The sequence below is a fragment of the Lepidochelys kempii genome, chromosome 1 (assembly GCF_965140285.1).
Source record: "Lepidochelys kempii isolate rLepKem1 chromosome 1, rLepKem1.hap1, whole genome shotgun sequence".
Lineage (NCBI taxonomy): Eukaryota > Metazoa > Chordata > Testudines > Cheloniidae > Lepidochelys > Lepidochelys kempii.
Window position 1 is genome coordinate 218,527,584 of NC_136380.1, and position 143,144 is coordinate 218,670,727.

The 143,144-nt window shown below is 47.8% G+C and overlaps 5 protein-coding genes across 6 annotated transcripts; 4 read left to right on the top strand and 1 right to left on the bottom strand.

The window, feature by feature from the left end:
- Nucleotides 1-28,716: 28,716 nt before the first annotated feature.
- LOC140905899 (C3a anaphylatoxin chemotactic receptor) lies at nt 28,717-29,934 on the bottom strand. The gene has a single exon (XM_073329401.1). The coding sequence runs from the start codon at nt 29,908-29,910 to the stop codon at nt 28,717-28,719; it is 1,194 nt and encodes a 397-aa protein (XP_073185502.1). The 5' UTR covers nt 29,911-29,934.
- Nucleotides 29,935-34,279: 4,345 nt separating this feature from the next.
- Nucleotides 34,280-41,342, top strand: NECAP1 (NECAP endocytosis associated 1). The gene is given in 9 exon segments (XM_073313814.2): nt 34,280-34,436; nt 34,439-34,562; nt 36,836-36,936; nt 37,076-37,180; nt 37,532-37,613; nt 38,082-38,190; nt 38,296-38,482; nt 39,104-39,209; nt 39,549-41,342. Coding segments are annotated over 9 exon segments (1,020 nt in total). The 3' UTR covers nt 39,598-41,342.
- Nucleotides 41,343-42,159: 817 nt separating this feature from the next.
- Nucleotides 42,160-86,386, top strand: LOC144929499 (uncharacterized). 2 transcript variants are annotated; one of them, XM_078849056.1, is made up of 2 exons: nt 42,160-47,359; nt 85,895-86,386. In XM_078849056.1, the coding sequence occupies exon 1, from the start codon at nt 43,779-43,781 to the stop codon at nt 45,147-45,149; it is 1,371 nt and encodes a 456-aa protein (XP_078705182.1). In that variant the 5' UTR covers nt 42,160-43,778; the 3' UTR covers nt 45,150-47,359; nt 85,895-86,386. The 2 variants fall into 2 exon arrangements, with proteins under 2 accessions (XP_078705182.1, XP_078705181.1); XM_078849055.1 differs by lacking the exon at nt 85,895-86,386 and adding an exon at nt 49,186-49,455.
- A 3,581-nt stretch (nt 86,387-89,967) lies between these two features.
- Nucleotides 89,968-102,676, top strand: LOC140905908 (C-type lectin domain family 4 member E). The gene is made up of 6 exons (XM_073329411.2): nt 89,968-90,288; nt 96,771-96,905; nt 100,759-100,857; nt 101,501-101,652; nt 101,904-102,037; nt 102,379-102,676. Exons 1-6 carry the CDS (start codon nt 90,219-90,221, stop codon nt 102,527-102,529), a joined length of 741 nt encoding a protein of 246 aa, XP_073185512.2. The 5' UTR covers nt 89,968-90,218; the 3' UTR covers nt 102,530-102,676.
- A 19,080-nt stretch (nt 102,677-121,756) lies between these two features.
- LOC140899072 (C-type lectin domain family 4 member A) lies at nt 121,757-135,188 on the top strand. Its single transcript, XM_073313829.1, has 6 exons — nt 121,757-121,934; nt 123,293-123,424; nt 127,151-127,255; nt 134,168-134,319; nt 134,515-134,648; nt 135,013-135,188. Exons 1-6 carry the CDS (start codon nt 121,868-121,870, stop codon nt 135,170-135,172), a joined length of 750 nt encoding a protein of 249 aa, XP_073169930.1. The 5' UTR covers nt 121,757-121,867; the 3' UTR covers nt 135,173-135,188.
- Nucleotides 135,189-143,144: the final 7,956 nt, after the last annotated feature.

Here is a 143,144-nt window from a genome sequence, read left to right on the forward strand (position 1 = left end):
AACTCTAGGGTAAAGATGTGGGGACCTGCATGAAAACCTCCTAAACTTACTTTTACCAGCTTAGGTTAAAACTTCTCCAAGGTACAAATTAATTTTATCCTTTGTCCTTGGAATATCCACTGCCACCACTAAACTCTAACTGGGTTTACTGGGAAACGTAGTTTGGACATGTCTTTCCCCCGAAAATCTTCCCAACCCTTGCACCCCACTTCCTGGGAAAGGTTTGGTAAAAATCCTCACCAATTTGCATAGGTGACCACAGACCCAAACCCTTGGATCTCAGAACAATGAAAAAGCATTCAGTTTCCTTACAAGAAGACTTTTAATAGAAGTAAAAAAAGAATCACCTCTGTAAAATCAGGATGGTGAATACCTTACAGGGTAATTAGATTCAAAACATAGAGAATCCCTCTAGGCAAAATCTTAAGTTACAAAAAAGACACACAGACAGAAATAGTCATTCTATTCAGCACAATTCTTTTCTCAGCCATTTAAAGAAATCATAATCTAACGCATACCTAGCTAGATAACTTACTAAAAGTTCTAAGACTCCATTCCTGGTCTATCCCCAGCAAAAGCAGCATATAGACAGACACAGACCCTTTGTTTCTCTCCCTCCTCCCAGCTTTTGAAAGTATCTTGTCTCCTCATTGGTCATTTTGGTCAGGTGCCAGCGAGGTTACCTTTAGCTTCTTAACCCTTTACAGGTGAGAGGATTTTTCCTCTGGCCAGGAGGGATTTTAAAGGGGTTTACCCTTCCCTTTATATTTATGACAGATGCATTTGGGATTCAGAGACCACTGCCATTTATAAGGAGATCAGAGGGAACCCTGACCTGTTTTCTATGCTGACTTTTGCAGTCCCTGGGAATGTGAAGCCCACCTGTCAAGTAGGGGAAGCTTAGCACGTGTATTTTGCACCAACACTGGGGGGATCGGGAACAGCACATCAAATAGAATTCCCCAAAGGCTTTTAACGTCACCTTTCCCCTCCCCCACCTCCATCACCTTCCATAAAAATACAGTGAGGCTTTTATTTGCATATCCAAAGAAGACACATACAAATTAGGAATCACTCCCCCTACCCCTCAGTTCTTGTTCTGTTAGTTATTCCCCCCCTTAATTTCTTTGGAGGCTGTCCTTGCCTGTGGTGTAAGGATGCAAGCAAAGGGAGTCTTGTCTGCATAGGTATAAATACCCAGTGGTTGGTTACCATTTCGGGAGTGAACCAAGGATAAAAAGAAGAAGCCACTGCTCAGAGTTGAGGGCAATTTGGGGACTTCTGGGTTATTGATTGGAGGCCCCCCCCCCCTCCCAGCTGAAGAGATGTGAGGCTTCACAGTTGTTATGTTTCAGAAGCACAGAAGACAGGACAGGAGGTTTGGGGCAGATATTTAAACTGCACAGCCAAAGGGAGGAATGGGGAGGATGGGTCAGACCCCTCATAGGTCAGCTGGAGAGAGAGCGGGTGAAGAGTAGCAAATCCCAAAATCCAGTCTCTGTGTGAGCACTTGCAAAGCAGGATGGGGAAGCCATGTTGAAGCAGGAATGAGCGTTTAGCTGCCCTCCCCACAGCTGTGATCTCTGGCTTGGAGCTGCAAGCTGGTGACATAGCCTGTCAGGAGTGAAGGGATGCAGTCAATGGAGATCAGCCTGCAAGTGAGAGGAGTCCCTTGTACACCCTTACACTTTGATGTGGCCCATGATGCTTTGTGTCAAGGAGAGAGTAGAGGGGGTGTGGCCTCGTGAGTTCATTTTTGTCCATGCTTTCTTAATAAAAACAAAATGTGAATGTTTATGGTTTAACCCTTTTGGTGCTGTTTATGGTTTAACCATTATTTTCCTGTGGTGGCTGGTCGGGTGAAACACAAGATTTATCAACTTTATTGTTAGGGTTTGGCTCCTACCTGCATAGCCTGGAGAGAGAGGAGGAGCTATTGTAGTTGCCTGCACCAAAGTCAGATATGAAATCAAGACCCTCCGTAGGGAAGGCAGCCCTAACAGTTAGTGAAAGAGTTGCACTGTTGAACCTTTACACTTCAAGTAGATCAGTCAGTCTCAGCCTGTTCATTCTGTCCATTGCATGATGCACAGCAGAAAGGCAGCATGGAACTACCCAAAATGTAATGGGAAATGTTTGTATTTTTAATTATCTGCCTGTCACTGCACTGCATAACTTTGCATTTATTAACATTGAATTTCATCTGCCATTTTGTTGCCCAGTCACCCAGTTTGTAACCCTTTGCATTCAGCTTTGGAATGAACTATCTTGAGTTATTTCTGTATCTCCTGCAAACCTTGCCATCTCACTGTTTACTCCTTTTTCCAGATCATTTATGTATATGTTGAACAGCACTGGTCCCACCAGAGATGCTGGGGGGGACCTCACTATTTACCTGTCTCCACTGTGAAAACTAATCATTTATTCCCTACACTGTTTCCTGTCTTTTAACCAGTTACTGATCCATGAGAGGGCCTTCCCTTATATCCCATGACTACTTACTTTGCTTAAGAGACTTTGGTGTGGGACTTTATCAAAGGCTTTCTGAAAGTCCAAGTAAACTGTAGCTACTGGATCACTCATGTCCATGTGCTTGTTGACACCTCCAAGAATTCTAGTAGATTGGTGAGGCATGATTTCTCTTTCCAAACACCATGTTGGGTCTTCCCCAACATCTGTGTTTTTGATAATTCTGTTCTTTACTATAGTTTCAACCAGTTTGCCTGGTACTGAAGTTAGGCTTACTGGCCTGTAATGTCCAGGATCACCTCTTAAATCCTTTTTAAAAATTGGCATCACATTAGGTTTCCTCCAGTCAACTGGTACAGATGCTGATTTAAGCAATAGGTTACATACCACAGTCAGTAGTTAAACTGTGGTGCCCAAAACTGAACACAATGCTCCACCTGAGACCTTACTGGGGCTGAGTAGAATGGGACAGTTACCTCCTGTGTCTTAAATACGACACTCATGTTCATATATGCTAGAATATTAGCCTTCACATTGTTGGCTCGTATTCAATTTGTGATCCACTGTAACCCCAGATCCTTTTCAACAGTACTACCGTGTGGCCAGTTATTCCCATTTTTATAGGCGTGCATTTGATTTTTCTATCTTAAATGAATTACTTTGCATTTGGCTGATTGAATTTCATTTTGTTAAATTCAGACCAATTCTACAATTTGTTAAGGTCATTTTGGATTCTAATCCTGTCCCATAACATCTTTGCATCCACTCCCCGCTTGATGTTGTTACCCAGGGTTCTTTCAACCTAAAGCTCTTGGTAACTTTTACACTATGTGAGGTGGTGTCAGGAAATAAATCATGGGAGACACGGCCGTCCAACTGATAGATGGCTGGCACAAACAGGACAACACAAGAGTGCTTTCACTTAAACCTACACTTTACTTAGTCTCAAGCACACACGTCTGCAACAGGTTTGTAAAACACCCCCAACCCTCGATAATTATCGAAGCTGAGTGTGGCTCTCGAGTGGCTCTCGATTGCAAGATGTATCCAGAGAGAGAGTCCAGAAGAGTCCAACTTCCTCAAAATACCTCACACTTTCCCCCCTTATTTATACATTAGTAATAGAATGACATGTCCCTTAAAGAAAATTTGTTAAGTAAGCAGTTACAATGGTCAAGCAAGAGGTTCCTTCTGATTATTGATTAACCAGGTGTGAGGTTTTCCAGAGGTTGCAGCCTTGAGGCCCCAATAGACATTCCTGAGACACATGCTCCTCTTCTAAAATGCATGGATCAGCAACTTCAACACAATTCTTATCAGGAAGGACACGGGGTCAAGCTGCCCTTTCTGTGGCACCCAAAACCCCCTCCCCTCCTTCCTTGGTTAAGCTACGCCTGCTGACTTGGTGCTTTTAGCAATAAGCCATAGTGGTTTCAGGCACTTTATTGGATTGCTGACATCTCCCCGTACAGTTCCCCTCTTTAAAGGTCACCTTTCACACAAGGGGGCCTTTACATGATCTCTGTCTCACCTTTTCTGGATGCACCTGCGAAAGCTCAAGGCTCTCAGCCGAGACTGAGCAAATTATCTTCTTGTTGTCATCCCATACTTAGTACACCAGCATAGCAATTTGACAAGCAATCATTTTAGCCTCCTTTCCCATTTGAGGGAGGGGCAACAAGTTCAATATGTTCCTTTCCCAGGGGTACAAGTGCTGGTGGCAGTAACCACTGACTCATCTGTCAGAGGACTTGCAATTGCCGGATTTTGCACCAGGTCCAGCATGTCATCAGGCTGGTAACAAAAACCACTACTATTTGGCACCCCAAGATTATTATTGTGATGGGTTGGGTCACAGAAACCCTCTGGGGGCTGCCACCTGGTGTGCCAAGGCTACTTCTACTCCTGCTTTCGTGTCCTGGCAGCTTAGGACTTCAGTGCCCTGCCTGGTTTGAGCCAGACCCGCTAGCCTAATGCAAACCCAGACCCAGGGTCTGAACCACGTGCCCCAAAGCTGCAGACTTAACTGAAAGCATCTTAAGAAGTGTTCCTGTCTTTGACACTCAGATGCCCAACTCCCAATGGGGTCTAAACCCCAAATAAATCTGTTTTACCCTGTATAAAGCTTATACAGGGTAAACTCATAAGTTCTTCGCCCTCTATAACACTGATAGAGAGGTATGCACAGCTGTTTGCCCCCCTCCCCAGGTATTAATATATACTCTGAGTTAATTAATAAGTAAAAAGTGATTTTATTAAATACAAAAAGTAGGATTTAAGTGGTTCCAAGTAATAGCAGATAGAACAAAGTGAATTACCAAGCAAAATAAAATAAAACACACAAGTCTAAGTCTAGTACGGTAATAAAACTGAATACAGATAAAATCTCTCCCTCAGAGATGTTTCAATAAGTTCTTCTTCAAGTGCTTGCTCATATCGATTTCAATTAGGGTGTGTGCGTGTCGCGTGCACGATCGTCAGAAGATTTTTACCCCAGCAACACTCGGTGGGTCAACTGAGGCACCTCCTGGAGTGGTGCCTTCATGGCATTGGATATATGCCCCAGCCGACCCAGAACCCACTCAGTTCCTTCTTACCACCTGTGACAGTCGTTGGAACTGTGGAGCACAGCGTAGCTGATCTCCAGTTTCCCTAGCATTCTCTTTAGTACCTGTTAATAGTTGTTAATAGTTGTTAATAGTTAATTTGTGTAGTTAGATTAGTGTACTTATTAGGGTGGAATGGGGTCTTCTCCCCTCTCCCCCATCCAGGTATCTGGGCCCATGCCTGGGTCTCCGGGCTTCAAACCCTGCTCGGCTTGCCTGAAGCCGATGCCAATGGGAGACCCACACAACTCTTGCGTAAGGTGTCTGGGGGAATCCCACCAAGCGGACAAGTGCCGCATTTGCAAAGCTTTCAAGCCGAGGACCAAAAAGGAGGGGTACTTTAGACTGAAGCAGCTCCTTATGGAGGTGGCACTTAGCCCAGTCCCTTCCTCCACGTACCGGGACTCGGCGGCGTCTTTGGTGCAGAGTGCCCCTGCAGCACCAACTGGTCCGGCACCGCATTTGGACTCTGCTAAAGACTCACGGCGTCAGGCCTCCCTGGCACCTCCACCACCACGGCGCCGGTCCCTATCTCCGGGCCAGAAGAAGAAGGAGCCCAAGAGGGTGCCGACTGCTTCTTGTTTGTCGGTTCGACAGCCACCAACACTTCCCACACCGCAGTTGGAGCCGCATCCATTGCCGGAGCGCACAGGACAAGTATCGGCTCCTGCACAGTCAACTCTGGTGCCGCAAGGGCCTTTGAGTCCAGTGCATGTAAGCTTCCTGGTGCACACCATGGTCGAGCGGAGGCTGCCCTCCATGCTGGAGACCTTTTCAACAGCGCAGGACTTGATTGCGCTCACAGAGCTGACTCCCCTGCAGCCAGCAGCACCTCCGGTGCAGGAGGAGCTGTCGAAGGGAAAACCGTCCCTGATATGATCGCCGTCACCGAGTGAAGCAGGGCAGCACCGGTCCCAATCTCGGTCCTGGCACCTTTCATGGCATCACTCACAGTCCTGGCACTGATCCCGTTCTTGGCACCGGTCGTACTCGCGACGCCGCTCCAGCTCGTGGAGATCCGAATCGCGGTACAGCCGGTACTGATCAGACTCCTGGCACCACTCCTGGTACCGGTCAGAGTAGCACTCGACCCGGAGCCGATCCCGGCGCCGATCTCGTTGGAGGTCACCATCAAGATGCAGATCAGGCTCCCGGCACTGATATGACTGCAGGCACCGATTAATGTCTCAGTACCATTCTACATCACACCACCGGTCCCCAGCACCGTGGCACCATACAGCACTGGGGGACTCTGCACTGACACATTCAGCACCTCCTTGGCTGTCTCGGTCCGCCTCCACGTCGTCACGCTCACAAGGCAGCCATCACGCCCAGGACCAGGGCGCGGACGGTGCAGGCCTGTGGCTGGACAAAGGCCAGGACCCGGGCCAAGGACCTCCACAGTGATCTTTTTGGACCCCCTGGGCATATCATCAGGCCCAAGGGGTTCCTTCAGGGGCTTCCCGTTCCGCCCCTTCAGAGCCCCAGGTACTGGAGGCCACTGTGTCTCGCCCCCCTCCACCCTCAGGGGGTTTTGAGGGGATTGCTCCAGTGCTAATACAGGCCTATGCCCCTAGTGTGGTGGACCTTGGGCAACAAGTTCCTCCACATGAGAACCCCATGCAGGATCCCTTAGTCCCAGGGGTATCTTCGTTGTCCTCAGCTGATGAGGCAGTGGCAGGGACTACGGTTTTGGGCCCTCCTCCTATGGACCTTCACACCCACCAGGAACTGCTCCACAGGGTGGTGCACAATATGAACCCCAGGTAGAGGAGGTGGTGGAGGTAGAGGACCCGGTGGTCAACATTCTGTCAGCAGAGGCACATTCCAGGGTGGTCTTCCCAGTCATACGGACTATATAGGCCAATGCCAAGACAATCTGGCAATTGCCAGCCTCTATTCCACCTACAGCCAAGGAGGTGGAAAGGAAGTACTCTGTCCCCTCAGAGGAGTACGAGTACCTCTACACACACCCCAAACCGTGCTCCCTTGTCGTGGCTTCGGTCAACGAGAAGGAACTGCACGGTCAGCAGGCCCCGGCGCCTAAATCAAAGGATGCTAGATGCCTAGACTTGTTTGGGCACAAGCTGTACTCGGCTGGAGGCTTGCAGCCCTCCCAACAGGCAGACACTCCTGAGCCAATACGATTATAATTCATGGCACTCTATGGAGAAATTCAAAGAGTTGGTTCCACAGAAGTCCAGAGAGGAATTTGGGGCTCTAGTGGAAGAGGGCAAGAAGGTGGCCAGAACCTCCCTGCAAGCCTCTCTGGACGCCGCGGACTTGGCGGCTAGGACCCTGGCCTCAGGCATAGCCATGCACTGCATCGCGTGGCTGCAGGTCTCTGGCTTACCACCAGAGTTGCAGCAGACCCTCCAGGACCTGCCCTTTGATGGACAGGGCCTATTCTCAGAGAAAACAGACTCAAGGCTGCAGAGTCTGAAGGACTCGAGAACTATCATGCGCTCTCTGGGAATGCCTACCTCAGTAACGCAGAGAAGGCCCTTCAGAGTGCAGCTTCAGAGGTCCTACCCTCCCCCTCGGCCAAGACAGGACTCCTTTAGAGGATGCGGCCGAGGTGGTAGAAGAAAACAAACTGGCCACGAAGCCAGCCAAGGCCAGGGCCCTCCGAAGCCATCAGTTGGGCCTAAGCAGAACTTTTGAAGATGTGCCCGAGGATGGAGCACCAGTCTCCATTCAGGATCCTTCCCCGCCTTTCCAAGATCGTCTCTCCCATTTCCTCCATGCATGGTCTCACATAACATCAGACCGTTGGGTCCTACGCATGCTGGAAAGGGGTTACTCCCTTCAATTTGCTTTCCCCCCCCCTCTTCAGGGACCCTTCTCACAAGCACCTTCTTCTACAGGAGGTCCAATCACTCCTAGCTATGGGAGCGATAGAGGAGGTTCCAAGAGAGTCAAGGGGCAGGGGGTTTTACTCCCGCTACTTCCTAATCCGCAAGGCCAAGGGCGGGCTTTGGCCCATCCTGGACCTACGCAGACTCAAAAAATTCATGGTAAAGTTGAAGTTCGGCATGGTTTCTCTAGGGACCATTATTCCTTCCTTAGATCCTGGAGACTGGTACGCTGCCCTCGACATGAAGGACGCGTACTTCCACATTGCAATCTACCCAGTGCACAGACGCTTCCTTCGCTTTGTGGTCAATCAACAGCACTTTCAATTCACCGTCCTTCGTTTTGGCCTACCCATGGCCCCCACAGTGTTTATCAAGTGAATGGCTGTTGTGGCTGCCTCCCTTCGTCGACAACGGATCCCAGTGTTCCCATTCCTCGACGACTGGCTTATTCGAGGTAGCTCCAGGGATCAGGTGCATTCTCATGTCCAGCTCACCATGAACATGTTCAATCGACTGGGCCTCCTGCTCAGTGTCGCGAAATCTACTCTGGTACCAATCCAGAGGATAGAATTCATAGGAGAAGTCTTAGACTCAGGCCTAGCCCGAGCACTTCTGCTGGAAGCACACTTCCAGTCCCTGGCAAACATCATCCACAGCCTGCAAAGCTTCCCGACCTCGACCGTGAAAACATGCCTATGCCTCCTGGGACACATGGCCTTTTGCACGTATGTGACCATGCACACCAGGTTGCGACTACATCCACTCCAAGCCTGGCTATCAACAGTATACCGCCCAGGTTGGGACAGCTTGAGCACGGTGGTTACCATCCTGCCAGGGATATTAGCCTCTCTAGGCTGGTGGCTGGACCCCAAATCAGTGTGCGAAGGGGTGCCATTTCACGCCCCGCAGCCCTCCATGTCCCTAGTCACGGATGCGTCATCCCTGGGATGGGGAGCCCACCTTGGAGTCCTCCGTACACAGGGGCTATGGTCGGCAGGAGAGTTATCCCTGCACATCAACATAGGGAACTCAGAGCTGTGCACCTGGCTTGTCAAGCATTCCGAGAGTGCATTCAAGGTCGTTGTGTTGCAGTCCTCACAGACAACACAACAGCCATGCTGTACATCAACAAGCAAGGGGGAGCCCAGTCGTCCACCCTCTGTCAGGAGGCCACTCAACTGTGGGAATTCTGTATAGCCCACTTGATCTATTTGGTGGCGTTGTTTCTCCCAGGAGTCCAGAACACTTTAGCGGACCACCTCAGCAGATCATTCCAGACTCACGAGTGGTTGGTTCGCCCGGACATCATCCACTCTGTCTTCCTGAAGTGGGGCTTTCCCCTGATAGACCTATTTGCCTCTCGTGAGAATCGGAAATGCCAGGTGTTCTGCTCCCTCCAAGGATGCTCTCTGGGTTCCCTGTCAGATGCCTTCCTAATACAGTGGAAGGATCATCTGTGCTATGCCTTTCCTCCATTCCCGCTAGTCCACAGGGTCCTGCTCAAGCTGTGCAGAGACAGAGCCCATCTGATTTTGGTCGCCCCAGCATGGCCCAGACAGCACTGTCCTAGAGCTGTTGATGGACACTCCAATTCCACTCCCGCTGTGGCCAGACCTGATCACTCAGGACCACGGTCAACTCTGTCATCCTGACCTGCAATCTCTCCACCTCACAGCGTGGATGCTGCATGGCTAACTCAATCTGAGCTGTGCTGCTCTCACTTGGTTCAGCAGGTCCTTTTGGGTAGCAGGAAGCCCTCTATCAGGTCCACGTACTTAGCCAAGTGGAAGCGTTTTTTCTGCTGGTGCGCTCAGAGTCATATGGCCCCGCTACAGGCGTCAGTATTTATCATTTTGGACTACCTCCTGTCCTTAAAACAGCAGGGCTTGGCAATATCGTCCATCAGAGTGCACCTGGCAGCTATTTCGGCTTTTCACCCAGGCGAAAGCGGGCATTCGGTCTTCTCCAATCCCATGGTCAGCAGATTTCTCAAGGGGTTGGAGCGCCTGTTCCCACAAATTTGACAACTGGTCCCTATGTAGGATCTTAACCTGGTCCTCTCCTAACTCATGGCTGCCCCGTTCGAGCCGATGGCCACCTGCTCGCTCCTGTACCTTTCCTGGAAGACAGCCTTCCTTGTAGCTATCACTTTGGCGAGGCGTGTGTCTGACCTCAGGGCACTCACATTGGAACCACCATATACGGTGTTCCATAAGGACAAGGTACAGGTGTGACCCCACCCGGCCTTCCTCCCTAAGGTGGTGTCTGCCTTCCATCTCAACCAGGCCATCTTCCTCCCCGTCTTCTACCCGAAGCCGCACGCCTCTCAACGGGAACAACAGCTACACTCCCTGGACGTTCTCAGGGCCCTCACCTTCTACATCGAGTGAAACTAAACCTTTCAGGAAAACGTTGCAGCTGTTTGTTGCTGTTGCAGACCGGATGAAGGGCCTTCCGGTCTCCTCCCAGCGCATCTTGTCCTGGATCACATCATGCATCCGTGCGTGCTATGACTTGGCTGGTGTCCCAACTACGCACCTTACCGCCCACTCCACGCGGGCTCAGGCTTCATCTTCTGCTTTTCTGGCACACTTACCCATACAGGAGATATGTAGGGCAGCAACTTGGTCATCAGTGCATACCTTCGCCGCCCACTATGCGATAATTCAGCAGTCCTGGGGTGATGCTGCATTTGGTTCAGCCATCCTTCGCAACATCTCACTCCAACCCCACCACCTAGGTAAGGCTTGGGAGTCACCTAATTGGAATCGATATGAGCAAGCACTCAAAGAAGAAAAGATGGTTACTCACCTTTGTAAATGTTGTTCTTCGAGATGTGTTGCTCATATCCATTCCAAACCCACCCTCCTTCCCCCCTGTTGGAGTAGCCAGCAAGAAGGAACTGAGGGGGCGCTGGGTGAGCTGGGGCATATATCTGGCGCCATGAAGGCGCCACTCCAGGGGGCGCCTCAGCCAACCCACCGAGTGTTGCTGGGGTAAAAATCTTCCAACGATCGTGCACGCTGCACACGCACACCCTAATTGGAATGGGATATGAGCAACACATCTCAAAGAACAACGGTTACAAAGATGAGTAACCGTCTTTTTCTTTCACAGACTGGATGCCTTCCTAGTCTGGGCACAATCCTTTCCCCGGTACAGCCCTTGTTCCAGCTCAGGTGGTAGCGAGGGGATTTCTCATGATGGCTGCCCAGTTTGTTCTGTTCCACCCACTTACATATCTTTTGCGTAAGGTGGGAATCTTTGTCCCTCTGGGTTCCCACCCCTCCTCTCAATGGAAAAGAACCAAGTTAAAGATGGATTCCAGTTCAGGTGACATGATCACATGTCACTGTAAGACTTCATTACCCACTTGCCAGCCCACAGGTTTACGGGAAGACTTACAAGTAATACAGAGCCATCTACAGGTAACTGTCAGGGGTAATCAGAGCCATTAAGATTCCAAACCACCATTAATGGCCCACACTTTGCATAACTACAATAGGACCTCAGAGTTATATGTCATATTTCTAGTTTCATTTACAAGAGTGATACATTTATACAAATAGGATGACCACACTCAGTAGATCATAAGCTTTGTATTGATACCTTACAAGAGACCTTTTGCATGAAGCATATTCCAGTTACATTATATTCACACTCATTAGCATATTTTTATAAAATCATATAGAGTGCAACGTCACAACTATGATGGGGTGCAGGGCCAAATTCAGGATGCCTGTGCCAGTGGAGGACCATCTCAATAACACTTCCCACCAGTGGTGTGACAGGTCTTGGCCAAGTCTCGCAAATACCCATTTAATTTCATTGGCATTATGAAGCACGGTAACCATGACTCTGCGCCCTTCCTGTTTTGCAATATATAGCTGGTTCTGTAAATCAGGGTCTACAAGCAATGTCTGTAAAGCAGTTAAATCCATTCCAAGAGGCACAGGTGTTACAATAGAATACGAAGTATAAGACACTTTTAACTGACTATATTTAAAATCGGGGATATGAAATTCAAAGTCACGTATCCTAATTGCTATAATATGACAGAAATATTTATAACATAACTTCATTTGTTTTCCAATACCTCTATGTCAGTAGCATCCAGCACTCCAACTTCTAATCCAGTTCCACCCAAAGCAGTTCAATACATTTGTTGGGAGCCTTTTCTTTAGACTACCCACCCCTCCTGGCTACTAGGGAAAATCCAATAACCTTCAGTAGTTCGCACTGAGATAGTATTAGGGCAGCTATACCTTCACTGAGCCTTTCTTTCCTTACATCCAATGTCATACAACACCTAGGTGCATTCAGCTGGGCTTGCATGCTGGAAGTTGACTAAGAAGTACTAGTTGGCAAGTCTTATTCTTTTAATAACCAATGTTTTTACATACCCTTTTTTCCCTTGGTAATTTTACTTTGTGCTTTAAAAACTTTTTATGTCCATCCTTTTATTCCCACCAACAGATAAATCTTGTATCTCATGCATATTTTGCCTTTAAATGTGCCTTTACCACCTAAGGATGTTTCCCTGTTAACAGACTGGCGTTTCTGTAAATACAGTTAAAGTACTTGTTCATTCTTTTCTGCCTAATGCAGTATTTTCTTTTTTGTAACACAATACACAACAATGCTAGCAACAAGACAAACAACACAAGACAAAACATAAAACATAAAACATAATCTTTGTTGAGACAATAGATCCATGGTATTCTGGGTTGCTCTTCAGCTGGTACCAGCTTTCCCTGATTTTCTGAAACACAAAAAGAACATGTTTCTACTCCTTTTGGGGTGGCAGCTTATTGCTTAAAATATCACTTCCTTTCACAAATATCCTTGCTGAGTGTAGGCAAAACAGAGGAATTACCCCCATACTTTCCTGTGTTTTTGTTCTATAGGCAGGCCAGGTTTCAATGGCTCCTATCTTTTAAGGGTTTAGGGGAAATTATCCCATTGTTCAGTTATTAAATTCATGAGGTGGTGTACCTCAGTTTTTCTTCTTATACAGCAGACCAAGTTTGAAATGTTTTTTCTGCTGTGCTAAGCTTTAAGTTTATTCACAGGTAGTACCTGAGAAGCATCATTACTATATGACTTTGTATGATTTTTAAAAAAAACCTTTACACTATACATTGTTACAGGGGTACTTATTAACATTAAATGTATCCCAATGTTTAATATTAACATCAAATCTATTAAAAGCTTTAGATTTCAGCACTGCATACACAAACAAAAAGAATATTTTTCCTACTTACGGTTAACCTGCCCCTCTCTTATTTTTAGGTTTGACTTCTTTTTCCACCTTTCTCTGGAGGGTCATAATTTGAGCCTCTTGGTTTCAGGTAGTTTGATTGCTGACCAGGTATGTTCATTATCTGCAGCTCCTTTGTGCTGCCATTTATGGGCAGTTCTCTCCTTCCTCTGTCAGTTAGGTAATTTGCATTTTCACAGACGCTTTCTGGCTTGCTTTTGGATCCAAAGCCATCAGCAGCTCAGAGACCCTCTCTTAAGAGGGACACAATCAACTTTCCACCCGACTTCCACTTTACTATTATTTTCACTTTCAACTTCTGCTTCCAAAACACAAAGTGATCTGAAAAAGGAAACACAACCTACTGTGGCTCCCTTTAGAACCCTAATAGGATTTTAGTTAAGTAGCATGGTTTGTTTGCATTTCTTTTACCCCTTCTACAATATACACTGCACATGTCCTGGGGAAAATGCACATTCCTTTCATAGTTTAACTTCTATAACATTATATTAGCCATATCTATTTTTACATAAGGTGTAACAGTTTCTTTTGTGCTCACAGAGTTATCAAAGTGACAGTCTGAGGCTCTGTGTTTCTAATGACAGGTTTCAGAGTAACAGCCGTGTTAGTCTGTATTCGCAAAAAGAAAAGGAGTACTTGTGGCACCTTAGAGACTAACCAATTTATTAGAGCATAAGCTTTCGTGAGCTACAGCTCACTTCATCAGATGCATATCGTGGAAACTGCAGCAGACTTTATATATACACAGAGAATATGAACCAATACCTCCTCCCACCCCACTGTCCTGCTGGTAATAGCTTATCTAAAGTGATCATCAGGTGGGCCATTTCCAGCACAAATCCAGGTTTTCTCACCCTCCACCCCCCCCCCCCCCCACAAATTCAGTCTCCTGCTGGTGATAGCCCATCCAAAGTGACAACTCTTTACACAACGTGCATGACAATCAAGTTGGGCTATTTCCTGCACAAATCCAGGTTTTCTCACATCCCCCCCACCCCCATACACACACAAACTCACTCTCCTGCTGGTAATAGCTCATCCAAACTGACCACTCTTCAAGTTAAAATCCAAGTTAAACCAGAACATCTGGGGGGGGGGGGTAGGAAAAAACAAGAGGAAACAGGCTACCTTGCATAATGACTTAGCCACTCCAAGTCTCTATTTAAGCCTAAATTAATAGTATCCAATTTGCAAATGAATTCCAATTCAGCAGTTTCTCGCTGGAGTCTGGATTTGAAGTTTTTTTGTTTTAAGATAGCAACCTTCATGTCTGTGATTGCGTGACCAGAGAGATTGAAGTGTTCTCCGACTGGTTTATGAATGTTATAATTCTTAAAAACAATGGTCACATAAACACCACCCTATACCGGAAACCTACTGACCGCTATTCCTACCTGCATGCCTCCAGCTTTCACCCTGACCACACCACACGATCCATCGTCTACAGCCAAGCTCTGCGATACAACCGCATTTGCTCCAACCCCTCAGACAGAGACAAACACCTACAAGATCTCTGTCAAGCTTTCTTACAACTACAATACCCACCTGCAGAAGTAAAGAAACAGATTGATAGAGCCAGAAGAGTTCCCAGAAGTTACCTACTACAGGATAGGCCTAACAAAGAAAATAACAGAACGCCACTAGCCGTCACCTTCAGCCCCCAACTAAAACCCCTCCAACGCATTATTAAGGATCTACAACCTATCCTAAAGGATGACCCAACACTCTCACAAATCTTGGGAGACAGGCCAGTCCTTGCCTACAGACAGCCCCGCAACCTGAAGCAAATACTCACCAACAACCACATACCACACAACAGAACCACTAACCCAGGAACTTATCCTTGCAACAAAGCCCGTTGCCAATTGTGCCCACATATCTATTCAGGGGACACCATCACAGGGCCTAATAACATCAGCCACACTATCAGAGGCTCGTATACCTGCACATCCACCAATGTGATATATGCCATCATGTGCCAGCAATGCCCCTCTGCCATGTACATTGGTCAAACTGGACAGTCTCTACGTAAAAGAATAAATGGACACAAATCAGATGTCAAGAATTATAACATTCATAAACCAGTCGGAGAACACTTCAATCTCTCTGGTCACGCAATCACAGACATGAAGGTCGCTATCTTAAAACAAAAAAACTTCAAATCCAGACTCCAGCGAGAAACTGCTGAATTGGAATTCATTTGCAAATTGGATACTATTAATTTAGGCTTAAATAGAGACTTGGAGTGGCTAAGTCATTATGCAAGGTAGCCTGTTTCCTCTTGTTTTTTCCTACCCCCCCCCCAGATGTTCTGGTTTAACTTGGATTTTAACTTGAAGAGTGGTCAGTTTGGATGAGCTATTACCAGCAGGAGAGTGAGTTTGTGTGTGTATGGGGGTGGGGGGGATGTGAGAAAACCTGGATTTGTGCAGGAAATAGCCCAACTTGATTGTCATGCACATTGTGTAAAGAGTTGTCACTTTGGATGGGCTATCACCAGCAGGAGACTGAATTTGTGGGGGGTGGGGTGGAGGGTGAGAAAACCTGGATTTGTGCTGGAAATGGCCCACCTGATGATCACTTTAGATAAGCTATTACCAGCAGGACAGTGGGGTGGGAGGAGGTATTGGTTCATATTCTCTGTGTATATATAAAGTCTGCTGCAGTTTCCACGATATGCATCTGATGAAGTGAGCTGTAGCTCACGAAAGCTTATGCTCTAATAAATTGGTTAGTCTCTAAGGTGCCACAAGTACTCCTTTTCTTTTTGTGTTTCTAATGTTGCTTCTTTTTTGTGCACCTCACCCCTGCTGTTGCTTCAGCGGTGCACTGTCTTTTTAAATTTCTTTTACTACAGCTCTTATCTGCCATTTTGTTACCACAAAACAAAACAAGGATCCAGAATTTCTCCCCATTCTTCTGGGTTTGGCTGCCCTGCTGCAATCAGGACTTTGGTCTTTAAAAAGATATTGAACTTTATAAAGCATTGGGGTACCTTAAGGGTTAAATGCTAAATACCAAAGCCAAAGAACACTAGTCACCTTTGCCTGGCAAAAAAGTGTCTCTCCGTTTTGCAACTTTGAATGAAAGATTCAAATGCATTCTTTGTGGTATTATTTAAAAACCAAACCAAAAACCAATTTATATGAAACCTACAAAACATAGTTTTACAAGCCAGGAGCCCCAGCCTCGGTCCCAAACATTCCACACACTTACACAATATGTTTATACACACACACAGACACAAGCATACTCTTCTGCTTAACATCCTTTACACCACTTTAATTTTTACACAGCTGCATGTAGATTACATTTGTATGCATTTGGGGTCAGGTAAGTTCCAATAGAAACCCCTTATGTTCTTTTAGTGAATTTGACTAAATTGTTCAGTCAAATGATTCAAAGCAGATTGTCTTTTTGCCTGGCTTATTTACAAACATTCCTTTGGAAAAGGGCCCATTTTTCCTTCAGAATGGCTACAAAGAAACCAAGAATTCTTTTTCTATAACACTTTTATTTTGTTAACTTTTTTACAAGGTTCAGCTGCTTAATTCCCTCCGGCCTCTGCAGAGTTACCTTCTCACTCTCTTTCCTTACTCACTTGCCTATCTCCCAAAATAACACCTTCATCAACTCAGATTTCACCATTCTAAGTATTGTCCCAGGGATCTGAATTCCCTGTGCCTGTACTTACTTACTCACTCCTTTTCTTACTCCTGCCACTATGCCCCTCAGGGCTCCCATCCTGTTTTCCAATCTCTTTATCTGTTGCCTGCCTGCTTGTCTGGGCCCGATCCTGCTTTCCTCGCTGAACCACCCCTTCCCATGGGCACAGGCTTTGTCCCACTAACCATTTGGCAAGGAGGGTGGGCTCCTCAACTACCTCCCACTCAGGAGGGGTGGTCATTCTGCCAGACAGGTAGCGACCCTTTCTGACAGAAGGCACAGGTACTTAGCTATTATTTACTGTCTTAGCCCTGGTCTACACTAGGACTTTAGGTCGAATTTAGCAGCGTTAAATCGATTTAAACCTGCACCCATCCACACAATGAAGCCCTTTATTTCGACTTAAAGGGCTCTTAAAATCGATTTCCTTACTCCACCCCTGACAAGTGGATTAGCGCTTAAATCGACGTTGCCGGCTCGAATTTGGGGGACTGTGGACACAATTCGATGGTATTGGCCTCCGGGAGCTATCCCAGAGTGCTCCATTCTGACCGCTCTGGACAGCACTCTCAACTCAGATGCACTGGCCAGGTAGACAGGAAAAGAACCGCGAACTTTTGAATCTCATTTCCTGTTTGGCCAGCGTGGCAAGCTGCAGGTGACCATGCAGAGCTCATCAGCACAGGTGACCATGATGGAGTCCCAGAATCGCAAAAGAGCTCCAGCATGGACCGAACGGGAGGTACGGGATCTGATCGCTGTTTGGGGAGAGGAATCCGTGCTATCAGAACTCCATTCCAGTTTTTGAAATGCCAAAACCTTTGTGAAAATCTCCCAGGGCATGAAGGACAGAGGCCATAACAGGGACCCGAAGCAGTGCCGCGTGAAACTGAAGGAGCTGAGGCAAGCCTACCAGAAAACCAGAGAGGCGAACAGCTGCTCTGGGTCAGAGCCCCAAACATGCTGCTTCTATGATGAGCTGCATGCCATTTTAGGGGGTTCAGCCACCACTACCCCAGCCGTGTTGTTTGACTCCTTCAATGGAGATGGAGGCAGTACGGAAGTAGGTTTTGGGGATGAAGAAGATGATGATGAGGAGGAGGTTGTAGATAGCTCACAGCAAGCAAGCGGAGAAACCGGTTTTCCCGACAGCCAGGAACTGTTTCTCACCCTAGACCTGGAGCCAGTACCCCCCTAACCCACCCAAGGCTGCCTCCTGGACCCAGCAGGCGGAGAAGGGACCTCTCGTGAGTGTACCTTTTAAAATGCTATACATGGTTTAAAAGCAAGCATGTGAAAGGATTACTTTGCCCTGGCATTTGCGGTTCTCCTAGATGTAGTCCTAAAGCCTTTGCAAAAGGTTTCTGGGGAGGGCAGCCTTATTGCGTCCTTCATGGTAGGACACTTTACCACTCCAGGCCAGTAACACGTACTCGGGAATCACTGTAGAACAAAGCATTGCAGTGTATGTTTGCTGGCATTCAACCAAAATCCGTTCTTTATCTCTCTGTGTTATCCTCAGGAGAGTGAGATATAATTCATGGTCACCTGGTTGAAATAGAGTGCTTTTCTTCAGGGGACACTCAGAGGAGCCCATTCCTCCTGGGCTGTTTGCCTGTGGCTAAACAGAAATGTTCCCCGCTGTTAGCCACAGGGAGGGGGGAAGGTTGAGGGGGTAGTCACGCGGTGGGAGGAGGCAAAATGCGACCTTGTAACGAAAGCACATGTGCTATGTATGTAATGTTAACAGCAAGGTTTACCCTGAAAGAGTGTAGCCACTGTTTTATAAAATGTGTCTTTTTAAATACCGCTGTCCCTTTTTTTTTCGCCACCAGCTGCATGTGTTTCAATGATCACAGGATCTTCTCCTTCCCAGAGGCTAGTGAAGCTTAGAAAGAAAAAAAAAAACGCACTCGTGATGAAATGTTCTCCGAGCTCATGCTGTCCTCCCACACTGACAGAGCACAGACGAATGCGTGGAGGCAAATAATGTCAGAGTGCAGGAAAGCACAAAATGACCGGGAGGAGAGGTGGAGGGCTGAAGAGAGTAAGTGGCGGGCTGAAGACAGGGCTGAAGCTCAAATGTGGCGGCAGCGTGATGAGAGGAGGCAGGATTCAATGCTGAGGCTGCTGCAGGACCAAACCAGTATGCTCCAGTGTATGGTTGAGCTGCAGCAAAGGCAGCTGGAGCACAGACTGCCACTGCTGCCCCTCTGTAACCAACCGCCCTCCTCCCCAAGTTCCATAATCTCCACACCCAGACGCCCAAGAACGCGGTGGGGGGGCTCCGGCCAACCAGCCACTCCACCACAGAGGATTGCCCAAAAAAAAGAAGGCTGTCATTCAATAAATTTTAAAGTTGTAAACTTTTAAAGTGCTGTGCTTAAAGTGCTGTGTGGCATTTTCCTTCCCTCCTCCACCACCCCTCCTGGGATACCTTGGTAGTCATCTCCCTATTTGTGTGATGAATGAATAACGAATGCATGACTGTGAAGCAGCAATGACTTTATTGCCTCTGCAAGCAATGATTAAAGGGAGGAGGGGAGAGTGGTTAGCTTACAGGGAAGTAGAGTGAACCAAGGGGCGGGGGGTTCCATCAAGGAGAAACAAACAGAACTTTCACACCGTAGCCTGGCCAGTCATGAAACTGGTTTTCAAAGCTTCTCTGATGCGTACTGCGCCCTCCTGTGCTCTTCTAACCGCCCTGGTGTCTGGCTGCGCGTAACCAGCAGCTAGGCGATTTGCCTCAACCTCCCACCCCGCCATAAACGTCTCCCCCTTACTCTCACAGATATTGTGGAGCACACAGCAAGCAGTAATAACAGTGGGAATATTGGTTTCGCTGAGGTCTAAGCGAGTCAGTAAACTGCGCCAGCGCGCCTTTAAACGTCCAAATGCACATTTTACCACCATTCTGCACTTGCTCAGCCTGTAGTTGAACAGCTCCTGACTACTGTCCAGGCTGCCTGTGTACGGCTTCATGAGCCATGGCATTAAGGGGTAGGCTGGGTCCCCAAGGATACATATAGGCATTTCAACATCCCCAACAGTTATTTTCTGGTCTGGGAATAAAGTCCCTTCCTGCAGCTTTTGAAACAGACCAGAGTTCCTGAAGATGCGAGCATCATGCACCTTTCCCGGCCATCCCACATTGATGTTGGTGAAACATCCCTTGTGATCCACCAGAGCTTGCAGCACTATCGAAAAGTACCCCTTGCGGTTTATGTACTCGGCGGCTTGGTGCTCCGGTGCCAAGATAGGGATATGGGTTCCGTCTATAGCCCCACCACAGTTAGGGAATGCCATTGCAGCAAAGCCATCCACTATGACCTGCACATTTCCCAGGGTCACTACCCTTGATATCAGCAGATCTTTGATTGCGTGGGCTACTTGCATCACAGCAGCCCCCACAGTAGATTTGCCCACTCCAAATTGATTCCCAACTGACCGGTAGCTGTCTGGCGTTGCAAGCTTCCACAGGGCTATTGCCACTCGCTTCTCAACTGTGAGGGCTGCTCTCATCTTGGTATTCATGCGCTTCAGGGCAGGGGAAAGCAAGTCACAAAGTTCCATGAAAGTGCCCCTACGCATGCGAAAGTTTCGCAGCCACTGGGAATCGTCCCAGACCTGCAACACTATGCGGTCCCACCAGTCTGTGCTTGTTTCCCGAGCCCAGAATCGGCGTTCCACAGCATGAACCTGCCCCATTAGCACCATGATGCATGCATTGTCAGGGCCCATGCTTTCAGAGAAATCTGTGTCCATGTCCTGATCACTCACGGGACCGCGCTGACGTCGCCTCCTCGCCCGGTATCGCGTTGCCATGTTCTGGTGCTGCATATACTGCTGGATAATGCGTGTGGTGGTTAATGTGCTCCTAATTGCCAAAGTGAGCTGAGCGGCCTCCATGCTTGCCTTGGTATGGCGTCCGCACAGAAAAAAGGCGCGGAACGATTGTCTGCCGTTGCTCTGACGGAGGGAGGGGCGACTGACGACATGGCTTACAGGGTTGGCTTCAGGGAGCTAAAATCAACAAAGGGTGTGCCTGTACATCAAGGAGTATTTCAGGCAGGACTGCACAGAGGGTTCCAATAAGAAATGGTGCACCTAAGTTATCGTTGTTATTGGAACAAGGAGGTTAGCCTGGCCTCTGATTGATACATGGCTAGATTTACCTCGCTGCACCTTCTCTGTGAGTGACTGCAGTGTGATCTAGACAGGGGAGGAGGCAAATGAGTACAAAACAAATCTGGTCTATTTCTTGTTCTGACCCACTCCATCTATCTTTTACATCTTTGGCTGGCAGCAGACGGTGCAGAAGGACTGCATGCCATCCACATCTCATGGCTGCTCGGCAGAAGATGGTACAGTATGACTGCTAGCCATCTTCATCTCTTGCCTGCCTGGCATAAGATGGTACAATACGACTGCTAGCAATCCTCATCTCTTGCCTGCCTGGCAGAAGATGGTACAGTACGACTACTAGCAGTCCGTATCGCCTGCCCGCTCACCATAAGACGGTTCAATAGGACTGCAGGACTAAAGAGAATGACCTGGTCAAGTCACTCCAAATTTAGTCCCTGCGCCCATGTCTGCCCAGGCGCTCCCAGCCGACGTGGCCAGGAGCATCTCGGACACGACGAGGACGACTACCAGTCGTATTGCACCGTCTGCTGCCAGAAGGCAATGGGTTGCTGCTACTGTGCAGCAAAGCCGTACCGCGTCTGCCAGCACCCAGGAGACATAGGGTGACGGTTACCTGAGCTGGCTCCATGCTTGCCGTGGTATGGCGTCTGCACAGGTAACTCAGGAAAAAAGGCGCGAAATGATTGTCTGCCCTTGCTTTCACGGAGGGAGGGAGGGAACGGGGGCCTGACGACACGTACCCAGAACCACCCGCGACAATGTTTTAGCCCCATCAGAGTGCTCCATTGTGACTGCTCTGGACAGCACTCTCAGATGCCCGATTGTTTGCCATTGCTCTGATGCTGGGAGGGGCGCTTACAGGGTTGGCTTCAGGGAGCTAAAATCAACAAAGGGGGTGGCTTTACATCAAGGAGTATTTCAGGCAGGACTTCACGGAGGGTTCCAATAAGAAATGGTGCACCTAAGTTATTGTCCTTATTGGAACAAGAAGGTTAGCCTGGCCTCTGATTGATACATGGCTAGATTTACCTCGCTGCACCTTCTCTGTAAGTGACTGCAGTGTGATCTAGAAGAATGAGTCCCCTAGACAGGGGAGGGGGGGAAGCAAATGAGTACAAAACAAATCTGGTCTATTTCTTGTTTTGATCCACTCCATCTATCTTTTACATCTTTGGCTGGCAGCAGACGGTGCAGAAGGACTGCATGCCATCCACATCTCATGGCTGCTCGGCAGAAGATGGTACAGTACGACTGCTAGCAGTCCGTATCGCCTGCCCGCTCACCATAAGACGGTTCAATAGGACTGACTGCAGGACTAAAGAGAATGACCTGCTCAAGTCACTCCAAATTTAGTCCCTGCGCCCATGTCTGCCCAGGCGCTCCTGATCGACCTCACAGAGGCGACCAGGAGCACCTCAGACATGACGATGACGGCTACCAGTCGTACTGTACCGTCTTCTGCCACAAGGCAAGGGGTTGCTGCTACTGTGTAGCAATGCCGTACCGCATCTGCCAGCACCCAGGAGACATAGGGTGACGGTTACCTGAGTGGGCTCCATGCTTGCCGTGGTATGGCGTCTGCACAGGTAACTCAGGAAAAAAGGCGCGAAATGATTGTCTGCCCTTGCTTTCACGGGGGGAGGGAGGGAACGGGGGCCTGACGATATGTACCCAGAACCACCCGCGACAATGTTTTAGCCCCATCAGGCATTGGGATCTCAACCCAGAATTCCAATGGGCAGCGGAGACTGCGGGAACTGTGGGATAGCTACCCACAGTGCAACGCTCCGGAAGTCGACGCTTGCCTCGGTACTGTGGAAGCGCTCCGCCGAGTTAATGCACTTAATGCACTTAGAGCATTTTCTGTGGGGATACACACACTCGAATATATAAAACCGATTTCTAAAAAACCGACTTCTATAAATTCGACCTAATTTCGTAGTGTAGACATACCCCTAGACTCTATCAGTTCAGTCCAAAAGACCTTAGGCTGCCCGCATTCTCGCCACCAAATTCATTACCTGCACAAAATTCTCTGTTACTCACACATTCAAGGGCACCCACCTTTTCCCCAGTTCCTAGGGCTCCAGGCAAAAAGCACCTAACTTTACCACTCCGTGGGCTCCAGGCTCTACTCCTCCATGGGCTCCAGACTAATACCCATTCCCTGTGGACTCAGGGCTTAATCTTTTGCGGGTTTACAGTGTCTTTTACCAGTGAAAGAGCCTTACACAGTAATATACTACATAACCTTTCTTTACAATCACCAAAACCAGACTGCACACGCTACACATACAGTGCTCACCACTCCCAATAAGACAGATGGACTTTTCCTGATGTCCAGTCAGAATCAGGTCCATCTGGGGGACTCCAGTTTCTGCACGGTATCATTGGCAGAGTGTTATGGTCTGGCAGCTCTGATCTGTGGGGCTATGTCCTGGAGTTGGTTCCCTGTCTCTGGACATAATTTCTCCACTCGAGCAGGCAATCAGCCCGAGTTCTGAGTCCCAGTAATGGAATGTATCCATAAATTAACTCACGAACTGCGACACGGGAACTTTGTAGGGAGCGACCCCACCCCGCCATCTTTTACCTCCTATTGCAATGGACAAACTACAAACTGTTCGTACTATCCGTCTCTTCCTCTCTACCAATGCTTGCTGGGGCCTCCAAATTCTGTTACCCGGGGTTCTTTCAACCCAAAGCTCTTGGTAACTTTTACACTATGCGAGTGGTGTCAGGAAATAAATCAGGGGAGACACGGCCGTCCAACCGATAGATGGCTGGCACAAACAGGACAACACAAGGGTGCTTTTACTTAAACCTACACTTTACTTAGTCTCAAGCACTTACACACGTCCGCAACAGGTTAGTAAAACACTCCCAATCCTCAATAATTACCGAAGCTGAGTGTGGCTCTCAAGTGGCACAGCGGCACTGCTGGGGACAGCAAGATGCATCCAGAGGGAGAGTCCAGAAGAGTCCATCTACCTCAAACTTTTTCCCCTTATTTATACATTAGTAATAGAATGACATGTCCCTTAAAGAAAATTTGTTAAGTAAGCAGTTACAATGGTCAAGCAAGAGGTTCCTTCTGATTATTGATTAACCAGGTATCGGGTTTTCCAGAGCTTGCAGCCTTGAGGCCCCAATAGACATTCCTGGGGCATATCCTGCTCTTCTAAAATGCATGGATCAGCAACTTCAACACAATTCTTATCAGGAAGGATGCAGGTCAAGCTCCCCTTTCTGTGGCACCCAAAACCCCCTCCCCTCCTTCCTTGGTTAAGCTAAGCCTTCTGACTTGGCTGCTTTTAGCAATAAGCCATAGTGGTTTCAGGCACTTTACTGGTTTGCTGACATCTCCCCGTACAATGCCATCTTCAAAATTCATAAGCACACTCTCCACTCTATTATCCAAGTCATTAATGAAAATATTGAACAGCCCTGGTCCCAGGACTGACCCCAGTGGGTATCCACTACATATTCCCTCCCCCCATTTGGGCATCAAACCATTGATAACTCCTTGAGTGAGTACAGTCTTTCAACCACTTGTGCATCCATTGTACTGTAACTTAATCTAGACCATATTTCCCTAGTTTGCTTATGAGAATGTCATGTGGGGCTGTGTCAAAACCTTACTAAAATCAAGATATATCACGTCTACTGCTATCCCTCCCTTGTCCCCCACTCGTTAGGCTAGTAACAATGTCAACGAAGGAAATTAGGTTAGTTTGGCATCATTTGTTCTTGGCAAATCCATGTTGGCTGTTACTTACCACCCTATTATCCATTAGGTGCTCACAAATTTATTGTTTAATAATCTGTTCCAGTGTCTTTCCAGATATTGAAGTTAGGTTAACTGGTGTATAATCTCCTGAGTCCTTTTTGTTCCCCTTTTTAAATATAAGTACTATGTTTGCCCTTCTCCAGCTCTCTGGGACCTCACCTGCCCTCCATGAGTTCTCAAAGATAATTGCTAGCAGTTCAAAGATTGCTTCAATTAGTTCCTTAAATATCCTAACTTGAATTTTGTGAGGCCCTTCTGACTTGAAGACAGCCAACTTACCTAAATAATCTTTAATGTGTTCTTTCCCTATTCTAGCTTGTGTTCCTTGCCCCTTCCTAAATATTGGCTTACAATTAACCTCATTAGTGAAGACTGAAGTAAAATAGGTGGTGAACACCTCTGCCTTTTTGATGTCTCAGTTATTAGCTCTCCTTCTCCACTAAGTAAGTGGACTTACACTTTCCTTCACCTTTCCCTTGCTCCTAATACATTTGTAGTACCTGTTCTTATTGCCTTTTATGTTCCTTGCTGGGTATAATTAATTTTGTGCCTTAGCTTTTTTGATTTGGCTCCTACATGCTTGTGCTATTCTTTTGCATTCATCTGTAGCAATTTATCCATGTTTCCACTCTTTTGGTTCTCAGTTCATTAAAAAGCTCCTGATGGAGCTATATTGGCCTCTTACTATTCTTCCTATTGTAACCCTTCTGCCCATCAGAGTTGGCAGCAACAAGGGCCGGGTTCAATATCTAGGGGATCCATTCCAATAACACAATGCAAACCGGCTCGAGCCCCCACCCAGTGACCTGGGACAAATATATACCACCCCCGCTGGGCGCCTCCAAGAGGCAATACTTCCCCTCTCGCAAGTACATAGTCTGAGTGTAGCAAAAAGCCTTTTAATAACAGAGAGAAACAATGTGGCATTATGTTGGGGAAACACCACCAACAGGATTCATAACACAACCCAAGAGCAAAAAAACCCACCCCAAGCAAATTGGGGCATGCCCCTTTCCCTTTGGTTCTTGAGTCCAGCAACCCCAAATCACCCAAAGTCCCAAAAGTCCAATGACCCAAAAGTCTCTGTCCCTGGTCAGGGCAGCCCCAGAGTTCGAAAGTTTATCTGCAGAGCTTTACCTCCCAACCTGGTTGGAGATGGGACGGTGGTAAGATCTTACATGATCTGAAGCTGACCGCCCCACAGCTCCATAGGCATTCGCTCCGCCAGCCGCCCCACGAACTCCTTCGCTCAGCTCCACTCCGCGGCCCACAAGCAGCTCCCATCGTCCCACGAACTGCTCCACCAACCAGTCCACAAACTGCTCCGCGTCCCACCAGCAACTCCCGCCATCCTACGAACTGCTCCACCAGCCTGTCCACAAGGCACTCCAGCCGTCCCGCAAACTGCTCCACAATATATCTTCAGGCTCCACCACTACTTAACACAACACTCAGTGATTTCAGCTCTTAGTCAGTTCAGCTCTTTGGTGAATTCAGCTTGCAGTAGGGGAGCCTCAGTGCTGGCGCACTATTAGCCCAAAGTGAGCTCAGCAGCCTGTAACTAGACTCCTAATGGAATCAAAATTAGCTCTGACCTTCCACAGTGGAGAGAGGAGGAAGTGCAATTAGCAATTAAGACCCTCACCAAGGGGCCCATGCCACCAAGTATTAATACTTGTCCCCAGCCTCTCTCCAGTCACAGAGTTTTAAAACCCATGACCCTTGCCTAGCGAGTGCTACTTAGTTGATGGTGAGTCCCTCCATCATAAAAAAAGGCCAAGCACAGTTCCCATAATCAGGGTAGTAACAATTTATTCTTCCTGCCCCAATAACAGAGACACTGGGGATCCCACAGCAGCCAAAGTGACCATTTGGGCAGCTATGGCCTCATTCTAGGCGGGGTGGGTGTGCCTATGCAAATGAGATTGGCTCCTGAAGTTCTTTTCCACAACTTTCCACACCTCACCACCAGATGTCAGGGTGGAGCTCATCCTGACACTGCTTACATCATATTTCCTTCCATCAGGATAATTTGCAGTTGTACCTTTAATATTGTCTCTCTAAGAAATTGCCAACTCTGCTGCATTCCTTTTTCCCTTAGATTTTCTTCCCAGGGGACCCTACCTACCAGTTCTCTGAGTTAGTTAAAGGCTGCTTTTTGGAAGTCCATTGCTTCACTCCTTCCTTTCCTTCGAATCAGGAAATCTCAAATATCATGATTACTTTCACCTAGTTTGCCTTCTACCTTCAGATTGCAACAATTTCCTCTGTTAATCAGAATCAAGGCTAAAATAGCTGCCCCACTTGTTACTTGTTCCACCTTCTGAAACAAAAAGATGTCCCAATACATTCCAAGACTTACGGGAATTTTGTGGTTTGCTGGGTCACTTTCCCAACAAATATCTGGGGAGTTAAAATCACCCATTGCTACAAAGTCTCATGTTTTGGATATTTCTGTTAATGGTTCTAAAAATGCCTCATCCGTCCCACTTCCTGCTTTGTGGTGTATAGTAGACCCCTATCATGATGTCACCACTGTTTGGTGCAGCATTTATCTTCACTCAGAGACTTGGGAGTTATGGTAGTGTCCATGTGTATAGACAGTGCTCCCTTGCTTTAAAACTTTTCCATATGCATCTTTTACTTTGCACATATGAGCATTGGAGAAGTTTATATCTGATCAGAACTGTGGCTTTGGTCTATCTCTAAGATTTTGCACTGAAGGAAACAACTGGCTCTTTGTGTGCATGACTATTTCTAGCACTGTGTGTATTTGTGTGGCCACTTCCTTCCATATCTCTCAGTCCTTTCTTGTGTCTAATGGAAGCATACAGTTTGAATTCAGGCACAGCACTTTCACAGCCATCTCCCTTCTGAAATTTTACAGAAGGAGTGACTCAGCTCCAGCCTGCTCAGGGTTACATGCTGGATGGAAACCTCTGCTCTGATTGTTTGGGTATCCAGCAGCTTTAGATGTAGTAGGGACATCTCCATGATTAGTGGGACCTACCTCAATTGCCTCATCACTGTATCTCAGGCTGTAATATTAAGGGGACCTTCTAAAGCCATAAAGGAGGGTCCTATTTCTAATGAACCCATGTCCACAGCATGAGGTTCATTTTTCTGAAAATTGCCCCTTATGCCCCAGTTACTGATTTTGTACAGTGATGTATTAGCTGAGATGTAGAAACTCTCCTTGAGCTGCATGGAAAATAAGAGAAGTGGCCCTTTGGAGACAGGAATAGTAGGAGGAATAGCAGGAGGACAGGAGAAAGGCCATGACTAACTGAAACTGAAAGACTCTAAGAATATTGGCATGAAAGGCAGGTACGGGATGTCTGCTACAATGCACTGTTGTGAGAAAAACTAGCACTCCCAGAGTGCACTCCTGCTGGGCACTGCTGTGAAAAAGTTCAGGGTCCCAGCTGAAGAAGAGTTAAGGGTGGGGAAAGGTATGATGACAAATTCCAAGGAGAAATGTCAAAGTATCTTCTCCCTGTAATTTAGCAGGCACAGATGATGTGATACATGCTTAATAAATGTAGTACATAGATATTCTGCAACCACATTCTAATTTAGTAATGTCAAGGAGTAACTACATAATGCCACCACACATCTTCTCACAAGTGCACTTCTCTCTTTCAGATAGGGGACTCTCTGCCTCCCTTGTGTGTCCCATCAGAAGATTCAGTTCAGAATAGGCCAATTTCCCCCTCTCTTTAGGAGGCTATTAAAGGGGAGGTTGGCCTGTTCTGAACTGCCCCAGTCCCCATGGGCATCCCGTACAGATTACTGTCAAACTCATTGTTCTGGCTCTGCTGTCCTCAAGCAAAAAGTCACAGCCATGGAAGGGGCAAATGTCTTCCTCCTGCTCTGGCAGTGCTGTCTGGAATCCCCATTTTAGAGGGTGTTGCTGCTGATATCCCTGTCTGCTGAAGTCTTGGTCCTGTCCCGTGAGTAGGAAGTGGAGCATGTAACTTCCTCGTTGAAGGCGACCTCCAAGATGCCCTGCACTGATCGGTGTGCCTTCCGCCTGAAGTCCCGCCCCACAAATACGTAGAGCAAAGGGTTGATGCAGCTGTTGGCATAGGCTAGTGCTGTAGAGAGGTGGTCCCACAGTGCCACTGTCTCCCTAAATCTGGTGCCTGGCATAGCTAGGAGAGACAGTGCCTCAACTGTGTGAAATGGAGCCCAGCAGACAAAGAATGCTACTACCACAACCAGGATCACTCGCAGGGTCTTACCACGGGGTTTGGTAAATCGGGCTCCATGCATCTTGACGGCAATAAGGATGTAGCAAGCTGCAATTATGCTAAAGGGAAGGAGGAAGCCAAAAACAATCCTGGTAATACTGATGGTCAGTAGGGTGGCTGGCCGACTGCTGTAGGAGAAGTAATCATTCAAGTTCCCCAGTAAGTCAGTATCATTGTAAAGGCTGCTAGAAATATCAGCACTGGAGAAACCAACAGGATTTTCATCTAGGGATATGCCAGAGCTCAACGCTGAATCATTCCCGTTCCCGTAATCCATATAATCTCCATAATCCCTACCATCTCCAAATTGATAATGACACACAGTTTTGCCGAATTCATCTGTGAAGGTCTCACGGTAGAGGAAGGCAGGACAGCACATAAGAAAGGCCAGGAGCCAGATACAACCACACATCACTGATGCAAGCCTCACAGTACGGTGGTTCTGACACCAAACTGGTTTCATTACCATCAAGCACCGGTCAATGCTGATGACAGTGAGGAGAAAGACACTGGCAAACATGTTGAGGATGATGGCTGATGGGATAACCTTGCAGAGGAAGTGGCCATATGGCCAGTACTCATGGAGGATCAGGTGAATGATGGAGAATGGCAGAGACATGCAGCACAGGAAGTCAGCCATGGCAAGGTGCAGGAACCACACAGTGTTCACGGTCCGCTTCATTTTCAGGCCAGCCACCCAGATCACCAAGCCATTGCCCAGGAGACCCAGGATAAAGGTGACAATGAAGATAATTAAGGAACAAATTATTTCTGGTGCGTACTGTAGCGTGGCACCATCATCTGGCTTGTAGGTGCTGTTACTCCTCAGGAGCAGAGACATAGTCTTTAGATACTGGTGGCAAAAAAATAGAAGATCATTTGCTATACCATTAACACACCCCATTGCCAGCTGTATGTGCCCAACCCCAAGATTATGCTTTCTGTATGTATCAAAACATCTTTGTGTGGCTTGTCAGGAGTAGAGGTTGAACCTAGAAGCTATAAATATGACAGCACAAGTCCCCCCTACTGCCTGAGCAGGAAGACCTGGCTGTATTAGTGCAAAGGCTGTAGCCAAATCATACATCTCTATGTGGTCTAGCCACGAGAAGGGGTCATAGTGCCACAGTGTAAATGTTGGTGTACTCAGATTCTCCTATGTCCAAAATAGCCTTTAATGCCAGCACTATCCTTAGCAGAGATTATCCTTTATTTACATTCCTGGTCACCCTAATTCCAGCTGTCCCTCCTCATCTCCTTTTAACTCTCTATAAAATATAAATAATTCTCTCCTTTACTGCAAAAACTTAGTCTTAGTTCCTCTTTCCTTTAAAATAGAAGTGGTTCCCTCTCTCGGGTGGTGAGGTTTATGCCTTGAAAGCAATTTTTGTATTCCCATGAGCCTCTGGTTTGCAACTGTTTCCATGATGTTACAACTAGAACAGTGGAGTCAGCGATTCCATACAGAAGGGGACATTTCCAGCAAAAGTCTTTTGTAAACCTTCCTTCTCCCCTGCTTTCCTAGCCAATGCAGTTTAATCCTGAACATCCCCCAACCCCCACTATTCCAAGGAAGGAGAGACACAGGATGAAGAGTAAGAAATTGATGGATAGAAAAAGAGAGGTAAATAAAGAGGGATCTCAAAGACCTCTACATAGGTCAAAAAGCGTCATTAGATAGTACTTAGTCCTGCCATGAGTGCAGGGGACTGGACTAGATGACCTCTCGAGGTCCCTTCCAGTCCTATGATTCTCTCTAGATGAAGAAAGAGGCACAGAAAGATTAAAGTACAGTTTTACTCTGAAAAGCACAATGTAAAAACAAAAAGAAAAGGAGTACTTGTGGCACCTTAGAGACTAACAAATTTATTTGAGCATAAGCTTTCGTGAGCTACAGCTCACTTTATTGGATGCATTCCGTAGAAAATACAGTGGGGAGATTTATATACACAGAGAACATGAAACAATGGGTGTTACCATACACACTGTAACAAGAGTGACCACTTATGGTGAGCTATTACCAGCAGGAGAGCGGGGTCGGGGGCGGGAACCTTTTGTAGTGATAATGAAGGTCGGCCATTTCCAGCAGTTGACAAGAACATCTGAGGAACAGTGAGGGATGGGAGGTGGAATAAACAAGGGGAAATAGTTTTACTTTGTGTAATGACCCATCCACTCCCAATCTCTATTCAAGCCTAAATTAATTGTATCCAGTTTGCAAATTAATTCCAATTCAACAGTCTCTCATTGGAGTCTGTTTCTGTTTTTTTGTTGAAGAATTGCAACTTTTAGGTCTGTAATCGAGTGACCAAAGAGATTGAAGTGTTCTCCAACTGGTTTTTGAATGTTATGATTCCTGACGTCTGATTTGTGTCTATTTATTCTTTTACGTAGAGACTGTCCAGTTTGACCAATGTACATGGCAGAGGGGCATTGCTGGCACATGATGGCATATATCACATTGGTAGATGTGCAGGTGAACGAGCCTCCGATAGTGTGACTGATGTGATTAGGCCCTAACTTAGGCTATCAGAGGCTCGTTCATCCCTAAAAGAGAGACGCACAGGGAGAGAGAGATGCTTTAAGAAGGCATGGAGGAAGTAACAAATGACAACAAAGATAGGGTGAGAGAGAGACACTGTAAGAGCAACAGATGGAGGGAAAGAGCAACACGGAGAAATTGAAGAACAGAAAGACAGAATGCTGTCTGCCTTCTGTACATACCCCGGTACAGCAGATTCCTCAGTGGACTGGGGAGCAAGAACCACCCTGATCATAGGTCTTGTCTTAAGCACTGGCTCTGGAATCATCAGAGAAAAACTTATATGGTCAGTTTAGGAACTGACTTTTTTTTAAGCCCATTATTTGAAGATTTTTCGCACCCAAGCGGAAGGACAAGAATGAGTCACTTCTGTAATCAGATGACTTGAGCTGCAAAACATCTGGCCTAATGCTGCTGAGATAAAGCAATAGTGGCATGTGGACAAATATGGTGCTTACAAGAAGTTTTCATAAGGAAATTGGACTCACCGCGTGAGATCAAAGCAGTAGATTTTGTCTCTTGCCTCTTGCCATGATAACACAGATCATTGCTCCATCTAGTTCAGTATCCCATAGCCTGCTCGACCACATCACATTACTGGTCTATTTTGTCTGGTGTAGCAGATCAGAACATTGATCCACCTGGTTGTGTATACTGTCTCCTGCGTATTGGATCCATCTAATCTTATATCCCAACTCCCATTAACCTGGACCATCTAATTTGGAATACCATGTGTCACAGAAGACACAAAACTCAAAAAGAAGACACAAAACCCCATAATGCACCTCAATGCAAGGAAATTTCTTCCCAACCACCAACTGATGATAAGATTTCACTCTGAAGCATGAGGAATCATAGAATCATAGGACTGATAGCCTTAGCCATTTTTACTGTAAGTAGCATCACTGAAGATAGTACAGCTTTCTGATTCATGTAGGTGTCAAATCTTGTTACTGTTAATCTGCTTTTTACCTCAGTAATATCATGCAGTGAGAAGTTACAGACTACTTGGCCAAGCACAGTGGGGCCTTACATTCAATTCGACAGTATTTCTGTTTGTCTGTGCAAAACCTTACACTCACTTCAGTGCCATTTCTGTTTGTTTGTCTGCCTGTCTGTAACTTGATGGCATATGAGGTTCTAATGAGAATGACCAGCACATGAAAAATACCTTTACTACCTTCCAGTGACTTTCACTCAAGCCAGACCACATCCTTGATTTGCAGCCAAGGGGAAGTGAAGTGCATGTCTTAGCGCATATCTTGGGAAAAATGAGGAGGTCTCCCCATATCAACACACTGCACCCTCATTTCCCCCTTTGTGGATATAAACATGTTGTTTCCTAACAGCTCCCTCCACCTCACAATAAATAAATTACATAAAAGAGTAAAGAAAAATATAATGAGCTTTACAAAGCTCTGTACCTTTTCCCCAGCAGAAGTGGAAGGAAATGAATTTGCGTCTCTTTCTAGTGATGTTATTTTCTGTTCTGAAACAATCAGAGGAAATGGATATGAACATTTTATTTCCTTATATGTGAGGGGCCAGTTGTGAAGAAGCAGAGGGTCTGCAGGGCATAATTGGCAGAGCTTCATGGAGAGTTCAAGACTGGAATAGCAGGGGAGCGGCAGAGCAGAATAGAGGGGCATTGGCATAGCCCTGACTGAGGGCAGAAGTGAGGAAGAGCAGGATTGTAGTATGAGGTGCAGCTGTTAGTCACATTGTATGGAAGTGTTGGAGTGTTTTTTGTAGCAGAGATTTGTGGGGCAGGAATGGTTTGGATTTGTTGGTCATTTTGGGGTGCATCATCTTCATCATAGTGACAGGTGGCAAGGAGGGGAAGTGGGCCATTTCTTCTCAAGTACTTTGTGATTGGTCAGTGTTGCCAAATCTTGCCATTTTTATCATGAGTCTTGCGGTACTGGGTGTTTTTCTTAAAGACTCAGCTCCGAGATTAATGTGATCACAGTAGAATTCCAGCTTTAATTTAAAACAACCGTTTCTAGCCCTTGCGGTTACAGAGAGAAGCTTGGAAACACGAAGCCAGTGCATGCTAACGGCGCAGAAACCAGCAGACAAAGAATCACTAAAGGATCATTTTTAAAAAGAAAGTCTCCCGATTTCTGGGGCCTGACTCGATTTTGGAAGGCTCGGGTCGGCAGTGGTGGTGCTGCACTCTTCTTGTCGGTATCTCCGTGGTTCAGCGGTGCTCATTGTAGCCCTACCCTGGGCACTGGGGCAAAGAGCGGCTGATGCCCTATGGGAGCCAAGTTGCCCATGCCACGTTAGGGCACTGGCAGCTCAGCTTCCCTCCTGAACCACCACAGCCCTGAAACACGCCCCCATGCTGCCCTGCACCCCTACTCTCTATCAACACACGCCACCTCAACACCTGCCCCCTCAAAATCTCCCAGGGCTCTTTAGCCCCTGGGCCAGCACGAGCCACCACCATCACCCTGAGGAAACCAAGATGGCCTTCTGTGGTTGCTTCACGCTGCCCGTTTCCACAATGCAGGCTGAAGACGAAAGACCAAGAAGGTGCCAGGATTAAGAATGGCGACCGCCATAGCTTCATCAGCCCGCTTCCACCATGGCCTCCCAGAGCAGCGACAAGGCTGCCAGGGTCCAAAATGGCGTCGGTCACCGCTTGACCAGACCGGCTTCCAATATGGCTGCCCTCCGCCCGTGTCAAGCTGCCAGGATCCAAAATGGCTCTCGCCACAACTTCAACGGGCCTGATTCCAACATGGCCACCATCTCCCACGGAGCAGCTTTTGCCCGTAACAAAAATGGCGGTCGGAAGCGCCCCCGGTTACTAGACACCCCCCCCCCAGCCGGGGTCTCAGATCCGAGATGGCGGCGGCCGAGGCGGAGTACGAGTCCATCCTGTGTGTGAAGCCCGATGTCAGCGTCTACCGCATCCCGCCGCGGGCCTCCAACCGGGGATACAGGTAGCGGGGCCGCATCCTGCCCTGCCACGCCCCGGGTGAGCGGGGCCGGCGTGTCCCGTCCTGCCCCCGCGGGCAGCATCACCCTCTTCCCCTGGCCCCACTTGCTGCCTGCCCCCCGCCCGCTGCCTCCATCGCGGGGGCAAGGCCCTGCCCCAGGGCCTGGCGTCGCGCTGCCGGGACCCCGGCCGCGGCCCCCGCTCGGCAGCCCCGCTCCGCCCGCCGGCGCCCAGCGGGACTGTCCCGCGGGTGTGTCGTCCGGGGAGCGCCGCTCTCCGAAAGCCGGGGCGGCGGGGAGGGGTCCCCGCGGGTGTCGGCGGCGGGCATGGAGGGGGGCACTCGGTCTGGGGTCGCTCAGCCCCCCACATCTGGGCTGCTCAGGCCCCTCTGCTCGCAGCGCCGGGGCAATTGAGCTCCCCTCCCCCACCCCGCCCCAGCGGGCTCTCCCCGGGGCAGGGCTGGGGCACACGAGGACGGGGAGGAGGGTCGCCTTTGAGAGGCGCTTGTGCTGCCCCTGTGTTTGCTGCCCTTGTTCTCCGGATAAAGGGAGCCTCCCTGTCTCCAGCAGTGCTAAAATTCACAGGCAAGCTAGTAGGGAGGGGGACCTCGCCAAGCTGTTTCTCCCTCTCCCTCAGATTGTTCAAATGGGGAATACAAACAAAGCCAACTACCTCTTTGCCATTTGTAGATGTTTATTTCCCCCCATCTGACTGGTTAGTTTCACTTCCTAATGCTTGTGTCCTAGGGGGTGTTGTGGTCGATTTTCTGACACTGCAAGGGAAGGAAAAATGACTATATAAAAATGGCATCTTACTCAACAGTTCTGCTCCCTGTCTGTGCTCTGAGTCATACAATACCTGCTCTCTTCAGTGTCAAATATGTTTTACCTCCTATTAGCCCTGCACATCCAGGACAGCTATGGAGGAGTGAGCTGGATTCTGTTCTGGTCCTTGCACAGTCACCTATTTGACTGGAGTCAGCATGACTTGTTCTGCATGAATAAGCAAAGGGTTGGAGGGCAGATGCTTCTATGTACTAATATCTGCCCTACCACTGACCCTCTCTGGCCTTGAGCAAGTCAACTGAGGCCTGACTTTGAGGTGCTGAGCATCTGCAACTTCATTGGCTTCAGCTGGAGTAGTGGTTGCTCAGCTCTTTTGAAAATCAGAACCAAAATCTGTCTCATGCTCTTCATTTTATGGGTGGAGAACATTCTTTTTTCCTTTGCAGAGGTTTGGGGATTAACTAGTTGATCTTATACAGATGGTTTTGATCATAAAAATAAAATATTTATTCCAATTCCAGGGCTAACTTCTGTCCTCAGTTACACCTGTGCTACTCTCTCAGACCCCAAGAGTGAATGGGCTTAACTAAAAGTTGAGCTTAGCCTACACAAAATCTTTCATAGTGATCTGTGAGCCAGAAGGAATTCATCTTGACTCTCAAATCCTGGGATGAGTGTACAGGGCCAGCAGTTAGCAAATCTTTCTTTTTGCCTATAGATGGACCATATGTCATCTGGAATTGCAGGACATGATTATCAAACTCTACAATGCTATCCTTACAAAGTCACTGTTGTGACTGCCTTACACCTTGAAGTGCAAGTGTCGATAGTAATTTTAATCTTAAGTGTCGCTGCAGATACTATTCCTGGTCATATAAATATATAATCTGATCTCTGAAATCCCTTAATTGGTTTGCTTAAGTAACATCGTGCAACAGAGAGTTCCATTGTTAATGATATGGTATGTGAAAGTGTGACTTTCTTTTTAATCCATTTTAAACACACACTGTTTAATTTCAGAGCGTCTCATTGTTTTCCTGGAACAGAATGGGGTAAATAGCAATAATAATGTGGTTTCCTTCTCTAGGCCATTAATCATTTTTACAGGCCTTCCCTGTTTCAACTCAGCAGCCTTGTACTCTGAACATCTCCTTGGACTGAACCCTTTCCCTTTCCCCCTGTCTGTACCTCTGATAACTTTGGATGTCTTTCTCTGGGTTATTTCTATTTCTGCCTGCACAGAGGAGTAAATACAGAAAGATGGGCCATCATAGTCTCCTGTGTGGAGCAAGTAACAGCTGAGAGACGTTTGAGAGTCTGAGACTTGTACTTAATTTCAGATGAGATGTGAAAAAAGGGAGCAGTGAGTGCTGCAAGTCAGAACTGAGATGCATCAGCTAAGCTGTGTGGGAAGTGGAGGACAGGAAGAGGCTGCAGGGCAGGCCTGAGGAGCTGTCAGAGAACATATCTTGCTGTTCATTTCCCCTCCTAGGGCATCTGACTGGAAACTGGACCAGCCGGACTGGACAGGGCGTCTCCGTGTCACATCAAAAGGCAAAATTGCATACATAAAGCTAGAGGATAAAGTTTCAGGTAAGGCAGGGTGAGGGTGTGAGGTTACTTTATGGCTGCCACCTCTGACTCACCCTAGGGGGGACACCCTAGTTAATAGCTCAGCATAGCAGTTTCCTTTGGGGTTCCTTTCCTTAACTCCCTGCCCTTTATCCCCCAGGGGAGCTCTTTGCTCAGGCTCCCATAGACCAGTTCCCTGGCCTTGCAGTGGAGACTGTGACAGATTCCAGCCGATACTTTGTCCTCCGAATTCAGGATGGGAATGGTGAGTAGAAAGGGAAGATGCTATGTGGTGCAGCAGGGAGCGTGCCATGGAAAGGCGAATACAAATGAGGTGGGTTCAGGCCAGGGCAAAGGAGATCTGGCCATAGCTTGTTGACTGAGTTACACGGATGCTAGCTGCTCTCTTGAGTGCTGGTGTGTGTTTGGAATGGGGAGGTGGCTGGGCAGTAAGTCCATGGATGGGACTGCTGTGGGGGATTGCAGTAGGCCGAGCAGGGCTGGTGGATTGGCAAGTGAGGATAGGTGACATCTGGGCGAGGAGTGGGTTGATACATTGGGCTGATAAGGAATCTGCATGGCTTCCCCTTCCCGGCTGACATCTGTTTCCAACCAGGGCGAAGCGCTTTCATTGGCATCGGCTTCTCAGATCGGGGTGACGCCTTTGACTTCAATGTCTCCCTGCAGGATCACTTCAAGTGAGTCCCTCTCCCCTAGGGCATTGTTCCTCTGCCGGTATGCAGCATGTGGTGGGTGCTCATCCATGGCACCATGGGGGCAGGATTCCTTTGGGCCCTGGTGCAGCCCAGCTGTTCAGTTTCAGCAGTGGCACTTGAGGACACTGTCCCCCAAGGTATGGGCTAAAAGTTAACCTGGGTCACAGAGTTGCTGTTGCCACTGACGTGGCAGTCTCCCAATTGGTGCCACTGTAGGGCAGGATGGGGTGGTTGGGATGTACTGTTGTGTTAAAGAGACTGACCTTCTGGGGACATGGAGGTTTGAACTCTCTGCTGCCCGTCTCTAGTGCTGATGCTGCAAGGCAGTATTTGGGATAAAGCCAGACAATGTGCTTCCCAGGGGAAAATCTCCCATGGTCCCTTTGAGGCCCTCATTTGTCAAGGGCTCTCAACTGCTTCTCCCTTTCTTCCTTCCTTCCTTGAATCCAGGTGGGTGAAGCAGGAGACTGAAATCTCCAAGGAATCTCAGGAAACTGACACACGCCCCAAGCTGGACCTAGGGTTCAAGGAAGGACAGACCATCAAACTAAACATTGGGGTAAGGATCTCCCCCGCCGAGCCAACTCTGAGCCAGGTGCCATCTCCAGGCTTACAGCTGTATTCCAATAGAGAATCCTCTTCAAAACCATGTGTGTCTTTACAGAACATGCCAACAAAGAAAGGAGGGGCACCCAAACCCCGTGCAGCTGGATTGGGGGGGCTGAACCTGCTCCCACCCCCTCCAGGTGGCAAAATCACTGCCCCTCCAATCCCTCCCCCGTCTTCAACAGCCATTTCCAACCAGGTGACGCCGCCACCAGTGCTGAAATCCAGGAACATGGGCAATGCTGGTAAGTGCTGAGCATGGGTGGGTGGGGTCACCAGCACACGGCAACTTATTCTAGTTAAAACGGGAATTATTTTGGGGAAGTTCTATGGCCTGTGTTAGATAGGAGGGTGGGCTAGATGGTCTGTGCTTGAAATCTATGAATCTCTCAAGCCCTGTCAGTTGCCTGTTTGGTCACTCATTGGAGTTCAGCCCTGATCAGTACTAATCTAAAGTAGTTCCTATCTGTTAAGTGGCTTGTGTGACATGAATTGGTGGGCCTTAGTCCTCTGTCTTTTTGGAGCTAGTGTTCATGGCACAAATGATGAGGCTGCTAGTTGTAATGGTGGAAAAGGATGGAATGGGTCATGAGGGTGGCGCATCGCTGAGGTGGTTGCAGCAAAACACAGCTGGAAACATGATGCAGACCCAGCGAAAATAGCCAAGAAGAGCTAATAATATAGTCCTAGAACCTTCACATCACTTCTGAAGGCAGGGTTCTCTCTACAGGTGATCAATGTATTTCAATAGCAATGACCTTGCAGGGAGGAAATATCCTGTAGGATGATGATATTTAAACACTGCAGGGCTGTGAATCCGTTCTTTCGACAACTTTGAATGTGTATGTATTTCTTCCTGCCCTTAGATATTCTGTTAGATTTGGATTCTCCTGCATCCATCCCTAAGGCACCAGCACTTGCTGCTATTCCAGCCACCACAGACCTCTGGGGAGACTTCAGCACTGCATCCAGGTAACTAGCAGGGTAGGAGACAGAAGACCGAGTATGTGAGAAGGAAGGGAGCACTGCCGGGCAGGACTGAGGGACATTGGCAGAGCTGTGTGGGGAGCCCAGGACTGGAACAGCAGGGGGGTTTCAGGGCAGGTCTATAGGGCATTGGCAGGGCTGTGAGGGGATTCGGGCTGCAGGGCAGGTCTGAGGGGCATTGGCTGGACTCTGTGGGGAGCCCAGGACTGGAATAGCAGGGGGGCTGCAGGGCAGGACTGAGGGGCATTGGCAGAACTGTATAGGTGGGGCAGCAATCCCAAGACTAGAACTGTCCCCTCTGACAGTCTTTTTTTGTCCTTTCAGCGCTGTTCCCAATCAGGCTCCTCAGCAGTCCAACTGGGTCCAGTTCTGAATGGCAAAGGCAGTGGAGTGGGAACAGAGGGATGACCAAGAGGCTCTAGGGGCATCAAGTGGGATGGGAGGGATCCAAACCTCTCAAGACTTCAATCAAAAATCCTGGACAATCTTTCCTTCTAAAGTTTCCACTTCAATTGAGACTGATTTTTGATCTCACAGTGAAACTGCCAAGCGCTGAGGGAACATCTCAAAATTCTACCATGTGATAGCCAGGGAGAGGAAGTGAGTTGTATCTCCTCTATCCACCTGGCTATTGAGAGGTGCATCCTGTTTCTTGTTTCTGAGCTGTCCATATAGGGAAATCAAGAATCCATAATGTGGGGCCCATGAGAAGGGTTTGAAGTTGTCTGATGCTTTTGTGTTCTTAACCTCTCCCTCTGGCAAGGGCCAGCTCCCTCCCACTGTTCAAAACCTTTCACAGGTATTCTACAGTAAAGACCCAAATCACTACAGCTTGGCTTGCAGGGCTGAGGGCTGTTAGGGTTTCATGCAGCCGTGTTTGGGGCACTAGTTTGTATTGATGGGTTAGCTACGGCCCTAACATAGGAGCAGGTAGGAGATTGGAGCAGTCTGCCTTCTCTTTCCTATGGAACAGGATCTTGTGCATTAAGGATTAATCATGGCATGTCTGTCCAGGCTGAGCCATAACCACCCTCTTGTGTTCTCTCCTTGGTCTGATATGCAGATCTTCCCTGTGATGGGTGTTCCCTGTGGCTTTGGGGGAGGAGACACAGGTCCATGTATAGACCAACCTGCCTCCGAGCCACAGACCTGGCACTTCATGATCATGATGTTCCCTTACTTGGTTTGTTCTTTTAGAAGCTGATCTTGGTGCTGCTTCCCTCCCTGCCTTCCCAAAGCACTCTCCTGTTTCCCTCCTCCCCTGCTGAGATCTCAATATGCCATTGAGCTGTCTTAACTGGAAGTGTGTAAAAATGCCTGTTTTTATAATTGAACAGCCATGCTAGTAATGTGGCTGGTTAGCAACTGGATTATCCCACCTCCATCAGCACTTCATCTTCCTGCCATCTCCCTAGCCTTAGCTGGGATATGTCCTGGTGAGACACCTGCATCTGGCAATGCTGTGCCGAAATCATTTGCATTACAACAGTTTCCCTGTGCCCATAGATAGCTGAAGCTGCACTGAGGGAGGGTGGGGAAGGGACAGATCCCATAGGGCATCCCCCCACGCACCCAGTCTGTTTGGGGAGGGATTGATTGCAGGTGGGAAGCTGGCTGGACCCTGACCCCCCGCCGGTAACTTTCCACTTGTGGGATTTATTTGCCATGATGATTTAATGTGCCCTGAACCTCCCTGTCCCTCAAGCCCTTCTTAAGGGCATACAAAGTCTCTGAGGCAGAGGGGTCTTGTACCTCATCCCTTGTTCTGTTGGGGAGGCTCTTAAAGCCCCTTGCTTTTCATTCTCCCCCACCCTGCTCCCAAGTAGCCATGCAAGTCCGCTTGCTAATCTGGGTGATTTTACAGGGAAGCCTGGCCTCCTACCCACTTCCACCATATGGGCTTCAGTGGAGTCCCTAGCAGAGCAGCCATTCTCCCCAACCCTCCTGTAGCTGGGATCCGCTTTCTAGAACAGTAGGCGTGGGCTTTGCAGGCAGGTGTCTTCTTGTTTGTGACACTCAACTAGGGGCAACACGTCTATCCTCAGATGTACTCTGGAAGCATTAAAACTTTGCTCACTTAGTTTCTGCCCTCCACCCCTAAAATCACAGGGCGAGAGTTCTAAAAATGGAGCAGCTAATTGGACACTTTTGTATTTCCAATTAGTCTCCAACCCCTTTTCTCTCTTCTCCGCTGTTGTGATTGTAGACTACCTCTCTGCAGGCTCGCTAGTACTGAGGGCATTGAGAGGTCAGTTTGCACTCGGAGCATCTCTCTAGGAAGCAAAAACTATTTTGAAGAGACTTGTGGGAGTGCCATGTCTCTGTAAAGCTGCTGCAGTTCCACTTGTGGAAGTGGGGACCAAACTGCTGGCTTGGATGGATGGATGTATTTTAAATAGCCACCTATTTCTGACCCCCAGCTGTATTTTCCCCTCTTGATACTTGCTCCTGAATCTCACTGTTGGTTTAGCTCCCTGTCTCTGAGGCTTCCCTTTCTCCTATGAATTTGTTACATGGATGGGTGTAAATCTTTAACCCCTTCCTCTCCTGGTGTCCTCTACACCAGGCCACGTGCCCTAGTGGTTGGCTCAAATCTTCCATATCAGTGGCAGGTCCAGTCATTTCAATTATATATCAGTTTCCAAAACTAAGGAAGTTCACAGCATCAATTAGCAACTAACCAGGAGCCTCTCCCTCTGTGTAATGTCTCTTAGCTAGTATTCTGGAGATAATATATTATGTATTTGCAAAGCTGAAGAAGCAAAAATTAAAGAAATATGTATATAAAGCATAAAATGTACTGGTGCAATAATGGTAATTAAAAACAAGAAAAAATTGGGAAAATGAACTCTGTCTTAAATTAAGTGAATTTTGTGCTGGGGCAGCAGCCCTGTTGACTGGAGTACTCTGGAGTACTGTGTCCAGTTTTGGGCCCCACACTACAAGAAGGATGTGGAGAAATTGGAGAGAGTCCAGCGAAGGGCAACAAAAATGATTAGGGGTCTAGAACACATGAGTTATGAGGAGAGGCTGAGGGAGCTGGGATTGTTTAGCCTGCAGAAGAGAAGAATGAGGGGAGATTTGATAGCTGCTTTCAACTACCTGAAAGGGGGTTCCAGAGAGGATGGCTCTAGACTGTTCTCAATGGTAGCAGATGACAGAACGAGGAGTAATGGTCTCAAGTTGCAGTGGGGGAGGTTTAGATTGGATATTAGGAAAAACTTTTTCACTAAGAGGGTGGTGAAACACTGGAATGCGTTACCTAGGGAGGTGGTAGAATCTCCTTCCTTAGAGGTTTTTAAGGTCAGGCTTGACAAAGCCCTGGCTGGGATGATTTAACTGGGAATTGGTCCTGCTTCGAGCAGGGGGTTGGACTAGATGACCTTCTGGGGTCCCTTCCAACCCTGATATTCTATGAAAAACTGCCATACTGGGTCACACTAACGGTTCATCAGGTCCAGCATCCTGTCTTTGACAATGGCCAGCATCAGGACTTTATGGGGAGTGTATAAAACAGGGCAGTTGAGTGATCCACCTCAGACCCTGCCCCCGCGGTCCCCACTTCCACACATACAGGGCTGTCAGAAGTTTGGGGTCATCCAAGCATGGGGTTGTGTGTCTCACCATTTTGGCTAATAACCGTTGACAGACCTATTTTCCATGAACTCATGAAGTTCTTTTTTGAATCTGATTATACCTTTGGTCATCACAATGTTCCCTGGCAATGAGTTTCACAGGTTACTTGTGCATTGTGTGTAAGAGTATTTGTTCTCGTTTGTATTAAACCCGTGACAGGAGTATATAGTCGTTGAAGTGCTTTGGAATGAAAGGTACTACGGGGAATATTTCTCGCTGAAACCCACTACCATTGTGCTCCTGCAGCAGTACCACCAAGTGAAGCAATAAACCCCAGCACGGAGCAGCCAAACTTCACGGTGCTCCCTGAGAGAAGCACAAAAGGACAGCAGCCTTGGTAGATGCAAGAGTTCTTCTGCACTCCTAGAATATATTCAGGGGTAATGGGCTGGCAAGGCTAGTAACATCTTGAAGTACAAAAATCTTGAAGTACAAATGAAAATGAACAGCTATGTTAATGCTCAGGTAACTGTTAGAGGGAGCTAGAAACTTTGCTTTCTAGTACACCAGTAACTTCAACCCAGATTAGTGTAGATAGGAACAGCTGGGAACAGTTTCCTGTGGTGGCTGATGTGAAAGGTATTTGATAGCTTTCAGTTACCAGGGGGAGACATGTCCCATACCACAACAACAGCAATCATCATTCCTGATACTCATTTTCAGTGTTAGTCATGGCAGAGAGGCTAAGGATTGGCCCTGGAGGCTAAGCACCCCCACACATGCGGGGGAGTGACTTTCTCTTAGTGTGAAGCATGGTAGCAGAAGTGGTTGGTAATGTCCTACCTGTTCTGTGGATGTGAGTAAATGGAGGATTATGTACAGCAGCTCCTTTCACCAGAATCATCTGCATGGAAATAACAATTCAGGGAGGTACTAGAAAGGGGGAGAAAGAAGAGGGTTGGACAGAGCAGTGTGGGAATGTGTAAGGAGGAGGGAAGGGAAGAGGAAGGAAGATCCTATTGTTTGGTAGCTTTGATCTTGGTTTTGCCCACGAGTGCGTCCCATCCACCGGTGTCAGCCGGGAAAGATGTGGTAGCACCGGAAGGTAGTGTCTCCCCTCCATGGGAGACCCTCCCCTCCGAGACCCTCGAGGAAGCCCTTTCTGTCCTGACACTGCCCGAAGCCCCCATGAACCCCGAAGCAATTGTCGTGGCAGGTGCCAGCGGGGAGAACCCCGGGGCGACGGAAAGTGTCCTCTCCTCCATGTTCGAGGAGATGGAGGCCCTAGATCTGACCCCGGTCGCCCAGGGGGAGGATGACCTTTTGCCAGCAAACCTCAATTTGGGCGACCTCGCTCCACCCCTCTTTTCCCCATGCTCCCTCCCCCTAACTGCTGCTTCTGCTCCCACCTCTGAGGAGCCCCTGGACTCTTCCATCGACCCGGCCGCTGATGGCACCCCGCTGATGACCACTGAGCCTGCTCAGGTGACAGCCGGCCCCACGCGACTGGGACACGAGCCGCCAGGGGCACCCCCCATTGGTGCGGAGCAATTGATTTCCTTCCCGGGCAGGGGCCCAACAGAAGATAATCCACGTCCTGATGCTGTAGCCGCTAAATCCACCATACAGCCCACACCCAGTATCACTGAGAGCTCCCTCCCCACCCCGTTAACCCTCGAGCCTGATCGGGAGGTGCCACCATCCAGCTGCTCGCCTCCTGAAACCCAGACCCTCATCTCTGCCCCTGCCCCTGCCCCTATCCAGTCTACCTCCTGCGATGTTATCGCCGCCCCCGGGGCTGTCTTCTTCCCTTTTCCAATCGATGACCCCCAGGGAGCGGCCTTTGCGTTCTCCCGCTCTGACCCATTAGGGGCTGCTATTTTCTCTCCACCCCCCCCTATCGCCCCAGGGCTTGAGGCAGGCCTAGAAGCTCCAGCCCATCAGGCACCCCGTTGGGGGTCCGCACCCTGCTTGCCCGTTTTAGTGGGCCATGGGGCTGCACCAAGGGCCCCGCCGGGGAACAACTGGGAAACCGTAACCCCACCCCCACCCCCCCCCCACGAGCTGCGAAGAGAGCTGCGGAAGTTTTTAGAGGATGTCCGTGGCTCCCGCAACAAGGTACAGCTTGCTCTCCAGCGGTGGGGGGATTTTTTTCAAATCCTCCGGGCCACAAGGGCCCTCATGGGGGAAGGTAAAGGGACGGGGAAGCAGGATTCCGCGGCCTACTGGCGGGTCCGCGTCTTCCGTGACCAATTACTCACCTACGGGATGGGTCAAGGACTGTTGCGTGGCCCAGTGGGGGATGCGAGCATCCCTGCCAGTGAGGATCCCCCCTGGCCCTCCCCATGACACCTCTCACCATCGCAACGTTGAACACCCGGGGTTGTAGGATGGCTCTCCGCAGGTCCCAGGTGCTCTCCTTCCTTCGGGAGGGAGGGTACTCTGTGATTTTCCTGCAGGAGACCCATATGGATCCGACCGCCGAAGATAGTTGGCGGCTGGAGTGGGGGGACAGGGTCTACTTTAGCCATTCCACGATTCGGCAGGCTGGAGTGGCAACCCTGTTCTCCCCCGATCTATGGCCCGAGGTGCTAAGGGTTGCCTGCTGCATCTCCGGGTCCGTATAGAGGGGCTCGTGGTTAACCTCGTTAACGTCTATGCCCTGACATCAGGCCCGGAGCGGCTGCAATTCTATCAGCAGGCGTCCGCCTTCCTCGGCACCTTAGATTCTCACGAGTGCCTGGTCCTGGGAGGGGATTTTAATACCACCCTCGAGGAGCGAGACCACTCGGGGACCGAGCAGTGCCCAGCCGCCGCGGACACCCTCCGGGAGATAGTTGAACATCACTCCCTAGTGGACATCTGGCACGACCACCACCCGGATGACACTTCCACATTCACCTTTGTCCGGGTGGAAGCCCACCTGTCGAGCCACTCCCGGTTGGACCGCATTTATCTATCACGCTTCCATCTCTCATGAGCTCACTCCTCCAGCATTCGGCTGGCCCCATTTTCTGACCATCATCTAGCCACCGTGATAGCCTCCCTCTGTGCGGAGAGGCCAGGGCCAGCCTATTGGGATTTTAACAAAAGCCTATTGGAGGATGAGGGCTTCGTGACGTCCTTCCGGGAATTCTGGCTGGCCTGGCGAGGGCAGCGGCATGCCTTTCCCTTGGTGCGGCGATGGTGGGACCTGGGGAAGGTGCGCGCCCGGCTTTTCTGCCACGACTACATCAGGGGCACCAGCCGACGCAGAAATGTGGCAATAGAGCAGTTGGACCGGGAGGTCTTAGAGTTGGAGAGGTGTCTGGCCGCCAGCCCCGAAGAGCCGCTCCTCTGCGGAGCATGCCGGGAGAAGCGGGAGGAGCTCCGGGCCCTCAAGGACCATCGGGTCCGGGGCGCCTTTGTTTGATCCCGCATCCGCCTCCTTCGGGAGATGGATCGCGGCTCCCGCTTCTTCTATGTCCTGGAGAAAACGAGGGGGGGCCAAGAAACACATCACCTGCCTCCTGGCAGAAGACGGCACCCCCCTCACGGAACCGGCAGAGATGTGCGGGAGCGCCCGAGCCTTCTACGCAAGTCTTTTCTCCCTGGATCCGACCAACCCTAGCGCTTGCAGAGTGCTTTGGGAGGAGCTCCCTATGGTCAGCACGAGCGACCGAGACCGGCTAGAGTTGTCTCTTGCTCTGGCCAAGTTCTGGGAAGCCCTCCATCATATGCCCACCGATAAGTCTCCAGGCATGGACGGGCTGACCATGGAGTTCTACTGCGTGTTTTGGGACGTCCTCAGCCCAGACCTAGTCACTGCCTGGGCCTAGTCTCTGCAGAGCGGGGTCCTCCCTCTCTCGTGCAGGCGAGCTGTGCTCGCCTTATTGCCGAAGAAGGGGGACCTCCGCGATTTACAAAATTGGCGTCCCGTCTCGCTCCTCAGCAAGGACTACAAAATCATAGCAAAAGCAATCTCGCTGCGGCTAGGGTCTGTGCTGGCGGACGTGATCCACCCAGACCAGACCTACACCGTCCCGGACCGCAGTATCTTTGATAACCTATTTCTGGTTCAGGACCTTTTGGAACTCGGGCGTAGAGACAGTCTGTCGTTCGCCCTCCTGTCCCTAGATCAGGAGAAGGCGTTCGATAGGGTGGACCACAGGTACCTCCTGAGCACTCTGCAGGCGTTTGGCTTCGGACCCCAGTTTGTGGGTTTTCTCCGGGTGCTGTACGCTTCCGCAGAGTGTCTGGTTAAGCTCAACTGTACCCTGACCGAACTGGTCAGCTTCGGGCAAGGAATACGGCAGGGGTGCCCCCTCTCGGGCTAGCTGTACGCTCTGGCGATCGAGCCTTTCCTCTGTCTCCTCTGCAGGAGGTTAACAGGGTTGGTGCTGCGGGAGCCGGAGCTGCGGCTGGTCCTGTCGGCATACGCTGATGACGTGCTCCTCGTGATCCAGGACCCCGGCGACTTGGCGCGGGTGGAGGCTTGCCAGGCCATCTATTCGGCAGCCTCCTCCGCCCGAGTCAACTGGGTCAAGAGCTCTGGCTTGGCAGTGGGGGACTGGCGGCAGGTAAGCTCCCTCCCCCCCGTGCTTCAGACCATCCGGTGGAGTGCTGGTCCACTGCTCTATCTCGGCGTTTACCTTTCCGCCACGCACCCTTCCCCGCCGGAGAACTGGCAAAATTTAGAGGGCGGGGTGATAGAGTGGATCCGGAAATGGACGGGACTACTCCGATGCCTCTCCCTCCAAGCTGGTGCTTAATCAACTAGTCCTGTCCATGCTCTGGTACCGGCTCAACACCCTGGTCCCGGCCCCGGGTTTCCTGACCCACCTCCGGAGATTGATTCTAGAGTTCTTTTGGTCAGGAACGCACTGGGCCCCTGTAGGGGTTCTTCATACCCCTGAAGGAAGGAGGGCAGGGCCTGAAGTGTCTGTACGCTCAGGTCCGCGTTTTCCGCCTCCAGGCCCTGCAGAGGCTCCTTTATAGTGCAGGTAGTTCGACATGGAGCATATTGGCGCACGCCTTCCTGCGCCACTTCCAAGGGCTCCGATACGACCGGCAGCTCTTTTATCTCTGCCCGAGAGGTTTTCCGCGAGACCTCTCCGGGCTGCCGGTCTTCTACCAGGACCTCTTCCGGACCTGGAAACTGTTTCTAACGACCAGGTCCGTGGCGGCCACCGTGGGAGCAGATCTCCTCACCGAGCCCCTGCTACGCAATCCCCAACTCCGTGTGCAGATGGCGGAGTCCCGTTCGGTGCGCCAGAGGTTGGTCCTGGCGGAAGTCACGAGGGTCGTAGACCTCCTGGACTACGACCGGAGAGACTGGCTGGATCCCCTGACGCTCGCTTGGCGCATGGGGCTCTCCAGCCCTCGTACCCCCCGGCGCGTACTTCAGGAGGTGAAGGCCGCCTTGACCCCTGCTGCTCGGGCTTATGTCAACCGAGCCTTGCGCGAGGGCGCACCCCGCCCATCCTCTACCCCAGGCCCGCCAGACCTTTCCATTGGGCCCCTACCCTGCCGATCCCAACAAACCCCTCACGCTTTCACTGCAAGCCGGCTGCATGAACTGCAGCCGGTCAGTTTTCAAATCGCACCATGGAATTATTTATACACACTCACGCTTCACACCCTTCACGCCCACACCCTGGTGTCCCGCCCCGATACAAAGTGGCAGGACCTCCTGCCACCCTTGGAGGGTGAGCAACCTCGGTGGGCCAGCCTGTATTCCACCTTGGTCCCGAGGCCCGTCGGGGACATCAGTTGGTGGCTCCTTCACGGAGCTGTGAGCACGGGCATGTTTCTGTCACGGTTTACCCCCATCCTGGATACTTGCCCTTTTTGTAATGTGAGGGAAACCCTGGCGCACGTATATTTAGAGTGTGCCAGATTGCAGCCCCTTTTCCGGCTCCTCACAAATATTCTATTGCGCTTTTGGCTTCATTTCTCCCCTCACCTTTTTATTTATGCACTCCCCATCCGTGGCCTCACAAAGTTGTGGGATCTCCTAGTTAACCTCCTCCTGGCCCTGGCTAAAATGGCCATCTATAAAACCAGAGAGGGGGGTTGGCCAATGGAGATTCCTGTGACTGTGGGGCCGTTTTCCGATCCTCAATCCGTTCACGTATCCGGGCGGAGTTCCTCTGGGCGGCGTCCACCAACTCCCTTGATGCTTTTGAGGAGCGGTGGGCGCTGTCTGAGGTTCTCTGCTCGGTGTCCCCGTCCAGGTCCCTTTGTCTGACCCTTTGATTGGGGGAGAGAGTAAGGGAACCCAGCCCCAGCCATTGCTGCTGCTGACACCACAACCTTAGAGGGGTCCTTTCATACGGGGGTGCATGTGTTCCCCGCCCCCCGATTGTGCACCCCACAGCCTGCCCCTCTTGTTGGGTGCTTTCAGAGGAGGGAATTGTGGGTGACACTTGGGCGTGGCGCCAAGTAACTCGAGGGGGTGGAAGACCACAAGAGTCGATGAAGCCCCTTGCTCTGGGCCACCAGGTAACTCGGAAGGGTAGAAGACCATGAGAGTCGAGGAAGCCCCCCGCTCTGGGCCCAAGCAAGCTTGCACACTTCCCTCCCCTGAAGTTAATGAGAAAACAATTGTGATTGGTTGCTGTGTTATACATTGCATATGCTGCTGTTTTTACTTTATAAGTGTGTTATGCAAATAAAAACATCTTTTGCTTCAAAAAAAAAAAAAATTGCTCTCCTGTAGCCATCTGGCCTGACCCTGTCACAGTACTTAACAGGTACAAAAAACGGTGCCTAGGCGCCTAACCTGCATAGTTCCCACTGATTTGTCAGTGATACTTGGGCTCCTTAGTACCTGTTTATAGTCAAGTTGCACTGCCTTAGCTATAGCGGTGTAGTTAAAGAGCTACAAACACCCACAGTTGGAGCAATAGAAAGGTGTTTATATCCATAGGGCTAATTCCCATGTTGGAAAGGGCATAAGTGATACTACTGTGCTACCACTAGAGAGGTTGTATCACTTTAACTAGATTTGGTATAAAGAAAAGGAGGACTTGTGGCACCTTAGAGACTAACAAATTTATTTGAGCATAAGCTTTCGTGAGCTACAGCTCCCTTCGGATTGGTATAGTTAATGCAGTATAACTCTTGGCTGCAGACAAGCCCTTAGGTACTTAAGTATCCTTGAAAGCTAATGCGGTTAAGGCTAAACTAAACTATTGAGGTTACAAAATTGCACCCTGAACTGAAATAGTTATACTGGTGTAAAATGTGGGTGCTTACCAGGCCTCAGTCATGTCTGGAAATGGAACTTGGGTGTTTCTGAAAACCATAGAATCACCAAACCATAGGGTTAGAAGGGGCTGCAAGGGTCACCTAGTCTAACCCCTTGCCAAGAGGCTAGAGGTTGACAGGCACCCGCCCACGAGAGACATTCTGTAGACAAAAGGGGAAATAAAGCCAGCGAGAGAAATTTAACAAGCAATATAATCTACAGAGAAACAGTTTCTACCAGTGTCTCTGCTGATTGTACCTTTCTGCTAGGAACTAACCGGCGGAGTGGAAGGGGACAGCCTGCTGTTACTTAAAAAAAAAAAAATGAGTGTGTCAATTGGAGGCCTAGTCTAATACAAATAAGCCTATGTGCTGCAGGGAATGGTGTGAGTGACTCACAAGGGGCACTTTACCCTCTGAGTCAGCACTGCCCCAGATGCCCAAGATCAATGTCAAGAAGGGCTGGGCTGCAGGGCGCGGTGGGGATGACTCAGGAGAAGATGCTCTTCTGGCTGTGTCAGCACCGACCCCTAACGCCTAGGGTTGGTGCCAGGAAGTGCTGTTCTGCTCTCTGTGCCAGTACTGAGCCCAATGTTCAAGCATGGCAGGAGGGGGGCTGGGCTGTAGTGAGGGGTGTGCGTTTCCCTTTGGGTCAATACTAACCTCAGGGCCCCAGTGTGGTGTGGGGGGCGCTGTGGTTTGGAGGTGACATATTCTGGATGAAATCTAAAACTGGGGAGCTGACCACTTGTCATGAAAAGTCCCACAGCGTGTTTAATAAAAGGTGGGGTGTTAACCTTGGCTGCATGGGAAATTCCAGCTAAGGTAACTGCATTTAGTTTACCTCAGTCCCCCCTTTCAGTTTTAACTGGAAATGGCTTTCTTCTTCACTTCCTGTCCCGAACTGTTGTGTAGCACCACTGTGAGCTGTAGCACATGGAGGCAGCTACATTAGTCTAAGAAAATCGGCAACTGGGGATAGTGACACGTGCTCTGTCCAGAGCACAGGGGGAAAAATGCAGGAGGCTTCAGAAGGGAAACAGTGAATGTGCATACAGCCTTTTCAGCTATACAGCTGGGGCAGAAGATAAGGGTCAGTGCAGAACATTTATAATCCTTGTGATTAATCTTGGAAACAGTGAATCATTTAATACCAGTGCCAAGTAAACGCACATAAAGCCTCTGAGATTTTAAAGTTCTTGCAGTGCCATCTGGTGGGTAAATATAACAGGTGCAGTTTTCCTACAAATTATTTATCCCTTGATATTGCTGACCCAGATCCTCAAAGGTATTTAAGGTGCCTAAAAAGCAATGGGAGTTAGGTGCTTAATTACCTTTAATTAAGGATCTGGGCCGCTGTGCCTGTATTCAGCCTGGTAGCAACAGAGAATGCCCTGAAGACACGGGAACACTTACTAGTGCAGCTTGAACTCCTATAAGCCCATAAAGAGGAGGAGTGGCTGTGTGGTCAGAACACAGGACTGGGAATCCAGAGATCTGGCTTCCATTTCTACAACTACCATTAACTTGCTTGGTTTAGTCACTTCCCCTCTTTCCCTTTTCCAACCTATAAAATGGGGTAATGATACTTATTTCCCTCACAGGGGGAAGATTGAGTCTAAATGAATTAACTTTTGTAAAGCATTGTAAAATCCTTGGATGGGAAGTGCTGATGAGATGCCAAGGATTATTGCAATAGCAGGACATTGTTTAATTTGGGCTTCCCTGAACTGCACCCTCCCAAATCACTTCCACAAATGTCACATTTTTCCTCTATGGATCCAAACTTCGCAGCCTGACCCTGTCACTGTAACTGACTGAAAGGTCTGAGCCAGGGTATGGATTTGGCCCAAAGAAGGAGGGGTGGTGGGGTGGGCAACCATGATGGTTGGAACGGACCTTTGGCAAGGTTTGAGAGTTTCTGGCACATTTTGGCTCGGCCTTTAGACAGAGAGGTGAGCTGTGACATTTGGACCGAAGGCAAACAATGGCTGACCAATGCACCCCATAGTGCAGACAATTGACTTTGGGATATAACTTAATTATGATTGGGAAGGTTAATGAAATATAGCCTGCTTCTGTGGAAAATAGTTCCTAGTAAACAGATGAGATAAATGGACAGGGCTGCGGTTTACAACCTCCCTTCCCCTACTAATTTGAAGTTTTCCTTGGACTATTTGGACCTCTTCTCCTTCCTCCCCTCCCTTTCTTTCCTCAAGCCCAGCTGCCTTTCTGCAGTTCTTTGTGCCTTTGTCTATCTTGTGGATTTTAAGGACCCTGTCCCCACAGATGGTCACGGTATTTGAGCTCCACCATGCAAAGAACAAGTTTGAACCTCCTGCACTCTTAGCTCCACCTTGTACACCTGGCAGGTTGGTTTCTGTGCAACTTATGTCACAAAGCCTAGTGGGCTACAAGGCTAGTCTATACTACAAAGGCTCTACAGATACTGCTATATTGGTATAGTTGTACTGGCAGAGCCCCTAGCAGTAATGTAGTGTATATCCACAAAAGGAGTTATTTTGCCAATAGAGTTAAACCACCTCTCCAAACAACATAAGCCGTACTGGCAAATGGACTCCTCTGCAGGTATAAGTTGTGTCTACATGCGGGTGGGGGAGTTGCTGGTGTAGCTATGTGGGTTGGAGGGGTGTGTGGCTTTATCGCAACCTTGACTGACATAGCTATGCTGACAAAACTTTGTAGTGTATACCTGGACTCAGAGTGCCTAGGTGTGAATCCAAGCTCCTTCTCAAACCTCACTGTAGTTTCCAGTGTTTGCCAATTCTGTTAGTCTCCCAGCTTTGGCTGTTACTGGTGGGTGCAAAACTTACTGAGGAGCAGCCCTTCTGGTGTGGTGTATTGAAAATTATGATTTATCACTTTAAATTCACTGGGGTTTTCCTGGTCCGGCGTCCAAGCTAGGGGACTCTGCAGGGAAGCAAGTGATCATCAGAGTCAAACTGCAGCCAGTCAACCTAGAATAAGGTGGATTGAGTTTTAGCTAGCTGTTTTAGGGAGCAGCCTGCTTTGTCTCTTTCTGGTTTGGGTTCTTGTGTGTTATCGTTCTGAATCCTAAGAAATGAAGTAGTGTTACTGTTAAGGGCTTTCCCTTCGACCTCCCCTGGTTCTTGTCACGCAGACAGAAAAGCAGAAGTCCAAAGTGCAGATAATGCAATGTTTATTGGGGTTAATCAAGTAAGCATATCCATAGCAGGTTTCCTCTTTCCCTTCCTTAGCAGGCATAATTAGCTTTGAATGTCCTTGATCCCACCCCTTACAATTTATGGCCATCTTCTGTTTTGGAGAGTCGTGAATCTGGGGGCTTCTGTATCCCATTGAAGGGGTAAGGAGTGAAGTTGTGCTTCGGTCAGGGACAGGCATTTCTTCCGCCTTAGTGTTTCTTAGTGTTCCCCCCATCCCCCTTGCCCCTCTCGACTTGTTGCTTGACCTTATCTCGGGAGAGAAGCTTAGGCAGGACTGTCTTTCAAGTGTTCACTCGTATATTAAAGTCCCACTCTACCCAGAAGCAGTTTAGCTCTATCTCTTATCTCTTTTCACCTGATCTGCTTGTGGGCACATGTAACACCCAGTGTCTTTCTTCTGTGTTCACACATATTAGTAAGGATATAAAAGTATCAAAAATCAAACCCAAAATTCTATCTCAGGCCAACAAACAGGCCTATAGACTAACAGTTACTTTGAAACCTTCTGACAAGGGTGTGTTTTAATCTAACTTCTCTGTGAATGCCAGGAACATAACACCCAGGAGTGCACCATGGATACTGTTGATCAGGGCAGAGGATCAAGAATATAGTTCTGGGTGGCTGTGGTAAGGACAGTGAGCACTGGGTCTAATTCCAAGCTGGCTGCAGTGAGACATCTGCCCCTGAGGAGTCTGGGTCATGACTCACTGAAACCAGCCTAGAATAAAAGGCCTTTCCTCTCCCTCCCACTGGGTTGGGGTGTGGGAGGAGGTGAGGGCTCTGGCTGGTGGTGCAGGCTCTGGGGTGGAACTGGTGATGAGGGATTTGGGGTGCAGGACGGTGCTCCCGGCTGTGGGGTGGAGCCAAGGGGTTCGGAGTATGGGAGGGGGCTCTGGGCTGAGGCAGGGGGTTGGGTTGTTAGAGGGAGTACAGGCTCTGGGCTGGAGGTGCAGATTCTGGGGTGGGGCCAGAAATGAGGGGTTCAGGGTGCCAGAGGGGTCTCTGGGCTGGGGCAGGGGGTTGGGCTGTGGGAGGAGCTGAGGGCTGCAGCTGGGGGTGCAGAATCAGGTGGGGCTGGGGATAAGGGGTTTGGGGTGTAGGAGGGTACTCCAGGCTGGGATCAAGGGGTTCAGAGGGTGGGAGGGGGATCAGGGCTGGGGCACGGGGTTGGGGCATGGGAAGTGGTCAGAGGTGCAGGCTTGGGGCGGCACTTATCTCAAGCAGCTCCTGGAAGCAGAGGCATGTTCCCACTCCAGCTGCTGTATGGTGGCACGGCCAGGCAGCTCTGCGCACTGCCCCATCCGCAGGTGCCCCCCTCCCACAGGTCCCATTGGCCACGGTTCCTGGCCAACAGGAGCTACAGAGCTGGCACTTGGGGCGGGGCAGTGTGCGGAGCCCCCGGCTGCTCCTATGTGTAGCAGCCGGAGTGGGGACATGCCACTACTTCTAGGAGCTGCGCAGAGCCACGGCAGGCAGGGAGCCTACCTTAGCCCCGCTGTGTAGCTGACCGTACTTTTAACAGCCCTGTCAGCAGTGCTGACCGGAGCTTCCAGGGTCCCTTTTCGAGAAGGCATTCCAGTCAAAAACCAGACACCTGGCAACCCTAACTGTGTGAGACACAGCCTTCCCCTTCATTCCTGTTTGTCCACCTAGCTAGTCTCCCCCCACCCTCATACACAGCAGGAAAACCAGGCCCAGAACATGACTATATTGACCCCAGGCCACAAGTGAACATTCTTTAGGGAATTCCTTCACCCCCCTGACCCATTTCCCACAGGTGTCAAGGGAGCCTTCCCCCAAGCTAGAGTGAACCTGCTAGTCACCCATAACAAGACCGCAAGTGACCAGACTGTCCCAGGCTACCAAAGGCCTTCTTTGCACCTTAACCCACTCCTTTAGGCCACAGGGAACCTGACTCCTCCCTTACATCTGTGGGGCCCACTTCCTACCTGTTCACCCCAGGAGTCAGGGGAGGCATGGTGAGGGGATGGGATCACCCAGCAGCTCTCTATTGTTGTGTGCATGATGACCATGATGGCTACACGCTACAGATGTGCTCCTGCCTGGAGTAGACAGGAGGTGGTGGATCTCTTGGATCTGGGGAGAGACACGGATGTGTAGGAACAGCTCTGAACCAGCCACAGAAATGTGGACATCTACGAGCAAACTGCTCAGGGGATGCAGGAGAAGGAGAATGACGGGGACCATCGGCCATGCTGCATGAAAGCCAAGGAGCTGCAGCAGGAGTACCAGAAGGCCAGGGAGGCCAACAATCGATCTAGTGTTGAACCACAGGCCTGCTGTGTTTACAAAGAGCTGCATGCCATCCTCGGTGGAGACCACCCAAGAGAACCCTGGATACTTCCAAGGAGCCCGAGTCTGCCATTCCCTAGGGTACAGGGAGGAGTGGTAGATACGCTGGAGGGGAGGGATAGGATACAGAAGGACCTAGACAAATTGGAGGATTGGGCCAAAAGAAATCTGATGAGGTTCAATAAGGATAAGTGCAGGGTCCTGCACTTAGGATGGAAGAATCCAATGCACCGCTACAGACTAGGGACCGAATGGCTAGGCAGCAGTTCTGCGGAAAAGGACCTAGGGGTGACAGTGGACGAGAAGCTGGATATGAGTCAGCAGTGTGCCCTTGTTGCCAAGAAGGCCAATGGCATTTTGGGATGTATAAGTAGGGGCATAGCGAGCAGATCGAGGGATGTGATCGTTCCCCTCTATTTGACATTGGTGAGGCCTCATCTGGAGTAGTGTGTCCAGTTTTGGGCCCCACACTACAAGAAGGATGTGGAGAAATTGGAGAGAGTCCAGCGAAGGGCAACAAAAATGATTAGGGGTCTAGAACACATGAGTTATGAGGAGAGGCTGAGGGAGCTGGGATTGTTTAGCCTGCAGAAGAGAAGAATGAGGGGAGATTTGATAGCTGCTTTCAACTACCTGAAAGGGGGTTCCAAAGAGGATGGCTCTAGATTGTTCTCAGTGGTGAAGAGGACAGGACAAGGAGTAATGGTCTCAAGTTGCAGTGGGGGAGGTTCAGATTGGATATTAGGAAAAACTTTTTCACTAAGAGGGTGGTGAAACACTGGAATGCGTTACCTAGGGAGGTGGTAGAATCTCCTTCCTTAGAGGTTTTTAAGGTCAGGCTTGACAAAGCCCTGGCTGGGATGATTTAACTGGGAATTGGTCCTGCTTGGGACCTGCTTCGAGCAGGGGGTTGGACTAGATGACCTTCTGGGGTCCCTTCCAACCCTGATATTCTATGATTCTATGATTCTACAGTCTGGACTGTTGGACAGATGTATCCCCCTCAGTTCTCCGGCCTGGGGTGCCTTTTACACTGCTTTACTGTGAGAGCAACCACTCATGGCCAGCTCACACACAACCTCCAGCATGTAAATCACTCCCAGTTATACTGTATGGATGCAATAGCCAGCCATTCATGAATTACACTGCAGAGCAACACCAGCAAACTCCCAGTCCCAGACTTTCCCCCATAAATGTGCATCTTGTACTGCCCAGCTCTCTCCTGGAGAATACACACTCACATAAATTTACTAATTTTTATTAGTAAAAAATTATATGCACATCTCTTGTTATCCCAAATGAAGTTTCCCAAACACTTCAATCCCAACACACTGGTATAGATAAAACAAAAGTATTAACTGCAGAAAGATAGATCTTAAGTGATTACAAGTAATGAGTCATACAAAGTTAGCATTGATTACAAGAAAATAAAAGGTAAAACACAGATAATCCCTAATTTAACAAGATAAGTGAATTCAAAGCAAAGGTCTCTCTCTGTAAGTTCCAACAGTCTTACTGGCTTAATCCTTCAGTCAGGATCTCTCCCTAGTTCCATACTGCTTCCTTTCTTCTTCAAGTGTTGATGCCGTTGGGAGAGAGAAAGGGAGAGATGATTTGAGGCATCTGCCCTCTCCTCTTATAGCCCTTTCTCTTGTGCTAGAATCATCTCAAGTTGAGGTCCAGGAGACAGAAAGTCTGTGTGGACAAGAACCCCAAGCTGATTCTTTGTTCCAGATGTAGAGTTTTGCTCACAGCCTCTCTCCTGCTGAAGAGCAGCCACTTAATCAGCTGATGGTCCACTTGATCCCGTTGACACCAGGCTGAGGTGTTGGCTAGCCTTTTGTCTCTGGGGAACTGGTTTGTGACTGCCCTCTGTAACATGTTACCAAAACATGTTCCAACATCACACAGTAGAATCTCAGAATTGTACATATAACGGTGCCACACATATTTTACCAGGATAATGATGATCAGCAAATCACAAATTTTCAAATGATACCTCATAAGAATTTGTACCAATTCTATGAGGGGGTGAACATAGGGGTACAGATTGTCACACTGAGTCACAGGCCCCTGCCGTGAACAACGAGGAGGAGGTGCACGAGGAAGAAGAGGTGTCATGACAGTAGAGCCTGAGGCAGGGGAAGGAATCTCTGGTAAGTATGCAGTTTGTTTTGAGATTACAGGGATGGAACCCCCAAAGTAGCAGGACACATGAGTTGATTTACTCTTTTTTATTTGTGCTAGAAGAGGGAGTGGAACAACCGAGAGAGGTAGAGTTGCTATCTGCTTTTCATTCCCCTCTAGAGTTAGGCAGGGTGGACTGCGCAAAGCAGTATGTTTATGTGCACCAGGATGTCCTGTGAATCTTCCTTAGAGATCTCGATGAAACTTTCATGGAGGTACTCTGCAATCCTTTGCCAAAGGGTTCTGGGGCGGGCTTCTTTATTTCTTCCACCATGGTAGGACATTTTCCCATGCCACTGAGCAATTACTTCCGCAGTACCTCGCAGTACCTCGCAGTACACAGGCTAGTAGCATACAGGCCTGAGCATCACCAGGACACCAACAGTAGCTGTGCTTTCTCTGCCTCTGTTACCTTCAGAAGTGAGTCGTCAGCTAAAATCACCACTGTCTGTGGAAAATGGTGCCACTATTCAATTCCATTGTCCTATACAACTAGACTCATGCCAGCTAGCTATTCCCCACTCATTTCCCCACCCCCCTCCCCAGTGACCATACTCACCATGGTTGGTGCTGTGACTGGGCCATGCTCCATCAGTCCCTACCAGAAATGAGAATGTTGTTCTTACAACTTCGGAGGATCAAGGGAAGTGGGGTTCAGTGTCTTAAATTTTGCTTTCTGTCATGAATACACTGACAATGGTACCCCTGCATGTTGTGTCTTCAGCTGCTGGTATTGTGGCCTTCAGGGTGTCCCCCTCAACATCCGCAGAATGCCTGAGCCAGACAAGGAGAGGAAAGAAGAGGTCTTGGAAGGACATGCTCTAGGAGATCCTGCAAGCCAGTGCTGCCTCAGAGAATGGGCACAAGGCCTGGAGGATGACCCTTGCAGACAGCATGGAGAAGGACAGAGTGGAGAGGAGAAAGGCACAGGAAAAGGAGAAGCACATGCAACAGGAGAAGCTTCTCAGACAGAAAACAGACATGCTGCAGATTCTGGTAGATCTGCAGGCTCAACAATCCCATGCTTCCCTCCCTCTGCAGCCCATGGAGAACTCAATAGTGGGACCTCCATATACCCCCCTTAGCATATTCCATGTGGCATCAGGGGTTGCTGCACTGCCCCTACCATGCCACCTGGGGGACAGGACTAACATTCACAGCTTCACAGGCGCGGACCTATGAAAGCCACAGTTGGCGGACGCGAACTTGAAAAGGAAATGAGTGTTCTTTCCCTTTCACAAGTTTTGCTGGCACAAGCGGTAGTGTAGACATAGTCCTAGCGCTGTCTCAACCAGGAGCTAAGTCACCATAGCTGCGTCGCTCGGGGGGTGGGGTGGCTTTTTCAAACCCTTGAGAGACATGGCTAGACCAATGGTTTCAGCATATAGGGGTTTCGTAGCCTTGGGGGTTTCTTTCCTTTTCCGTTTCAATGTCTTGCCATTAACTTTAATAGTCCACCACCGCGTCTTCCGGGGACAAAGGGGTATTTGGATTTGGTTTCCTGTAAACCCTGCCTAATCATTTCACTCCCTGTTGTGAGTTGTTGCTGTCGTTGCCACACAGTTACAATTACAATTTTATAGGCATACATTCATAACCATAACCTGTCTACATATCTCTGCATGACCATCAAATTCAGAATATTACAAACATTCATAAAAGGCCTTGCCTGACAGATGTTTATACACAATAACATCATATGCAGCCTGTTGATTCTGTTGCTTATTTTTTGCAGTTCAGACCTCCTGTTCTCCCCTTGGGGTGTCTGGATCCTTATTGTCACAACTTCCTTCACCTTGTGAGTTTGATGCTGGAGTTTTGGCCACTGGCCATGGTGGAAGCTTCACCTCTGTACCCTCTTTTCTGGACAGGGCATCAGCTACCTTGTTCTCCAACCCCTCAATATGTTTAACAGCCATATACTCCTGCAAAGCTATGCTCCACTCCAGCATAGCAATCTGGAGTTGGTTCCTTTTGTTCTGTGGAGCCCTAATAATGGTGAGCGGTCTGTTAATACCCTCAACTGCCTATTGAACATGTACGGTCTGAGTTGTTTCATGGGAGAAATGCTCTTTTTCTATTAGAGTAATTTTGTTCAGTGGGAGACAGTTTTTGCTCAGAAATGCAATGGAGCACTTCTTGTTATCTGCATTAGTGCAGCTCCAAGACCTGTGTTGCATGCATCAGTGCACAATTCAAACATTTTGTTAAAATCTAAAAGGGGTGTGTCTGATAAAATTTGCCTCACCATAACAAAACCCTTTTGACAGGCATTTGACCAGACCACTTTTTCTGGTTTTGGTTTCTGGCATAGATCTGTGAGAGGAGCCACAGAGTCACTGAAACCTCACACATCTTTTATAATAGCTAACCAGTCCTAGAAAAGATTGAGCCTCTGTCTTCGTTTTGGAGATAGGCCCATTCAAATAACTGCCATTTTCAGGGGATCTGGGTGGACTTGGCCTCCACCCACCCAGTGACCCAGGTCAAGGATCTCTGCTGCCCCTACTGTCTGCTTTGACACCTTGATTGTGAGTTGTGCCTCCCTGAGGCTTTTCAATACCTTCCCCGCATGTGTGTGTGTTCCTCCCAAGGATTGCTAAATATAGCAATATCATCCACGTAGCTGAGAGTAAAATCCTGGAACCACTGTAGTACCTGATTAACTAGCCTCTGAAATGTGGCTCCTGCATTAATCAATCCAAAGGGTGATGCCCAAAACTCAAAAAGTCCACAATCAGTAATGAAGGTGGACTTTTTTTTTGTGACTCAGTTTCCAAGGGAATTTGTCAGTATCCCTTAGTTAAATTTACAGTAGTTAAATAGTTGGGTCTGCTACATTTATCTAACTTATCATCCACATGAAGGATGGGGTAAGCATTGGAGACTGTAACCACATTAAATTTTCTATAATACACATAATATCTTACTGCACAGCCTTTCTTTGGGATTAAGGGCTGGTTTACACTGGAAACTTACATCAGGATAGCTACGTTGGGGGTAGAAAAATCCAGTGCCCGCAGTGATTTAGCTGTGCCTACCTCATTCCCAGTGTGGACAGAGCTAGGTGGATGGAACAATTCTTCCGCTGACCTAGCTACCATCTCTCAAGGAGGTGAAGTAACTACAGCAACAGGAGAACCCCTCCCATCGCTGTAGTGAGTGTCTACACTGAAGCGTTACACTGGTGCAGCTGCAGCAAGGAAGGACATGCAGGTTTGTGGGGATTTTGAATAGAAGGTGCAAACTATTATGGGATGCAGATGAAATTATGGGATGGAGAACACTGCTTTATGGGAAGTTGACTCCATGCCCCCAGTCACCCCTGCACAACTCATTTTGGCCCCATCAGGTATTGCCAAAACTTTTGAAAAGACCCTGTGCTGGATGGTGGCGAGTTGCACTTGCAAAAACAGCCCCTAATAGATTCAGAAGTAAGGGAGCAAAGAACAAGCTTTTGGGTTTATTATTTTCTCTTTTTTATTTTGTTTAAAGGAAATAGAACAAGGAAAGGGGGAAATGAGCAAGTTATTCCTTGAACACAATGGATAAAACGCAGCTTGGGAACTTATGTATGAAATATGGTTTACCCCACAAGGGGAAATGAGCAGAGGATCTGAAAGCCTCACTCACTAAGTATTTTGAGCAGGAGGAGGAGAATGAGGTGGGAGGTGACCCAGGGTTGGGAAACCAGCCAGACCTCACTTCCCTGCAGGAGACGGCCACTCAGGACCGGCTGACCTAATTACATTTCTGCTGAGATAAGGAGAGGTCTGAGCCCCAGATGCAGATGGCAGAGCTCAGAAAGCAAGAGAAGAAAGCCACTGAAGAGGCAGAGGAGTGGGTGGAGGTGATCGAAGCAGTGGAGAGAGCACACAAGCAACAGATGGAGGCATAGCAAGTACAGCTCAGAGCGCTAGAGCTGCAGAAATGTATTCCCCAGCCTGTGGGTAATTGCCCGCAGCATTCACCCAGCTGGGACTGACTGTGCCCATCATTTAAAGACTCAGACCCTGTCTACAAAGTTTTGTCAGCAAAAGCTGCCTTTTGCCGACAAAACAGGGGAGGTGTACACACCACAAAGATCCTCTGCTGTTTTGCCCACAAAATAAAACCACCTCGATGAGAAGCATAAAACCTTTTGTGGCAAAGTTAAAGCAACAAAGCGTCACTCCTGTTTGTTTTGTCGACATAACTGGCTTCCACCAGTATCCCACAATGCCCGCCATGACCGCTCTGCTCACTGTTTGGATCTCTGCTGCCCTGCTGGCATGCGCCCCTCCGCTTTCAAAGTTCTGGGAAGTATTTGACAGCTGAGTGTGCTGCTCCCTATGGGAAACAATTAGTGTGGAATGCTCCTCTGCAGCAGGCAGGCTGCTGGGGGTTGGGGGGGGGGGGGGTGGGACACAGATGACACACAGCTGTGCTGCTTTGACATTCCTCAGCATGGAGAGGTCACAGAGCGGCTCAGGATGCCGCTCCTGGCTGTGGGAGAACTCTGAGGGAATCACAGAACCATAGGGAGGCAGAGTGGGCTGCTTTAGGAGAGACTGCTGTGCTGTGCAGAGCCGGGGGCTGACGTGGGAGAGGTGTCCCCCTCCCCGTCCTGCCTCAGGATAGGTCGGTCAGCCTGCTGTCTCCCCTGCCCCCCGCACACCACTCTCCTCTCCCTCCCACACATACACTTCAGTTGAAAAGCAGCTGACAATCTACTAGGATGCCTCTGGAATGATGGGATCAAGAAACTTGCATCATGTGAGGCTGTATCTGCCCCATGAGGCATCGCAAACCCTTCCCAAAGCACCCTGCAGCCAGTTGTACAGTGGCATAGCTACCCATAGTGCACTGCTCTCTGGGTTGACGCAAGAGCTAGTGTGGATGTGCTCTGCTGCCACAAGAAGCTAGTGTGGACATTCAACAGCGGTTTTAATTAAAGCAGCATAACTTTTGCTGACAAAACATTGTAGTGTAGACGAGGCCTCAGACTGTATAGAAGAGTATTTAGCTGCTTTTGAAAGACTGTACCCGGCCAATGGCATCCTTAAGGGCAAATGAATGTCTGCATTGGTCCCCAAAATTTTAGATAAAGTTTTCCAGGTCTGTGCTGGCAGGGATCAGGGGGAAGCAATGAACTATGATAAACATGAGGAAGCTCTGTTGCTACGGTTTCAAATTGCTCCAGAATCATACTGTGTAAAGTTAGAAACTGCAGAAGCATGACAATATTAGTCATGAGGAGTTTATGCATCAAATGGGTGATTATATTTTAAAAAATGGGTGAAAGGTAAAGGGGCAAAAGGGGATTGTGGGAAATTGTTTGGTTTATTCACCCAAGAACAGTTCTTTAATCCTTGCTCAGATGAAATTGGAGCACCCATATGAGAAAAGTGTCCAGACACAGTGCAGGTGGCTGCTTGGGCTGCCAATTTGTATGTGCCGGTCAGAAAGCTCCAAAGGGAAGAATACAGGTCCATTGTAAAAGGGGGTTCCAGATTTCTTCAAGGGAAGGAGCGGGGAGTAGGAGAGGTCAAATATATCACAAGCCCTCCAAATAAGCCCACTTACAACCCCCCAGCCCATGATGTGGGCCCAAGAAAATGCTTTGGAGTGTGGTTCTACTGAGCACATGAGGAGATATTGCCCCAAACTAAAGTGTCACCCTGCCCAGTTTAACACAGCTTAGTGAACTCAGGACACACGAGGTACCTGAAGGGGTGTTAGCAAACATTGTAAGGCTTCAACCCATGGAGGTGGACAAGATGTTCATGAACGATGCCAAGGTTAATGGCCCAGCGTGACAGGCACAGTGAGCTACGGCTGTGCCGATTTCACTGATTAGAAGTGTCAAAGAGCCTGACAAAAGGGTAAATGTCAAGCTCATATCTGCATCTAAAGTTATTAATGTGGTAACCCTCAGTGGGAAAGTGTGCATGCCAAACCCCCATTTCCTGACCCAGGGGAGGAAGAGAGAGCGGGAACAGCGATGAACACTTTGCCTGCATTGCAGAGCAACGACACATCCCCATGGAAGGGATGTCAGCTCCTTTTGCTGAGGCAGCCCTCCTGATCAGTCAGAAGCAAGCAGCCTTTGTTAAGGATTAGGACACAGACCCTTCCTTCAAGAGCATCAGTAGAGCCCTGCACGGATACAAAATTTGTATCCACATCTGATCCGCTTTCAGCAAACATGGTGCACAGATATCTGCAGATATAAAGCAGATATCTGCAGATTTGCAGGGCTCTAGGCATCAGGGAAGCAGTTTGTAGCAATGCGCCAGAAAAGGATAACAAAGGGCATAGGCGCCGACCCCATGGGTGCTCCTGGGCTGGAGCACTCACAGGAAAAAAATTGTGGGTGCTCAGCATCCACTGGTGGCCCTACTGATCAGCTCCTCCCCCACCCTCCCAGCACCACCCGTTTGCCGTGATCAGCTATTCAGTGGCGGGCAGGAGGCACTGGAGGAGAAGGGATGGAGCAAGGGTGGGGTGCATTTGGGGGAGAGGGCGGAATGGGGTGGGAAGAGGTGGGGCAGGGGTAAAGGTAGAGTGGGGGGCTGTGACTGGGGCAGAGCAGGGGTCAAGCATCTCTGGGGAAATGAGAAAGTTGGCACCTGTGACAAGGAGGAGATATTTTGTGGAAGAGAGTAGGGTATTTAGGGAAGTCCCAGGGGGAAAGAATGAGGGCCCCAGGGAACCCTACAAACAACTCCTAACACTCGAAAAGCACAGGGCAACATTACTGTTTAGCCCATGCCTGTCCATTCAATTGGCCTGTAGGTGTAAGAAAGGACATTGGAAAGGCTCCAGAAGATTGTTATTGCCCTGACATAAACCTGGACATAAAGGAATATTGTAAGTCCCATGACTTATGGCAAAAGTGGAAAAGGATTATAGGTCTTTGCAAAGCCCAAATGCAACCATTGCCTGTAATTGGAGAAGCGTGCCATAGGGTTGCCACGAACATTATTGGTCCATTCCCTAAGCTGTCCAAAAATGGGAAAAAATATATATTGGTGGAGCTGATTTTGCTGCCCAATACCCAGAGGCAGTGGCCCTAGCTAATATAGAAGCAGAAACTGTGGCAACTGTGCTAGTGGAAAAAAGTGTGCCAAAAGTGGAAAAGGATTATAGGTCTTTGCAAAGCCCAAATGCAACCAAGTTTCATGTCCCACATAGTCTGCACTGTGGAAAAGGTGGGGGGTAAAAGAACTGGGGTCTGCCCCATATCACCCAGAAACACATGGGTTAGTTGAAAGATTTAACGGGACACTTAAATCCATGCTGACAATATATGTAGCCAGGAAGGCTAAGGAGTGGGATGTGCTACTGCCTTACCTATGGTTTGCTTACAGGGAAGTACCCCAAGGAGTCAACAGAATTCTCCCCATTCAACCTCCTGTATGGAAGGATGGTTAAAGGCCCCCTAGACCTGGTCAGAGATTTATGGGAAGGCAACATTGACTCAGAAGAGGAAACAGTGACTGGATTTGTATCCTAATTCAGGGCAGAGTTAAAATCCATTTTGGAGCTGGTACAGAATAATCTTGAAAAGGGCCAAGCTGTACAAAAAGCATGGTATAACACAGTGGTTTTCAAACTTTTTTTTCTGGCGACCCAATGCTGTGTCTGCATAAGTGTTGCCATGAACTCTGTTTATGGTGCCACATGTCCCTTGCTTGGGCTGGTGGGGGCTCACAAAAAGGGGACAGATGCATCGTGTGAGGGTTTTGTGCCATCAGTGCCTCATTAAAGGAACTAAACAGAGCTACTTGGCTAAATAGGCTATGGCTAAATGCTGACTTGGCAGAGAGTTATAACCACTGTGTGTGTAGCTAATGACTGTAAACCTTATAGAAGGAGGGGATTGGGTAGGGCAGTCTAGTTAATTCTGCCCCCGCTCTTCTGTCTCTCATCTCTCTCCATGCTATATTTATTCCTCCCTCATCCCACCCTCAGCAGTGGCCTACTGGTGTTGTTTTGGCCAGATCTGTGACCCATGAGACCTGGCCTTTCCCCCATTAAGGCCTTGTATGCACTAAAGAGTTTTGTTGATGCAAGTTATGCCGATGATCAAAACCCAGTATAATTACATCACTTGTGCATGTTTTCACAACACTCCTTTTGGCAGAGCATGTCCACAGTTAGTGCTCCACCGTGAGAGCAGTGCTCTGTGGGTAGCCATCCCACTGTGCTACTGGCCACCTTCTGCAGCTAGGGGTTGTGGGAAGGCAGAGCAGATCACAGTGCATCATGGGTGCAGGCTCAAAGTCCCATGATGCAGTTTTTTCCATCCCAGCATTCCATGGGCTTCTGACTGCATTTCATGGCATTATTCAACAGCCCCTGTTTACTGTGCATCTGCCAACTCTATCTGAAAGGATGGATCCTGCATAGAATCATAGAATATCAGGGTTGGAAGGGACCCCAGAAGGTCATCTAGTCCAACCCCCTGCTCAAAGCAGGACCAATTCCCAGTTAAATCATCCCAGCCAGGGCTTTGTCAAGCCTGACCTTAAAAACCTCTAAGGAAGGAGATTCTACCACCTCCCTAGGTAACGCATTCCAGTGTTTCACCACCCTCTTAGTGAAAAAGTTTTTCCTAATATCCAATCTAAACCTCCCCCACTGCAACTTGAGACCATTACTCCTCGTTCTGTCATCTGCTACCATTGAGAACAGTCTAGAGCCATCCTCTTTGGAACCCCCTTTCAGGTAGTTGAAAGCAGCTATCAAATCTCCCCTCATTCTTCTCTTCTGCAGGCTAAACAATCCCAGCTCCCTCAGCCTCTCCTCATAACTCATGTGTTCCAGTCCCCTAATCATTTTTGTTGCCCTTCGCTGGACTCTCTCCAATTTATCCACATCCTTCTTGAAGTGTGGGGCCCAAAACTGGACACAGTACTCCAGATGAGGCCTCACCAATGTCGAATAGAGGGGAACGATCACGTCCCTCGATCTGCTCGCTATGCCCCTACTTATACATCCCAAAATGCCATTGGCCTTCTTGGCAACAAGGGCACACTGCTGACTCATATCCAGCTTCTCGTCCACTGTCACCCCTAGGTCCTTTTCCGCAGAACTGCTGCCTAGCCATTCGGTCCCTAGTCTGTAGCTGTGCATTGGGTTCTTCCGTCCTAAGTGCAGGACCCTGCACTTATCCTTATTGAACCTCATCAGATTAGATGCATGGCTCTCTAGTCTTGTGATAAGTGTTATGAAGACATCAAGGATGGTTATACAGTGTTTCACGAGCACCCAATCTGAACAGGAATCAGAGGTGCCTGACTTGCTGTGTGCCATGGAAAGAAAAAGCATCAGATAACTTTTGTCATTCACTGAGCAGCTGCACATGGTGGACTGTTGCTTTTGGGCTCAGGAAACAAGTTCTGAGTGGTGGGATCACATTGTTATGCAGGTCTGGGATGATGAGCAGTGGCTACAGAACTTTCAGATGCAGAAAGCCAACTTCCTGGAACTGTGTGCGGAGTTCACCCCAGCACTGCAGTGCAAGGATACCAAAATGAGAACATCCCTCGCGGTGGAGAAGCATGTGGCAACCGCAGTGTGGAAGCTGGTGACTCCAGACTGCCACTGGTCAGTCTCAAATCACTCTGGAGTCAGGAAGTCCACTGTTGGGGCTGCATTAATGCAAGTGTGCAGGGCCATTAATAGCATCCTGTTATGAAGGACTGACTCTTGGCAATGTGCGTAAAATAGTGGATGGCTTTGTAGCAATGGGATTCCCTAACTGCAATGGGGTGATAGATGGCACGCATATCCCTATTTTGGCCCCGGACCATCTTGTGACAGAGTACATCAATAGAAAGGGGTACTTCTCTTTGGTATTGCAGGTGCTTGTGGATCACCACGGGCCTTTCACTGACATCAATGCAGGGTGGTCCAGGAAGGTGCATGACGCATGCATCTTCAGGAACGCTGGCCTGTACAGAACTCTGCAAGCAGGGACTTTCTTTCCAGACCAAAGATTCCAATGGGGGATGTTGAAATGCCCAGCATGGCTGGATGGCCCATGTTCCCTCTAATTTTTTCCATCCATGTGCAGAATAAATTTTGTTATGTGCACCGAGGTATGTGCGGATGTGCGCCACCAGTAGCAACAAAAAAACCCCCGAGATATAATATATATTTTTAAAAAGTTACCATAGGGATAATTATTCCAACCAGGACAAGTTAGGCATTTTAGAACTCACTACTCAAAGAATTAAATTTAAGTGTAAGAGAGAAAAATTATGAAATGCATACACCAATGAAAACATTAAAATAACACACTTTGAAATAATAAAATTACAGAGAATATATGTGCATTGCAGGAAGTATCAAGAAGTAACAACAACAATAATACAAGTATGTGTTGGGAGGTGAATGTGAAAGAGAGAGTGTGTGTGTGTTTGTGAGACACTGTGTGCGACACAGAGACAGTATGTGTGTGTGTGTGTGTGTGTGTGTGTGTGTGTGAGAGAGAGAGAAAAAGTGTATGTCTGCTGGCTGCTGGGGATGTTTCTGGGAGATGCTGTGCACTGTCTCTTTAACACATTCACTGAAAGCTCTCCTGCTCTGTTCTGAGCCCTGTTGTCTCCCCTCCCCACTCTGCAGAGATGGGGTACATGTGCAGGGGGAGGGAAGAGAGACAGAGACGGTCTGAGCTGGCTGCTGGGGAAATCTCAGAAACAGTCCACTGTCTCTTTAAGAAAGGCACTCAGTCACTCACCATTCACCACAGCAGCTCAGAGTCCTGAGTCAGTCTGTGTCCCCTCTCCCCTGCTCTGCGGAGATGGGATACAAGGGCAGGGGGAAGGTGGACACCCTAACATCAGCACCCTCCTCCCTCCCCCCCACTCTGAACAGCCAACAGGAGGGTCCCGGGAGCAGCTGCAGAATGGAGCAACTTATGGGCAGGGGCACCTGAGCACATGTGGCTGGCTGTGCACACTCTACTAATCAGCTGGGCGGCATTTGAATCTCTCCTAAGTGGCCGCCCAAGCGTGCAGCTTACAGGGAACACAGCATAGCGATCCTGGGAGACCCAGCATACCCCTTACTCCCATGGCTCATGAAGCCTTACATGGGAAACCTGGACAGCAGCAAGAAGCATTTCAACAATAGGCTGAGCAGGTGCAGAATGACTGTAAAATGTGTCTTTGGCAGATTAAAAGCATGCTGATGCTACCTTTATGGCAGGTTAGACCTAAATGAGGAAAATATTCCTATCATCATTGTCACAGACTTCCCCAGGGGTGCAACCTGGAACTGGGGTACTACTGAACCCTCTATCTCACCAGCCTGGGCTCCCTTCCTGTGATGCTGTGACAAGCTGCAGACCTTTCCCAGTCCTTCACCCATACAAACATTTACATAGGCAGGAACACACTCAGCTGCAGTTACATTAATGTTTCTCCTCAGCCACTGATGAACTAACAAGGCTTCAGACAGTCCCCCCACCCCAGCTCCTCAGCCTTGGACCCCTGCGCTGTACTGGCTTGCCCTTATCAAAGCCTGACCAGTGTAAGTTTATTTCCCAGCCTGCCCCTCCCTCAATGTGGAAAGGACAATGCACCAGCCCTCATTCCTGAGCAGATTTCCCTTTGCATTTCAAAGAACACACTGTTTTAAGCAAATAATATAAAACAGATTTATTAACTACAGAAAGATAAGATTTTAAGTGATTACAAGTAATAGTGTACAGATCAAAGTAGATTACCATAAGAAATAAAACCAAAAATGCAATCTAAGTTCTATAAACTAGACAGGATTTGAAACAAGCAGTGTCTCACCATGATAGTACAAGCAGTTTGCAGATCTTTCATACAGAGGCTGGGATTCCTGGGGCAACCTTCCCCAGTTCAGTCTTTGTTCCTGAGGTGTTTCCAGGTAGTGAGTTGTAGGGGAAGTGAGGCCAAGTGGTAATGTCACTTCCCCATTTTATAGCTTTTTCCATGTGGAGGGAACTTCTTTGTTCCAAGCAAAGTCCCCAGCACAGTTTGTGGAAAAGTACAAGCACAAGATGGAGTTCAGTATCACATGACCTAGTCACATGCCCTTGCATGCTTCGATGAGTCATAGCTGCCATTACTCATATACTGACTGAAGATCCACATGAAAGTCTATCAGGTGAGGATAAGCTTTTCCCATGGCCCATTGTTTTCACTGATGGGCCATTATTATGAATAGTCCATTCACAATGTGCTGGCCGGATTGGATGTAAACTAACTTATGGGAGTTACCCAAGAGCAAGCACATTTAAAATACAGATGCATAGTCAATATTCATAACTCCAGATACAAAAATTATACATGAATACAAATAGGATAATCATATCCAGCAAACCATAACTTTTCCATTGACACCTCACGTGACATACTTTATACAAGATGCATCATAATTATATCATAATCATATCACTATGGTGAATGTGGGGTGCACAGGTCAGTCTGGGGCACAGAGCATCACAGTCTTAGCAGCCTGCTGTGCAGTCCATAATATTTGTGACGTTAAGGGTGAAAAGTTTCCCCCGGAGTGCAGCACGGAAATGGATTGCCTGGCAGGTGATTTTGAGCAGCCAGGTACCAAAGCTATTAGAGGGCCACAACAGAGGGCTTTTCAAATCAGGGAGGCTTTGAGGCACCATTTTGACAATGAGCCCCAGTAATATGTCTTTCTGTACAGCACTCTTCCAGGCTTTGTTAACTTGCCATTTTGCATGAAAATTTTGATGATTCCTGACCATGATTTGCACGCAGCAAATGATCACATTGCCACTGTGTATTAATTCCAGCAGCAACCACTATGTGTAGAAGATAAATAAAGATTGGTTATCTTTCAGATAGTGTGTTTTTGTTAAATACCTATTAACAACACACATAAAAGGCTTGGTGGGAAGAGAGAGAACAATGAAGGGCAGTGTAGGCTCTTATAGCTGTGTGTAAGTCCAGCTGTCATTTTGGAAGCTGTCTGAAGGGGTGAAGTGAATGCAGTGCCGGGAAGTTGCAAGTGTGGAAGTATAACAATGTATAAGTATAACGTTGTATAAGGGGACATGCTGGATACATTGTATATGAGAGGGCATGCCAAAACATGTTACAAAGTATCTGAGGGAGCACACGTAGGGACAGTTAGCTTTTGAATGGAGAAGCAATTAAGATAGAGCCAGCACGTCTAAGAAGCAGGCATCAGAATGGAAGGTGTGAAGGGCAATTAGTTAAGTTAACTGGAAGCTGTTAAAGGAGATTGTTAAGGGTGGCAGGTAATTGAAGATACGTGACTGGTCTCAGGGATCTCGAAGGGTGGTGACTAAAATCTTTTTCTTCTTTTGTCTGTAACTTCTCTGTAACTTGTTCTCCAGCAAGCTGTATAAATTAAGAGACACAAGCCCCACTCGGGGGGCTCACTTCTAAATGTATTAGCAGAGCAGCTTTGCTAATAAAACAGAGTGGTCTGATAAATTGTGAGTCTGAGTCAAACTTTGACACAAGGAATGTGTGGAAGGAGTTTGGGGAGGACACGGAAAGCAGTTCTGTATTGGCTGTTGGCGAAGAGGGGGAAGCGTGCATGAATTCAGCCTGAAGCATGATTGGGGACTTCAATCTCCATTTGCTCCTCCATCACTTTTATCATCTGCTCCTGGCCCATTATAATTCGTTCCTGGATCTCCTTTCTCTCCTGCCTGCCTACTTTATAATTTTCTTTTAAAGTCTCTGAGGACTGGAGCACCTCTTGGAACAGATCCTCCTTGGTCGCTTCCTTAACTGGCGGAGGTGCTCCACCAGTGTGTAGGGAGTTCCCCTGAAGGCCACATCTGCATAAAGATAAGAAACAATAAATAGAAGCATGATTGTTTGGAAAGCACACAACTTGGTGAATGCTGTAAACGTGGTGAGGTCAGCCTGGGGTGGGGGGTGTTCAAGTTGGGGCAAAGGGTCTAGGTCAGGGGTTCTCAAACTTTTTTTGCTGGGACTCCCTTTGAAAATATTTCAGGCTGTGACGACTCCTCCCCCCACAAAAACCCCATACTACGCCACCCTTACTGTTGCGCTGCTGCCTACAGAGTTGGGCATGTGGCCAGCAGCCCCTGCTCTCCAGCCACCCAGCTCTGAGGGCTTGGGCTGACAGCCAGAGCCCCAGCGTGCGCGGGGCTGCCAGCTCTTGACACCCCCCTCCCACAATAACCTTGTGACCCTCTGAGGGGTCACGACCCCCGAGGTTGAGAACCCCTGGTCTAGATGGTTTATTTAGGGGATCACTACAGGCGACTAGGGACTATATTGTAAATTCTGCCACCATTTTCCATAAGCGGGGGTTATTGAAGCCAATATCTCACTCCTGAGAGTAAGCAAGGATGTAAGGTGCATCTCCTGCATGCATGCAGCTTCAGACTGGGTGCTTATGGTGCTCGCCTACGTACCGCTTTGGTCCCTACACAAGTGATTGCAGAGTGGTGCGGGAAAGTTTCCTACAATGGGGCAAGGAAGAAAGCAGCTCTGCCAAGGAACCTTCAGCAGAGGATTGGCAAGTACCTCCAGGAAAGTCTCCTAGAGATCAAACCCTAGGAAAGCCCGAGTTGAATGGGGAGAGATAGGCACCTTAGACTGTGATCCACCAAAGCCAGCATGCTAGGCAGGAAGCCATTTAAGCTAGCCAATCGGAGCTACTGATGAGAGGGTTGTGTCCTCCGCCCTGCCCCTTCCTCAGAGATAGGGCTGCAGGTAGGTGCCTCTCTCTGCTTGCAATCCACAGCCGGGAACCCTCTCCTGGTCAGGAGGCTTAGGCACCTAATGAGTTAGGCACCTGCTTCATTCCATACCAAACACCTACAGGAGATGGTGCTACTGCTGTCCACCTTATAACTTTGAGCTCAGCGGTGAGAGCACTCCCCCGGGATGTCAGAGAGCTGGGTTCAACTAAAGAGTCATTGGAGGAGAGGGACTGGACTCTGAGTAGCACACCTCCCAGGTACGTGACCTAACAACCCGGCTATGAAGTCATTCTTTGACTTCATGAAAGCTCGGTGTGCATTAGCAAACTGTCCCACCTCACGGCTTAGCCGCACCGGGGAATGTGGAGCACGCTCAAACACAGCTAGTCTTGTACATTTCTATCCCTTCACCCACTGCTAGAATATACAGAGCAAAGGACAGCTCTACCTCATATAAATGAGCATCATCAACTCAAAAAGATCACTTACCAGGGGCTCTTCTCTCCTGCATCATGTGCACCAGAGATAGACTGCTAGGACTGGCTAGACCCCTCTCGAGTGGAGAGTTCCTGACTTGCCAAGCCCACCTGATGACCCTGCTGTACGTTCCACATTGTCCTCCAACTTGACCTCCTTGACCACGACTTCATCCTTAGGGTTGATTTCCACTGTCCGCTGTCTCCAGTCCCTTTGAAGTATCCATGGGGGTCTTGGCAGTGGAGGTGGGGTCACCGCCGAGGATGGCATCCAGCTCCTTATAGAAGCGGCATGCCTTCAGTGCGGCACCAGTGATAGTTTGCCAAGCTTGCCTTCTGGTATGACTGCCTCTGCACCTTTATCTTTGCCTGCACTGATGTGTGTCTCAGTTATAGCCTTTATCCAATGTGCAATGGGAAATCTGACTGTAGGTATCAAAATTCCTATGGCTGAAGAGGAGCTGGGACTGCTCAGCCTCCTCTCCCCACAGTGCCAGCAACTCAGGTGTGCTCCGAGCGGGAGAGCATTTGCTACGTGGAGACACCATGGTCAGCTGAGAAGTTGCAATGTGAGCTGTCCATGCCAAGCCAACAGGAAGTGGAATTTCAAAAATTCCCATGCCTTTAAAGGAGGAGGCGAAGATGCCTGTGTATACAGCAAAGGACAGCTCTCCCTCATATAAACGAGCTGCACCAACTCAAAAAGTTCTTTTACCAGAGGTCTCCTCTCCTGCACCATGCGCACCAGAGATGGACTACTGGGATGCCTGTGTACCTGTGCGGTACCAGGGCAGTGGAGTTCAAACTGCTGGCCAGAGCGGTCAGGATTGGGCAGTGTGGAACACCTCCTGGAGGCCGTTTACAATGACATAACTAAGTGCAGTGTCTACACTGACACTTCATAGACATATAGCTTTGCCGCAAAAAGCTCTATGCCTCTTGTTGGGTTGGTTTTATGTTGTTGGCAAAGCAGGAGTGTTTTGTCGGCAGAAGGAGTGCTGTAGTATGTGCACGTCCACTGTTTTGAAAGCTGACTTTTGTAGACAAAACTTTATAGTGTAGACAAGGCCTAAGCTGTGGGTCTACTTAGAAAAGTGACGGTAAAAATGGTATTGTGGGGTCCGATGCTCTTTAGGATTCATATATCTTCACTGTCACTTAATGCTTCCAAGTAAAAAGAGATTTTTCTAATTTCCAGCCCTGCAGATTCCCCCTGGGCTCTTTCTTCCTCACTCACCATCACCAATAATAAGATTCCACCAAACAAATTCAGCCCTCAGCAATGGTCCCCACACCCCTCACGGCACAATGGCGCAGACATGTTAGTCTTACTGGGACACGGAGCACACTAGCTCTGCCAGGGAACCTGCACAAGTAGATTGCCCAGCTTCTGCATGAGACCGTTGATGAGATCACTGAGGCTGATTACCGTGATGTGAGAGAGCACATCAATGCCCTATTCCGCATCTAGGTATGCATACAGCCCTAACCCTTCTTTCTGCAACCCTCCTCGCCCCAAGAGCCTACACTGAACAACTACCTTCCCAAAATAAAAGCTGCTTACCAGGCACCTCCTCTGCTGTTTGTTCTTCCCCAAGCACCATCTGCTGTAACTGGCTACCTTCCTCCTGTCTTGAGAACAGCTCCTGGCTGCATGCATCTAGGGATGCTGGGCCATCCTCTGGATCTGGGCCCCCCCCGTCCTCAGTATCCTCGTTCCCACTTTCCTCCTCCTGCCTTGTTGAACTCTGGGCTGCTGCAGCCTCTGAGGTGTCCATGGTAGTTCTCGGAGTGGAGGTGTACTACCATGGACGATTTTTGTAGAAATGGCAGCACCGGAATGGCTGTTTGCCTCGCGGGCTTTGTGGTAGGCATTCTGCAGCTCCTTCACTTTAATCCTGCACTGCAGTGCATTCCAGTCATGGCCCCTTTCCATTATGGCCCTTGATATCTGCCCATAGGTATTGTAATTCCTATGTCTGCAGCGCAGCTGGGACTGGACAGCTTCTTCCCCCCAAACACTGATGAGGTCCAGCACCCCGCCATTGCTCCATACTGGGGATTGCCTGGCAGGTGGAGGCGTGGTCACCTGGAAAGATGCGCTGAGAGCACTCCACGCCTGGCTGAGCAAACAGGAAGGGGAATTTCAAAATTCCCAGGGAATTTAAAGGGAGGGTCTGACGGTTGGTCACCTGAGGGCAGAGTTCAAAGTGATGACCAGAGTGGCTAGAACAGGCATTGTGGGACACTTTTGGAGGCCGATCAGACATTGGCATTAATAGACCAGGGTGTCCACACTGGTGTGGCGCCACTCCAGTTGGGGCACAGCAAGCTTTATTCTTGTGGAGGTGGATTACCAGGGCGCTCCAGCCACGGAGTCCGGGTACCCTACATGCCTTGCCAGTGTGGACGCCTCAGGAGTTAGAGCGCCCAGGGCTGATTTAATGTGCTCTAACTTGCAAGTGTAGCCAAGGCCTAAGGAATGTGGATAATCTACAGTGACAGGAGAGCCCCTCCCATTGGCGCAGGTAGCGTCTACACTGAAGCATTAGAAGCAGTGCAGCTGTGCCCCATAGCAGTTTAAGTGTAAACATATCCATAGCCTTAGGGCATGTCTACATTACAAAGTTAAGTCAATGTAAGGCAGCTTATGTCGACCTAATTATGCAAGCATACACACTAGAGTGTTCCTCCTGCCGCTGTAACTTGCTCACTGTGCTCACCTAGAAATCGACAAGAGGCATAGGGCTTAGGTCGCCATAGTTCAGGCAATGCAGTGTCTGTATAGACACTATGTTACTTGCATTGCCTGTTGGCTGTCAGAGTGGCTGACAGCAGTCGCCATGACATTGACAAGAATGTCAAATTGACTGCTGGCAGGGCCCCTGTTTTGAATTTGAGTGGTGTGTGTTCCAGCTGCAGTGCTGACATAGAATCATAGAATATCAGGGTTGGAAGGGACCTCAGGAGGTCATCTAGTCCCACCCCCTGCTCAAAGCAGGACCAATCCCCAATTTTTGCCCCAGATCCCTAAATGGCCCCCTCAAGGATTGAACTCACAACCCTGGGTTTAGCAGGCCAATGCTCAAACCACTGAGCAATCCCTCCCCCCATCTAGTGTCTTGCAGCCTAGCGCTGAGCCCTGGCTCTGGGTTCCCCGCAAAGCCCTCAGCTGGAGTCCGGCTGCTGCCTGAGCTCTCAGCTCCCAGCTCTGCATGGAGCTCCCTCCTGTGGGGAGCCGAGATCCTGCATGGTAGAGAGCCAAGCTGAGAGCCGAGCTGAAAGCCTGGGATCTCAGCCCCCCACACTGCCCCTCTTCAGCAAGTGCTCCTGGTGAGGATGTGCACTACCGACAGAAGGAGGGCAGTGTGGACAGGAAAAGCTGCAATAATTACTGCGATGGCTGTAAGTCAACCTAATAGAGATTGACTTAATTGTGTAGTGTAGCTATGGCCTCAGTAAAATCAGCAGGTTGACTGGGAGCTCAGACAGAAAGTAGATCTGTAGGGGCACAGAGGTGCTATTTTTACTACCACTTTTTAGACGAGAAACCCATATGTAATCTCAGAGTAACTCCCCTCTTCCCACACCCTGCCACTTTCACACCCACATCAGATGAAGAGATGGAGAGGGTAGGATACTTCCAGCCTATCTGTGGCCAGAAGCAGAGGAAGGCACTAAAATCTAGTCAGAAAACCAGTCTCCTTCTGGTGAGACACAGACTCTGCAGTCCAGTATGGTTTGGATACAGGAAGAAGGTTAGTGTGAGTGGAATTTCAGATGTTATGCAGCCTGCAACTATGTTTTGCTTGCCAGCTTTGAATGCCCATTCCTTATCCAGCCTGGGAGTGTCGGGCCCTATTCGTATTCTCCTGACTGAAGACAGAGAGATGCAGCAGGACATACCTTGCCTCAAGGAAAATGTGAGCTGAAGTGGTTCCCTGTCTCCTCAGCCTTTCCACCCCTGCTTTTGTCACACTGCAAAAAAAAGAGGAACTGAAACAAGCACATAATGTGTCATACAAAGCAGAGAACTTCAGAGGCTGTGGGCTTTACGTGATTGGGGGAGGGGTAGCTCTCCAGAAAGAGTGTTCAGATACATGCTCCCCATCCTGTCCCATCTCCTTCCTCTCTGTAACGTGTGCACTTTGATTCATCAACTCTACCCTCACTCATGCTCTCTTTCATACCCAAATCATCCTCTTATGTCTAATCTTTGTACCTTCCCTGACCCTCTCCTACCTCCCCCTCACTGATAACCCCCCTACCCCAAGCTCCTTATGAACCTGACAAACAACCAGATATCCCCGCCCACCTGAAACAAGCCCTGTTCTTCTTCCCCCAGAGCCACTCTCTGATATTCCCTCCTTAGCAAGCCCTCATGATCCTCTTTCCCTCACTCCATTAAATCCCTGACTGTTATTTTCTCCTTCTTGCAGACTCCTTCTCTGTGACTCAGTAAATCTCAATTCCCCTTTTACCACAAGAAAGAAAGAAAGAAAGAAAGAAAGAAAGAAAGAAAGAAAGAAAGAAAGAAAGAAAGAAAGAAAGAAAGAAAAAAAAATCTGCCCCTACTCAGAAGCATTATTATTTGTATTAAGTGTTTTGTGGGATCTCCTACAGGCTCCAATCAGGACTGCTGGACATTGAACCAAAATAGAATAACACAGGGGTCTTTAACAGTGGGAAGGACTGAGAGAAGGAAAAGGGAGAAAAACAACATCTTGTGGGGAAGGAATATAAATATAGGAGCATTGCCAGCAGATTGAGGGAAGTGATTATCTCCCTCTATTCGGCACTGGTGAGAACACATCTGGAGTACTGTGTCCAGTTTTGAGCCCCCCCCGTAGAAAGGATGTGGACAAATTGGAGGGAGTCCAGTGGAAGGCAACGAAAATGATTAGGGGGCTGGGGCACTTGACTTATGAGGAGAGGCTCGGGGAACTGGGCTTATTTAGTCTGCAGAAGAGAAGAGTGAGGGGAGATTTGATAGCAGCCTTCAACTAGCTGAAGGGGGGTTCCAAAGAGGATGGAGCTCAGCTGTTCTCAGTGGTGGCAGATGACAGAACAAGGAGCAATGGTCTCAAGTTGCAGTGGGGGAGGTCTAGGTTGAATATTAGGAAACACTATTTCACTAGGAGGGTGGTGAAGCACCGGAATGGGTTACCTAGGGAGGTGGTGGAATCTCCATCCTTAGAGGTTTTTAAGGCCCGGCTTGACAAAGCCCTGGCTGGGTTGATTTAGTTGGGGTTGGTGCTACTTTGAGCAGGGGGTTGGACTAGATGACCTCCTGAGGTCTCTTCCAACCCTAATCTTCTATGATTCTATTTAGATAGCAAGCTTTGTGAAGAGCGGTTTGTAGGAGTCAGGGCAAGGCACATGACCCAGCGAAGATGCTCATCTATCAGGTGATTGTGGTGTTTTCATTAATGATATTCATGGTAGAAAACCCAGATTCACAGAGGTAATTTGATCCAAACATCGTTAAAAGGTAGATGGCCAGATTCTGGCTATTCTGAAACTGGTCACCATATTGAGTCCAGAAGTCACAAAGTCCCACTTCTCTGAATTTTGCCTTCAAGACATTTTCGGTGGCGTTTTAGAGACAATCCACTATCTCAATTTGGGCAGCCAAAGACCATGACACACATTGTTGAGGACTGCAAAATGATTCAACTTCCTGGAGATCTTTGTGCCTTGAACATCGCTGATAAGAACACTGTGGCTTGGCTTGACTGAATTGCATATGCTAAATAAATAAATAAGACATCTGAGTTGTGGAGCCTTACAACTTCTAATTGAAAGGCACCTTGATCAATTGAATGTTCTTTGTCTCAGAAGGGCAAGGTCCATCAGCAGAGAGAGACAACAAACATATCATGAACAAATAAAAACAAATCCTTTGGAAGTTGAAAATTCTCAAATCGCATTTTAAAATTTTTGATCAGATTGCTTAGGAATTCTTTCATTGTTTTCATCGAAGTTTCATCTGTACCAACAATACACAATGTGGGAAAGTGCAACATCTTTCCTGTTAAGTCTGTTGGAAAGATTACAAGATTTCTCTGAAAGACACACTTTTCCAAACAGATCCCCAACACTGCTTGCACGGCCTTGGAGCCACAAGTTGAGGGAATTCAAATAATCATAATATTGTACAGAAAAGTTACCTGTGACCTAGAAGGACATCAGACATAAATTCCAGAAACATGCAAGCCTTGTTGGTCTTGTGGTTTGAAAGAAATTCTATTATTTCTTTTTGAAGCACACAAAACCTCTCTAACACATGCCCCCTACTTAACCAGCGAACGTCATTTCATATTCTCTGTGTATATATAAAGCCTGCTGCAGTTTCCACGATATGCATCTGAAGAAGTGAGCTGTAGCTCACGAAAGCTTATGCTCTAATAAATTGGTTAGTCTCTAAGGTGCCACAAGTCCTCCTTTTCTTTGTGCTGCAACAGGTATTCGGCTGAAGCGTCTGGTAAAAGAGCTTTAAAAAGACGATGTTGAAAGCTAGAAGTTGAGCGCATGTAGTTCACTAATCTCATCACAATGTCCGCTGGGTTTTTTTTCAATTTTTCCCCATGGGTGCTCCAGCCCAGAGCAGCCACGGAGTCGGAGCCTATGCACTGTAGTATTTCTAGTGTAAACTAGCCCTAAGTAACATAATGTAACTTTTGTTATCTTAAGATGTTTGAATTCCTCATAAAGCTTTTCCCTTTCTTTGAAAAAAGCCCTTATGTACCTACAAAAGGTGATCAGTTGTTTCTTCCACCTTACAGAGTGTACATAGCCCATCTTTGTGTCTATTTACTCGAATAACACATTTGGTTAAGCCACAACAGCCAGTTAATACTCTACACAAAAGCTCTTCATTAGTCCTGTCCAGGCCCTGCAGTTATCCTCCACTGTAGGGCACAATTAAAAAAAAAAAACTTCTTCCTCTTTTTCATTAATCCAGATTTTTTGTCATTCCTCTTTTAAGTTTTTCTGTACTAGGCTTTTTAAATCCCTGTTTACTCAAGTATTTCTGTCAGTCTTCCCATTTCTTGCAGGTTTTTAGTAGCTTTATCTGCCATTTTGTTTCCTGTTAGATCTGCTAGGATCTAAGCTAATGCTACATGTACCCCCATCTGTACTAACTCTGTTATTAAAAATATAATTTAATTGATTAAAGCACTTCTACGTACTGACACTTTTCCCTGGAGGGGAACCAGGGCCTAATGGCAGATGAAACTCAGAGGAGGAGGAGCTGGGCTAGGAGTATAAAACTAGGAAGTGAGAGCAAGAAGAGTGTATATATATATATATATAATATCCTCTTCTTGCTCTCACTTCCTAGTTTTATACTCCTAGCCCAGCTCCTCCTCCATCTGAGTTTCATCTGCCATTAGGACCTGGTTCCCCTCCAGGTGCAGCCTCTTAGGCCTTTGTCTACACTACACAGTTTTGTTGGCAAAAGTCAGCTTTCCCCGATAAAACAGTGGAGGTCATAGGTGCCCACTCCATGGGTGCTCCAGCAGGGGCAGAAAGAGGCAGAGGGAGGAGGCAGGGGTGGGGAGAGGCAGTGTTGAGTCTTGAGGTAAGGGGTAGAGTGATGGTGGGACCTGGAGTGGAGTCGGGGTCAAGCACCCCCCAGGAACTGGGGAAATCAATGCCTGTGGTGGAGGTGTATACACTACAATGCTCCTCCCACCGGCAAAACTGTCCTGTTTTGCTGACAAAATAAAATCATCTCAACAAGAGGTGTAGAGCTTTTTGCGGCTAAATTATATCGACAAAGTGTCAGTGTAGACAGCACGCTTGGTTATGTCACTGTAAATGGCCTCCAGGAGATGTCCCACAATGCCCATCCTGACTGCTCTGGTCAGCAGTTTGAACTGCACTGCCCTGCACCCAAGTACACAGGCTTCTGCCCCTCCCTTTTTAAGGCCCAGAAATTTTTGAAATTCCACTTCCTGTTTGTTCAGCCAGGAGAGCTCACATTGCGTCTTCCTAGCTGACCATGGTGGCTCCCCACAGCAAATGCACTCCCACTTGGATCACAGCTGAATTGTTGGATCTGCTGAGTATATGGAGAGAGGAGGCTGTGCAGTCCCAGCTGCACTCCAGGTGTAGGAATTTTGATACCTACAGGCATATTTCTCGTGGCTTGAGTGATAAGGGCTATGAACAGGACATGGTGCAGTGCCGAGCGAAGACCAAGGAGGGGAGACAGGCATACCAGAAGGCAAGGGAGGCAAATTGTCGCTCTGATGCTGTGCCAAAGACCTGCCACTTCTATAAGGAGCTGGATGCCATCCTCGGCGGTGACCCCACCTCCACTGCCGAGACCCCCATGGATACTTCAGCGGGACTGGAGACAGTGGACAGCGGAAATCAACCCTGAGGATGAAGTCATGGACAAGGAGGTCACGTTGGTGGATGATGTGGAGAACATGGCAGGGTTGTCAGGTGGCATGGAAAGTCAGGACATCTTTTCCACTCCAGAGAGGTCTACCCAGTGCCAGCAGTCTGTCTCTGGTGTGCATGATGCAGGAGAGGAGAGCCCTGGTAAGTGATCTTTTTGAGTTGATGCTGCTCGGTTATATGATGTAGAGATGTTCTTTGCTCTGTGTATTCTAGCAGTGGGTGAAGGGATAGAAATATACAAGACTAGCTGTGTTTGAGCTTGGCAACATGTGACCTCCAGAAGAGGTAAGCGGAATGTCCGGGTTCCAGTAACACAGACACAGGTAACTAACCGCTTTCATGTTCTCTCCACAGGTATCGTTGCGGAGAGTGAACCAGATGATATGTCTGGGGCGAGAAAGCAGAAGGAGACTCCGCTGGTTGGAAGGCATGAGATGCGCTGTCCTGAGGTTGGGGATTCCACGACCACCACTCCCAAGAGGAGAAGGCGGGTGGTGGTGGTCGGGGACTCTCTCCTCCGGGGGACTGAGTCATCTATCTGCCGCCCTGACCGGGAAAACCGAGAAGTCTGCTGCTTGCCAGGGGCTAAGATTCGCGATGTGATGGAGAGACTACCGAGACTCATCAAGCCCTCGGATCGCTACCCCTTCCTGCTTCTCCACGTGGGCACCAATGATACTGCCAAGAATGACCTTGAGCGGATCACTGCGGACTATGTGGCTCTAGGAAGAAGGATAAAGGAGTTGGAGGCGCAAGTGGTGTTCTCGTCCATCCTCCCCGTGGAAGGAAAAGGCCTAGGTAGGGAGCGTCGAATCGTGGAAGTCAACGAATGGCTACGCAGGTGGTGTCGGAGAGAAGGCTTTGGATTCTTTGACCATGGGATGGTGTTCCATGAAGGAGGAGTGCTGGGCAGAGACGGGCTCCATCTTACGAAGAGAGGGAAGAGCATCTTTGCCAGCAGGCTGGCTAACCTAGTGAGGAGGGCTTTAAACTAGGTTCACCGGGGGAAGGAGACCAAAGCCCTGAGGTAAGTGGGAAAGCGGGATACCGGGAGGAAGCACAGGCAGGAATGTCTGTGAGGGGAGGGCTCCTGCCTCATACTGGGAATGAGGGGCGATCAACAGGTTATCTCAAGTGCTTATATACAAATGCACAAAGCCTTGGAAACAAGCAGGGAGAACTGGAGGTCCTGGTGATGTCAAGGAACTATGACGTGATCGGAATAACAGAGACTTGGTGGGATAACTCACATGACTGGAGTACTGTCATGGATGGTTATAAACTGTTCAGGAAGGACAGGCAGGGCAGAAAAGGTGGGGGAGTAGCACTGTATGTAAGGGAGCAGTATGACTGCTCAGAGCTCCGGTACGAAACTGCAGAAAAACCTGAGTGTCTCTGGATTAAGTTTAGAAGTGTGTGCAACAAGAGTGATGTAGTGGTGGGAGTCTGCTATAGACCACCGGACCAGGGGGATGAGGTGGATGAGGCTTTCTTCCGGGAGCTCACGGAAGCTACTAGATCGCATGCCCTGATTCTCATGGGTGACTTTAATTTTCCTGATATCTGCTGGGAGAGCAATACAGCGGTGCATAGACAATCCAGGAAGTTTTTGGAAAGCGTAGGGGACAATTTCCTGGCGCAAGTGCTAGAGGAGCCAACTAGGGGGGGCGCTTTTCTTGACCTGCTGCTCACAAACCGGGTAGAATTAGTGGGGGAAGCAAAAGTGGATGGGAATCTGGGAGGCAGTGACCATGAGTTGGTTGAGTTCAGGATCCTGACGCAGGGAAGAAAGGTAAGCAGCAGGATACGGACCCTGGACTTCAGGAAAGCAGACTTCGACTCCCTCAGGGAACGGATGGCCAGGATCCCCTGGGGGACTAACTTGAAGGGGAAAGGAGTCCAGAAGAGCTGGCTGTATTTCAAGGAATCCCTGTTGAGGTTACAGGGACAAACCATCCCGATGAGTCGAAAGAATAGTAAATATGGCAGGCGACCAGCTTGGCTTAATGGTGAAATCCTAGCGGATCTTAAACATAAAAAAGAAGCTTACAGGAAGTAGAAGGTTGGACATATGACCAGGGAAGAGTATAAAAATATTGCTCGGGCATGTAGGAATGTTATCAGGAGGGCCAAATCGCACCTGGAGCTGCAGCTAGCCAGAGATGTCAAGAGTAACAAGAAGGGTTTCTTCAGGTATGTTGGCAACAAGAAGAAAGCCAAGGAATGTGTGGGCCCCTTACTGAATGAGGGAGGCAACCTAGTGACAGAGGATGTGGAAAAAGCTAATGTACTCAATGCTTTTTTTGCCTCTGTTTTCACTAACAAGGTCAGCTCCCAGACCGCTGCGCTGGGCATCACAAAATGGGGAAGAGATGGCCAGCCCTCTGTGGAGATAGAGGCGGTTAGGGACTATTTAGAAAAGCTGGACGTGCACAAGTCCATGGGGCCGGACGAGTTGCATCCGAGAGTGCTGAAGGAATTGGCGGCTGTGATTGCAGAGCCACTGGCCATTATCTTTGAAAACTCGTGGCAAACCGGGGAAGTCCCGGATGACTGGAAAAAGGCTAATGTAGTGCCAATCTTTAAAAAAGGGAAGAAGGAAGATCCTGGGAACTACAGGCCAGTCAGCCTCACCTCAGTCCCTGGAAAAATCATGGAGCAGGTCCTCAAAGAATCAATCCTGAAGCACTTGCATGAGAGGAAAGTGATCAGGAACAGCCAGCATGGATTCACCAAGGGAAGGTCATGCCTGACTAATCTAATCACCTTTTATGATGAGATTACTGGTTCTCTGGATGAAGGGAAAGCAGTGGATGTATTGTTTCTTGACTTTAGCAAAGCTTTTGACACGGTCTCCCACAGTATTCTTGTCAGCAAGTTAAAGAAGTATGGGCTGGATGAATGCACTATAAGGTGGGTAGAAAGCTGGCTAGATTGTCGGGCTCAACGGGTAGTGATCAATGGCTCCATGTCTAGTTGGCAGCCGGTATCAAGTGGAGTGCCCCAAGGGTCGGTCCTGGGGCCGGTTTTGTTCAATATCTTCATAAATGATCTGGAGGATGGTGTGGATTGCACTCTCAGCAAATTTGCAGATGATACTAAACTGGGAGGAGTGGTAGATACGCTGGAGGGGAGGGATAGGATACAGAAGGACCTAGACCAATTGGAAGATTGGGCCAAAAGGAATCTGATGAGGTTCAATAAGGATAAGTGCAGGGTCCTGCACTTAGGACGGAAGAACCCAATGCACAGCTACAGACTAGGGACCGAATGGCTAGGCAGCAGTTCTGCGGAAAAGGACCTAGGGGTGACAGTGGACGAGAAGCTGGATATGAGTCAGCAGTGTGCCCTTGTTGCCAAGAAGGCCAATGGCATTTTGGGATGTATAAGTAGGGGCATAGCGAGCAGATCGAGGGACGTGATCGTTCCCCTCTATTCGACATTGGTGAGGCCTCATCTGGAGTACTGTGTCCAGTTTTGGGCCCCACACTTCAAGAAGGATGTGGATAAATTGGAGAGAGTCCAGCGAAGGGCAACAAAAATGATTAGGGGACTGGAACACATGAGTTATGAGGAGAGGCTGAGGGAGCTGGGATTGTTTAGCCTGCAGAAGAGAAGAATGAGGGGGGATTTGATAGCTGCTTTCAACTACCTGAAAGGGGGTTCCAAAGAGGATGGCTCTAGACTGTTCTCAATGGTAGCAGATGACAGAACGAGGAGTAATGGTCTCAAGTTGCAGTGGGGGAGGTTTAGATTGGATATTCGGAAAAACTTTTTCACTAAGAGGGTGGTGAAACACTGGAATGCGTTACCTAGGGAGGTGGTAGAATCTCCTTCCTTAGAGGTTTTTAAGGTCAGGCTTGACAAAGCCCTGGCTGGGATGATTTAACTGGGAATTGGTCCTGCTTTGAGCAGGGGGTTGGACTAGATGACCTTCTGGGGTCCCTTCCAACCCTGATATTCTATGATTCTATGATTCTATGAGTGTGCTCCACATTCCCCGGTGCAGCTAAGCAATGCGGTGGAACAGTGTGTTGATGCACCCTGGGATTTCATGAGAATCCTCCAAAGAAATCTCTAGGAAATTTTCCTGGAGGTACTTGCCAATCCTCTGCCAAAGGGCTGCTTTGTTCCCTTTCCCACACAGATCAGCAATCTTTTGTGCAGGGACCAAAGCAGCACACAGGTGAGCAGCAAAGGGACTGGGTCTGAACCCACACATGTGCAGTAGATGAACCCTTGCTCACTCTCAGGAGTGAGATATCAGCTTCAACGACCCCTGCGTGTAGAAAATGGTAGCAGAATTTACAATATTGTCCATAGTCGCCTTCATTGATCCCCTGAAAACATCACCTACACCCTTGCCCCATCTCGAATGCCCACCCTCCACCCAGGCTGAACTCACCATGTTTAGGGTGTTCACCTAGATGTGTGCTTGCCAAGGGTCAGTGAGAAAGTGATTGGTATGTTACAAGGGGTGTATTTTACTATAATGATTGAATGCTATGCATGAACTAACAATCATGCTTCTGTGTATTGTTTCTTGTGCTTCTGCAGGTGTGGCCTGCAGGGGAACCCCTTACCCACCGGTGGAGTGCCTCTGCCAGATAAGGAAGTGACCAAGGCATAGCAAGGAGGACGTGTTCCGAGAGGTGTTTCAATCCTCAGAGGCTGAGAAAAGAGAATGCAGTGAGTGGAGAGAAAAGGAAAGACAGGACAGAAAGGAGAGTGAGGAGCACATGCTAAAGGGCCATGAGCGGATGATAAAAATGATGGAGGAGCAAACAGAGAAGTTGAAGTCTCTAATCACGCTGCAGTCAGAACACATGCTTGCTCACCCACCCCCACAGCACCGATGCAGAACTGCTTTCTGTGCCCTCCGCAAACTCCTCCCACACATTCCTTGCAACTTCCCAGCACATCTTGGTACCCTGTTCACTTCACCTCTTTGGACAGCTTCCAAAATAACTGAACTTACACACAACTATGAGAGCCTACACTGCCCTGAACTCTTATCTCCCTTCACACGAAGCCTTTTGTGTGTGTTAATTGGTGTTTAATAAAAACAAACTCTCTGAAAGAGAACCAATCTTTGTTAGTGTCCTAAACATAGTGATTGATGCTGGTAGTAATACATAGATGCAGTTCAATCATTTGCTTAGTACAAATCCCACTCATGAATCAACACAATTTTTAGGTAAAACAAGATAACTGAAGTTAATGAAGCATGGCAGATTGCTGTATAGAAATACATATTACTGGTGCTCATTGTCAAAATGTTGCCTCAAAGCCTCCCTGATTCTAATAGCTCCCTGTTGTGCCCCTCTAATAGCCCTGGTATCTGGCTGTTCAAAATCAGTTACCAGGCTATCTGCCTCAACACTCCACCCCTGGGAAAACTTTTCCCCCTTAGTTTTACAAATTTTATGGAGCATGCAGGAGGGTGCTATGACCAAGGGAATATTTTTCTCATTTAGGTCTAACCTGCCATAAAGGCAGCATCAGCACGCTTTTAATCTGCCAAAGGCACATTCAACTATCATTCTGCACCTGCTCAGCCTATTGTTGAAGCACTCCTTGCTGCTGTCCAGGTTTCCTGTGTAAGGCTTCATGGGCCATGGGAGTAAGGGCTATGCTGGGTCTCCCAGGATCACTATGGGCATTTCAACATCCCCACTGGAATCTTCTGATCTGGAAAGAAAGTTCCTACTGCAGCTTTCTATACAGGCCAGTCTAGCAAAGTTATCAATTTAAGCTCCCACGCTTTTCTTTTGAAAGCGCTGTGCAGGTTTCCCTTGAGGACGAGAACTGATACATCAGATGTAGAGTGATCGCTTTGTGAAAAGTGTTCACCCACAGCTGATAGGGTGTTTTTGTCTTTTATCATTTTGCTGTGTGAGTTCATTTGAGAGCTTAGTGATTGTCTGGTTTCACCCACATAGTTGTTATTGGGGCATTTAGTGCACTGGATAAGGTACACCACATGCTGTCATAGGCACATGTAGGACCCATGGATCTTGAAAGGTATGTTGTGGGGGGTGTTGGTCTTTGTAGGAGTGGAGATATGTCTGCAGGTTTTGCATCTGTTGTTCTGGCTTTGAGTTGGTGTTTCTGGGTCTGTGGGGAGCCTGCTTCTGATAATAAGCTTGGAGATGGGGCCGTGGGGTTGAAAGCCAGAAGAGGAGGTTCAGAAAAAAATGTCTTTCAATGTGGTGTCCTCATCGAGTATGGATTGCAATTGTTTGATGATAGTGTGATGGGTTCGGTCACAGAGACCCCCTTGGGACTGTCACCTGATGTGCTGAAACTACCTCTGAGCCCATCTTCCCTCCCAGCTTGGGACTCCAGAACCCTGTCTTGTTGAGCCAGACACACAAGCCTGCTGCAACACAGACCCAGGGTCTGAACCATGCCCACAAAACTTCAGACTTAACTGAAAACAACTCAGCAAGTACTTCTGTCTCCAGCACCCAGACACCCAGCTCCCAATGGGATCCAAACCCCAAATAAATCCATTCTACCCTGTATAAAGCTTATACAGGGTAAACTCATAAATTGTCTGCCCTCTATAACACTGATAGAGAGATCTGCACAGCTGTTTGCTCCCCCAGGTATTAATCACTTACTCTGGGTTCATTAATAAACAAAAGTGATTTTATTAAGTATAAAAAGTAGGATTTAAGCAGTGGTGGATTAATGATTTTGCCGCCCCTAGGCCCTAAAATAATTGCCACTCCCCCGCCGCAGCTCCTCGCCCCCCTCCACGCCCCAGCTCACCTCCGCTCCAACTCCACCTCCTCCCATGAGCGCACTGCTGGGTCCTGCTTCTCCCCACTCCCTGCCAGTGCTTGTGCGTGAAACAGCTTCGTGAAGGAGGGGGAAAAGGGGTAACACAGCACGCTCAAGAGAGGAGGCGGGGCCGGGGCAGGGATTTGGGGAAGGGGACCAATAGAGGCAGGGAGGGGGTGGGGAATGGGGGCAGGGAAGGGGAAGAGTTGGGGTGAGGCCGGGGTGGAGGGCACGAACCGTCACCGGGGAAAGCAGCCTCTAGCTGCTATTATAAATTTGCCGCCACTGCAAATTTGCCGCCCTAGACCTAGGCCTTGTCGGCCTAGGCATTAATACGCCACTGGATTTAAGTGGTTCCAAGTAATAACAGACAAAACAAAGTAAGTTACCAAGCAAAATAAAACAAAACATGCAAGTCTAAGCCTAATACATTAAGAAATTGAATACAGGTAAATCTCACGCTTAGAGATGTTCCAGTAAGCTTCTTTCACAGACTAAACTCCTTTCTAGTCTGGGCCCAATCCTTTCCCTGGTACAGTTCTTGTTAGTTCCAGCTCAGATGGTAACTCAGGGATTTTTCATGACTGGCAGCCTCCTTTGTTCTGTTCCACCCCCTTTTATATCTTTGGCAACAGGTGGGAATCCTTTGTCTTCCTCTGGGTTCCCACCCTTTCTTCTAAATGGAAAAGCACCAGATTTAAGATGGATTCCAGTATCATGTGACATGTTCGCATGTCCTGTGAGACTTCATTACTCACTGGCTGGCACACACGTGTACAGGAAAGCTTACAAGTAAACAGAGCCATTTACAACCAATTGTCCTAGTCAATGGGAACCATCAAGATTCTAAACCACGATTAATGTCCCACACTTTGCTTAACTACAATAGGACCTCAGAGTTATATTTCATATTCCTAATTTCAGATACAAGAATGATACATTCATACAAATAGGATGACCACACTCAGTAGATTATAAGCTTTGTAATGATACCTTACAATAGACCTATTGCATAAAGCATATTCCAGTTACATCATATTCACACTTATAAACATATTTTTGTAAAGCATATGGAGTGCAACATCACAGATATCCCATCTTGGATCCAGTGTGGGGTGGTAGGTGACAATCAGGGGTGTGCGGATGGAGGGGGTTTATTTCAGTATTGAAGCAGGTTCTCTTTGGGTATTTGATGACCAGTTTCTTGCCAACTCTCATGATTTTGTCATGAGGCTCATGATAATTATTGTTTTCCTTAAAACCTCAGTGTGATGTTGCACTCCATATCATTTTATGCTAATGAGTGTGAATATAATGTACCTGGAATATGCTTCATGCAAAAGGTCTCTTGTAAGATATCATTACAAAGCTTATAATCTACTGAGTGTGTTCATCCTATTTGTATAAATGTATCATTCTTGTATCTGAAACTAGAAATATGAAATATAACTCTGAGGTCCTATTGTAGTTATGCAAAGTGTGGGCCATTAATGGTGGTTTGGAACCTTGATGGCTCCCATCAACTAGGACAATTGGTTGTAAATGGCTCTGTTTACTTGCAAGCCTTCCTGTGAGTCAGACCAGCAAGAATGAAGGCTTGGGGTCTCCCAGGACATGTGACCATGTCACTTGACACTGGAATCCATCTTAAACCTGGTGCTTTTCCATTTAGAAGGAGGGGTGGGGACCCAGAGAGACAAAAGATTCCCGCCTTGTGACAAAGCTATAGAAGGGCGTGGAACAGAACAAACTGGGTTCCAGTCATGAGAAATCCCCGAGTTACCCTCTCAGCCACTAGGTTCCTGTTTTTCATTTACATAAACCCATGAGGAGAAAAGCCTAGGCTGATTTTCTGCATGAAGAGTTCCAAGAGCTGTCTGGGATATATCTCCATCTCCAGCACCTCCCAGCTCATCTTAGGGGCTTTCCTCTCCCTGTCTCTCCTCTTCTGACAGGTGGGAGAAGGGGTGGCAGACACTCCAGATGGGAAGGACTGCATGACTGGCCTGTGGCTCTTGGGAATTAAAAGATCAATTCTAAATGTAATAAAAATATAAATATATAAAGAAAAGGGATCAGCAACAATCTCCAAATGGCATCAGAGGTTACTTACATTGAGGTAAAGTTCAAGAATGCGCCACCACGACCTGCAAAGACCAAAGGTAAACTACAGACTATTTAGGGGAATGGGCTATGGAGATTTTCACTTTTGCGGCACTGTTTCCCATCTAGCCCTAGGTTAGGGGCACAGTCTGGCTCAGGGGAATCAGGAAGTTACTTATTAGAGCCTTTACCCTGTAGGTCACTAGCTGCCACCTGACCCTGAGATAATGTTGGTATAGATGCAAATTTTGCCAATACCTGGACAGTGATGAAGGGAAATTTCTAGGGTACAGGGGATCAAGAAAAAAGTTATGGATCTGAAAGAGATACAGGGAGTGAAATCTCCAGAAGAGATACACTGAGGGCATTAGAGGTTAGGGTATTTCAGAACCCCACTTGACTATCCACATAGAGACAAAGGGCTGAGATACAGAGAGGGGGATCTCTAGAGGAGATCTGTGTGGCTGGAACAGCTCAGAGCAAGGTTAAAATGTGAAGGATAATGGATGGGGTCATACCAGCAATAGAATTATGAGAGCCAACAAGGAGGAGCTATAGTACTGAAGTCTGTACCCCCCAAGATGTTGGTAGCTAAAAGATTCAGGAGCCCAGGGAATGTTATTTTGCCTAGAAGAGGGGCAGCAACAGCAACTAAACATACTGTTGTCAGGTCTTTTCCAGAGTATGGACAACACCTGCAGTATCTCAAGGGCAGGCAGGGAGGGGAACCCAGAGCAGAGATTTCATGATGGCTGCTTGTCCTCTGTACCCATCATGAGAGCCAGCATTGAATGCAAGGGCACATAATCTGCCCAGATTGGGTGCAGAATTGAATTTGGTGAATAACTGGCGGGGGGGGAGGGAGGGGTTCACTGGCAGATCTGGAAAAAAACAGTTTGGGTCAAACTGAATCCAAACTTTTTTGAAATTTTCAGCAAATTGTAAAAGTCGACAGAAGTCCCTTTCAGGTTGAGCTAAATGTTTTGGTTTGGGGCATTGTTTAAAGGGCTAGGTGCATAAAATAGGTGGAGCTGATGGTGCTCCCTCCTTTAGCCAAGTTGTTAGGGCACTCACCTGAGAGGTGGGAGACCCAGATTCAATTTCCTGCTCTACAACAGGCATTTGAACCTTGCTTACACCCCCTCATGATTACCTAACCACCAAGCTGTAGAGTCATTTTCTCAGTCTGGTCTAACGACTGGTTATTTTACACAAAGAGGAAAAGTTTCAGCAGGAGACACTGAAAGAACTCTACCCCTAGAATACATGATAGCCCTGTTGTGAGGGCACTCCCCTGGCTAAAGGAAGACCAAAGTTCAAGTCCCTGTTGTAAGTACTAGTTAGTTCTTTATACAAACTGAAACAGTTTCAACAGGTATAAGTGAGACACCTATCCCTGACTAGCTGGATGGTTAGGAGAGGGAGAGGCTGGGGTTCAACTCCCTGTTCTAAAACAGCAAGTCAGATATGGGTCTTCCATATCCCAGGGTGAGTGCCCTAACCACTGATCCAAAGGTTATAAGGGGGCACCTCCTCTGTTGGCTGTTTTGTGAATGGTACCTAAGTCCCCTTCTGAATCTAGCTCCCTGAAAAATATATATTAAATTAATCAATAGCTTTTGTTAGACTGAAACTGCATTTTTTGATGAATATACTAGTCATCCAAAATTTTTTTGCCCAGCTCTAGAGAAGAATAGAACTAAGAAAAGAAGGAAACAAAGGCTGAGTAGAAGAGATGGGCTTGAACCAAATCCCTGGAGACTTTAAGTATCTGAGATCTGAAACTGGATCCAGTTTTGTGCCTCATGCCTATCTCTGCTGAAAAGTAACTAACATTTAAAGATCAAAAAGATTGAAAATTGTTATTGCTATTAACAAATGTTGTATATAATGATGCAAATTTACTAGGCACTTTACAAACATAACATATGTTCCCTTTCCCAATGACCTTACAGCCTAACTGGCCTGGCCGTTGCTCTGAACACTATACAGGTGAAGACAAGACAAACAGCAATGTAAGGAAGAATATTTCAGAAGCAGCAACACGTAGAGCGATCATAAAGGAGTAGAAGTTAGGAGGGGTTTCTTGAGGAAGACAGAGGAACCTAATGCGGACTGAAAATAATCCATAAGTCAGGAGCTGCATGGGATAAAGCACAAAGCTGAATGTGGAAGAAAATGATTAGGGGACTAGAACACATGACTTATGAGGAGAGGCTGAGGGAACTGGGGATGTTTAGCCTTCAGAAGAGAAGAATGAGGGAGGATTTGATAGCAGCCTTCGACTACCTGAATGGGGGTTGAGCAAAGAGGATAGAGCTAGGCTGATCTCAGTGGTGGCAGATGACAGAACAAGGAGCAATGGTCTGAAATTGCAGTGGGGGAGATTTAGGTTGGATATTAGGAAAACTTTTTCACTAGGAGGGTGGTGAAACACTGGAATGCGTTACCTAGGGAGGTGGTGGAATCTCCTTCCCTAGAAGTTTTTAAGGTCAGGCTTGACAAAGCCCTGGCTGGGATGATTTAATTGGGGATCCGTCCTGCTTTGAGCAGGGGGTTGGACTAGATGACCTCCTGAGTTCCCTTCCAACCCTGATATTCTATGATTCTATGATAAGGACATATAGGGAGCAGTGAGATGACAAGCCTGTGAGGATCAGCAGGAATAGAAGGGGGTACTGTATAGGGAGGAAATGCAGGCTGGTCCATATTTATTTGGATATAGAAATTCCTCTGCCCTGTGGGTCTCCATCCCAAGTTGCAAGACCCTGTACACAACCCCATGATGCGGTAGGGTTATATAGACGTACTGAGTGCTGTCAAGGACATTTGCAAGCTGACTTTGCAGCTCTTCCCTCAGATTTGCCAACCTCAGCTGCTTTGACAGAGACCTGCCTGAGGTCCTTCCCTGCCTGCTTCAAGAAATGAGTCACAGAAGCCAGACATGCATGCACAGTTAGGGTGACTGACTCAGTGACACTGTGTTGTAACTGAGTCTTGGAGATACTGCACTCAGATGTTCCTCCTGCCCTCACTCGTACTCCTGTCAAGATGAGCTGCTGCTAGTTTAATATTCCCCCAAGTCCTGTTCCAAAGGCATTTGATGAGTCTGCTTTTGCAGGTGAACACTGGGAGGTTCCAGGGCATGCTCAAACTCTGCTGCCAGTACTGTGGGGGGTGCCCGAGGGGCCCTGGACTGGCCATAGCTAGTACATTGCTTTCAGAGAGCAGGAAATATCCACCGATGCTGCATGCTATTGCAGTGTTGTCTCTCACAGAGTCAGGGCCTCTCTAGATGACTTGGGTGAGTGATTAAAAGACAAGGGGTGTGAATAAAATGCTGGCTGCTGCTCTAGTGCTCGTGGATAATTACTTTGGTCATGTTGACCCCATGGTCAGTGACAACAAAGCTGAACATAGGCTGCCTGTCTTCTAGCCACATTCCCAGGATTCTCTGCAGAGTGTCCTGGAGTATATCAATTGGTGTGGGGAGGGCCTCCCATGAGTGGGGCTGGTACTAGATATACAACTGGCAGAGCCACAGGAAGATGGGAAGAAGGGGGCAGCAAATAACTAACCAGCAGCCACACCGCAATGGCAACTGCTCCAGGGGACCATCAAAGACTGATGAGGGTGAGTTTCATGCTGCCCAGTTATCCATGGTGCAGTGGAAGAGAACCCCCAACATCCTCCTTGAGAAGCTTGGAAACTCCTAAATAGGACGATGTGCTGGGGAGGGGGGCTCTCAGGAGCTGCATGTTAAAATGTCAGCACCAGAGGGAAGAGAAGATTGGGGTATTTTCCCTGCCTCTGATGGAGAAGTTTTACTTTCTCTTTGGCTATTGCCAAGCAACCACTCAGATACCTCCACAGTGACAGATATGCAGGTAGGTAGATCCTGCCAGAGGTGACTTATCCAAGGGGCTCATAAAACTGCACTGGAACGGGGCAGAAGGGAGCAAAGTCAGGGATTTAAAAATCTCCCGGAGGAGGAGGCCTCCTGATCTCCCCTGCAAAGATCATGCATAGACACAACCGAATGCCCCCAGTTAATGAGCACAGTGTAACAGCTAGTGGGAGCTGAGGAGAAAATGGTGTTTTTTCCTCAGAAAATGAAATCAGACACTACCCGTGAAAATTTTTGTTTTGTCAAAAACCCAATTTTCCATTTTTAAAAAAAAGTTTCAATGGACAATTTTCAACCAGCCCCAGTAACTATTGGTGTACTCACTGTGTATTTTAGGAATGATATATACAGTTTCCCAGCAGAGTGCTCTATCAAGAGCCTTGCTTCTGACTCTGTTACCCTGCCTGTTGCTGCTACTGGGTGACTTGAGAATTACAAACTGAACAAAGAAAAAAAATTGAGTCTCTCTAGACCTAAACTTAAACTATTACAGCCTCTCAAGGGACCTTCACCAGGTATTAGCACTCCAGCTACTTTACTCTTCTCCTGCAATGGATGTTGCTTTCTCTAATCCCCTCCCTTATTCTCCATGCCCTGTGTTACTCCAGTGCTCCTTACTGGGACTGGAGCAGCCAGTCCCTCAGTGAGTGTTCCCCTCCCCTACCCTCTGTGTGTGACCCATTCCCCTCCCTCCTCTGTCACCTCCCTGATACCTGTGGTGCCCCTGACAGTAGTGAAGAGACAGGACTCAGCTGTATTGTATCTTTAGTGAGGAAGCTGGACACAGATAGACCATCCTGTGGTTCTCCCTGATTCTCAAGCTCCAAAACTGGCTAACAACCCTGGGCTGCCTAGTGTCCCTAAATCCTGTTCTGGCATGAGTAGTGGTGGAAGGGGCAGCTGACTACACAAGTTAGCATGACTAGCCTCTCATGTGTCTCCATTGCACTTCTTTCTCACACTCCTCCCCACTCTCCTTATTTCACCTGCTGGTGCATCACCTATCCCACCCCAACCAGTGGGTCCAAATGCATGTGGAGGAAATAGAAGTTAGAACAATAAAACATTCTCTGGGGAGTGCAAAAGGCTCTGGGAATGCCCTTGAAAAAGCTTCACTTAGATCATAGGAGATCATAATAATACCTAGCTTTTATGTAGCACTTTTCACTTCGATTTCAAAGAGCTACATGAAGTTTGTCAGCTGTGGGCATACTCTGGTGAGACATGAAGAGCTCCCTCAAACACTTAACCCCACAGAATCATGGAAGATTAGGGTTGAAAGAAACCTCAGGAGGTCATCTAGTCCAACCCCCTGCTCCAAGAAGGACTAAGCCCAACTAAATCATCCCAGCCAGGACTTTGTCAAGCCAGGCCTTAAAAACCTCTAAGGATGGAGATTCCACCACCTCCCTAGGTAACCCATTCCAGTGCTTCACCACCCTCCTAGTGAAATAGTTTTTCCTAATATCCAACCTAGACCTCCCCCACTGCAACTTGAGACCATTGCTCCTTGTTCTGTCATCTGCCACCACTGAGATCAGCCTAGCTCTATCCTCTTTGGAACCCCCATTCAGGTTGTTGAAGGCTGCTATCTAATCCCCCATCACTCTTCTCTTCTGCAGACTAAATAAGACCAGTTCCCCCAGCCTCTTCTCATAAGTCAAGTGCCCCAGCCCCCTGATCATTTCCGTTGCCCTCCGCTGGACTCTCTCCAATTTGTCCACATCCTTTCCGTAGTGGGGGGCCCAAAACTGGATGCAATACCTGAGATGTGGCCTCACCAGTGCTAAATGGAGGGGAATAATCACTTCCCTTGATCTGCTGGCAATGCTCCTACTAATGCAGCCCAATATGCCATTAGCTTTCTTGGCAACAAGGACACACTGCTGACTCATATCCAGCTTCTCATCCACTGTAATCCCCAGGTCCTTTTTTTGCAGAACTGCCACTTAGCCAGTCGGTCCCCAGCCTGTAGCGGTGCATGGGATTCTTCCTTCCTAAGTGCAGGACTCTGCACTTGTCCTTTTTGAACCTCATCAGATTTCTTTTAGCCCAATCCAATCCTTCAATTTGATTAGGTCACTCTGGGCCCTATCCCTACCCTCCAGCGTATCTACCTCTCCCCCCAGCTTAGTGTCACCCGTGAACTTGCTGAGGGTGCAATCCATCCCATCATCCAGATCATTAATGAAGATGTTGAACAAAACCAGCCCCAGGACTGACCCCTGGGTTGATACTGACTGACTGACTCCGGTTGATACTGACTGACTCTGGGTTGACTCTGCTTGATACTGACTGCCAACTAGACATCAAGCCATTGATCACTACCCATTGAGCTCGACGATCTAGCCAGCTTTCTATCCACCATGCCCCTCAAACACTTAACCTCAGTCCCGAACACCTGTGATTGGAATATATGCTCACCATAGGGGCTGGAGTAGGGGAGTTTGGCTTGGAATTTGAGCTTCATCAGAGGGGGTCATCACCCAGAGTTCTAATTTGGTCCCATCTCGAAGAACATTTTAACTCTTGAATATAGGTTGATATTTGGTCTCTGCATGAAGTTTTTCATTCAGCTGCTAACACCTAGCAGACAGGGTTACTGTCAGCAGAACTGACTGGTTTGGGGGATAGGGGTTTCTTTGCCTTTAGCTCCCGCAGAGAAGAGCATGCCGCAGAGTGCACCCCAGAAGCCCACCTGGCGATTCCTGTGGTTGATCTCAGCATTGTTGCTGTTGCTGTGTGTCTCTCTCCTCATTGCCCTCATTGGTAAGTATATACTGGCTGATTATCCAACAGGGAGAGGAATTGTTTGAGGAGGATGCCTGAGGGAAGAGAACTGGAAATAAAGGGGATAAAATTAAGCAAAGAGGGAAATATCCTACTGGACAATCAGGAAACAATTCCCAGCAGAGGTGTTTGTTAGACTGTGGAAAAGTCTCCTTGAGGACAGGGTGGGAGCCCAAACATCTGAGCCCAGAGAAAGCCCTGAAGAATATATTGTTGGGAACAATCCTTTTTTGACTGGCAAAGGGGGAAGGATCAGTGGATGGACAAGATTAGAAATGGGCAGCAAGCAAAATGGTCTCTTGAGAAAAGTATGTCTGGGATATGAGGGAAGGATCTGGCAGCGGGAGGTAAATGTCCAGAGGATCAGGGATGTTAACTAGCAATGGTAGGGTGTGAGATGCTCAGAAGGATCAGGGGAAAATATCTAGAGCCGTATCAGGGCACCAGTTCTAATCCAACTCTATGTCATGGAGACTGGATGAGTTGAGGGATCAGGGAATGGGGTTCTGAGCCTTTGCCTTCCCTTCTAGGGCATCAGCTCTAATCCAGCTCCAGCTTGTGGGGTCCAGGTGACCCAAATGGATTGGGGGATGGAGCCTTTCAGCTCCAGGACACTGGTTCCAATTTGGCTCCAGTTCAGGGAGACTGGATGGGTCAGCGGGAATGAGATACAGAGCCTTTTGTATCTGGGGCACCAGTTCCTAGAAGTAATTTCTAATCTCTTATAATGTTTTTTACTTATGTAACCCTTCTGCCTGTCAGAGTTGGCAGCAACAAGGGCCGGGTTCAATATCTAGGGGTTCCATTCCAATAACACAATGCAAACCGGCTCGAGCCCCCACCCAGTGACCTGGGACAAATATATACCACCCCCGATGGGCACCTCCAAGAGGCAATACTTCCCCTCTCGCAAGCACATAGTCTGAGTGTAGCAAAAAGCCTTTTAATAACAGAGAGAAACAATGTGGCATTATGTTGGGGAAACACCACCAACAGGATTCATAACACAACCCATGAGCAAAAAACCCACCCCAAGCAAATTGGGGCATGCCCCTTTCCCTTTGGTTCTTGAGTCCAGCAACCCCAAATCACCCAAAGTCCCAAAAGTCCAATGACCCAAAAGTCTCTGTCCCTGGTCACGGCAGCCCCAGAGTTTGAAAATTTATCTGCAGAGTTTTACCTCCCAACCTGGGTGGAGATGGGGGGGGGGGGGTTTAAGGGGCACCTTACATGGTCCAAAGCTGATGGCTCCACCTCTCCATGGGGCTCCACTCTGCCAGCCGCCCCATGAGCTGCTCTAGGCATCCAACAAACTGCTCTGCTCCACCAACCGCTCGGCTCACCGTTCTGCAAATTGCTCCACCCTATATCTTCAGGCTCCCCCACTACTTAACACAACACTCAGTGATTTCAGCTCTTAGTAAGTTTAGCTCTTTTGTGATTTCAGCTTGTAGTAGGGGAGCCTCAGTGCTTGTGCACCATTAGCCCAAAGTGAATTCAGCTCAGCAGTCTGTAACTAGACTCCTAATGGAATCAAAATTAGCTCTGATATTCCACAGTGGAGAGAGGAGGAAGTGCAATTAGCATGTAAGGCCCTCACCAGGGAGCCCATACCACCAAGTATTAATATCTGCCCCCAGCCTCTCTCAATTCAGAGTTTTGGAACCCATGTCCCTTACCTAACGAGTGCTACTTAGTTGATGGCGAGTCCCTCCATCATAACAAAAGGACAAGTACAGTTCCACTGTCCTTGATTCCCATAATCAGGGTAATAATTTATTCTTCCTGCCCCAATAACAGAGACACTGGGAATCCCACAGCAGCCAAAGTGACCATTTGGCCATCTATGGCCTCATTCTAGGTGGGGTGGGTGTGCCTATGCAAATGAGATCAGCCCCTGAAGTTCTTTTCCACAACTTGCCACACCTCACCACCAGATGTCAGGGTGGAGCTCATCCTGACTCTGCTTACACTTATGATCCAAATATCTTTAAACATGTCTAGGGGACTTGTCCTCAGTGAGGACATCATCCTCATTACCAGTCCTGCAGGGTGCTGTGCACCATCAGGTCACTGACTTCAGTAGGAATTGAGAGTGTGCAGCACATCAGAGGATATGGTCATATCTATGGAGAGATCCAACTAGTCTATTTTTAAGCCTCAACTTTTGTTTTAAATGGAACGTATCTTTCTGCTCACTGAGACAGCTCAATTAACTCCAACATTAACATTTGGGCTATAACTAAACCATGAGAAATTTCTGCTGTAACCCCTAGACTGCTGCTTCTCCATTAGATCACTCAATTAGATCTAAAACTGCTTCACCCTCTATGTGCTCTTTCCAACTAGCATCACTTCAAGAAGTGGAAGTCAGGTGTTTAAATAAATTAGTAGCCTATATCAGGCTTAGTCTTAAAGTTAGCAAAAATAAAGTATCTTATTTATCAAGAACAAAAACAAATATAATCTAACATGGAACTGGAAGCATTAAAGAAATAGTTTTATACACAGAAACCACACGTCTTACCTTGACAGGTTTCAGAGTAGCAGCCGTGTTAGTCTGTATTCGTAAAAAGAAAAGGAGGACTTGTGGCACCTTAGAGACTAACCAATTTATTTGAGCATAAGCTTTCGTGAGCTACAGCTCACTTCATCGGATGCACACAAGCTTATGCTCAAAATAAATTGGTTAGTCTCTAAGGTGCCACAAGTCCTCCTTTTCTTTTTACATCTTACCTTGTCTGTGTTGAGCTTCTTAATTATTTACAAATATACAGGCAGATTGTGCTGTGACTTGTCCGTGTCTGGTGCCACCTCTCAGCACCAACCCCTGTTGTTGGGTTACTGGCAGGGATGGCTTAAGGAGTCCCTCACTCTCTCTGAGGAATCTCTCTCCTCCAGAGCCCACCACAATCTACCTATGAGGGGAGCTTCTGGGACCAGGGACACACCAAACTGAGCTCCCTTCAACCTCTTCAGGTTCCCTCCTCAGGTTGAATCCTTCTTGAGTTATCCCAGCTCTCCAGGAAAGTCTAGCCAGACCTTCTGTCTGACCCCTTCCCCCTACACACACACACACCCTCTGACTCCTGGTTCCCTTGACAGCCATTCCCAGATCTCTCTCTCTTGATCCACTCTCCAACATCACTTTGACCAACTCCAAAGAAGCTCCACACCCCCCGGTGATGTCACCAGCCTCGGCAGTTCTTTCACAGGGAGCTGTTGGGAAAAGCAAGAGTTTTCTCCCTGCTTTAATCTCTCTAACTATAGTCAATTCTAAGGGCAGGGTTGCTTCCTAGCAAATGGGCATTGGTGCGTGGCCTCAGAGTTCTGAAAGAGGCATCTGCCTGAATGCCGTTTCTGACCACCTCAGTTCCAGGAGTAGTGACAATAAATAAGTTACAGCAAGAAAATACCCAGACTCCACTGATTTATCCTCCACTGGGAAACCAACCTACTAGGCCCTGATATCTGCTACTGCTTGAATGAGGGGTACCAGTATTAATAACCTGTTCCCTAGCCACATTCACCCTGATCTTTCCCCTGTGGGTCAGATGCTCTTCTTGCCATACTGACCAAGATCGGTTGGCTTATTCTGGTCAATCAGTATAACTGGTCTGCACCGCCAGCAGAAAGATGAAGAGAGGTGAGCTGCCCTATTGTCCCAGGGGAGGTGGTTGTTGGCATTTATAACAATAATGGAAGCTTACAAAGGGGCAGCCACACTGGGACAGTCCATGGCCAGGAGATGAAGAAATCAGGTTGCACCCAGGCAGGGGAGAAGATGGGTATAGTTGGATCCATTCTCTTTTTTTCCTCTCTTGTTTTCCAGTCACTCTACTCAAGGGAACTGGAGGCTGTGAAAAGCACAAGGCCCTGCCCCAGAGTTCTGCAGAGTGGCGTTGTGTCCTGGGGAGAGCTGAGGAGAAAGGTCAGTGACACTGAAAGAGAGAGAGGGATTAACCCCACCATCATTGTTCTGGGTTAGGGGCCTGATTCATACCCAGCTCTGGATCAACGGGGGACCAGAGGAACTGATGTATGGGGGAGAGGAAGAGAACAAAATGAAGTCTGTACAGATTGACTTAGTGAGGGCTAAGAGGAGAAATAGCAACATTCTACAAGTCCAGGCAGGGTGTGAACAACAAGGAAAGGGAGGGGTTAGCTGAGAGTGGTCACAAGGAGGGAGGGATAAAGGGGAGTAAAAGAAGCTCATTTTAGGATGGGGATAAGGAAACATTCCCTGCCTCTAAGGGCCTATTAGATTATTGACAAGTCTCCCCACGGAAAGGGGTTGAACATTAACTGAGTCATTTTGCCTTTTTCTAGACGTCAGCTAACCCGTGTTAGTCTACACTAGGTTTATTGACTGTCTGAGCTAAGATGTTCTAACAAAACATCTTCTAGCCTAGTCTGGACAAAGTCTCAGAACTGGAGAAGTCCAAGCCCGATGAAATAAACTGTAGGGAACAATCCTGCATTGTCTCGAGAGAATGACAGAGATGCAGATTAGTAGGGATTTTCCATCTCTCATTATTACAAGTTCTTCTCCTTGACTTTCTCTTCCCTCACAGGGCGAGTCTGGACATGCTGCCCCATGGACTGGGAGCACTTTCAGTCCAGCTGCTACTACTTCTCTAAAGACATCATGAACTGGGGTGACAGTGAGACAAACTGCACAGGGATGGGCTCCCACTTGGTGGTGATCAACACAGGAACTGAGCAGGTAACTCTCTGGGGATTAGACTCTTTGGGGAGCTGAGCATTCAGATCTTTAGAAGACCCCATCCACCCTACTATTTGGGGTCTATTGAAGGTGAGCTGGGAATTCAGTTTCCCTGTTCACTCAATCCTGGGATTTCCCAGCCATCACCTTCTTTCTCTCGCACGCCCACACACATGCACTACAGGGACTCCTGCCTACTACTGTCAGCTCAATGACTGAATGTGGACAATTAATTTGTAATTTTTATTCAGGATTTCATTTTCAATTTGACAAAAAGAACGGTTACATCCATCCCAGACAAGAGTTACTATATCGGTCTGACAGATCAGGCACAGGAAGGCCAGTGGCACTGGGTGGATCAGACTCCATATAATGAGACAGCAGCGTGAGTATCTCCATGGAGACCAGTTACTGTCTTCTCCTCAGTCCCACAGGTTAATATACAGTGTAATGGACAAGCAAGGGGGTGAGAGTTGTGGGGAGGGCAAAGGAGCTCTGGTCGTACTGTAGCTACAAGTGCATCTTGTCCAGTAAAGAGCAGATTTGTTGGGGGAACATGAGCAGGATCTATAAATCCCTTTTAAGGAAACAGTATTGAGCCTGGTAGGAGAATCTTTCTGGTTAACTAAAGGGTTTAATTTGCCCCCTTCTTTCATCCTCACCTGTTACAAGTTGTTCAACTCCTAAAACTCATACCAATATGTATCTCACACATGTTTCTTACAGATTCTGGAGACAAAATGAACCCAATAATAGCAACATGGAGAACTGTGCTGTCATGCATGTAGAGAAAAAGGCACATAGGAAGAATTGGAATGACATTCAGTGTTCCACCAGCGTGCATAGAATTTGTGAAACTGCTGCAACACGTTTTTGAGGAAAGAAACCCCATCCAGGACGTGAAGCCCTCAGAGAGAGAGAGAGCCCACCCCTGTCTAGAGGCAGCTGACAGAGAGATCTGATTGGAGGGTTTGGTTCAGATGTGGGACTTGTGCTGTAATTATGGAGTGGGAGGTTACTGTATTCAATGGTTCAAACTCACCCCTATGCACAAAAGAATTTTGAAGAAAAAAAAAAAAAAAAAAAAAAAGGTAAAAATGTTCTGAAGTGGAAAAGAGGTAATTTTCAGCAGAACTCTGTTTATGATGTCACAAAGGTAGACTATGCCAGCACCCAACATTTCTGGAGGACCTGGGTTGGTAAGGGCAGGGCCCAGTGGATCTGGCCTTGAAAGTGTTGAAGAGAAAGAGAGAGTTACTATTCACGATTAACCCACTCAGTGCTGCTAAAGTTAATAACATCCCTTGTAAAGTCACCACTTCCAGGGTGCTAATGTGTCAGTCCCTGTGGAGATAAGTGCTGTAAATGGGGAGTCTCTCATCCTGTCCCTGCAGTCCTTGCAACTGTGGTTTCTAATGGGTGTTGCAGCTTTCAGGATAACGCTGTATGAACCAAACCCAAACTTCAGAGCTGCTGCTGTTTCATTCTCACTAGGAACAATGTGTCTGCACATCCATCAGGGAGAGGCCCAAGGGACACATTTTATAATTGTTACATGAAAAGACCTTTGTGCCTGTGGAGGTCAGCAGAATTTAAGCCCAGAAGTAAGGTGTCTCTCTGCCACAAATCCAGCTGCATCCAGCCTCGTTGTCCTGTAACCCAGTTCCAACATAGAATATCAGGGTTGGAAGGGACCTCAGGAGGTCATCTAGTCCAACCCCCTGCTCAAAGCAGGACCAATCCCCAGCTAAATCATCCCAGCCAGGGCTTTGTCAAGCCTGATCTTAAAAACTTCAAAGGAAGGAGATTCCACCACCTCCCTAGGTAACGCATTCCAATGCTTCACCACCCTCCTAGTGAAAAAGTTTCCTAATAACCAACCTAAACCTCCCCCGCTGCAACTTGAGACCATTACTCCTTGTTCTGTCATCTGCTATCACTGATAACAGTCTAGAGCCATCCTCTTTGGAACCCCCATTCAGGTAGTTGAAGGCTGCTATCAAATCCTCCCTCATTCTTCTCTTCTGAAGGCTAAACATCCCCAGTTCCCTCAGCCTCTCCTCATAAGTCATGTGTTCCAGTCCCCTAATCATTTTTGTTGCCCTCCACTGGACTCTCTCCAATTTTTCCACATCCTTCTTGTAGTGTGGGGCCCAAAACTGGACACAGTACTCCAGATGAGGCCTCACCAATGTCAAATAGAGGAGAACAATCACATCCCTTGATCTGCTGGCAATGCCCTTACTTATACATCCCAAAATGCCATTGGCCTTCTTGGCAACAAGGGCACACTGTTGACTCATATCTAGCTTCTCGTCCACTGTAACCCTTAGGTCCTTTTCTGCAGAACTGCTGCCTAGCCATTCAGTCCCTAGTCTGTAGCGGTGCATGGGACTCTTCTGTCCTGAGTGCAGGACTCTGCACTTGTCCTTGTTGAACCTCAGATTTCTTTTGGCCCAACCCTCTAATTTGTCTAGGGCCGGCCCTATCCCTACCCTCCAGCATATCTACCTCTCCTCCCAGTTTAGTGTCAAACTTGCTGAGGGTGTAAGCCACACCATCCTCCAGATCATTAATGAAGATATTGAACAAAACTGGCCCCAGGACTGACCCTTGGGGCACTCCACTTGATACTGGCTGCCAACTAGACATGGAGCCATTGATCACTATCCGTTGAGCCCAACAATCTAGCCAGCTTTCTATCCACCTTATAGTCCATTCATCCAGCCCATACTTCTTTAACTTGCTGGCAAGAATACTGTGGGAGACTGTGTCAAAAGCTTTGCTAAAGTCAAGGAATAACACATCCACTGCTTTTCCCTTATCCACAGAGCCCATTATCTCATCATAGAAGGCAATTAGATTAGTTGGGCATGACTTGCCCTTGGTGAATCCATGCTGACTGTTCCTGATCACTTTCCTCTCCTCTAAGTGATTCAGAATTGATTCCGTGAGGACCTGCTCCATGATTTTTCCAGGGACTGAAGGGAGGCTGACTGGCCTGTAGTTCCCAGGATCTTCCTTCTTCCCTAAAGATGGGCACTACATTAGCCTTTCCAGTCGTCCGCAACCTCCCCCGATTGCCATGAGTTTTCAAAGATAATGGCCAATGGCTCTGCAATCACGTCCACCAACTCCTTTAGCACTCTCGGATGCAGCACATCTGGCCCCATGGACTTGTGCTCGTCCAGCTTTTCTAAATAGTCCCGAACCACTTCTCTCCACAGAGGGCTGGTCCCCTCCTCCCCATGCTGTGCTGCCCAGTGCAGTAGTCTGGGAGCTGACCTTGTTCGTGAAGACAGAGGCAAAAAAAGCCTTGAGTACATTAGCTTTTTCCACATCTTCTGTCACTAGGTTGCCTCCCTCATTCAGTAAGGGGCCCACACTTTCCTTGACCTTCTTCTTGTTGCTAACATACCTGAAGAAACCCTTCTTGATACTCTTAACATCTCTTGCTAGCTGCAACTCCAAGTGTTATTTGGCCTACCTGATTTCACTCCTGCATCCCCGAGCAATATTTTTATACTCCTCCCTGGTCATTTGTCCAATCTTCCACTTCTTGTAAGCTTATTTTTTGTGTTTAAGATCAGCAAGGATTTCACTGTTAAGCCAAGCTGGTTGCCTGCCATATTTACTATTCTTTCTACACATTGGGATGGTTTGTCCCTGTAACCTCAATAAGGATTCTTTAAAATACAGCCAGCTCTCCTGGACTCCTTTCCCCCCCTCATGTTATTCTCTGGGGATCCTACCCATCAGTTCCCTGAGGGAGTCAAAATCTGCTTTTCTGAAGTCCAGGGTCCATATTCTGCTGCTCTCCTTTCTTCCCTGTGTCAGGATCCTGAACTCGACCATCTCATGATCACTGCCTACCAGGTTCCCATCCACTTTTGCTTCCCCTAATTCTTCCCAGTTTGGGAGCAGCAGGTCAAGAAGAACTCTGCCCCTCGTTGGTTCCTCCAGCACTTGCCCCAGGAAATTGTCCCCTACACTTTCCAAAAAGTTCCTGGATTGTCTGTGCACCGCTGTATTGCTCTCCCAGCAGATATCAGGGTGATTGAAGTCTCCCATGAGAACCAGGACCTGCGATCTAGTAACTTCTGTTAGTTGCTGGAAGAAAGCCTCATCCACCTGGTCTGGTGGTCTATAGCAGACTCCCCCCCATGACATCACCTTTGTTGCTCACACTTCTAAACTTAATCCAGAGATTCTCAGGTTTTTCTGCAGTGTCATACCAGAGCTCTGAGCAGTCATACTGCTCTTACATACAATGCAACTCCCCCACCTTTTCTGCCCTTCCTGAACCATTTATATCCATCCATGACAGTACTCCAGTCATGTGAGTTATCATACCAAGTCTGTTATTCCAATCACAATTCCTTGACTGTGCCAGGTCTTCCAGTTCTCTCTGCTTGTTTCCCAGGCTTCTTGCATTTGTGTATAGGCACTTGAGATAACTCGCTGATCGTCCCTCTTTCTCAGTATGAGGCAGGAGCCCTCCCCTCTTGTGCTCTCCTGCTCATGCTTCCTCCTGGTATCCCACTTACCTGAGGGCTTTGGTCTCCTTCCCCCCCCTCCCCCCTGTGAACCTAGTTTAAAGCCCTCCTCACTAGGTTAGCCAGCCTGCTTGCAAAGATGCTCTTTATGAGATGGAGCCCGTCTCTGCCTAGCACTCCTTCTTGGAATACCATCCCATGGTCAAAGAATCCAAAGCCTTCTCTCCGACACCAACTGCGTAGCCATTCATTGACTTCCACGATTCGATGGTCTCTACCCAGGCCTTTTCTTTCCATGAGGAGGATGGATGATAACACCATTTGACCCTAAAATCCTTTATCCTTCCCAGAGCCATGTAGTCTGCAGTGATCCGCTCAAGGTCATTCTTGGCAGAATCATTGGTGCCCACGTGGAGAAGCAGGAAGGGGTAGCGATCTGAGGGCTTGAGGAGTCTCAGCCGTCTCTCCGTCACATTGTGAATCCTAGCTCCTGGCAAGCAGCAGACTTTTTGGTTTTCCCAGTTCGGGTGGCAGATAGATGACTCAGTCCCCCTGAGGAGAGAGTCCCCGACCACCAACACCCACCTCCTTCTCTTGGGAGCGGTGGTTGTGGAACCCCCATCCCTAGGACAGTGAATCTCATGCCTTCCAATCTGTGGAGTCTCCTTCTGTTCCCTTCCCTCATATGTATCATCTAGTCCACTCTCCGCATTAGTACCTGTGGAGAGAACATGAAAACGGTTGCTTACCTGTATCTACATTGCTGGTACATGGACGCTCCCCTTTCTTCTTCTGTTCTGAGCATAGATGAGGCTTTAACCATGTTCCTGAAACATGGAAAAGTTTTGCACTACCCAAAGCTTTAGGTCTGGCTAGGGACATAGTTAAGATCCCATTGACATGTGAGGGCAGAACAGTGCTTAAACTGTGTTGGGAGACAACCATGTTGTAAATAGGTCCCTCAATGTAGCTGTAGTTAATGCAGATGAGACCTGAGAAGTGAACTGAATGGTTATTGTTCCTGATAATTCTTTGTGAAAAAGGTGTGGCTTCATGAACAGACCAGCAGCACAAATCTTTGTAGAGCCACAGACTGGGACATCTGAGATTCATAGTTCATATTAACAATTTCAAATAATTACCTTGGGGGATGTCTTCACTGCAGAGTTTACCTGGGTGTGGGAAGCCAGGTTTGGGACACTAGGTTAGCTAAGCCCAGCATGAGCATATACGCTGCTAAGCCACACTCAGGGCATAGCCACATCCACACTTGTGCTGCACTAGTGCAGGTTAGGTGCTAGGATTTCTGTGGGCATGACCCAGGGTTCTTAGCACTACACTAAGCTGCAATACTATATGAATGGTTTTGCAGTGTATTGTGGGAGAAGTTGTCCGTCCTTCCTGGGCTCTAGTGAGACAGTTCTTAGCTTGCCAACTCAGTAAGCCAAAATGCTTCTGACTGAAAGCTCCTCACTGCTGTGCACAGCCTCTGTCCCCCGCAGTAGCAAGCCATGGATTCTGCTCATAACAGGGACCTGGGCCAGCTGTTGGCATTAACAGAACTCTTTTTCAGAGCAGGAGGTGAATGCAGGGCCTGAGACATGGTGGGGGGCATGTCAGCAGTGGCTCATCACCCTGAGAAAGTGGCTGTGTGCCTGGATGTGGAGATCATGCATGTGGTGTGCCTGCATGGTGGCGTGGAGATAGCTGATGCAGTGTTTTAATGGCTCTGGCATCAAGCACAGAGTGGTAGGATTACACAGTCATGCAAACCTGGGATGCACAGCAGTGATCCCAGAACTTCCATGTGAGGAAGGCCATCTTCCCAGAACTGTGTCAGGGACAGCTCCTCACACTTCAGTACCTGGACGTGCAGATGAGAGAGGACTTTATGAGTGCAAAAGCAGGCTGCTGTTGCTGCTTGGCTATCCCAGAGGGCTACAGCTTGTTGGCTAATCAGTTTGGTATTAGCAAGTCAACTGTTGGTGCTGTGGTGGGGGAGGTTTGTGCGGTTTATCTGTGGGTGGTGATGGCTGCTAATGTCCCCAAAATAAGACCTAGCTTTAAGAGAATGAGTTCCTTGAATTGTGCTGGGGCTATTGGTGGCTCATATATGATCACCGTTTGCCCCCACCAGATGCACATGGATATGTCAACTGGCAAGGATACTACTTGCTCATTATGCAGGCCTTGGTGGACCATAAAGGGATGGCCAAGGATGCCAACATGGGAGGAACTGGCAGAGTGCATGATGCCAGGGTATTCCAAGGATCTCACATTTACCTGTTCAGACAAGAAGGGGCTTCATTTTCTCCCAGTAATATGAATAGTAACTGTGTCTGGGCCCACTCATTTCAGGGGATCCAGACTATCTTCTACTGTCCTGGCTCATGAAGTCCTATGTTGATGTGAGAACTGGCAGAAGAAGGTTTAATTACACACAGAGCCGTTTCAGGATGCTGTTGGAATGTGCATTTGGTAAGGTCCACAGTGTAGACATAGCCGACAGCTTTTGATACTGTCTCATGTGACCTTCTCAGAAAAAAAGGTAGGGAAATGTAACCTAGATGGACCTATTATAAGATGGGTGAAAAACTGGTTGGAAAACCATTCCCAGAGAGTAGTTATCAGTGGTTCACAGTCAAGCTGGAAAGGCAAATCAAGTGAGGTCCTGCAGGGATCAGTTCTGGGTCTAGTTCTGTTCAATATCTTCATCAATGATTTAGATGGCATAGAAAGTACACTTATACAGTTTGCTGATGATGCCAAGCTGGGTGGGGTTGCAAGTGCTTTGGAGGATAGGATCAAAATTCAGAATGATCTGGGCAAACTGGAGAAATGGCCAGAAGGACAAATGCAAAATACTCCACTTAGGAAGAACAATCAGTTGCACACATACAAAATGGGAAATGACTGTATAGAAAGGAGTATGGCAGAAAGGGATCTGAGGGTCATTGTGGATCACAAGCTAAATATGAGTCAGTATCACACTGCTGGGGTGGGGGGAGGAGACAACCAAAAAACCCACCTTGCAAACATCATTCCAGGATGTATCATCAGGAATGTTGTAAGCCAGACAAAAGTAGAAAATCTTCTGCTCTACTCTGAGGCTTTATCAGCACAGCTGGAGGATTGTGTTCAGTTCTGGGTGCCACTTTTCAGGAAAGATGTAGCCAAAGTAGAGAAAGGCCAGAGAAGAGCAACAAAAATTATTAAAGGTCTAGAAAATTACGGCCTATGAGGGAAGATTAAACAAATGCAGTTTTTCAGTCTGGAGAAGAGAGGACATGATAACAGTTTTCAAGTACATAAAAGGCTGTTACAATGAGGAGGGAGAAAAGTTGTTTTCATTGATTTCTGAGGCTAGGACAAGAGGACTTAAATGGGTTTAAATTGCAGCAAGGGTACTTTAGGTTGGACTTTAGGGAAAACTTCCTATCTGTCAGGGTGGTTAAGCACTGGAATAAATTGCCCAGGGAGGTTGTGAAATCTCCATCACTGGAGTGTGTTTGTTTTTTCTTTTTTTAAGAGCAGGTTAGACAGACATGACAGGGATGGTCTAGATAATGCTTGGTCATGCCTTGAGTTCAGGGGACTGGACTAGACCTCTTGAGACCATTGCCTAGAAGATGGGCAGCAGCAACTCCATATACTATTGTCTGGTCTATGAGTAGCACCTGTAGCATCTCTAGGGCATGCAGGGAGAGCCCAGAGCAGATTCATTTCATTATGGGTGCCCATTTGTGTCTCCCTGGTATCCTTTTGTACCTAGTCAGTGCTAGCCAGGAGAGGAACCGACTGTCTGTTGGGTGGTGGTCACTGGGATGGGCACAATTGTAGGGAGAATGTTAGAGAGAACAAGGAACCAAATTCTACGAAGGAGAGGTGCTTGAACCAAATCCCTAGACACTTTAAGGGGCAGTAGTATCTGAAACCAGATCCAAATTTTGTGGCTCATGCTTATCTCTAGTGAAAAATGCTTAGAAGTCCCACAAACATTAAGAATTACTATTGCTATTACTATAGCCACACCGTCAGGGGCTCATTCACCTGAGCATCTACCAATGTGATATATGAGATCATGTGCCAGCAATGCTCCTCTGCCATGTACATTGGCCAAACTGTACAGTCTCTATGCAAAAGAATAAATGGATACAAATCAGACACCAAGAATTGTAACATTCAAAAACCAGTAGGAGAACACTTCAAGCTCCCTGGACACTCAGACTTAAGTGGCCATTCTTCAACAAAAAAAAAAATCTTCAAAACCAGACTTCAGTGAGAAACTGCAGAACTGGAATTAATTTGTAAACTTGATACCATCAAATTAGGCCTGAATAAAGACTGGGAGTGGCTGGGTAACTACAAAAAGTAGTTTTCACTGTTGATATTCACCCCTTCTTGTGAACTGTTGGGAATGGGCCACATCCACCCAGACTGAATTGGCCTCATTAGCACTGAGCCCACACTTAAGGCAACTCTCATCTTTTCATGTGTTGTATATTTATACCTGCCTACTGTATTTGTCACTCCATGCATCTGATGAAGTGGGTTTTAGCCCATGAAAGCTTATGCCCAAATATGTTTGTCTCTAAGGTGCCACAAGGCCTCCTCATTGTTATTGCTATTAACATTCACATTTAATGCTGTAAATTTACAAGGCACTTTACAAATACAAGACAAGCTTCCTACCCTGAAGATCTACAACTGAACATTCATGTTCACGGCCCAGAACAGTGTGCAGTCTAAGTTAGACAAGACAAAACCAGCAAGGCAAAGAACCCTGTAGTTCAGCAGTGGAAGCCTGTGGAGCAATCATGCAGGAGGAGAAGCCTGGGAGGAATGAAGTGGATTTTAAGGAGCGGTCAATGACTAGATTAGGACAGGGACAAAATTGCACACATCAGGAACAGCATGAGAGAAGGCAAAAATGCTGAGTTCGGGGGGGGGGGGAAGGAAACAAAGGGAGCAGTAAGGAGACAGGTTTGAGGGGGATCAGCAGGAAGAGAAGGGGTACCATAGAGAGGAAATCCAGGCTGGCCTATATTTCTTTGTACAGTACATAGAAATTGCTCTGTGGGTCTCTATCCCAAGATGCAGGGTCTTGTGCACACACACCAAGATCCAGCAGGGTTATGTAGATGTATTCAGTGCTGTCAAGGACATTTGCAAGCTGATTTTGCAGCTCTGCCCTCAGATTTGCCAACCTCAGCTGCCTTGACTGGAACCTGCTTGGGGTCCTTCTCTGCCTGCTTCAGGAAATGAGTCACAGAAGTCAGATGTACATGAACAGCTGGGGTGACTGACTCAGTGACACTGTGCTGTCACTGAGGCTCAGATGTACTGTACTCAGATATTCCTCCTGCCCTCACTTGTGCTCCCATCATGAGCTGGTGCTAGTTTAATATTCTCCCATGTCCTGTTCCAAAGGCATTTGAAGAGTTTGATTTTGCTCACTCAGCTGGTGTCAGGTGAGCACTGGGAGGTTAGAGGCATGCTCAAACTCTGCTGCCAGTACTGTGGGGGGTGCCCGAGGGGCCCTGGACTGGCCATAGCTAGTACATTGCTTTCAGAGAGCAGGAAATATCCACCGATGCTGCATGCTATTGCAGTGTTGTCTCTCACAGAGTCAGGGCCTCTCTAGATGACTTGGGTGAGTGATTAGAAGACAAGGGGTGTGAATAAAGTGTTGGCTGCTGCTCTAGTGTTCGTGGACAAGTACTTTGGTCATGTTGACCCCATGATCAGTGACAACAAAGTGACCATCAGCTGCCTGTCTTCTAGCCACATTCCCAGGATTCCTGGAAGAATGCCCTGGAGTGTGTAGATTGGTGTAGGGAGGGCTCCCCATGAGTGGGGCTGGCACTAGACAGACAACTGGCAGAGCCACAGGAAGATGGGAAGAAGGAGGCAGCAAATAACTAGCCAGCAGCATCACTCTGAGGGTAACTGCTCCAGTGGGACTGTCTGTCAAACACCAATTGGGATGAGTTTGGCTGCACCATGGATATATGGGCAGCTTGAAAGAGAACCCCCAACATCATCCTTGGGAAGCCTGGAAACTCCTAAATATGAAGATGTGCTGGAGGGGGCTCTCAGGAACTGCATCTTAAGATGTCAGCACCAGAGTGAAGGGAAGATTGGAGTGAGTTCTCTGCCTTTGATCCAGGAGTTTTCTTCCTCTTTGGCTACTGTAGAACCAGCCACTCATGCTCCACAGTGATAGATAACTTTGAGCCACCTTGATTACATTGGCCTCATTAGTATTCACCCCTTCTTGTCAACTGTTGAGAATAGCTCACTTCCACCTTAATTGAATTGGCTTGTTAGCACTGGCCCCCACACTTGGCAAGGCAACTCCCATCTTTTCATGTGCTGTGTATATATACACACACACCTGCCTCTGTATTTTCCACTGCATGCATCTGATGAAGTGGGTTTTAGCCCAGGAAAGCTTATGCCCAAATAAATTTGTTAGTCTAAGGTGCCACAAGGACTCCTCGTTGTTTTTAGTGATAATTAGATTGCTGTCAGAGAGGACTTATCCCAAGGGCTCATAAAAATATTTCTGAACAATCACTCGTACTTTTGAAATGGTGCAGAAGGAACAGGAGTCAGGGATTTAAAAGTCTCCCAGAGGAGGCGGCCTCCTGATCTCCCCTACAAAGATCATGCCCAGACAACGACACTCCCCGTTACAGGGCACTGGGCTACTACTAGTAGAGCTAGTTCCCCTGCTGCCCCCAGAAAACAAAAGCCACATCCCATGAGAGAATTTCTGGTATGTCAAAACCCCAATATTTCTGCCTAAAGAACGTTTCAGTGGAAAATGCTTGACCAGCCCTAATAGTTATTGGTATACTCACTGTGTAGAATAAGAACATACAGTTTCCCAGCAGAGTGAGCTACCATGAGTCTTGCTATGGACTGTATTCTACCCTATCTGCAGCTGGGGGTGACTCAAGATTTCAGACTGAACCATGAAAAAAAACAAAAGTGTCTCTCTAGACCTAAATTCCTATAATAATGGCAACCGCTCAAGAGACCTTCACCTGGTATTAGCACTCCAGCCCATTTAACTCTCCCCTGCAAGGAGTGTTGCTTTTGCAAGTCCCCTCCCTTATTCTCCACCCTCCTGTGATCCTCCAGTGCTCTGTACTGGAACCTGGAGCAGCCAGTCCCCCAGTGAATATTCTCCTCCCTTTCTCTCATTGTGTGACCCATTCCCCTCTCTCACCTCCCTGATATCTGTGGTGTCCTTCACTGTAGGGAAGAGATAGGACTCAGCTGTGTTGAATCTAAACTGGATTCTTCAGTGAGGCAGCTGGACACATTCAGACACTCCTGTGGTTCTCCCTGATTCTCTAGGTCCCAACCTGGGTAATGGAGCTGTGCTGCCTGGTGTCACTACATCAGCTTTCCCTAAATCCTGATGTGGAGGAAACAGTGGTGGAAGGACACACTATCAAGTCAAGGGTCTCCACTGCATTCCTTTCCCTCCTTCCTTCCCCTTGTTCCATCTGCTGGTGCACTGCCTAACCCACCGTCATGCATTAGGTCAAAACACATGGAGGAAACAGGAACTAGAACTATAAAATGTCCTGTGGGGAGTTCATTCCCTGGGAATGCTCTAGAAAAAGTTTCATTTAGATCAGCCAAGACAATACCACCTAGCTTTTATAAAAGGCTTGTCTCCAGTAGATCTCAAAGTGCGACTGGAATATTTTTAACTCTGGGCATACTCTGGTGAGACATGAAGAGCTTGCTTAAACTCTTAGCCCTATGTTGGGGGCCTCACTTCCAAATACTTGGGATTTGAAGGCTTGCTTATTAGATGGGCCAGAGCTGAGGAGCTCAGATCTGAATGTGACTGACCCTAGAATTGAGAAGTCTGAATCCAGTGTTCCAGTCTGGGCTTATCACTATGAACATGTTAACTCCTGAATAAGGGTTGATATTTGATCTCTTCAGTTTTTCATTCAGTTGCATGTCCCTAGTAGGCAGAGCTGGTTTAAGTAGAACTGACTGTTTTATAGGTTCTCTTCACCCATAGCATGCACACAGGAGAGCACACCAGAGTGCACTGCAGAAACCCACCCCCTGGCTCCCAAAGTTAGTCTCAGCACTGTTGCATTGCTGAGTCTCTCTCCCCTCACTGGTAAGTATATAAGGGCTGGTTATGCAAGGAGGGAGGGTAATTGTTTGGGGAGGGTGCCTGTGGAAGGAGAACTGGGATTAAAGTGGATAAAATTGAGTAAAGGAAAAACACTGCTGGATCATCAGGAAACAGTTCCTACTACTGAGGGGGTCTGTTTGAATGTTGAAAAGTCTCCCTGAGAACAGGGTGGGAGCCCAAACATTTGGGCCTGGAGAAGGCTCTGGAGAATACATTGGAGGAGCAATCCTTCTGTGGCTGGTGAAGGGGGATGGAGGAGTGGATGGACAAGATTAGAAATGGGCAGCAAGGAATATGGCCTCTTTGGAAGAATATGTCTGGAATATGAGGGAAGGTTCTGGCAGTGGAAAAAATTGGATGGTATGGGTGTTAAGTGTCCAGTGGATCCTGGATGTGAGCTAGCTATGGTAGGGTGTGAGATGCTCAGAGGAAAAATACATAGAGCCGCATCAGGGCACCAGTTCGAATCCAACTCTGTCATGGAGATTGGATGATTTTAGGGATCAGATAATAGGATTTTGAGCCTCTCAGTTCTAGAGCATCAGTCCCAATCCAGCCCCAGCTTCTGGGGTCCAGGTGACCCAAACAGACTGGGGGAGGAGATACACAGCATTTCCTCTCCAGGATACTGGCTCCAATTTGGCTCCAGTTCAGGGGGAATGGAATGCAGTCTTTTCATAAAGGACACTACTTCCTAGAGAAATCTCTAATCACTTATAACTAAGTTATGAACCAGTTTTCTTTAAACAGGTTATGGAACTTTTCCCTCACTGAGGGCTAAGCCCAATCCTGGAAGATCCTGAGCACCTTCAGCTCCCACCAACTTCAACTGAAATAGAGGGTGTGCAGTCCCTCAGATGTATGAGAGCAACCCTGCATTGCCCACAGAGAATGGCAAAGATGTTGCTAAGAGATTCTGTGTGTAATGATTCATTCTTCTTGGCTGTCTCTCCCCTCAGAGGAGGAGTATGGACATGCTGTCTCTTGGGCTGGAAGCCTTTTCACACCAGCTGCTACTACTTCTCTAAAGACACCATAAATTAGGGTGACAGCAAGAGGATCTGGTGGTGATCGACATGAGAGATGAGCAGATAACTTGCCGGGGATTGGTCTCCAGTGGGAATTCAGTGCCCAGCTCTGGAGGAGACCTCCACACACTTATCCCTGCTCTTAAATTTGAGCGGGAAATTCAATCTCCATGTTCATTCCATCCTGATCTTCCTCAAAGTCATCACCACCAGCACCAGACTCACCTTACAAGAACTCTGCTATTCTACTGTCACTCAGTGATGGCATCTGGTGAGATTTAAATTTATTTTTCATCCAGGCTTTCCTTTCCAGTTGGAAAGTTCCAAAAGGAACTCATACAGGCACCCAAGGTGAAATTTACTATATTGGTCTGACTCATCAGGAGGAGAAATGCCAGTGGTGCTGGGTGGATCAGACTCCAGTAACCAGACTGCAGTGTAAATATCTCATGGGATGGAGACTATTTACCATCCTGCCTTTAGCCCAGCAGATTAACATACTAGGGAATGGGGTGGGGGTTAAGAGGGAGACGTCTGTCACCTACTGGAGCTAAATGTTTCTGGTCCAGCAAAAGGTAGATTTGTTGGGGAACTATGATCAGAGGCTATAACTCCATTTTAGGGAGCAGTATAAAGGGAGGAAAGGGAATCTGTCAGCAGGATTAAACAAAAAAAAAACCACAACAAAAAAGGTAATTTTCCCTGCTTCTCCATCCTCAGCTACAACTGTTTCCTCTGTGACAGTCACAATAAGTCTCTCCTACAGGTTCTGGAAAGATAGGGAACCTAATAACCTTGATAAGGAGAAGTGTGTTGTCATGGATGTGAGGGGAAACATACTCCTAGAGGATTACAAATTGGAATAATCTCCCATTACACAGCAATTTATCAACCTTGTAAAACTGCAGCAACAAATATTTGTTTAAAAAAGCATCCTGGATGTCAGAGTGGAGAGAGGACCTGTCCCTTGCTAAGAGCAGCTCACAAAGATTTGATTGGAGGGATCAGGTTAGCCCTGAGCTGCAATTATGTGGGTTTGGTGGGGACTGTGGTAGAGGTTCCTGCACTCAGTGGCCTGAACTCACCAAAATAATAATTAAAAAAAGCTGCTGAAAATGTTTGAAGTGGAAAAATGCCACATGTCAGCTGAGCCCTGCTTGTGATGTCATAAAAGCTGCCAGTGCTATCAGCCAACAAGTCTGGTGGAGAGGGTAGGTTGGGAAGGGGGAGGGCCAGGAGATTTGCCCTGCACTTGACAGGAAAGATGCTATTCAGTCTTATAATGAAGCAGACAAATTTAAACCCAGGGGAAGTGTGTCACCTACTGGTGTGCCATCTCTTTCTGCTTACTCCTTGCTCTTACTGCATGCAACTCCTCTCCAAGAATTCTGATTATTTCAGGGCTGTATCTACTAGTGTATATATTAGAAAATACTAGTAGGTCGAAACTGGTATCCTCTAACCCATCTAGAACTCAGTTCCATTTTGTGGTGTAGATGGAGCCAAAGCCTCAGGCAAGTAAGGCTCAGGACCTAGGAAAGGATCTACACAAGAGAAACCACATTGTAACTGCTTCCCCACACCACACTTGTAATTCTAAGCCAGCTGGGGTATAAGATGTAAACCAAAAATACCTGGGTCTGGTGTTAGAGACTCAAATGTCCTGCTGTGAGGAGCTGTAGAAAAAGGATGGGTTTTCAAAGTACAGGAGCTTCAGTCAAAGACTGAAACAAAAACCAGTCTAGGGATGGCTGCCACTGCCCAGGAGCCAGTGCTGGATCGTTTCCTGTGGTACAGTCTCCATCTGGAGAAATTCTAGTTTTTACTAGCAGCAGCAACTGAGCTTCCGCCCCTGCCTCTGAGGAGGCCACAGGCCTCCATCTCTTTGTTGTTAGGTTTTGAGGCAGACTGTCTGATGCTCTGTATAAAGTTCTCACTGGTGCTGCCCTCTTTTTGCTCACTCCTTATTCTCACTGTGTACAATGCCCCTTCATGAATTCCCTGCTCATTTCAGGGCTGTGTCTTTTATGGTGTTTATCTTAATAAAGTGAAGATGTAAACAGACTGACCCAGTTCATTCCAGGAAGCCCATTTCCTGGGCAACCAGCCCTGAAGAGACCCCCAGAGTACCGAGATGACCTCTTGCCCTTTGTGAATCACAAAGCCTGGGTAGCATAGCTCTCAGCTCACTTCAGGGCTGCCTATTAATGTCTTTATCTGACTAAAGTAATTTTTGTTGGAAAATACAGACTAATTCAGTTAATTCCTAGGAACCAAGCCCTAATCTCTCACAAATGCAGAGAGCCTCAGTATGCTGTGATGAAATCTTACATGCAGTAGGTCTTCATTCATGCAGGGAAGCACTGCTTTCATTCACTATTTCCATGCCCTTGATCCCAGCTCTGCCATTACATCTCACTCTTTAAATAGGACTGGAATAGCAGGGAGATGACTGAGATCCCCTCACAGATCTGCTGATACACCTCACTCCTGACCTCCAGGACAACCTACTAGTCCAGTCAATGAGTTCCCTTACATCTTGGCTAGTGCTCCCCAATCCCTACACATGGTGCTCCTCCCTCCAGTCCTCACTGCATTTCATCAGAAATTAGATAGAGAAGCTCTTTGGAATCAGAATCCAATTTCTATCTCACACAACGTACCAAGTGAAAAGAAATTATAAATACTCATGCTTCCTCAGTCCGTGCTAAGTAACACTCCTTGTTTAGGGCATACACCCAGTGTAAGGGAAATGGTGGACTCCCTCAGCTAGAAGGTCTACAAGGGAGCATCCCTACCACCCATGTTGGTGGCTGGCTTGAAATCAGTTCAGGCTGCAGAGAGAAGCAGCAGGTGTCATTAGGTTTGGAATCTAGGCAGAAGGGCTGAACCAAAACCAGCCTAATTCCTCTTTAATGTCAAGGGGTAAAGCTCGTGAAGAGCTTAAACTGCATCCCAGGCTTAGTTGTGAACTCCCAGGGTAAATGGTACCAATGCCTAGAGACCAAGGGAATGAGACTGGAGTTTAAGGGTCTAGATTGGCTGTTAGTCACATGCAACTCTATTCCTAGTATTTCCCAGGGTACAGGAGGGAAGCAAGTAGGTTAGATAGGAAAGGGAAGTGTCCATGGTGCTCTCCCCTATGGCCAGCAGGTCAGAGACTGCTGGTAGCTCCCCCTAATGTGTGTTCATTAGTCATTCTTCAATACAATCTACCTTTTGTCTCACACTGGGGCCAGTACTGACACAGGGAGATAAGCACCCCCTATGGATCCACCCACAGCATTCTCTGCAGCAACTTGGCTCTTCCTTGATAGTCTCCTATCTTACTTGTAACCTGGCCTAGCCCCTAGCTAGTGAGATCTAATGGGATCAGTCTCAGCCTGTTTCCTTTGCAGAGTATGAGGTAAAGGATACATATTGCAAAACAACAAGCTACTCTTAATAGCAATGTGCCTCCTTCTCCCTCCCTTCTCTGGGGACTGTGCTATAAAAAGGGCATTGTGGGGTCCCATGGTCTTCAGCATTGTGATGGGGGACACTCACCTTATCAGTGCCTCCTGTCAATTATGTGCAAGTTCACACCCACTCTGTCAGCGGTTAACATTATCAGGTGGGTCTCTGGTCCAGGCACACAGTCAAACCATGTAAAAAAGCCCCTTCCAGGGTAACAAAAGTCCAACAGGGCCTATCACTGTGCCCTGGTTGGTATCTACAGCCCTGTCTCTGGGCTCAGTTCTCAGCCCCTTCTGGGCTAACTTTAAGTCCACCCCTGCCCTGGTATGGAGCAGTGCCCTCAGGTTGTCTCCCTGGAGACACTTTGCCTTTAGCAGTCCTGTGATGTCCCCAGCTCTCCAGCCAAGTCACCCATTTCACTTCAGTCCCCAGGGTAACAAAGTTCAACAAATGGTTAGCCCTCTGCAGGGTCTTCGGCCCCAGCCTAGAGCCCTTTAAATCCCAGCCTTGTGCTACTACACAAAGCTTTTCCCCTTGTCAGGGCTTTGGCCACTCTGCCAGTGGGGGGACCCAGCCCCTCCAGATCCCAACCCAGGGACCCTACAATTAGCAGCCACATGTGACTTCCTTTCATAGTTGTTGCTGCTGCTATTCCCTGGGCCACTTCCCACATGGCCCCTTCCTCTTCACCCTTACCTCAGGGCTGAAGTTCTCTGAGCAGGGTCTCTCACAGGTTTTCTCACCCTTCTAGGCCCAGCCAGCATCTGACCTGCTTAGCACCTGCAGCTCCTTTTAACTGAGCCTTTAGGGCTCTGATTGGCTGCTTCCCTGCAGCCTTTCTAGGCAGGTCTGGAGAACCCACCTTCACTGATTCTTTTCTGGGACAGGGTGTGGCAGGTCAGGGATGGCTCTATCAGTGGGCATCAAAGGACCTGGCACACCCTGTCACAAGGATTCATAGATCTTCATTGTCTCTTAATGAGTCCAAATAAAGATATAGATAGATATATTTTCTAATGTCCATCCCTGCAAATCCCCCTGGGCTCTGAGAATTAAGCTGGGCTCTTTCTTCTTCACTCATCATCACTGCTATTAAGATTCTGAAGGGCAAATTCTGCCTTCAAGGATGCCTGCACAACCCTCATTGTGTCTCCTGGGTGTGTAACTTAGGGCAGAATTGCATAGCAAATAAGAACTCTGATGATGATGCACAGGCAGGAACAGACTCTACTTCTCTCTTTGAGCTGTACTGTTCCCTGCAGGACTAACAGGAGTAAAAGGCAACAAACATGTAAATTCAGTAGGTTGACTGGGAACTCACACAGGGAGCAGGTCTGTAGGGCATGGAGGGGCCATTTTTACAATTGCTTTTTAGAGAGGCCCACATGAAGTCTTAGAGTAACTCAGTTAAATTGGTGCAACCCCGCTGTGTAGAGGCTTTTATTGTGGTTTATGACAAGGGCCGTCAGTCAATGGCATGCCAGTCAGTAAGGAATTGTCCTAAGCTAAATCAGTGTGACACTTTCATATAGAAATAGGAGTGTCAGCACCCAGGGCGTTGCACCAAATTAACTAAACTGGCATCTAAACCCCATTTATTTAAACCAGTGCAGTTTTCTCCTGGAGACAAGCCTCCAATTAAGATGGAGCCCTGCTGAAACTCTATTGGGAGTTGCCATTGTGACTGGGGCTTCTAGCCTGGTTGTACTTGCCATGTAGACGAGGGCAAAGCAGTACAGTGAATAGTTATTATTTCTCATCATTATTGTCTGGGATAAATATTCACAAGTGCTGTGTGAGCAGCAGGGACTGTAAAACCTCTGTAAAAACCACAAACTGTTACAGTTATGGCCACTGACTCATGCTATTTTACAGACATACTTACCAGAAGAGGAGAGGAAAAAGACTCAGCCCCCTTGTGTTAGAGACTCAAATACTTTGATGTGAGGAGGCACAGGAAGAGGGCACAGGAATTTTTCAAAGGAGGGCCTGTCTCCACGGTAAATTATACCAGAATAAGGTGGGAGGTGAATTTAAAGTGCTGTATTACATTGGTATAATTCCCTGTGGGAACACTCTTATTCTGATTTAAGGGCGTCTTTCTCTAGTTTATCTTATCTCTTTTTGTAAGGGATTTAAGCTTAACCCCTGCAACCCCCCCAAAAACCGCTACCCTTAGGCTAGAATAAGGGTATACTCATGGGGAATTGTACTGGGGCAATACCAACGGTTTAATTATAATTATACAAGTATAACTGGTAAAACTTTCCTATGTAGATAAGCCCTGAGAGACTGAGCCTAGACTGTAACTCCTGGGGATGGAGAGAAACTACTAGTTCACATCTTGCCCTTTGTCTGAGAGGCAGGGCTTAACCATAGTGTCTCAACCTGTGCTGACCACTTGTCCTTGGCTGCACTTGAGGTTATGGCAGACGTTACACATTGTCAGCAAAGGGTGATTTTGTTCATGTAGCTGAGGGTGTGCAGTCACAACCGGCAAAACAATGAAAGAAGGAAAGACTCAGAGAAGAGAGCAAGAAAAATTGAAAAAGGAAACGTGCAAAGAGAATGTGCTGGCTGGGAGATAAGTGTGCATTTTTGTTAGGGGTGAGGATGCAACTTCCTTTTCAGCCATGAGCTTCCTGTTTTCCCTTCTTTTTTCATGGGTTTCTGGAAACCTGAGTCTGGGTTTCTGGGTGAAGAAGCCCAAGAGCTGTCCAGGGTGTATCTCTGTCTCCAAACATCTTTCAGCTCCTCTTAGGGGCTTTCCACTCCCAGTCTCTCCTCCTCTCACTGGTGGGGGAGGAGGTAGCAGAGCTTCCTGAGGGGAAGTGACTGGCAAGTGTCACCATCCAATGAAGTGAGCTGTAGCTCACGAAAGCTTATGCTCAAATAAATTGGTTAGTCTCTAAGGTGCCACAAGTACTCCTTTTCTTTTTGCAGATACAGACTAACACGGCTGCTACTCTGAAACCTCTGGCTCTAGGGAATTAAAAGATCAATTTTTAAATGTGATGGAACTATAAATATATAAAGAACACAGGCCACACAGTCTCTGAATGGCGTCGGAGATCACCTACGCCGAGGTGAAGTTTAAGAATGCACCACCACCTGCAGAGGCCACAGGTAAATAACAAGCTATTTGGGGGATGGGCTATGGAGCGGTTCATTTTTGTGACACTGGTTCCCACGCAGCCCCAAGTCAGAGGCACCGGCTAGCTCAGTGGGATTAGGGAATGTGCTCTGGAGCCTTTCAGCCTTTGGGTGGAAACTGGGTCTTTCTGGTTCTAATAATAATTATAGCCACTCAAGGGACCTTCCCTCAGCAGCAGAACTCAACTTCCTTTACCTCTCTCCTGCAATTGTGAATAGCACAACTGCCTAAAGTGTCCTCCCTTTTCTCCCCACACTCCCATATTCCCAAAGTGTTCCTGCTTATTGCCACCTGGGGCAGCCAGTCCCTCAGAGAGTGCCCTCCATTCCTTCCCTTTCAGTGTGAGAGCTACCCCCTCCCACCTCTCTCACCCTTCTGGCATCTGTGGGGTCCCTCATGGTAGCGAAGAAGACGGGACTCGGGAACAATGAATATAAAGGGGATTTTCTAGTGAACCTGCTAGACCCTGAGCTCCCAGACTAACAGCCTGGGATACCTAATGTCACCACACAGAGTCTCCTCAATGCCTGGCTTGGATTCAGCAGATATGGAAGGGGCTGCTAGGACACTAATTAGTGCCTTCTCCTTAACACTCCCTTCCCACCTACTGCTACCATCTATCCCCCTCCCTTCAGTCCACTTGCTGATGCATTACATGTTACTAGGGTGACCAGATAGCAAGTGTGAAGAATCGGGACAGAGGGTGGGAGGGTGGGTAATAGGAGCCTATATAAGAAAAAGCCCCAAATATCAGGACTGTCCCTATAAAATCAGGACATCTGGTCACCCTACATGTTACATTACCACCCACCGCATCCAAAATCATGGGGAGAGGGTAATAGGAGCTAGAATCACGTTAAGAGGGAGTGCAGGGTATCCTAAGAACTCCTCAAAGACTCCTTGCTCCGATCATCTGAGACAAATGACACCTGAAGAGCAACATGAACTTTAGCAGCACTGGGCTTGCTCTGATGAGATGTGAAAAGCTCCCTTGAACCCGTAACCTCCTGCTAGGCCCTCACTCCCTAATACCGGAATCCGAATATTTGCTCATTACATGGGCTGGAGACATAGAGTTTGGATCTAAATCTGATCTTCTGCAGAGTTTGGAGAGGTCAGGAGTCAGACCCAATGTTCCAATTTATTCCCATCCCTAAGAACATGTTAAACTCCTGAATAAGGGTCATTAGAGGGCAGCAACAGCAGCAGCTGCTCATGATTGTCTAGTCTTGTCCAGAGTATGGGCTCTTCAGGAAAGTTTTAAGTTCGTTGCAGAACCCTAACAGACAGGGGCTGATATGAGAAGAACTAACCGTCCTGGGGCTGGGAGTTTCTTCACCCTTAGCACACCTAGAGAAGAGAATATCCCAGAGTGCACCCCAGAAGCACACCCAGTGGCTCCCATGGCTGATTGCTGCACTCTTGCTGCTGTTGGCTATCTCTCTCCTCATCGCCCTCATTGGTGAGTATAAATGGACTGATTATTTAAGGAGGGAGGGGCACAACTAGGGACAAAAGATGGTCAATGCAGGCTGGAGATCAGGAAATATTTCCTAACTGTGAGGAGGCCAGTTAGACTGTGGAAGAGTCTTCTGAAAAGAAGGGAAAAGGAAACCCCATCACCTGGGTCTGACAAACCTGGAGATTATACTGTAAGGAAAAGTCCTGCATGGGCCTGCCAAGGGAGGATGGGGGATTGGATGGACAAGCTGTGACCTCATAAGTTTTTCCCCATGTCATGCTGTTTGGAGTGGCACACAACTGTGAGTGACAATCTCAGGTCAGGCTGTCAGAAAACAGGGCAGACACTCCTAACTGGTGATATATTCTATCATTAAATTTCACCAAGCCAGTAATAAATGTGAGCTCCTGAATCACTATACCAGTCTTACCATGGAGTCACAGCATTCCCCTTAGGCTCTCCAGTCAATCTTACCGCCCTGACAAACTGGACTTAGTGATAACGGTCATATAAACCAAAAATCACACCACATCAGGTTGCTCCCAGTCCCAAAGGACCAGCCACTTACCCCCAGGTCAATTGGTGTTCCAGATCTTATACCAAAGACTATGCTGGCAGCCAATTCTCTAGTACACTAACTAAAGATTTATCAGCTAAGAAAAAGAAATGAGAGTTACTGAGAGGTTAAAATAAGTAAAATACATTTACAAAGTTTGTAAATCCAAATGATAGCAGTTGATGTAATAACCTGCCAGTTTCCGAAAAGTCTTTTCAGGGGTACCCAGCTTGTGTCTGAGGATCTCTATTTTACATCTCGTACACTTTCCTACCAGAGCCCAAACAGTCAGAGATACAGGATCTTCTTTGAATCCATATTTATATCTTCTTCTCACAGAAGACAAGCTAACAGTTTTTCTAACCATGTGGGTTATAATGAGTCAGAAATGCAAACTGAGTCTGTGAATTTCCATTGTGGAACACAATGGCCTTTGTTTGAAGTTAGCAACTTTCTTCATTTATATTTCCAAGGCTCCTATCATGTTTGATGGGTAATTTAATTACAAGGATATACATAAAGCAAAAGATAATATAATAGTCAATAACAATCCTTCATTAGTTTTCATGAAGTACATTCTCATCTTAATACTAACACACACTTTTGATTTAAGGTTAACTAATTTACAGGGTTATACATAATGTAATTAGGGTTGCCAACTTTCTAATTCCAGAAAACCAAACACCCTTGCCCCGCCCACTGACCCACCTCTTCCTGAGGCCCCGCCCCTGCTTACTCCATCCCCCCTCCCTCTGTTGCTTTATCTCCCCCACCCTCACTCACATGCTCATTTGCACTGCAAGGCCCAAACAGGCATATTTATTGTTTTGACAGATGTATTATGCTAAGTTCAGGTTTTATTTGTTACAGGTCGCTAGCTGGCCACAAAATAGTCAAAAAGGATAATTTTTTAAAAAATGAAATTTCACAAAGATTTTCAGGATTCCTTCCCTCCCCTCTTCCCATTTTTCGTAACCAGCTCCATGTTTTTTGTTCACTAAAGTTATTGTAATTTTATGTGTGGAATTAGGACCACACATTATCACAGCTGCAATGGGTCTATTAAAGGCCCACTCCTGAAGCCCAAATATAAATCCATAGAGCACAACCACAGAAATGCAAACCTGTCCAGATACCTATATAAATAAATCTGTAGAAACTGACTCCCACACGTACGTGCAGATACACACGTGTATTCATGTGTACACATCTAGCATGCACCAACACATATACTTCCACATTATTTATTATTACAATTGTTGTTTAGTGCCTAGAGACCCCAACTCAGATCAGGGCTCCAGGGTGGTAGGTGGTGGACATACACATAAAAACAGAGAGTCTGCAACAAAGAGTTTATATGTAGCTAGACAAAGGTGAGGAGAAATGTATGATACATTGGCTCTTCTGCAATTACTAGTCAACAACATTCACTTTTTAAGAAATAGTACATTTCTTTTAGCGTTCCCTTCTCTTTTAAAAACGTGTTGTGAAATTAATACACACATATTTTATGTCATCAATTTTTTTGTGTGCAAGCCAGCAAAAGGAATAAAAGTCAAAGAGTTAGGCTGCAAATTTTATTCACACCGGTATACACACATGCAACAATACACACACCTCCCTTCACAAAGACACACAGTCTCTTACACACACACAATGCATGCATGCACACACAGAGACACCTAGCTGGGAGGGCGGGGGCTGGAGGTGAGAGAATGAGGAGGGAAAGAGATCAAGGACGAGAGCAGCGTGGGGGTGAGAAGGGGTAGTGAAGGAGAGAGAAAGGGGTATGGGGGGTGAATGGGGATGCAGGGGGAGACAGAAGGCTACAGGTGCTTGAGTATGTGGTGGGCACAGGAGTGTATAAGATCATAATGGGAGTGCAGCAGTGTCTGGAGGTGAATGGGGTGCAGGGCTGTGGGGGGTGGGGGACATGGGGGGGCGGTTCTGGGAGGTGGAGAGGAAGGGTGAGAGAGTGCTGTAAGGGGTACAGGACTGGGGTGGGTAGGGGTGGGGGGCAGGGTAGGTTGGGGTGGGGAACGATGCAGTGAGAGGGATGGGAGTTTGCGGGGGTTGGGACAGGGAGGGATGCAATGACGGGGGGTGGGGGGCAGGGTAGGTTGAGGGGAGCGATGCAGTGAGGGGGATGGGGGTGCAGGGGCATTGGGACAGGGAGGGATGCAATGATGGGAGGATCAGGACCCAGGGAGGTTGGGGGGGGAGGGATGCAGTGAGGGGGATGTGGGGGAGCAGCCCCATTCCCAGCACTCGGAGACAGGGATACTTACCTCTAACTCCTGGGTGCTGGCAATGGGGTGACAGACCGCGGTTCGCCGCAGGGCACACACTGCATCTCGAGTCCAGCCACAGAAGGAGCGTGAGGAAAAAAAGTGGGCCAGCAGCAGCAGGAGAGACGCGCACCACAACCCCTCAACAGCCGACTGCTAGGCTCGCTAGTTTGTCCCCTGCCCTGCCCTGCCCAATGGGAGCTGCACCTGCATACGGACCCCCCTGACATCCCTAAGCCTAGGAGCTGGGCATCCTGGCTGCTTCCCGGGAGCTGTGATGCAGTGGCTAGCAAAAAGCCTGCCAGCCCGGCTGCATGGCACCGCCAGCTGGACAGTCAACGCCCTGGTCAGCCATGCTGACCGGAGCCACCAGGATCCCTTTTCGACTGGGTGTTCCAGTCAAAGACCAAACACCTGGTCATCCTAAATCAACAGGTTATAGATAAGTGAAGTCAATACCATTGCAATCTCCTTTGAACTAGACTAACACACAAGTGAATGGGCCTGATTACACCACAATATCTTTTAACACTTTTTTGATTTCTATTAACATATGAGTGAACTAGGCTGCAGCCCTGTCCTGAGCTGGCACCTGAGTAGACAGCCTCCTACCCCATCAATAATTTCTATTCCTCAACTAGACCAGGGTAATTTGTCCCTATGAGAGTGTGCACTTGGGCCTCCAGGATAACAGAGGGAACCCAAGAGAGCTGCCCTATTCTACTCCCTGGGGAGGTTTGCGATGGCATTTGTGACAAGAAAACAAACAAAAGCGAAGCAGTCCCTGGTGAACACCAGGAGAAGTCACGATGTATGGAAGAGATGGCAAGAAGGAGGGAAATATTCTATCCACTCTTTTCTCTCTCTCTCTCTCCTTTACAGTTACCCAGGTTGGCCTAAGGACAAATCAAAGCTGTGAAGAGTACGAGATGGTGAGGCAGTATCTCAGGAAGAGAAACTGTGTTGAAGAAGAACCTGATGGGAAAGGTCAATAACACTAAAAGAGAAGAAAAGACCCCAGAGTCAGTTTTCTGGGGCTGGGGCCTGATTAACATTCAGACCTAAATTAACAGCAAATAACGTAAGGGGTGTGGAGAGATTGACTTTTGAGGAAAGAATAAGATAAACGCATAGGCACAGTATTGTAGTTGAGGGTAAATGCAGGTAAATTGAGTTTACCCACTTCTCATTTGGGGAATATAGGGTTTAGGTTAAGTTAATTTACCCACTTCTTTTGTTACCACTACATAGGCTTCCCATTGATTGGATAAGTGATAACTACCTAGAGATGTGCATCTTTTATTTATACAACACCTTAGGTGCACACGATGCTTGAAAACCAATCAAGTGATAGGTCCTTGCTCTAAGAAGCTCACTGGCTAAGAGTATATATATCATAGATATTATTATTTATTAAGGTCAGAACTGATCATCTAGTCCGAACTCCTGCACAACGCAGGCCACAGAATCTCACCCACCCACTCCTGCGATAACCTCTCACCTATGTCTGAGCTATTGAAGTCCTCAAACCATGGTTTAAAGACTTCAAGAAGCAGAGAATCCTCCAGCAAGTGACCCGTGCCCCATGCTACAGAGGAAGGCGAAAAACTTCCAGGGCCTCTTCCAATCTGCCCTGGAAGAAAATTCCTCCCCGACCCCAAATATGGTGATATACTGGAGCCAGGGCTGTAATTTCCAGCTTGAGGAGTCATACCCATGCTAGCTTTGACTGAGCTAGTGCACTATAAATAGAAATGTAGCTGTGGCGGCAAAAGCAGTAGAAGCGGCTAGCCACCCCAAGTACATATCTGTCTTAAACCTTAGGGAAGACAATAAATAAAGAGCAGTGGAGGGAGTAGATGTAGATGAACTTTATACCAATGAAAGATCATGAGGTGGATTTAATGTTAAGTGCTTCTCTCATTAGTTCTAGTTTTTTATGTTTCATTGTTTGAGATAATTTCTCACAGAACAAATGTCATGTAATGTTAAAGTTGTTCTGTTCTACTTTTAAGAACATTTTCCTCAAACCCTGAAAAGTTAGAAAATAAATGGTTCAGATCAACAACCACAGTTCTGTTTCTCTACCCACACAGGTAAAAAAGCTTACCGATTCTTACCTATTACTGTCCTCCTTTCACAACACTTTATTCCCACCCAAGGCTTCATACACTACCATCAGCCTTAACTCTGACATACATACAAGGACACTTATGTTAAATGTATATATTCTTCTTTTAACATATGCTTTTGTTTGGGGATTTCTTTGAATAGAAGAGAATAATAAGGCTGACTGAAAAATTTCAAACTAAATATTTTCCAAACAGAAAATGAAGTTTCATCTAAATAAACATTTTCCATGAGAAAAGATAGATTTTGGTGGAATTTTCCATCAGGAAAATTGAAATGAAAAGTTTTGATTTGGGGATGTCAAAACGTTTCATTTCAGTCAAAAATACTGAAACACAACATTTTGAAATTTCCAAATCACATCTTTTCAAAACTTTTCATTCCACAAAAAGTTTTGATATGTCGATTTTTCATCCTGATTTGGGATGGAAACAGATGTCAAAATATCAGCATTTTCTGTGGGATGGAACTTCTCTGTTTTTGAGAGAATAACTTTTACCATACGTCTCTTTCTTGTAGCCACTGCTGTGTAACTTGAACTTGGACACACTTACAAGAAGACATATGTTAAAAAGTTATTTCCCCCCAAAGAAATCCAAAAAGAGAACCATATCTTAAAAGAAGGAGTTATACTTCAGCATGATTGTACACAAAAACAGTAAGAAGCTTCATGCAGGTAGCCTGGGTGCTCAGCACCTGAATCTGCGCATCCAGGTCAGCCAGTCTAGGGGTGAACCTAGCCTGGGTGTGAGCCTAGTCTGAATCTGTATAGCCAAACCTGAGTTATTGTGTCATCACAGTGTCTGCACTTATCCATGTTTCTCTGGGGCCATATCCCATGGTTGTGTGTGCTGAGATGCTCTAGGACACTTCCCCAGTCAACTGGGTCAATTTCAGGAGAATTTGTTTTTTCCTTCTGGGGGAACTGTAGGAAGGTATTGGAGGATTATCAACACATTTTGCCTGTGTCCTCAATGAAAAGTGGACAGGTTCCAGCCCTACTGAGTGTGGAACCTGGATTCTAAACCCCACTGCACAGCCAGATACACTGGCCCAGATTTAAAGCTCTGCCAAACCCAGATCAGAGGTTTTTCTGTGTGGATGGTGGCGGGTGGGGGCCTGGGTTGGTCTAAAATCCAGGTAAAAGCCCAGGTTAACTCTGTAGGGCAGTATAGATGTACCCCAAGTGTAAAATCCTGATCCCATTGAAGTGAATTGGAGTTTTACCCTCAGCTTCACTGGGATCAGGATCTCACCCTAAGTCTTGAAATATTTTCTCATGTAGATCTTTGAATATACTCTGACTTCCTGTAAGGTCTGAAATATAAAATAAAATGTGGGATATAAAGTATATTTTGTACACTCCTCAAATGTAAGGCTTTTACTACTACAGTCAGCAACAGCATATGTGAGCACCATACATGTTAATACAAAGAAAAGCTTTGTTTAGTGACAGTTAAGGTTGCATTGAGGTAAACCCCACCAAAGCACAATCTTAAAAGCATGGAAGTCAGAAGTTAAGGGGGAACTCTCATGAACTGTTTGCTATTTTCATGTTTCATGGATAACAGTCCCAACACTGCAAAAGGCTTTTGCTGCCATCTCCAACAGGTACAGAAAAGCAACACATACCCCAACTTCATCAAACTCACATGCTAGCACAAAACTTTATCAGTGACCTCATATGCTAGTGTATTAACAGATTGACATATCTGACTGACACAGTCCATGCATTTGGGAAATTACTCTGCCTTCAGGTTGCTGAGATGACTGAGAGTTTCCCATAACTTGCTATTTCCATGCTTTTTAGATTCTGGGCTGGTGAATGGGGTGTCTGGATGCTGTCTTACCTGTCACTAAACAAAGCTTTTGTTTCTGGTAAATTGCTAACATATGTACTTGCTGAGTGTAGTAATAATGCATCTGGTGAGTGTACAACATAAATTGTGTACAACACATTTCAATTTCAATTGTGGGCGTCTGAGGAAGTGAGAGTATGGTCAAAGATCTACATGATAAAATATTTAAAGACTTACTGTTCCTATGGAGACATATGATAAAAGTATAACTCAGTCATTTAAGATGTGGGGTCTCTTTCTGGATATCTTAGAAAAAAAGAAAAACTTTCAACATATGTCTCCTTTTGGAACATCTGTCAGGATTCAGGCTGTATGGTAACTTATACAAGATGGAGACACAGGTTAAAAGTTATTCACTTTTCTTCAAAGAAATCCTGAAAAGGAAGCGAGTCTTACAAAGACAGATCTTTTTAAAATGTGTCCTCCAACGTATACCAGAGTTAATACAGAACTGTATGGTAGTTTATGATGCATTGGGTGTAATCAATATGTTGTAGATGGCAGACGGTGTCACTGAGTCCTGGGTGATGCTCTGAAACTACTCCATACGAAGCCAGTCAGGACTCTAGGGGAGAATGCCTCCTCTCTGTGAGCAGACTGTCTCCAGGGGCAAGAAGCTTACACAGCTTCGACCTTCCTGGGTCTGACCTTGGAGCATTCAGCATCCCCTTTTCACACCGTGCACTTCCCACAGTGAATTCGCACAGTCAGGGCTCCTGGGGAAACCAGAGGGCCCTGCACCCCAACTCCGCAGTCAGACATGACTCTCAGCCAGCAAGTAAAACAGAAGGTTTATTAGATGACAGGAACATGGTCTAAAACAGAGCTTGTAGGTACAGAGAATAGGATTCCTCAGTCAGGTCCATCATGGAGGTGGTTAGGGAGCCCAGAACCCAGTTCTGGGCCTCCCTCCATTTCCCCAGCCAGCTCTAAACTGAAACTCCCTCCAGCCCCTCCTCTGGCCTCTGTCTCTTTCCTCTCTGTCTCTTTCCCCGGGCCAGGAGGCCACCTGATCGCTTTGTTCTCCAACACCTTCAGTTGGCACCTTGTGGAGGAGGAGGGGCCCAGGCCATCAGTTACCAGGAGACAGGGTGTCGGCCATTCTCTGTGCAGACAGCATCACACTGGCCCTCTAGGGCTCTGCAACAATCACACACCCTTATCCCACCACCTAGATACTTAAGAAATGCATAGGGGAAACTGAGGCACCCACACAGTATTCAGAGAAAACATTAAGAACATTCCCACTTTGTCACAGATGGTAATAGGTAAGATGTGCTAAGTTCTCTGTAGGTGCAGGCAGAAGAAGTGTGCCTGTTGATATCACCTATTTATTTTCTAACTTTTCAACATTTGAGGAAAATGGCATCAAAACATGCCATTTGCAAAGAGTGATGCCAAGATAGTGAAGAACACAGCAGCTGCAGTAAAGGTTCGGCTATGAAGAAATGTATTTGATTAAATGCAGCCACTGCAACTTGGCAAATCTGCTGTCACACATAAAAGATGGAGGATAATATGTAGTAAAGAATGTCCTCACTAGTTAATATGGTGCTTTCAAACAGGCAATGCTGAAGTCAGTGTTGACATTAGAATCAATAGGGTCATTGGAATCTGATGAATTTGCATCCATGTGTTGGCAGGGGTCCAGCTCCCTCCTCCCTCTCTGTTCCCAGACACGGTTCGCTGGAAAATAACAGTCCAGAGTCCAATCTGCAGGCAATGTGATGGGTTTCTTGGGGCTAAACAAGCAAGCACATTCTGAAGCCCTTCACACCAGTCGGGCTATCTCTATACGCCAATAGAGCTGTCCTCTTCCTCTCCCCCAACTACAGTTCTATATACCGATAGAACCCCTTCTTCTTCTAAGCCCTAGGTCCGCACGCCGACAGAGTTCCCTCTTCTCCCCCCTCTTCTTAATTATACTTGTAGTGCCCCTCCCCTGGGCCCACCCCTTCCAATATTTGGTCATGTTCCGTTCTGGGGGGGTCTTGAGTTTGAGGGTGATAATACCACCTCTTTCGTACCTGATGGGTGGGGTAAGGAGCGGGGTTACTTTTGGCCATGGTCACTCTCTCGCAGACTCGGTGTCTCTTCCTTACACCTTCCCACCTTCCAGCTGTTTGGTTACCATAGCAACCCCTTGCTGGATTCAGTCCCCTTGTCTTCTCTTGTTACTGAAAGGCAAGGCATTCACTTTGCGTGGGGCAGCCTTGTGCTTTCACTTACATTCTCTTTCTTGCTTATTCAGCCTGTTTAAATTAAAAGCAAGGCCAGAAGCAAGATTATTATTGTTCGGTCTTTACCCTATTTGCTTCACATTCTCCTACCATCAGGTACAAACATAAGTCACTGCCTAGTAGTGCTGTGACATAAGTGACATAAGTCACTGCTGGTTAGTAGATACGTTCATATCTTCACTGCAGTGCTTCCAATTTGCTGCAGCTCACATCAGTTATGAAGCAAAAAATATTTTTCTCTGAAATTCCAAAATGGAAAACTATAAAGTGGTGTTTGTGTAAACTATAGATATACACAGAAGTGTATCCATTCATAGATATACACAGGAAGTGTCTTTATGCAGGAAGTTTAATGTAAATGCTCCATCTGTACTCTTGCAAAAGGCTATTTTGAAAGGGGAGACACCAGGCATCCAATAACAAAACATTCCTATATCTGAAATATTTTAAAGTACATTACTCTCCTACAAATTCCAAATGGACAGAAAATAAAAAGCCCTTCTGCACCCCTATTTTGTGTGTTACAGGTTTTTCCTGTAGTAAACCATTTTGCAAATATTCCCATTCTTTTCCCACATAGCACAATTCTCTGAGGCAACCTTAAGTATGCCTTTGTTACCACTCCACCATAATACTACAAATTAGAGGATGTCAGGAGAGAGGGCAGTGATGGAAGACTGACTGAAAGGAATGAGTTTTGAGGAGTGATTTGAGGTAGGAGCACATGGGGTCAAGGAGGTTATTCCAGGTATTGAGGACATAGTGAGAAAAGTTGCAGTGTAGCTTATGGGAAACGGTCAGGAGAGTACTGAGATAAGCTGAAGTGGCTGAATGCAGGAGTAGGAAGCCACTATAGATGAGATGGAGACAGGGCAGAGCTGTGGAGGGCCTTGAAGGTGAGGTGAGGCGTTTGAATCTGACACAAGCAGAAAGCCAATGAAGACACTTAAGTGGGAGGGGTCGGGGGATGGAATGGCAGCAGCAAGCTGGATGGACTTGAGGGACACAATATGAAACTTGAGGAGACCAGGGGCAGGGGTTGGAGCCGTAGTCAAGATTAGAGAGAGATGGCCTGAGGAATTGGCAGTAGGGATGGAGAGAGGGAGGAAAGGACAGGCAGAGCTCAGGGGTCAAATGGATAGCGGTGGGATCGAATGGCTGGTAAGGATGAGAGTCTTCACAGAAGAGACAACACATGAAGCGATTAGAGTGGATGAGGTCAGGCAAGGATAGGGTGCAGAGGTAGAATAGAAGACCATTGAGGAAGGAAGTGGACAGAGGGGGAGAAGGTGAAGGAGGAGACACTAACGGAGAGTCTGCCAGAGCAAGCGCAGAAGCAGGAAGGGAAACAATCCAGCACAGAACTAGTTAGTGTGCGTTAATGGTCTACCAGTGCCTCCAAGGGGCAAGCACAGTGAGGGAAAGAACTGACCAGGAGGGATTTAGGGGGAAGAATTAGGTATAAAAAAGACCAAGTAGGAGAAAAAATAATTCAGGCTGCTGGTCGTGAATCATTTCCTCACCATGAAGGTCTCTGTTAGTCCCCATTGCTTCAGATGTGTGGAATGAAGATTGACTGGATGGAACTGCCCTGGGGTCTGAACTGGGTATCACCTACCAAGTCCTTTCCATTTTTATTTTCTGTGATTCATTCTCCTTTTCTCCCACAGGGCGAGTCCAGACGTGCTGTCCCATGGGCTGGAAGCCCTTTCAGGCCAGCTGCTACTACTTCTCGAAAGACTTGATGACCTGGGATGACAGTGAGAGGAACTGCACAGGGATGGGCTCCCACCTGGTGGTGATCAACACAAGAGCTGAGCAGGTAACTTGCTGAGACTCAGGCTCCTCTGGGCACTCAGAGTGTAGCCCTGAAGAGGATGTTTGGGCTCTGTGTTCATTCAGTCCTGGGCTTCCTCATCCATCACATCCAGCACCACCACACCCCACAGGGACCCCCGTCTCCTACTGTCTGCCCAGGGACTGCACCTGGTGGAGATTTTATTTTATTTTAATCCAGGATTTCATCTTCACTCGGGTAAATGGAACAGTTACAGGCCACCAACGAAGGAATTACTGTATTGGTCTGACTGATCAGGAGAAGAAAAGACAGTGGCGCTGGGTGGATGGGACTCCATATAACAATACTGCAGCGTGAGTATTTCCTGGGATGGAGACCACTTACCATCCTCCACATAGTTCCAGGGTTAGTATACAAAGTAGTGTGTGTGTGTGTGTGTGTGTGTGTGTGTGTGTGTGTGTGTGTGTGTGTGTGTGAGCACCTTACCCACGACTGGAACTAACTATATCTGGTCTAATAGAGAGAAGATTTACAAAGGGAACATGGATAGAGGCTATGAATGAATTTTAGAGAACAGTGTACTGAAGAAGAGGAGTGTTTGTGGCTGATTCAACTGTTGCAATTCTCCTTCTCCTCTTATCATCGCCAGCTACAACTCTTTCCCCTGCAATGTCTATAATGATGCATCTCTAACACACGAGCTTCTCTCTTTTACAGGTTCTGGAGGCCTGGGGAACCCAGTCATCACACCAATGAGAACTGTGTTGTCATGTATGTGTCAGCAGAACAAAATGCATATGGTAACAGGAATTGGAATAACGTCCCTTGTTCCAATACATTTCATCGAATCTGTGAGACTGCAGCACTTAGATTTTGAGGAAGAACCCCCATCCTGGATGTGAGACTGGAGAGTCCCCCTATCTCTCGCTGGGGGCAGCTCCCAGAGAGATCTGGTGGGAGGGTTTTGATCAGCCCTGGGCTATCATGACATTGGGCTTAGGCAGTGGAGGATGATGTTGGGGCCCAAACTCTCTCACTAGATGGAACTAGTGGTTCCCAGACTTGTTCCTCCGCTTGTGCAGGGAAAGCCCCTGGCAGGCCGGGCCAGTTTGTTTACCTGCCGCGTCCGCAGCTTCAGTGGTGGCCAGTACATCCCTTGGCCCGCGCCGCTTCCAGCAGCTCCTGTTGGCCTGGAACAGCGAACCTCGGCCACTGGGAGCCGCGATCGGCCGAACCAGCGGATGTAGCAGGTAAACAAACCGGCCCGGCCCACCAGGGGCTTTCCCTGCACAAGCGGTGGAACAAGTCTGGGAACCACTGCACTAGATCAATTTTGGAAAAATCTGAAAACTGCTGAAAATATCTAAAGTGGAAAAAGCCAAAGTGCAATGATCTCTTCCTGTGTTGTCATTGAAGCTCCCAGGAGACTGGTGGAGGAGGCAGGCTGGGAAAGGCAGGACCAGTGGGTTTGCCCTGGGAAATCTTGAAAGGAGGTTTCCTGTTCATATTAGCCCTCCCAGTGTTGGTCAAGGTAACAACTTATGTAACCCTTCTACCCGTCAGAGTTGGCAGCAGCAAGGACCGGGTTCAGAATCTAGGGGCTCTGTTTCAACAACACAATGCAAAACCGGCTCGAGCCCCCACCCAGGGATCTGGGACAATTACATACCACACCCCTGGGTGCCTCAAAGAGGCAATACTTCCCCTCTCGCAAGCACAGTGTCTGAGTGTAGCAAAAGCCTTTTAATAAAGGAGGGAAACTATGCAGCATTATGTTGGGGAAACACCACAAAAAGGATTCATAACAGCAACCTTGAGCAAAAGACCCACCCCCAAGTAAGTTTGGCAGTGTCCTTTTCCCCTCAGGGTCTTAAGTCCAGCAACCCAACAGTCACCCCACCGCCCCACAGTTTCTGTCTTGGGTCAGTGCAGCCCCCCCAGAGTTCAGAAGTTCATCTGCAGAGTTTACCTCCCAGCCCGGGTGGAAGTGGAGGGAGGTATGGGGAGCATCTTACATGCTCTGCTGATCGGGTCGACAGCCAATTGCCACACCTCTCCATGGGGTTCTGCTTCAGTCTTCACCACCAGCGGCGCCTCTCTATCTGCCGCCCTGCTATCTGCTCCACTCCGCTCTCCGCACCTCTCTGCTAGCTGTCCTGCTGTCTGCTCCTCTCCACCAACTGCTGTGCTATCCACTCCACTCCACTCTCCGCTCCTCTCCGCTAGCCACCCTGCTAGCCTTGCCTCTCTGCTATCCGCTCCTCTCCACCAACCATCCTGCTAGCCGCTCACCAATATGTCTTCAGACCCCCCCACACACACACACACACTTAACACAACTCTCAGTGATTTTAGCTCTTAGTAACTTCAGCTCTCTAGTGATTTCAGGTTTTTAGTGATTTCAGCTGTTAGCAGGGGAGTCCCAGTGCTGGCACACTCAGAACCACTATCCCAAGGGAGGTCTAATGCTTAGACCAAGGTATCAGTAATTTCAGCTCTGCAGCACGTAACAAGACTCCTAATGGAGCCAAAATTAGCTCTGTTATTACACGGTGGAGAGAGAAGGGGTCAGAGTAGTGTTTAGGGCCCTTAGAAGGGACCCACACTGCCAGGTACACATTCCTGCCCCCAGCCTCTCTCAGTTCACTGGGCTTTGGAACCCATGTCCCTTGCCTAGCGAGTGCTACTTAGTTGAGGGCAAGTCCCTCCATCATAAAATGCCAAGTACAGTTCTACTGTCCTTGATTCACATAACCAGGATAACAATGCTTTATTACTCCTGCCCCAATAACAAAGAGACTGGGGATCCCACAGCAGCCAAAGTGACAATTTGGGCAGGCAGTCCATCATGTTAGGCAGGGTGGGTGTGCCCAGGCAAACAAGATCAGCCCCTGAAGTCCTTTTCCACAGCTCATCACCAGATGTTAGGGTAGAGCTCATTTCGACTATGCTTACATCCTCCCCCAAGATGAGAATTTGTCGTCCCGACAAATCACACTCCCTATTATACCAACTCATTGGTTCCCTCCAAAGGGCCTCAGGAAGCCCACTATGGCTTCCACAAGCCTGTGTGCTAAACATATTGCTCCTTACTAGTCAACCCAGGTGCATTATAAGTTAACCGTTTTACTGGTCTTATTACCCTGTCCCGTCTACTGAGAATCTTTGTTGCAGGGGTAGGGGGGACATCTTCTTGAGCAAAGGATAGAGAGGTTTCCTTTGAGGGTCCCTCAGCTACTGGCATAGGCCCCTCCATCTCTGGGTCTAACAATGGAAAGTCCAAGGTGCCCAGGGCACCCTTCAGCTGTATGTCTCCACTGTCCAATAACCTGTGTGTGTCATCACAGGGAGATCCCATCGGCGGCACAGGGGTGCCAGTAACAGGCCTAAATACTTCCACCGTGGAAGGGGGAGATCTCTCTTGGTTTAGCTGATCGAGACTGAAATCTTGTCTCCATTTCAGGATAAACCATGGTCGTGTCTTCCTCCTGAGACTCACTCTCAGATGTGCTGAATAGGGGTAGGTTAGCTGCAGGGGACCCGCTGTCCATGTTAGATGGGTGGCTTTGGTCTAGCACTTTTGTTCTGCCCGGCTGCCCTGTTGTGGCCCATCTCATAAGGAGTGCCTACCAATTCCCCCACAGGGAGCAAAGGGTTTCTATGCACCATCTTTCCATGGACCCACTTTACATTTGATCTTGTAAACAGGCAGATCTTCCAGCTTTTCCATCACCAGGTAAGGTATTGCTTTCCATCTATCAGCTATTTTGTGTTAGCCAGCAATACCCAAATTTCGCAGCAGGACTCTGTCCCCCGGCTGGAGCTCCTGCAAACGCACCCTAGCATCATATTGATGTTTGTTGCGGTCTGAGTTCTTCCGAGCTGCAGTAGCTAAGTGATAACCATCCCGCAGCTTTTTTTTTTAGTCAGGATACATATTGCTGATGAGTTTTATAGATATCTCCATCCTCTGATACACCAAAGCACAAATGTATGAGTAATCTTGGTTCTCACCCAAACATCAAGAGATATGGAGTGACTTCCGTAGCATCGTTCTTTGTGGCGTTGTAGGCATGCACCAGAAATGTGACATGCTGGCTCCAGGTTGCCTTTTGCTCTGGTCGCAAAGTCCCCAACATATTTAACAGGGTTCGATTGAACCTCTCTTGTTGAGGATCACCTTGCAGGTGATAAGGCATTGCCCTAGACTTTTTAATTCCTGCTATCCTCAGCACCTCCTTCAGAAGGTGACTTTCAAAGTCCCTCCCCTGGTCAGAGTGTATCTGAGCCAGGAATTCATAAACTGAGAAATATTTCTCCCACAATACTCAAGCAACAGTGGTGACCCTCTGATCACGTGTGGGATATGCCTGCGCATACCATGTAAAATGGTTTGTCACTACTAGAATGTTCCCGACATCCCCCTTGTCTACTTCTAAAGACAAGAAATCAATGTGTACCAGCTCCAGAGGTTTGTTGCTGGTAATGTTCTTCAGATATGCAGCCCTTGTGGGCAGAGTTTTTCTTTGAACACATCGAGCGCAAGTTTCACATTTTCTGCGAACATCTTTAGCCATCCGGGGCCAATAGAACCTACTACGAATAAGTTCCAGGGTCCTCTCCATCCCTAAATGTCCAAAGTCATCATGCAGGGCCCTCATGGCCAGGGCTCTGTACTTTTTTGGCAGCACTAGTTGTGCTCGTCGCTTTTGTAAAGGGTCCATGGTCACTCAGTGTAGCACTCCCTGAATCAGTTTAGTTTGGTCCATTCTTTTAATAGTAGTTCACCCTCAGGGTTAGGTGGGACAACCGCAGCTGGGCTTCACCCCTCCCTTTTGGCAAATAGTGTATCACAAATGTCAATATTTTGCAGCTGAGCTTTTTGCCAGTCAGCCTCATTGAGCATGGGCAATGGAGATTGGTCCAACACAATATAGTTCACTGAGGCAGAAGGCACGCTTTCCAGAGCTTCTGCAAAACATCCATGAAGGCTTTCATGGGCCTCTGGCTCTCGACGACTCACACTGCAAATAGCTCTTACTCCATCCATGTGTATCACAGAAACTTCCTGTGCCTGCGGACGCCTGGCCAATGCATCCGCATCTACATTGCTTCTTCCTGATCGGTATTGAATGCTGAAGTCATAGCTAACCAAGGCGGCCACCCATGTCTGCCCTGTAGCATCCAGCTTAGCACTTATTAACACATAAGTCAGTGGATTGTTGTCTGTCCACACTTGGAACTGAGCATCATACAAGTAGTCCCCAAAAATTTTTCAGTGATGGCCCATTTCAAGACCAAGAACTCCAGCTTGTGGGTGGGATAGCGAGTTTCACTATTAGACAGTCCTCGGCTGGCAAAGGCTACAGGTTTACATTTGCCTTCCACTTCCTGGTACAGGACTGCTCCCAGACACTCCAAGCTGGCATCAGTATGTAAAATAAACGGTTTGCTGGGGTCAACAAAGACTAGGACTGGAGCATGAGTTAGGCAAGTAATGATTTCTCAAAAAGCCCTTTCACGTCTCTCATCCCACCGTGTCCCAGATGATTTGAAGGTGCCATAGTGTCTCTGCACAGGAGGCTTTGGGGACCTCCCCTTATTCTTGGTCTTAGATTTGTTCTTGCTGGACTGGTATCCCCGGTAAGATTATTCAGAGGTTTTACAATCATAGCATAGTTTTTCACAAATTTGCAGTAGTAGCCATTAAATCTAAGAAAGGTCTTGAGTTCTTTGTAGTTACTTGGACATGGCCAGGTAGTGAGTGCTTCTATTTTAATGGGATCAGTACTCACACCCTCTTGGGACACGATGTGACCCACATACTTCACTGAGGTTCTGCAGAACTGGCATTTGTCAATTGAAAGCTTTAAACCATAATCCTCCAACCTATCAAGCACTTTAAGAAGTCTTTTTTCATGCTCCTCCAACATTCTTCCAAACACAATCAGGTCATCCAAATAAACTAACACTTGCAGTAAATTCATGTCTCCCACAACTTTCTTCATAAGATGTTGAAATGTGGCAGGTGCTCCAGAAATCCCTTGGGCATGCGTTCGAACTGATAAAACCCTAATGGGCAGATGAAGGCTGTCTTCTCCTTATCTTCTTCTCCCAGAGGGATCCGGTAGTATCCACTTTGAAGATCCAACACAGAGAACCACTGGCTTCCCAGAAAACAGTCTAAGGCATCTTGGACTCGAGGCATAGTGTACTGGTTAACCACAGTACGGCTGTTTAGGGTGAAGCAGTCGATACACATCCGGATTTTCCCATTTTTTTACAGACCATCACAATGGTGAGGCGTATGGGCTGTGGGACTCTGTAATGATGCCATTCGCAGCCAGCTACTGAAGATGGTGTCGCACATCTTCCATCTCAGAGAGAGAAATCCTCCTAGATCTCTCCCTGAAAGGTCAAGAGTCATGTAGTCTGATGTTGTGCTCTACTCCTTTTGCACATCCCACATCCCACTCATGCAGTGAGAACACCTTGGATTTTTCACAACATTTCTTCCTCAGGTGATCTTTCCACTTCTCGGACACTGGTGAATCTCCAAAGTCAAATTTTGCTGGGTCTATTGTCGGAACTTGAGTTTCACACTGAAGTTTTACAATTGATTCAGGCTCAAAGAGGTCTGCTATCTTTTGTCCTTGCTTCACAACAACATCACAACTTGTTTCATTAGCAATCAGTATAATCACCTTTTCCTGGGCTTCAGCAGGTAGGGTTATGACTCCACTGGGCACCAGCACTCCTTCAGGGAGCTCTCCTTCAACCAGCTGCTCTACCATTGCTAATGCCCCTTTAGTGCCTTTCAGCCTGGTACTCATGACAAGCACTTCTTGCTCTGTCTTTGCAGGCACTATTAAGGGGCTTGTGCCCTCGTACTTCAGTGCCCCAATCGGTAGCTCAGATGTCTCCTTTATAGCACTCTCAATTTTCCTATAGGCTTCAGCACAAAACTTATGGATCATCAGGGTATTCAGGTACTGATCCCCAGCCCATTGTCTGCAGTAATCTGCGACTACCTTGAAGAGACTGGAGTTGGTCCCTATCAGCACAGACACATCAGAGGTCCCTTTAGGGTCAGGGCATGTTAAGGAAGCTGTGTCTACCTCTTCTCTTACCCCAGCAACCTCCTCTGGGAATTCCAGGTGCACTATGACATACTCTTGGTAGGAGTATTCGTCCATGCTGAGGCCACACAGACCAAGGCCAGTCAGTGGCTATATAGGCAGGTGCCTAAGCATCTGCTGGTAGAATGACTGAAATATAATAGTCACTTGAGATCCAGTGTCAAGCACTGCTTTACACTCTGCCCCTTCAATCCTCACTGTGACGTTTGCTCAAGGCCCTATCAGTCCTGCCAGGATCCCAGCTGGACAGTCTTTTCTGGGGAGATCTTTAAACCCTGCAGGCCTGGGTGGTCCCCGTCCCCAGGCCCTCTGGCAGTTACAGGATCTCTCCCAACTGATCCTCAGCTTTCCATACACTAAGGAGGGATTTTTTTCATTACGGCACTTGGCAGCACTGTGCCCATCCTGACCGCATCGGTAGCAGAAGAACTGTCTTTTCCCCCTTTGCCTGAATGGAACGGTGGCTCTAAATGCTGACTTCTCCATCACCACAGTCTGAGGCTCCTTAGCCCTGGAAGTCTTAGCTCAGTCAATGGTGCTTTGCAGCTCAGCTATCCATTCTGCCAGGACCTGCATTTGCTGGGCAAGTTCCTTTCTGGTGCTCACCATCAGTATACTGGCCATTTGCAGTGGTGTTGTGCTGGCTGGCTCCAATGTTTGGGCTTCCCAAAACCCGCTGGCAGCCTGCCTTTCTTCCTCCTCTCTGGCCTCTTTTATCAGCTGGGAGTAACTTGGGGGATGTTCCTGTCGTTCTCTTAGCCGGAGATGAAGTAGAATCGGGTTCTGATACTGAGTTCCTCTCATGATTTGAGCCAGTCTAGTCCAATCCATCTGCTCAGCAGTCACTGCTACCCTCATGACAGCTCTCTGAAGCAGTCTCTCCAGTCTCTGTATGTAGGCTGAAGCCTTCTTGCCCCTTTGCTATCGGGAATTAAGGAACTTCCAGAAGCTGTCTTCAGGGCCCTCTACGCTCCCAAAGGTGTGATCAAGGGCCTCTAGGCAGTCCTTTACACTGACCCCAGGGTCAATGAGCTTCAGGGTGCAGATCACATCTAATGCTGGGCCCCTAAGGCTCTCTATTAGACATCTTGGCTTTTCTACATCTGGTACGGCCCACTCCTGCAGCATTTCAGTGGTATGCTCTAACCAGGGTTCAAACTCCTCTTCCCCAGCAAATAACCTTAACTTATCACAAGAGTTTTGACGCAGCATGGGACAGCATAACCTTTTCCAGTGTTTGCCCCACTGCTTTTGCCCAATCATCGGCCGAGGCTGCGGCCCCTGAGCTAGAGGCTGCTGAGCCAGGGCCCAACAAACCTGACATATTAGCCATTATACAAAGAGTAGTTTCCTCAAAATATAAACACAATTGTTTCCCAATGTAGTGGATCACTCAACAGGTGCTTGCGAGGGGTGCTGACCCAGAAATCCCAGATGAGCCCCCAAAAATGTAACCCTTCTGCCCATCAGAGTTGGCAGCAACAAGGGCCGGGTTCAGTATCTAGGGGTTCCGTTTCACTAACACAATGCAAAACCAGCTCGAGCCCCCACCCAGTGACCTGGGACAATTACATACCACACCCGTGGGTGCCTCGAAGAGGCAATACTTCCCCTCGCGCAAGCACAGAGTCTGAGTGTAGCAAAAGCCTTTTAATATAGGAGGGAAACAATGCAGCATTATGTTGGGGAAACACCACAAACAGGATTCAT

Coding starts and splice junctions, on each gene's coding strand:
- LOC140905899 (XM_073329401.1), bottom strand. CDS start 29,910: ATGTCTCTGCTCCTGAGGAGTAACAGCACCTACAAGCCAGATGATGGT.
- LOC144929499 (XM_078849056.1), top strand. CDS start 43,779: ATGTGTAAGGAGGAGGGAAGGGAAGAGGAAGGAAGATCCTATTGTTTG.
- LOC140905908 (XM_073329411.2), top strand. CDS start 90,219: ATGGCATCAGAGGTTACTTACATTGAGGTAAAGTTCAAGAATGCGCCA. Junction 96,906..100,758: donor TCTCCTCATTGCCCTCATTG/GTAAGTATATAC, acceptor CTTGTTTTCCAG/TCACTCTACTCAAGGGAACT. Junction 102,038..102,378: donor CCATATAATGAGACAGCAGC/GTGAGTATCTCC, acceptor TGTTTCTTACAG/ATTCTGGAGACAAAATGAAC.
- LOC140899072 (XM_073313829.1), top strand. CDS start 121,868: ATGGCGTCGGAGATCACCTACGCCGAGGTGAAGTTTAAGAATGCACCA. Junction 121,935..123,292: donor ACCACCTGCAGAGGCCACAG/GTAAATAACAAG, acceptor TGGGGCTGGGAG/TTTCTTCACCCTTAGCACAC. Junction 134,649..135,012: donor CCATATAACAATACTGCAGC/GTGAGTATTTCC, acceptor TCTCTTTTACAG/GTTCTGGAGGCCTGGGGAAC.